A 144,179-nucleotide genomic window follows, 5' to 3' on the forward strand; every position below is an offset into this window, starting at 1 on the left:
CAGAGCAAGACCTGTCTCAAAAAACAAGGAGATCCCAGGGTGTTGGAGATGCAAATACCATGGGATATTTGCCAAGAAAAGCTGCAGGCATGGAGACGAACTGGCCTACGATAGAATCAAGAGTTACCGAGGATACAAATCTCTGGGCATGTCTGTGAAGATGTTTCTAGATTGGGTTAGTTGAGGTGGATGGCCCAACTAACCATTCCATGGGATCTGGGGTCTTAATAAAAAGGAGAAAGTGAACACAGCATTGGCCTCCACACCACACCACCACCTCTCTCTGTGCTCCCTCGTGTGTGTGTGTGTGTGTGTGTGTGTGTGTGTGTGTGTGTGTGTGTGTGTGTTTTGACTGCGGATACAATGGCCAACTTCCTCGAGCATCTGCCTTCTCCAGCGCAATGTACTGTATCCTCAAACTGTGAGCCCAAATAAACCCTTCCTTTCTTAAGTTGTATTTGTACTTACCTATGAGAAAAGTAACTAATATATAACAGAAGAAAAAGAGGGGGGGGAAGAAGGAGAAGAAGAAGAAGAAGAAGAAGAAGAAGAAGAAGAAGAAGAAGAAGAAGAAGAAGAAGAAGAAGAAGAAGAAGAAGAGAAGAAGAAGGAGAAGGAGAAGGAGAAGCACAAGAAGCAGCAGCAGCAGCAGCCAGGGAGTTGGTCAATTGTGACTAAACTTGACTGTGTGGTTCTTAGGTCTTTGAAATTGGCTTATAGGTGGAATGTAGAAGAATTTGGAACTTAAGGAGTCATTTTGGTGAGAGTTTGGAACACCAAAATGCTGAGAGAAATGCAGGCAGTGGAAGCCCAGTTCATGAGGTTTCAGAAGGACACAAGAGCTCTGGATTGAGGCCATTCATGTTGTACACTGGAGAAGACTCTATCTTCATTCTGCCCATGCCCTGAGAAGTTAAGTAAAGCTGGATAGATATGGACTAATTTGTCTGGCAGTAGAAATATCAAGACAGAACAGCATTCAGACTGTATAATATTTACTGCTCATTGCTCTTACCCAAGTCTACAGTGAAAGAGCACACAAAACAGAGCAAAAACAAATTGTAAACTGTTCTGTTTGCTGGGGAAAGGAGAAAGTACAAAGGTATAGATAAGGTTGGTCTGAGAAAGCAGCTGTAATTCATAAAAAGATTATCACCATTAAAGAGAACCTCCTGCTTCATGGGGACAATAGCTGTTGTAGGATATTTGATCACACTGTGAACCCTGAGATTGCGTTATTTATTGGAAAACCCTGCTTCTAGCTGTGGTATGGCCCAGCCCTAGAACACACTCTTTTTTGTTGTTTTGTTTTTTTGTTTGTTTATTTGTTTTTTCAAGACAGGGTTTCTCTGTGTCACTTTGGAGCCTGTCCTGGATCTCACTCTGTAGATCAGGCTGTCCTGGAACTCACAGAGATCTGCCTGCCTCTGCCTCCTGAGTGCTGAGATTAAAGGCATGCGCCACCACCGCCACTGCTGCCACCACCACCACCACCACCACCACCACCACCACCACCACCAGGCTAGTACGCACTCTTAATCCAATAGCTTTATGCTTATTGTAAACAGGATTAAATAAAATCAACCATAGGTCAAGAGGTGGAACAAGTTAACAGGAAGTAGCCATAGAGAGCAAAAGGCAGTCAGGAAGACCAATAGAGAAATGCATAGGAAATAGTAGGGAAGGGCTTTGGTTTGGGACAGCAGAAGAGAGGCCCTCTTCCTGGGAGGTCAGCAAAGAAGCAAGGTCAGCTAGCTGCTTTCTCTGCCTCTCTGAACTAGCAGGTTTTCACCCCAGCATCTGGCTCCCAAGTGTTTATTGGTGAAAATAAGAGTAGAGGCTTAGTTAGAACATTTGTCTCCCTGTAGGGTGGTGGCTGAGATGGCATTGGCAGGACTGGAAGGCTCCCCTGGGCTGTGCCTTCTTGCCTGGGAAGACGCAGCCAGGGGCTGAGGCAGTGATGGGATTGGGGAAAGGTGCTGTGCTGCAGATATTAAGACAACAACAGGCAAGGTACCCTGAGTGTAAAACTCTCCTCATCAAAACCTCTATCGTGTAAAAACTCAAATTCATTTCACAGGAGAGATCCTAAAATAAGAATGCTATTGAAAGGATTCCCTGAAGGGAAGTGGGAGCACACTGAGACCATTGCCTCTTTGGTCCAAGGGAATGAGCTGGCAACAAAACCTTTCAGAATCATCCACACGTTACTGGTTTTGCAGGCATAAAAGTTGTAAGGTTGAAGGAATCGTGGGGTCTGACACCAAGGTTCCAGAAAATGTCTATAGCCAAGCAATGTGTGGCAGGGCCAGAGTCCCTGCAAAGAGATCCTAAGAGGTCATTTCATAAGCTGTCAGGGGAGTCCTAAGTTACAATGGAGACCCCGGGCTATTGGGACGTTTGCTAAAGAGAACTATAGGCAGGGACTGAAGCTGGCCTACGAGAGATTTATGTGTGTTGCAGGCTGCAGAGCTCGAGAGGCATGTCTCCCTGAACATTTTAGAATCAAACTCCAGAAGCTTGAACCAATACCAGCTACGAGTTGTGTTGAACAGAACTGCCTTCTTGGCTCCCACAGCTCATCACTCTGCAGCCTTAACACACACACACACACACACACACACACACACACACACACACACACACACACACACCCATAAAGTAATATACGAGTGTCAAATTGACAAGAGGTGGACTTGTGACACTCATTGTCAACATGATAGGACCTAGAACCACCTGGGAGACAATCCTCTAGGCTCTCCTGTGAGGGAGTTCCTAGTCAGAGTTAATTGAGCGTGTGTGCAGCATTCCTCCAGTCCTGGGGTCCCGCACTGAACAAAAAGGAGAAAGCGAGCTGAGCAGCCCTGACCCCACCCCACGCCCACGCCCCGTGCATGCACTCTCATTCTCTTCTAACTGTTCTCTTCTGCTCGCTCTCTGCTGATTGGATTACTAAAATGTAGTGGAAGCCTCAAGCTCCTGCCAGCGGGACTTCGCCGCCACGAGGCGCTGGACCCTTGAACCACCGGTGAGCCAGAGCAAACCCTTCCTGCCTCCAGGTGCTTTTGTGGGGAATTCTGGCGTTGAAACAAGAAAAATAACCAATGCCGGCGATAAACTCACTTCAGCCGGTATTCGCCGCAAAGACAACTGGTGAACAACAACAGCGGAGTTTGACATTCTGCTCTGAGAGTTTGAAGCTCCCAGAGCTTGAACTTCCAGTGGAGTCCCTAACAGATGCAGATAGCAGCTGTGTGACGGTGAGCGGCAGGTGCCGAAGAGGAGGCAAGCTGCAGGGGGCTCAACAAGAAGCATCAGGGGGCCAGGCTTGCCGCCTCAGCCCCCGTGAAGCCTGAAGGAAAAAAAAAAAGAAAGCAGTAGAGAGCTACCTTATACAGTCTGCAGGACGCGAACAGCTAGGTGGGAAAGCGTCAGAACAAGGTTGCCGAGAAATAGTTGAGAAAGCAAGCCAACACCAGAAAAGAAAACAGCAGTTAAGGTCAACAGAAGAGGAGTGGACTCCGATGAAGACGATTATGGAATAAAACATTCGGATTCTTAGTGGAGCGCCTTCTAGGGCAATTAGCATCTGTTAAGTGCTGCCTTTGTTTATTTTGACTTTTTTTTTTCTTTTTGGTTTTTTTGAAACAGGGTTTCGCTGTGTAGCCCTGGCTGTCCTGGAACTTGCTCTGTAGACCAGGCTGGCCTCGAACTCACAGAGATCCGCCTGCCTCTGCCTCACCAGTGCTGGGATTAAAGGCGTGCGCCACCCACAGCCCGGCACCACCTGGCTCTGCTTGCTTTGTTTATTGTTTATATATGCCTTTTAGGGGAAAAATAAGCTGTTATGCAAACTAAAAGGAAGACATGCAGAAAGTGAGATTCTTGAACATGTAATAATTGTGAAAGTCTATGCTGGCTCATGTAGAAATTTGCATCCTACCACAATTAGACAATTTTTTTTCATTTTTTTATTAAGAAATTTTCTATTCACTTTACATAACAACCACAGATTTCCCCCTCTTCCCATCCCCCAGCCTTCCCCCCAACTCACCCCTCATCCCCACAATTCTCAAATCAAGGTCTCCCTGTGGGGAGTCAGCAGAGCTGACTCAGCTGAGGCAGGTCCAAGGCCCTCACCCCTGTACCAAAGCTGTGCAAGGTGTCTCATCCTAGGCATTGGGCTCCAAAAAGCCTGCCCATGCACCAGGGACGGATCCTGATCCCCCTGCCTGGGGGCCTCCCAAACATTTCGAGCTAAACAACTGTCTCCCATAACCAGAGGGCCTAGTCTAGTCCTGTGGGGGCTCCACAGCTATTAGTCCACAGTTCATGGGTTTCCACTAGTATGACTGGTAATCTCTGCACGTTTTCCCATCATGATCTCGAAGTCCCATGCCCACAGAATCCCTCCTCTCTCTCATTGATTGGATTCCTGGAGCTCAGCCTGGATCTCTGCATCTGCTTCCATCAGTCACTGGATGAAGGTTCTATGATGACAGTTAGGGTATTCACTAGACCGGTCACCAGAGTAGATCAGTCCAGGCACCTTCTCGACCATTGCCAGTAGTCCAGGGTGGTGTCATCCTTGTGGATTCCTGAGAGCCTCCCCTGCACCCTGCCTCTTCCTATTCCCACGATGTCCTCATCTATAATGGTATCTCCCTCCCGCCCTCCCACTCTGTCCCTGTTCCAGCTAGACTCTCCCATCTCCCCATGTTCTCATCCTCCACTCTTTGCCCTCCATTACCCCTCCCTCCCCCAGTTTGCTCATGTAGATCTCATCTATTTCTCCTTCACTGGGCTATCTATGTGTCTCTCTTAGGGTCCCTCCTTATTAGCTAGCTTCTCTGAAGCTCTGGTTATCCTTTGCCTTATATCTAGTATCCACTTAGGAGTGAGTACATATCATACTTGCCCTTCTGAGTCTGGGTTATCTCACTCAGGATGATATTTTCTAGTTCCCTCCAATCTAGAGCCCAATGCCTGCAAATTTCATGATGTCATTGTTTTTCTCTGCTGAGTAGTACTCCATTGTGTATATGTGCCACATTTTCTTTATCCATTCTTCAGTTGAGGGGCATCTAGGTTGTTTCCAGGTTCTGGTTATTATGAATAATGCTGCTATGAATATAGTTGGGCATATATCTTTGTGGTATGATTGAGCATTCCTTGGATATGTGCCCAAGAGTGGTATAGCTGGGTCTTGACTTATTCCCAATTTTCAGTAAGATTGAGCATTCCTTGGGTATATGCCCAAGAGTGGTATAGCTGGGTCTTGAGGAAGACTTATTCCCAATTTTCTGAGAAACCGCCATGCTGATTTCCAGAGTGACTGTACAAGTTTGCATTCCCACCAACAGTGTAGGAGTGTTCCCCTTGTTTCGAATCCTCTCCAACATAAGCTGTCTTCAGTGTTTTGAATCTTAGCCATTCTGACAGGTGTAAGATGGTATCTCAGAGTTGTTTTGATTTTCATTTCCCTGATGACTAAGGATGTTGAGCAATTCCTTAAATGTCTTTCAGCCATTTGAGATTCTTCTGTTGAGAATTCTCTGTTAAACTCTGTAGCTCACTTTTTAATTGGATTGTTCAGTATTTTGATGTCTAGCTTTTTTTTTCATTTTTTTAAAGATTTATTTATTATGTATACAGTGTTCTGCCTATACGACAGAAGAGGGCACCAGATCTCATTACAGATGGTTGTGAGCCACCATGTGGTTGCTGGGAATGGAACTCAGAACCTCTGGAAGAACAGCCAGTGCTCTTAACCACTGAGCCATCTCTCCAGCCCGATGTCTAGCTTTTTGAGTTCTTTACATATTTCGGAGATCAGCCCTCTGTCAGATGTGGGGTTGGTGGAGATCTTCTCCTGTTCTGTAGGCTGTCTTTTTGTCTTATTGACCGTTAGACAGCAAATTCTAAAGTTGGCATTCGCTTTATTTTTGAGACATCTATAAAACACGCAGCAAAGCAGTGATATAAATGACTAGATGGTAAATTTTAAACAGTATATGGCATCAAATTCATAAGTGAAAGGTGTATCCCAAAAGAGAAGATAGTTAATCTAGGCTTGGTGGTTTATGCCTGTGACCCCAGCATTGGGAGGGTGAGGCAGGAGGACTGCTCTGAGTTCATTGCCAGCTTAGGGGAGAGTGCCAGGCAAACCCAAGTGGTCTTGTGGAAACTTGGAGGTAGCTTCAGGATTTCCCCCTTTACAAGCTGATGGTGTTTATGCCATAGAAAAAGACAGTAGAGGCAATGACAGTTTGGAAACATTCTTGCTGACGATGGAAAAACTATTCAGGATTTGAACAAGGTGTCTGGAAGAGCAGAAGGAAAATTTTCTACTTCCCTTTACAACTTGTTGAAGGTAGAGTAATTTCCACACTGACGGGAGCAGGGAGAAAAAAGTTCAAAAGTCATTACAGTGCATTCAGAAACCCTTTCTTCATAGTATAGACTAGGGATTCCTTTTACTGAGCATCTGCTATGAGCCAGGAATAAATGCCAAGCCATAGCAGAAGAAAGTCCTCCCACATTTTGCTTTTGTGCAGTTGAATTAAATGAGATCAAGCACTTCTCTGTGGAGACAGAGATCAAGGGTGGCCTGGGGCTGGGACTGGTGAGTGGATTATGCATTATTTACTATTTTTAACCACGTGTGTTAGATCGAGATTAACTGGGGCTAGTGAAGAAAAAAAGAGGAGCCTGACCTCAACAGAAGCAGGCTGACCTTCCATGGGAGTAGTGAAGGGCCCCATTCTCTCTGTGGAAGCTGTAGGATTTTTATAGGGCAGAAAGGGGAACTTTTGATGTGGGAATTCCATCTGCAGATCTATTGTCCTGTAGTCTCAGATGTAAACGTGTATGTCTCTGTGTGGTATGTTGGTGTGAATGTGAGTATCCTTGGAGGCTACAGGCACTGGATCTCCTGGAACTGGAGTTACAGGAGGTTGTAAGCTACCAGATGTGGCAACCGGGAATTGAACTCTGGTTCTTTGGAACAGCAGGAGGCATTCTTGACTGTTGAACATCTCTTCAGCCCTCCTCTTTTGTTGACAAATAACATAATATCTAGGTCTCACTAGGTAAAGCCCCAGCTAGTCTGAAACTCACTGTCAACCAGGCTGACCTTGAACTGTCTGGCTCCTGAGTGCTGAGGATAAAAGGCGTGCACTGCCAAGCTCCAGTCCCACCAACAGGCATTCTATTGTGGTCATTTGTATGTAATTACTCCTTATTTTCCAGGTTCTCTCTCTGTCTCTCTCTCCTTCCCTCCCTTTCTCACTTTGTCTCTCTCTCCCTCCCTCCTTTACCTCCTTCCACCCCAGTCAGTGCTGGGATCAAAACTAGAGACTTCTTCAAGCTAGGCAAGTGTCGTGCTGATGAACGGTATCCCTAGGCCAGAGGGGAACATTTTGGACTGGGAAAAAGGCTTTAAATGTGGACAGCGGGGAAGATTACTCTTCAAAAAAATTCTCCCCAAATCCTATGAACTTACAAATAAAGCCCAATGTACTTTAAGATTTTTTTTAAGATTTATTTTCACTTTTAATCTCATGTGTGTGTGTGTGTGTGTGTGTGTGTGTGTGTGTGTGTGTGTGTGTGTGAATGTATGGCTGTCTGTAGAAGCCAGAAGACAGCATCAGGTCCCCTAGAGCTATGATTACAGGCAGTTGTGAGCCTCCTGACATGGTGCTGGGAACCAAATTTGAATCCCTTGGGATAGCTGTAAATGCTCCTAACCACTAAGCCATCTCTCCAGCCCCCAGTGGAATATCTAAGCTTTGCACTAATAATATAAATACTTATATGCATCAACTTTTATGTAAAATTGACATTTGGGCATGAGAAATATTTTTGGTCTATTTATTTATTTATTTATTTATTTATTTATTTATGAGATGGTATTGTTAAGTAGCCCCAAGTTGGCCTCAAACGAGCAACAATCCTCCTGCCTCAGCTTCCAAAGTGAGATTACGGGTGTGGGTTACCACACCTGGGTGAGAAATGCTTCTAAATAACGCTAATATGTATAACATGAAAGTGCTGGGGAGATTTGGTGGAAGGCTAACCATCCAGGCAGAAATGAAGACACACAGGCTAAGAGACATTTGTGTCCCTCCTTTGAGCTATCAGACTTGAAGCAATGGGCCCATGAAACCGGAATTCTCTGGCATCTCCTGCTGGGAGAAAGAAAAGGCCAAGAACTACAGCAAGCAGGAAAGGGAAGTTGTCTCCTGGAAAGAGCTCTCGCATAGTTATGCGTATCTCCTGTTTCCATTTAAACCTAAGCTCATTTCTAACCCCAAAGATGGACCCTGGGGAAGGGACCGAGTTGTCACAGGTCTTGGTGGCTGGACCTGGGTTGTCAGAACTGTTAGGGCCCAGACTTTGTCCCTACCAGCTCTGGTAAAAGAAAGGTACCCCAGAGAAGGAGGGGGAGCAGAAGGTAATAGGGAGGGGGAATATGATCAAGCATACCTGTTGGAAAATGTCACAGTGAAACCCATTATTCTGTACGTTGACCAAGCATGACAAAATATATAACAAATAAGCAGTTATGGGTGAGACACAGTGCAGTGGGAGACCAGCTGGCTTAGGATGTAATATATATATACATATATATATGCATGTAATATATAATATGTATTACACACACAAATTTTGATCTATATTTTCACAACTCTTCTACCTTACAGTTAATAATATATTATAGAACTTTTAAAACTCAAGTAAAATTATTATATAAGATAAATATTTAGTTCTACCTTGTAGACAGTTTTTAAAGTGTCATATTTAATTAATGATTACACATAGAGATATGCAAACATCTACCTTGGCTCTTGCAGTTTATGCTAATTCCATGTAATTATTCTCCACAGAGAATAGTCCATTCAAAATGAAATTCTTAAACCTGCTTTGAATTTTTGTTCTCTGTTGGCAAGTCATGATTCACAGTAATGTAGACTGAATTTCCCCCAAAAAAAGCCACAGCTGTGTTAAACATTCTACGAGCTGGTTTACTGATCGTGGAGAGCTGGAATGTAACAGTTGGGAACTAAATTAGTCCCTAAGTAGCACCTCCCTATGGGACCTAACTTCCTTTTGACTATTAATCATTTAGGACGACACAGACACCTGGCCTGCACCAACCCACAGTCTGAGCCCATCATCAGATGACATCTGAGGCCTGTGCAGAGGTCCCAGAGGTGCCCTACCCCAGCCGCTTGGTTCTTCCACCACTGTTTGGAACATGCCTTGATGTAGGAGTTTCTTTTTCTGTTGCTATACAAACTTAACAGGACTGTTACCATATTGGAAGGTAGTATTTGGGGTAACCTGCATTTGTGTTCCTGGGCCAAGAGCACTCATATTTGACTACAGAATAAACTGTCTTATTCCCTTTGAGGTTAAAAAAAATTATGTTTGTTTGTTTTCGAGTCAGCAATACTTTCCAATAACAATCTAAGACTTGATGAAATGTCACTTGTACCATAACATCTTTCTTATCACTTAGCCTTTTGGGCATGTTAGAACACCCAAGGTCAGAGGTACCATTCAATCCTCCACACACACTTTAAAAAAAAAAAAAAAAAAAAAAAAAAACTCAAACTTAGGGGCTGGAGAGATGGCTCAGTGGTCAAGAGCACTGATGCTCTTCCAGAGGACCTGGGTTCAATTCCCAGCTTTAACATGGCAGCTCACAACTGTCTGTAACTCCAGTTCCAGGGGACCCAACACCCATGGCAAGACACCAATGCACATAAAAATGAAAACAAATAAATAAAAAGATAAAAACCCAAACTGCTGTAACATAAATTGGCAGAATTAGGCTGGGGAGATAGACCAACTGACAAGATTGTCTGCCTTGCGCACACAAAGGCCTGGGATTAATCCTTAGAACCTGCATTTGAAAAGCTGAGTCTAGTGATGCACATGTGTAATCCAGCAATGGGAAGTGTGGGCAGGAGGATCTTAAGTCCACTGGCCAGCCAGCCTACTTGGTGAGTTCCAGGCCAGGGAGACATTTAAAAAAAAAAAAAAAAAAAGTTGGGTGGTGCCTGTGATGGCTATTTTTGATTGTCAATTTGACTACATCCGGAATTAACTAAAACTCAAGATCTGCGTACACGTGTGAGGGATTTTTTATAATTGAATCCTCTGAAGTTGAGAAGATCCACCTTTAATCTGGGCCACACCGTCTGCTGGCAGTCTATATAAAGGACATGGGAGAAGGAAGCTCTTTGCCTGCTTGCTCTTGCTCTTGCTGGAAAATCTGTTCCTTCACTGGCATTAGAGCCTACTTCTTTGGGAGCCTTGTGTATACTGAAAACCAGCTGAGACATCCAGACCTATGGACTGAACAACTACTGGATTCTTGGACCTTCTGTTGGTAGACAGCCATGGCTGGACTAGCTGGACCACAGCCTGTAAGCTATTCTAATAAATTCACATAAATCCCACATATATGGGAATATACCAGTTCTGTTCTTCTAGAGAACCTTGACTAATAGAGTGCAGTAGGAATGGCATCCAAGTTGTTCAACTTGGATGTTCAACACACACATACACCCACCACACATAAACACCCCCATCTCTCTCTCTCTCTCTCTCTCTCTCTCTCTCTCTCTCTCTCTCTCTCTCTCTCACACACACACACACACATCTATATAATAAACACAGAGAGAATTAAAGAAAAATTTAAAAATCTATAAAATAGCCATGCTTTACCAGAAAGAAAGAGCCTTCCTCAGTGGGTTTTTAGCAACGCCCAGCTACCTCTACCTTCCTCCTTTTCTCGTGGTCTTTTAAATACCAGGGCAGTAGTAATGTTTTTCCTTTCTTAAAAGTAGTGTGTTTCCAGGGAAAGAAAGGGTGGGGTCCGAAGCTGTTCATCAGGGAGGGCCGTCCTCAGTAGCCTCCATGCCTGCTGCTTGACTGCCCACACCACCTAACACATGTGCTGCCCTGATGCCTAGCACATGCCCTGTCTTTACACACGCTTTTCTTCTACTTGGAATGTCCTTGATCCTTGTCCAGCAAGTGGCCTCTTCTTGTAACCCAAGTGCTCATTTGCATATCCTCCGACCTTCCATGCTCACAGAGAGGCATTCCTCCTGTCTTTGGCAATGCTATGAGCCAGACTCTGTCAGCCCCTCTTGTAGCATTCCATGCTTCTCTGTGTCTGTGTCTCTTCTCACTAACACAGAGCGAAATCCCTAAGGGTAAAGATGTGCTTCCTGTCCACAGCAGGAAACAATGCTGTCATCCACAGAAGCCAGAGGAGCTCCCTTAATCTTTTAGGGACCAAGACCCAAGTAAAACCAGATCTTTGGCTTCAATGCAGAAAGAAATTAAGGACAAGGTAACATGAGCCAGATCTGGTGTTTATTGAAAGAGATTTTCAACAGATTTCCAGGTGGGTTAATAGAAAGGACTCATTCAGGAAGACAGGAAGACCTACCCCTGAGTTGAGTAGGGACTCTGAGAGGGATTCATATTATATTGGCTTTATAACATTCATACATAGGATTTTGGTGGGTTTGGGATTTATTGTCTTCAAAGGGTTGCCAAGAAACCTAAATGATCACAGAGTGGTTCCTAAGAGGCACCTACTTGATGGGGTTAGATCACAAGAACGTGATGCAGGAATGTACAACATCTCCAGTGCAAATGAAGTCTTGGTGGTCGGAGTCCCAGGAAACACCCAGGGAAAGACAGAATGAGGCCAGAGCTTCAGGTCTTACAAGCTTGGCTCTTTGGCATGGTTCTATAGGAGAAATATTATTTCCATGTCAGCAACCTTCACAGCAAGTATTGTTTATTGTGCTGTAATTCTTGATTCTTGGCTAGTGAGAGGCATCCACCAGACTCCGGTGAGCATTGCCTTTCCCTTCTAGGTATCTACAGTTTACCCTGCCTTTCTGTGTTAGGTTTTAGATACAGGGTGGAGTAGTGGGGTTCAAGAGGACACTGAGGTGGATTGCCAGGGGGTAAGAGGTTTAGAAGAAGAGTTACTAATGCCATGGGCAGAGAGAGACAGTGGCTTGGCAGAGCATCTGAGGAGCATTTAGGCCCCCAAACCACAAATAGACAGCATGACAAAGTCTGAAGAGAGAAATACGAGCCTAAGTGGCAGAAGAGGGGTGGGGTGGGGAGGGGGGAATCTGTTCTTATACCTTTCTAAGGCAGGGAGAGTTCACAGAAAGAACCTACAACCAGGCTCTCTGGTTCCCAGGCAGGAGGCAGGGGAGGAGTCAAGAGCAGGATGTGGCCAAGTCCCCCTTGGCTGTGAATTCATTTCCCAGGTGAGAAATCCTGGCCTTGGAGTGTCTGATAGCTAGGGAGTCACAGACAGTGTCTCAGCTGAGTGCCTTCAGGTCTTGTATAATATTTGGGGGACCAGCCTCAACATTATACATCCCAGGGGCTCAGGAGAGAGAACTACTAACGGCGAGGACTATTTTCAGGAAATAGAATCTCAGCACACTGAGCTCTATAGTCCACTTGCTTTAATTCCTCTGGCATAACATCCTTTATACACAGCTTCAGTTCTGTTCTCATGTCTAGCTCCTTTCTTGCCTGATTTCTCTCTATATTTATCTATTGCTCCCTCTAAGTTCTATCTTAATTCTGCCTCATCTAGGTCCTTTTCAGCTTGTTCTTACCCAGCTAGTACTTCCCCATCTGGCTCTTCCTCATCTTCCATTTCATTCTTCTAGTACTCTCTTCTAGCCCTTCAATCTAGTTCTTCCCCATCTCAGTTTGTTCCTCTCAAGTTCTTACCCGTCTAGTTCTCACATATTCTTTTCTCTTCTCTGTCCTTCACATGCCCTGGAAGTCCTGGTATATATACACTCACAAGCAGTATTCCCTTAGCAGTACAAAGCCAGTCTTCCAGGGTCAAATGGAGGGGTGATAAGAATCACATAGAGAGGCAATAACTGTTAATTATCATTTGCAATCCCAAAGGGAAGTGACCAATGGGGAAATGAATTAACTAAAGGCTAGATTCAGGTAATATCTAAGAAGAGGAGGGCTCTTATGTGCTCAACTACAGTCTTAAACGTGATTGGTAAAAAATGTTAAGAATCTATAAGTTGCTAGGTCAATGGGAGAAAATAAAACTGTCTTCTTTTTTTCCTGTGGCTCCTATCTGTCCAAGCTATCTGCCGTTTTTTTTCTGCAGGGTGGGAGAAAGTGTGCTCAGTCGCTAGGCAACCTGTGTACAGCTAGATGCCTCTGGTGATAGTTAAAGGGAGATCTGGAACTGGAAGTAAGGTTTGGGAAAGGAGGAGGTAAAGCTTAATTGGCACATCTAGCAGGCTTCTCAAATGGGTAGTCTGTTCTTAGAGAGTACAGAGGTATCTCTGATAAGGTACTTTCCTCCATCTGGGGATGGACCTGGCTGGAAGCTGCCAATGATAATTACAGGGAGGCTTGAACTGGGGTTCTGGCTGAGCATAGCTGTCAGCGCAGAAATATTCCTAGAAGTGGTTAGGTAAGGAGTTAGCGGTCTATAAAGTTAGTAAGGCTATAAGAAAGGAGGGTTCGAATAAATTGTGTAAAGCTATTACTTAATGTCCACCTGACCTAGGCGGTGTCTCCTTGTGGAATCTACCTTAAATTAGGAGACTTGCATGTGGACTGTTATTACTGCTAGTCCTTGAAAGTGGCCAAGGGAGATATCTGATTCCAGAGAAAGCCTTTCCTGAGGCTGTTCTCCAAATACCTGGAATGTGTATGTCCAGAGAGTGATCAGTCCACACTGTCAGCCCTTCTTAGGGAAAAATCAATTGGGAAAACTATGAAGGCACACATGATTTTCATAACAGAAGACAGCTGATATATAACAAGCCAAGTAACACCAAAAACTCCTTGGGATTTGGCTTCCTCTGGAGGAATTCCCTGATTCCTCCAGGTAGTGACTTTGCCATAACCAGCTGAGTTCTTATGATATATTCCTGTGGCCTGCAGGGAGATCTGTGGTTGGACTGTTGCAGATACTGTGGCTGAGTCTAACATTACATTCTAACACCATCCTACCTCTCTTTCTTCCTCGTGCTCACTTGACCTATATTTACTGAGCACTTTGGGTGTGCCAGACACTGTTCTGGACTCTGGATATGGATGTCTTTGCCCTATGGGGTTCACAAAACAATGAAACTGCTAATAAGCCTAGAAAATGCAGCCTGTCTCCTGGACAGTCATCAGACCCAAAACAGACATGATAGCTTGGAACAGCTTAGGGATGTGCAAATGGCAAGACTGGAGCCGTCTGAAACACAGGCAGAAGGGAGAGCCAGCTGGATTTGATGGATTTCTTGGCAGTGGGGAGGGAAATGAAAAAAATTAAGGGCATAGTGTTTTTCATTTTCTGTGTATGGGTGTTTTGCCTGCCTGTATGTCTGTGTGCCACATGTTCCCAGTTCCCTCAGAGACCAGAAGTTCACCACATTTCCTGGTACTGGAGTTACAGATGTTTTTGAGCTGCCGTGAAGGTGCTGGGAATCAAACCCAGGTCCTCTGAAGAGCAGCTGGTGCTCTTAAATGCTGGGCCATCTCCCCAGCCCCAGGCATGCGTTTTAGTGTGGTAGGTGCCTTAATACATTCTGTGTGACTAGGTTCTTTGACACTAGGACATTTATTTTTAAACTATCAACCTATAACCCAAATGAGCAGCAGAGGCCTAAAACCCGAGCACTTGGGAGACAGAAAGAAGATGATCAGGACTTCAAGGTCATCCCGGGCTACATGGTAAATTTGCGCCCTGGGCTACATAAGACCCTGTCCAAAAACAAAATAAGAAGACCAACCTAGGACCTATATCCTAACACCCAGGAATGGGGGGCGGGGAGGATGGGAAGGAACTGGAACTTGTGGGCTAGCTATTAATTATTTATTTGTTTGCTTGCTTATATGATAGATGGTCATGTGATACAGCCCAAACTGGAGTGAAATTCACAGCCATCCTCCTGCCGCACCTTCCCAAGTACCTGGTGAATGTATGGATTTGAGAGCACATCTAATGCATAAAGTTTTACAGGAGCATTTCTCTATACCGAATGGATTCCATAGGATGTTTCTGTGGGTTAGACTTCAAAGGCAGACTGTTTTGACTCTAATCTTATTCATCTAACCTAAATGAAGCTATTTAACCTCCCTAAGCCTCATTTTTATTATCTGTTAGATGGGCACAATACTAGGATCTACAGTTGGGTATTAATTTTTTCTCAACAATTATAGACGATCATCTTATTTACAGAATTTTTAAAATTAAACAATTATATTAATTATTTTCTTTTCTAATTCTGCTCATAACATCGAGTTATCTTTTAAAAGACTGGCTAGAAATGAAGAACTGCAAAGGGTTAATTTTTAAAGAATAAAATGAGTTAACACCTTTAAGGTACTTAGCACAACGCCTAATACATAGTCCACTTTCCATAACTGTGAGTGTATTTCAATAGTTCGGTAACAAAATCTTTTTTTAAAGCTTTTATTATTACATTTTTGTTTGTGTGCGTGTGCACAAGCATAAGGACACATTTGCTGAGACCACAGCACGTGTGTGGAGGTCAGACATATCTTATGGATAAGTCCTTTTACCGTGTGAGTACTAGGGATAGAACTCAGGACATCAGGCTTGGCCACAAGTGCTATCTGGACCCTCTGAGCCTTCCCAACTGCCCATCAAACAGTTTTGTTTTAGTCTATGTTCAAGAATATTGTGATCATTTTGTTGTTGTTGTTCCCATCCAGTGATATCTTCAGAAATAAAGTTAGCCAATTCTTGCTGTGGCATTATATCTCGTGCCTGCAAAAGTTTAACGAAGCTATCAAGAATCTGCTTGTTAGGGGGATCTGTGGTTGGTATGTAAAAAAAATCTTAAATAAAAATAATAATTAATTTAAGCATGCTACTGTTAATAGGCAAAGTTTTACTTTTTACAATGGATAGTATTTCATATGTATGGGGCTATATTATTAAATATCTGAAACTACATACAATTGGATTAAAAAGTACATGCACTTATTTAAAAAAAAAAGAGCATGTTTGTTGCCTTCACAGAGTATAAAATAAAATGCAAAGTTAAACCGCCATGAGTCTCCCCGATAGACTGAAAACTGTTCAATTCAGTGCTTCCAAGTATCTTTGTAAAGTGGCCCATTTTCAAATATTTCTAACACGGGGCGGAGTGGGGGGGGCGGCGGCGCGGGGGAAGGGGATCCATCTGGTGCATCATCTTGTGAAGCTCGGAGTCCTTGTGGTGGGGGAACGTTAGGGAAGGTGGGTGGCCAAGAAGTGTGTCTCCAGTGGGAAGGAGTAAGTAAAATCTGTCACGAATCTCTCTGGAAGTCTGTGGAGACGAACAGCAGCAAGCAAGAGAAGGCAGCACTTAGAGAGAGCGGAGAGGAGAAACCAAACGGGACTCACGGTCTAGCCTGGGCTGTGTGAGGCGGAAACACTGTAGTTAGGCTGAGAACGACCAACCGGGGACTGTACGTCAATGCCTCCTGCAGAATGCAGACAAGGAGAAAGTAATGACGCTGGAGCTTGGCAACCCTCCCCAATATTCATTCATCCCTTCGAAAATCCAAGGCCAGGTTCTACGATCATCCGCATGTTGTGGGGGAAAGAAACAACTTCTTCCGGTACCACACAGCAACATTCGCTGAGGAACAGGCAGCTGGGGGCCGGTCTGTTCAATCCGAGCTGGGTTCCACCTTCTGGGCCTTAATCATGCAAGGAAAGCAGCCGACTGAAGGTAATATGGAGCCTGGGAGTCGGGCGGGTGGGGAGAAGATACTCTGGAAACTCACTCTTGTGTCGAGTGGGAAACACGCCAATGTCGGTGTGTGTTCCCGCCCAGTGGAACACAGGTTGTAACCTCAGCACTCCCGAGGCAGAGGAGGAGCTCAAATTCTAAAGAGGGAGTTGGAAGCCAGCTTGGTCTATGAAAAAAAAATAAATAAATGAAAGAAAAAAAAAAAACAAAACAGGGGCTGTCAAGATGATTCCGCAGGGAAAGGTGCTTGTGGCCAACGCTGAAGTCTACTACTGGGACCCAATGGTGGATGGAGAGAACCAACTTCCACGAGTAGTCCTCTGACCTCTACACGGGTGCTGTGTGGTACACAGGTGCTCACACATACGTGTACCCTGACACACATATAAATAAATAAATGCAATAAATGGTTTGAAATACTTAAAAACAAAAGCAAGGTGCAGCAGTGGAGAAGAGTTGCGCCAGACAGTGGACCAGAGAAAGATGCTACTGTCTGTTAGAGATCGGAAAGCCACCCGCTGGAAGTCAGTTCATTCATCCTTGAACACTAGGCCATGGTATTGCTCTGCTCTGGGAACGTATAAAAAGTTCACTGCTGCTGCTGGCAGGCCAGTGTGGACCCTTGTCTCCAGTACAGCCACCGCCAAGGACTGCGTGGGCAATAAAAGGCAGCAAGATTCCTGTAGAGTTCTCTGGTTCTTTCTTTAGTGTCTCAAAAGAGTGCTCTGAGGCTTTTGAAGCAGAGGGTTTGCATAAGGATGGCTTTTTTAAAAATGACTTTGTCTTGTGAACAAAGTGGGTGGTGGTGCACCCCTTTAATCCCAGCACTCAGGAGGCAGAGGCAGGCGGATCTCTGTGAGTTTGAGACCAGCCTGGTCTACATAGAGTCCCTGTCTCAAAAAAAAAAAAAAAAAAAAAATGTCAAAATTTTGTTACCCTATTATAACACAAAACCAGGATGCTTAAGAAATTTTATATGAGATTTATTTATGAAAGTCAAACTTCAACAACTAGTTCCTGTACTCAATATTGTGGGAACAAGGGCCACTTAATGACTAAGTTGTGCCCCTGAGTGCAAGCGTTAAGCTGCATATGGTAGAAGTGAGACCTGGCTCCCATCTGGTACCCTCTGACCTCTGTACGTGTTCCGTGGTACACGCACTACTTCCAAAATAAATAAATGTAGCTTAAAAACCAATATGGTTTGTGCGGGGCTGTGGACAGGGGCATGAGTGAGAACAAAATATAACAACCCATGTGTGGGGCTGAAGAGATGGCTCAGCAATTAAGGACACTGGCTGCTCTTCCAGAGAACCCTGGCTAGGTTCCTGACACTCACATGACAGCTCACAGCAGGTCTCTAACTCCAGTTCCAGGAATCCGATGCTCTCCTCTGGCACCAGAAGAGCAAGTGGCACACGCATGTGTATGAGGCAAACACTCAGACATGTAAAATAAAAGCAAATATGCCTTTTAAAAAAAATAGCATACTGGTGTAGAAATGCCATAATGAAACTCACTACTTTGTATGTTAACCTTAAAAATAAATTTTTAGCCGGGTGGCGGCGGTGGCGCACGCCTATAATCCCAGCCCTCGGGAGGCAGAGGCAGGTGAGTTCGAGGCCAGCCTGGTCTACAGAGCTAGTCCAGGACAGGCTCCAAAGCTAGGGAAACCCTGCTTCAAAAAACAAAACAAAACAAAACAACAAAAAATTTTAAAAAGGCAAAAAGGAATTGATGTGCACTCTATTAATGGACGTGCCTGTAAACATGAGTGTAGTGTAGTTTGAGAATAGTCTCCAAAGGCCCAGGAAGACTGTCATGATTTTCTATCATTTTTCAATTTTCTGTGTTAACCGTGTAAAAAACCACAACTTCTCAGTGTGATCTGCGAAGGCTTCCAGAGGGCATTTTCTCGTAGGAACCTGGGCCTACGCTGCCACCTGCTGTGTCGTGTCAAGTCCATCAAACCCGCCCACATCAGTGGCTCCAGGAGTGAGAGGTCCACGGGAAAAGCCTGTGTGGCATTGCTTTGTGAGATGCGAGCTCTGGAGAACACATCTGCAGTCGTGTACTTCAACATGTATGAGAAGCAGGGGAAGGCTTATGTGTGGTTTTCAAAACAGGACACATTTGAAGAAGACAAAAAATAGAAAATACTGTAACAAGACTTAGGCCTTCACCATCTTTACAAAAAAAAAAAAAGTGTACTTCCACTGACACTCTCGGAATGTCTTTCTGGCCTTGTCACCATTTCCACCCCAAGGATTTTATCCTCCTTGGTGTCACAATTATCACTCACTTTTTTTCCCCTCCATATGCCAACGCTCTTAAATACAGTTCCTTGTGTTGTGGTGACCCCCACCTCTACAATTATTTTCCTTGCGACTTCTTAACTGTAATTTTGTTATGAATTGTAACGGAAATAGCTGTGTTTTCCCACGGTCTTAGGTGACCCCTGTGAAAGGGTCGTTTAACCCCAGAGGTGTCAGGACCCAGAGGTTGAGAACTGCTGTAAATCCACCAGGTTCTTGGCGGCTCTTGATGGAGAGCAGTTACAGCTGGGCCTGAATGGCTGTTGTCGATTGTTTGCCGAGGCAGGATCTCAGTGGACAGCCAAGCTGGCCTTGAACTAGAAATTCTCCTGCTTCAGCCCAAGGGCTGAGATTACAGGCATGAGGCACCATGCTGGACTGGGGAAGGTTTCATATATTGTGCTGGACAGGATACGAATCTACTTTTCCCTCAGACCACTTTATATCTGAGCTACCCCCAGAAGATGCTTTCCATGGTAGAGCAAGATCTTCCCTCTCCTAATCCCTTCAGGAAATATAGATCTGCTCAGACCAAGATTTGTCCTCACAGTGTGCTACTGTGTGCTGTTAGGGATGGTGGAACCTTTAGAAGGCTAGACCTTGTGGAAGTTAGGTCATTGGACAGCGTGATCCTTAAAGCGGATGGTGGGGGCTTGGTCTCTTCTCTTCCTCTCCCTTTGCTTTCTTCTTGCCTAGAGAGCCTAACTTTAAGTTATCCTGATCCTGGCTATAGTTCGTTGTTGCTGTGTGTGTGTGTGTGTGTGTGTGTGTGTGTGTGTGTGTGTGCGCGCGCGCGCGCGCGCGCAAACGCGTGCGTGCAGACAGTCTATCAAATTGAGGCTGTTAGTTTCCACCGCCCCGCAGCCTGCCTGGGCAGCCCAATCAGTTGCGTCATCACCTGTGGCCAGGGTCCTTTCCATCACCAGCTGGGCGACACGTGCACCCCCTAAACGTGCTGCCAGCACAGCTCGCTCTCTTGCCTCTTGCTCCTCTCTTCTCTTCCTCCTCTGGTCTCTTCCCTGTTCTGCCTGCCTCGCTCACGTCCCCACTCCATCATGGCCTTTCACTCTGTGGCTCTCCCCCTCCTTCCTCTCCCCTGTCCTGACAAACCTCTTGCACTAACTCTGGTGCACTTGCGTGTTTGCTTCATGGCAAACACTTTGGCAGGGCCCGCCGAGAGGTACCCACTTTGCCTTTCTTTTTTTAATTCTTTTCTCATAGAGGCAATGGCCCCCCATGAGGGACTTTAAGTCGTAGAAAACTTTGAAAACCCTGTTGGCCACAGCATGGAGACCAGGCTGGAAGAGCACTCCTGGGTAGAGCTACCAGGGTGGGGGCAGTGGGCATGAAGACTGAGGCCAACCAGGCCCAGGTGGCTCTCCTAATCTCCCATTAGGCAAGCCAGAGGTCAGAAGGGTTAGCTGACTGACTCCTTCCCCCTCCGCCCCTGCTAGATGCATATTTCCTAAGACATTTCTCAGAATTTCCCAATTAAGACCTGCGTCCCTTCACACCCGAGCAATTATATAATTTAACTTTGCCTTCGTATAATGCATACCTCCGTCAGTTTCTATTGTCTGGTCCTGGAGACAGAGAGGAATCTAATTCTTTTGTGAAGCCGTGCTCACAAATGAGTCTCCAACATTGCTTGCATTTCAGGAGGTGGAGAGAACTCCACGGTGGGGGATGTGGGCAGGCTTTCTCATCTTGGAGATCTTTTGGTTGGTTGCTGTTTTGTTTTGGAGAAGGGATCGCATCTCTACTTAGTCCAGTGTGAACTGAAGCTCCCAGAAGTCCACACTTTACTTTGAACTCTCCACACAGGTTGGTTGACTGGTTAGAACTTTAACAATTGGAAGAGGTGAGGATGTTGCAGGTCCAGAGACTAATTACAATTTATCGTGGGTTGGTTTTTGTTGTTGTTTTGCCTGCATATGTTTGTGTATCATGTACATGCCTGAAGAGCACACCAGAGTCCCTGGAACCAGAGTTAATTACAGATGGTTGTGAGCCACCATGTGGGTGCTGGGAATCAAACCTGGGTCCTCTGGGAGAGCAGCTCATGCTCTTCACCACTGAGCCATCCCTCCATCCCCTCTTGGACTATCTTCAGCCTACTTAATATCTATTTGCTGCCCATCTGTGTCTGACTTACTATCAGGTGAAACCTTTGAAATGGCTTTTCTTAGCGGACCACTAGCTTCCACCAACCCCCCAGCTAAGCCAGTCATCAGACAGTATCTGAGGCCGCTAACAGAGGTTCCCAGCTCTGCTGTGCTCTTTCTGCACAGTGTCCCCACCAACGTATTTGAAAAGTTTTGATTTATGACTTTCTTTGTTCTGTTACTATAAAACATCGAGAAACTGTTACCACATTCAACTATGGGATTCTGGGTAACCTAAACCTGTGTCCCAGGCCATGGCCACTCATATTTGACTCTATCTCTTATCCCTCTTGAGGTGACAGCTCTGGATTTTTTTTGTTTTTGTTTTTGTTGTATTGTTTTGTTTTTTAATGTGGTCACCAGACTGACATAAGATTTACAGCCATCTTCCTGCCTTAGCCTTCTGATCCCTCCTCATACTACAGGTGTCCACACCATGCCCACACGGGAAGGTTTCTGAACAGTTCCAAACAAAGCTTTAGAAATCACAGAACTAGCCAGACAGTAATGGCGCATGCCTTTAATCCCAGCACTTGGGAGGCAGGGGCAAGTGAATCTCTGTGAGTTCAAGGCCTGCCTGGTCTACAGCGTGAGTTCCAGGAAAGAAACCTTGTCTCAAAAAAAAAAAAAAAAAAAAAAAAAAAAAACAACCCACACACACAAAAGGACACTTCCAAGAAGGAAGAGGACCAGAGCCGAGGGGAAAATTAGACTCTTAATGGCACGCACATGCTGGAAGATTGGGACCTTTACTGTAAAGTGGCTGCTTTTTCTGCCCCTGCTGTTAAACAGCAGCCTTTGTGGGAAGGGGTTTCTAGTCTGGTTCTGGTATATTTATATGCTGTCTTCGTTAGGAATTCTATTGCTGTGATGAAACACCAAAAGCGAACCGGGGAGGGAAAGGTTTATTGCACTCACACTTCCATTTAACAGTTCATCATCAAAAACACTTGGGGCAGGGACCTGGAGGAAGGCGCTGAGGCAGAATCTATGCAGGAGTATTGGCTTGCTCCTCAGGCATGATTTGCTCAGCCTGATATCTTAGAGAACCTAGGACCACCAGCCCAGGAATGGTACCACCCACACTGGGCTGGACCCTCCCCTATTAATTACTAATTGAGAAAATGCCTACAGCCCTGTCGTGTGGAGGCATTTTTTCAGTTGGTTCCCTCCTCTCAGATGGCTACAGCTTGTGTCAAGTTGATCAAACTAGCCAGCACACATGCTAATTCTGACCTCACTCTCCTTTCATGTTGAAGTGCAGCTCTCCAAGGCTGGGTTTCATTTATTGCCTGATATAAAGTGGAGTCTGCCATAATCCCAGAAAGAAAGCCACAGAAGCCAACAGCAGCATCCTTAGCGATGCCTGTGGAAAGGGATAACTGTTGGAAGGAGCAAAAATACTCTACAGAGAGATATGTGTGCCCTCCCTTTGTCTGATAGACTATAGAAATGGTACCTTAGTCACACACAATGAAGTCAAAACTATTCGGTTAGATGAAAAAAACCTCAATCAAAAGCTTATACCCTGCATGAGCTCACTGATACAATGTTATAGAACAGGCTAAGGTATTCTCTGTTGATAGAAATCAAAATGATTACCTATGAGGGTTGATAAAAAGAGGGACAAGAGAACTTTCTGAAGTCACAAAATGTTTTATATTTTTAAGTGATGATATTTTTAAAAAGGGATGTTTTACTTTCATGGCCACATGCCTTTCACAAGTGAAAGGAGCCTTTTAGCATCGCAATGGGAAGGACAGCCACCAGGCTAGTTCCAGGTGCCAAGAATATCACATTCTTTCCGAGACATTTTTTACACCATAGTAGAAACTAAGAAGATGATATTAAAGTATCCCTTACTCTGGAACAGAGACTATTTCTAAAAACTCCCAAAATGTCAAATTCCTACATTTTGTGAAATATATTTTAAAAGCATAACTAAAATTTTTAAAAAGGGATGTTTATATTTACCAAAAATTCTCAAATGTTTAGATTTGTATATAGTTAAGATCTGTGTACTTTACTGTTGCTAATTTTTCTTTAAAAATTAAAGATTTAGCCAGGCAGTGGTGGTGCAGGCCTTTAATCCCAGCACTCGGGAGGCAGAGCCAGGCGGATCTATGTGAGTTCGAGGCTAGCCTGGGCTACAGAGTGAGTTCCAAGAAAAGCACAAAGCTACACAGAGAAAACCTGTCTCAAAAAAAATTAAAGATTTATTTAATTTTTTGTGTGTATGAGTCTTTAGCTGCATGTATTTATGTGCATAATGTGTGTGCAGTGCCCAAGAAGGCCAGAAGAGGGCATCATATTCCTTGGAATGGAGTTACAGATGGTTGTGATGTGGGTGCTGGGATCTGAACCCAGGTCCTCTGCAGGAACAGCAAGTGATTTTTTTAACTGATGAACCATCTCTCCAGTCCAGGTTGGTATTTTTCTTGTAATGAGGAAAAAACTCAAATGATCAAAAATGTGTAAATTATATAACTCACACATCACTTCCTTGTTAAAAAAATTATTGCTAACATATACACTCCAAACCCTGCATCTTCATGTCTGATGTCGAAATGCTCTTTAGATCTCCAACTCTGTTCAGCTTTGTGAATGCAACACACTTCTTCCTCTTGGGCTGGTTCCATTCCCTATTAGCAGCTCTCCTAGGCAGGGACACCCCTGACAGATGCCTGGCCTCAGCAGCTTGCTCACTTTCATTCTTTCTTTTCTTTCTTTCTTTCTTTCTTTCTTTCTTTCTTTCTTTCTTTCTTTCTTTCTTTCTTTCTTTCTTCCTTCCTTCCTTCCTTCCTTCCTTCCTTCCTTCCTTCCTTTCTTTCTCTTTCTCTCTTTCTTTTTGTTTGTTTGTTTTGTTTTTCCAGACACGGTCTCTGTGTAACATTCCTACTTATTCTGGAACTTGCTTTGTAGATGAGGCTGGTCTCGAACTCACTGAGATCTGTGTGTCTCTGCCTCTGCCTCCCAAGTGCAGGGTTTAAAGGCGTGTGCCACCACCACCCAGCTCTCAGCAGCTTTCTTTAAGCATGGAAGCAAATTCTATAAGCCATTTCTTCTGTCCTTACCTCTAAAGCCAGAACCATGTGGCCAAAGCTACCATGTTCTACTGCTTACTGGCCCTGGAACATGGCCCCTTTGTTCAATTACAGCTTCACCAGCTTTCTGTCCTTCACTGCCTAAGCTTGGCTGTCCTGAAACTTGCTCTGTAAACCAGGCTGGCCTCAGACTCAGAGATCTGCCAGCCTCTTCCTTCCCAGTGCTGGAATTAAAGGTGTGCTCCTGTAGCTAGAGTTTTCCTGCCTGGCCCACAGTCAGGACAAATCTTTGTCACCCGCCAGTCCCACAGCCGCTCAGACCCAACCAAGTAAACACAGAGACTTATATTGCTTACAAACTGTATGGCCATGGCAGGCTTCTTGCTAACTGTTCTTATAGCTTAAATTAACCCATTTCTATAAATCTATACCTTGCCACGTGGCTGGTGGCTTACCGGAGTCTTTACATGCTGCTTATCCTGGCAGTGGCTGCAGTGTCTCTCCTCCTTCTTCCTGTTCCCCCAATTCTCCTCTCTCTTTGTCCCGCCTATACTTCCTGCCTGGTCACTGGCCATCAGTGTTTTATTTATATAGAGTGATATCCACAGCATGCTCCACCACATCTGGCTCTAAGCTTTTCTTTAGTTCCTTTTTACAATTTGGAAACTTAGCTGGTTGGGAATCTTGCTCTGAGGTTACCACTCCCTATATTCCATTTCCTAATCTGTTCATCTCCTTGAATTTAGCTTTATTCCACTTCCTAGTGTTCTTTTTCTCCTCAAAATTTTCACTTTGTAATTTACCTTGCTCAGCTTGCTCCTTTTCATTATATATCCTCATTAGAGTTACCACTAAAAACCACAAGACAGAATCTATACTATGCTGTTTTGAGATTTCCTCTGCCAACGGAATTAATCCAAAACTCTTCACTTTAACCTCAGGCAGACTCCAGACAAGGGAAAAAGGCAGCCACTTTCTTCACCAAAATATCCCAAGAATGGTCTCTAGGCAACACCCTAACGTTCTTCTCTTCGAAACATCTTAAGTGAGCACCCCATAGTTCTTCAAATCACACTCAGCACCAGTCTTCCATGCTCCTACTAGTATGGCCCATTAAGCAGCACTTAAAACGTTCAACTGCTTTTCTTTTTCTTTTCTTTTTATTTATTCTGTGAGTCTTTCACATCATGCATCTTGATCCCATTCATTTCCCCATCCCTTCACATCTGCCCTCTGCCCCTGCAATGCCCCCCAATAAAACAAAACAAAATGGAAAAAAATAAAAATCTCATCATGGAAGCTACAGTGTGGCACAGTGAGTCACACAGTAAACCCCGTTGTCCATAGATCTTTGCTTCCAAGTGTTCATTGAAGAGTCATTGGTCCGGTTCCAGGTCTCTGGTTTCTGCTACACTCCCTATGAGATTATGGGGGCCAATTACATTCAAGCTACTACACCTTTATAGAAGGAGTGGGTAGGGAGGATCATGGGACCCTCACCTGAGTATCCACCCATCCCCCTCAGCCAATTATATGAAGCGCTGTCATAATTTACACGTGTGCTCTGAGGAGACAAGGGAACAGGTGCCCAAGAATGCACAGCCACGGAGAAGCCGTCATTCATGCTGGGTGCAGACCTTCCAGTGTAGTTACTTTCGACTCACCCAAGCTCCAGCCTGAAACCCCTCCCCCGTGCTCTGTAAGAAACCCTAGCAATGTTTGGTGGTTGGGATCCCAGCAGGAGGGAAGGAAAGTACTTTTACCCCCAGCAGCTTCCTTGAGGAAGTGCCATTCTTAATTTTTGTTGTGCATGTGCTCTCCACCCTCATCCCCATTCAACGTAGCTATGAGCCACCTGGCGTGAGTGTTGGGGTCCGAACTTGGCACCTCTGGAAGAGCAACAAGTGACAATTTTGACTGAGTCTTAAAGCATCAACAAGGATTATTCAGACATTAGCTAGAGACATAGGCTCTGTTGTCTAATTGTTCAGTGGTCAGTGACACAGGCAACTCTATTGCAGAATGTTATTTTAAGAAATGTTATATTCGTTTAGGCTGTGGAACATATGTTTAATGATGCGAAAATGTGTTGCATTATTTTATGTTACATTTGTTTAACTCTGTGAAGCTGTGTTACTGTGCCTGTCTAAAATACCTGATGGTCTAATAAAGAGCTGAATGGCCAATTGTGAGGCAGGAGAAAGGATAGGCAGAACTTGCAGGCAGAGAATAAATAAAAGAAGAAATCTGGGAAGAAAGGAAGAAAGAAGAAGGAACGAGAGAACAGGGAGAGGAGGATGCTATGGGCCAGCCACCCAGACACACAGCCAGCCTCTGATTAAGAAAGAAAGATATATAGAAGAAAAGGGAAAAGCCCAGGGGCAAAAGGTAGATGGAATAATTTAAAGCTAAGAAAAGCTGGCAAGAAACTAAGCTAAGCCAAGGCCGGGCATTTATAATTAAGAATAAGCCTCTGTGTGTGGTTTATTTGGGAGTTGGGTGGCGGGCCCCCTAAAAGAGCAAAAAAGAGCCAAAGAGTAGAAAAAAATAAACACCACAAGTCCCTTTGCCTCTTCGTACCCCGGGGACAGTGCTGTTAATGACAGGTATACGGGTGTGGTCCTTGTTGGGACTGCTGCTGCAGTATTTAAAGAACTTCAGTATGGAAGGCTTGATGAGACGAGAGCAAGAGACGAGACGCGCACTACGTGCCCTGGGCGCCCCTAGGCTCTCAACATTTTTGTGCTGAAAATATATTTCCCCTCTAAATATAAAATAGCACAGTTACAGTTGTTGCTTCTGTCTATTTGGAAACCTCCATCTGAGCCAAGGCGACTCTCAGAGACCGACGACGACCCTGGGGAACCGCAGACGCCCGTTCACCGCGCCGAGTCCGGTGAGGCCGAGTCGAGCCGAACACACCCGCCAGCATGCGCCACTCTGATTGGCTCGGCCGGCCCCCAGCATCCAATCGGCGTAGCGTTTGTTGAGCGGCGCCGGCGACCTGGGTACACAAGTGGCCTGAGAGAGCGGCGGGTGGGCGCCAGGGCCATGAACCTGGGGTAAGCCGCCGGGGACCCCGTGGGCTGCCGGGCTGTGGCCCGCGCGTGGCGGCGGGCGCGGGAGAGGCGGGCCGGGCTCTGGGTCCAGCACGGGCAGTGGTGTCGGAGCCCCGGAGGGGAGACGGCGCCCGGGAGGGCGGGATGCTCGGGTCGCCCCAGCTGCTCTGCACCGAGCTGGAGCACCCTGAGCTGTGGCAGGACCGAGTCCGGGCGCGGATCATCATCTCAGCAGTTCAGCATTGTAGGGAGACCGGCCACCAAACCCAGACGTAACCGCGCATCCAGCCGCCGAGTGTTAGGTTCTCATCTGGGAGTTGAGGGATAAACGAGGCAGCCTGCACCGTGAGCTTACGGGACTTAGCAACTTGAGTTTCATTCAAGATGTTGCCTTCCAGTGTAAACATGAGCTCTTCATAGTCCTGCTACCGGGAAGCCTTAACCTCTCGCCCAGATTGTTTCCTTTAACAAACCCAGGCACTTTGATTCCTCTACCAAAGCAACACTGGGTTTAGCGTTGCTAGTTAGACCTTTCTCAACCTGCTAGCCCTTAATTGCTTGGTTTGATGTTTTCTCTTGAACAGCCCCTCTGTCTTCATTACTGTTCATGGACACCCCCCCCCCCCCCAGTAAAACAGTGAAATACTGTGTGGAATCCCATCAGGGGAGTTTTGATGATGACCTGAATAGACAACATAAGTTTTGCTGGCAGTGTTTACCGTTTCCTTACGCTGGTGCCTTTGACAGGTGAAGTGTCATAGTAGCTAAAGTTTATTATGCATTTATCAAGATAGGAAAAACAGAGTCACTAAAGCAACCATGTATTATGTGAAATATTCCAAATTGGGTGGAATTCTGTGCTTAAGCAGCTATCACCTTGGTGACCATTTCAACTATTTTCAGGCGCTTCCAGCCCTTAGAATGTGTCAGTCATGAAACGATTACAAAACTAATAAATGGCTTATCAGTGTCTTATACCGTGATAAGTAGTTCTGGCAGCAGCGTGGAATTTTTGGTTTAGAGCTACAAGTTAAAGGATGCTGTAATAATTACTTTATTCTTTACCAGTAACAAAAACCAGGTGTCAGGTTAAAAATGACAAATGCTTGCCTCACTGAAAAGTTAAAGTCTTTTCCTGTGTTTTTTTTTTTCTTTCCACTTTGGTTGAAAAAATACACTTTTTAAACATTATTTTAACATTATGTGTATGGGTGTCATAGGCATGTAGGCCCCTCGTGTGGCTGGTGCCATTGGAGGCCAGAGAGAGCATTACAGGTGGTTGTTAGCCTCAGTGTTGATTCTGCTCTGAGAGAATAGCCATCTCTCCAGCCTTGTAAAAATATTTTAAAATATAGAGACTACTTTGAGGGAGGTTCAGGCAGTGGAAGCAGGAATTCAAAGCTGGCCTGGCCTGCATAGTGAATTTGAAAGCAGCCTAGGCTATATGACTTCAAAGAAACGAAACCCCCTGCTGTGATGGTCACATGATTCCTATATACATTCAAAGGTTCATATAGATATTTCTGGTTGCTGTTTAATTAAAGTGTCAAAACAATTTTCTTTTATGTTGCAGAGATGGTTTGAAGCTTGAAACTGAATTGTTGGATGGAAAAACCAAGCTAATACTGTCTCCATATGGTATGCTGTTATTGAAAGTCTAAAATGTTTACGTTTGTATGTAGAACATAGAGTTTGACAGACATTTTGCTTGCAGTAAAGATAGTTGAATGACACTTGGAAAAAGCTTTTCTGTTAATGGGTTTGAATCGACACTTATCCAGGCCCGGTCAGATTGAGACGGTGATTACTCCTGTCACTTCTGGTTCATAGAATGTATTTCATGTGAAATATGATTTTGATGTTAGCGTACCTTCTCGCCTAATAAGTAATGCAGGTAGAGTTGAGAAAATGATGTACTTCGCATGTAAACAAACTCTTGTGTGAGACAGTTAAATTTATACAGAATAACCACAGTTGCTAAGGTCTATATTATTATTAGTAGTAGTTTTAAATTCAGTATAGTTTCTCAGTCCTCTCCGTCAAGGAGCTCGCCTGCCCCCACCACCATCTGTTTACAGTCTTACCTTGGGAAGACAACTGAAGTAAAAATGAAATGAAAGTTAATACTTGAGCCACTACATTGTAAAAGTTGAAATACTCAGGTGGAAGGAACTTAAGGTTAATGCTTCGGGGACAGTATTTTCATCTTAAACAATACTTAACGTCACTGCCTTAATATGTTTGGGTTTCTAGTTTAGTAATTTTATTTTCTCTTGTAGAGCATAAATCAAAAGTTTCTGTGAAGGTAAGTTAAGTGATTTTGACCCTCCCTGTTTCCACGTATGACATGTACACTTCTATTGATTCTATATGTTGAGACGGGGTCTCTCATTTGGACCCAGAGCTTGCCAGTCCAGCTAGTCAGGCTAGGCAGCTTTCTCTGGAGGACTTCCTGTCTCTGCTTTGAGCACTGGACTTACAGGTGGGCCTCCATAAGCACCCAGCATGCACGTGTGTCTGAGTATCCAAATACTGCTCCTCACAGTTTCAGGGCAAGCTCTTTAACCACTGGGCCATCTCCCCAACCAGAAATTTATCATAACAGGAAAACTGGTTACTTGTCAGTTACCAGCAGTCAGAGGAGCACCTGGTAAGGCATTGAACTACATGGTGGCTACAGGGGTGAAAGTAGCCAGAAATGACTTTAACAGCGTTTACGGGAGTGCACCACACTTAGCGGTGGGAATGAGACATGTTTAGGGAACAGAACTGACGACTGTGACACAACAAAGGCTCATGAATCAGGAAGCAGGAAGAGGAGAATGCCAGTTGGAGATGAGCTGGGGTGTAGGTGGAAGTCACCTGCTTGAGCCATGGGCAGTATGTTGATAATGTGATTGATAAAATGACTTTTGAAAAACTGAAATGACTTGGATTTGGGGTGTTTTGTCTTGAGACAAGGTCTCTCCATACAGTCCTGGCACTCACTATGTAGACCAGGCTGGCCTTAGACTGGCAGAGATGTGCCTGCCTCTGCCTCCTGACTACTAGAATTAAAGGTGTGCACCTCCCTCCTGGCTCTGAAATGACTTGTTATGTCTAAAAATGAGACTCTAAAATCTGGCATTCTTAGTTTTCTTGAACTCTGGGAAGATCTTCCCGCTAGGTTCTATTCCTGTATAGCAGTGCGGCATCACTGGGAAATATGGTAGTATCCTTTAGATGAGAACAATGCCCCTGAGGTCATGCCAGTGTCTGTCTGGTCTAACTTATGGGACATGTTTTAATTTGTCACCCGTCATTTAGACAGTTATATTGGAAAAGCTCCAGGGATGCAAAGGCAGAAAGGTACTCAGATGCTGCTGTTATCTAAAACCCGAAGCCAGAAGCTAAGGAGACAGTCAGCAGCTAAGAGCATTGACTGCCCCTGCAACATGGTGGCACAAAACCATCTATAACTCCAGTTTCAGGGGATTTAATCCTTCTTCTGACCTCGGTGGGCCCAGCACATATATGATACATAAACGTACACTCAGGCACACACACATAATTTTAAAAACAACTGAAACCTAAAGCCAGGAATGCACAGGGTGAGGGGTGTGCTTGGTATGTATGACAGACTGCAGAATAAAGAGTGGGAAAGAAGTGATCCTAGTTGGTGGTGGCATCTAAGGTTGTTAAGAAGGAAATGAACAAGCGGCGAGGTGTTAGTAGATCCCAGCACAGGCAAACAGTACTTACAATTGGGATGTGGGAGAGAATGAGTTGGAAAACAGGAGGTGATAGTCATTATCTAGAACTTGAGAATGGAGAGAGCTTGCAGTCGTGGGTCCTTACAGGGTCAGTATACGATCACTGGGGTCACAGTAGGACACCAGGGACACTGCGGGTGAGTGAGGCCATATGGAGATGAATATAGGAAGAGTGTGAGGAAGTGACTAGAAGGGGAGAAGGACATCTCTGTGGATGTGAACACAACAGTAATTAGCACAGGACTGGAACTGGAGAGTGGGTGACCAAGCAGCTAAGATAGTCTAGGGATAAGGACTGGTAACCTCAAAGTTATATAATTTACTGATAGAAAATTCAAAGCTGGAATAGAATGGAGATGACCTATAAGATACAACTTTATTTGTATTCTTTATTATCTGGAGTTAAAATAATTTCTCATTGTCGAGGCTTTCAAGTGAAAGTCTGCAAAGGTAAACAATAGTTTATGGCTGTAGTATCTCATTAATAGCAAAATGAAAAGTTTAGAGGCCTGATTTATTACAGATTTTAAGAGTAAATATGATTGTTAGCTAGGTGTAGTGGTTCATACCTGCAATCTCAGAAGAGGTGAGAGGATCAAGGCCAGCTTAGGCTGCATACCAATATTGTGTCTCCAGACAAAAATGATGTCAGTTTTTTCATACACTGTCATAAAGAATGAATTTGTGTTTTAACAGATGGGAAATAAGATCAAGATTGCAAAATATCCTTTAAGAATAAAACAGACTGGACACATTCTAAAATCAACACAGAATTCTTACATTGGGAGCGAAAACATTTCTCAAAAGAAGATAATTAGTTCAGAAACTTCACAGGCAAAACCTGAGAAAATTAGATTGCCATTTTCACCCTCTAAGGATTTATATCAGCAGTATGCAGAAAAAGACTGTCATCATTTCCCACGAGAGTCTTCACCTGCAACCTCTGACATACAGAAGACTGTGAACACGGCAGATAAATGCCTATTGGCTAAACAAAAGCCTTGCAAAACACACCCCATGGACAGCAGCATGGTGTGTCTAACCCAAGAGCAACTACGGCAGATTTTGATGAGTGTCAACCAAGGGAATGGATCTGTGTCCCTAACTGGAAATGGAAAGGAGGAGGAAGCAAGTACGAGTTTTCTTAAACTTTGTTAACTATTCATTTTCCCAGTGTGTGCTTTTGAATTTCAGATTCATTGGCTGCATTTATGACTGTGTCTTAAATCTGCTTTAACATGCAGTAATCTTTTTTTTTGGGGGGGGGGAGGGGTATGTCCTGAAACTCACTCTGGAGACCAGGCTGGCCTCAAACACAGAGATCCGCCTGCCTTGGCCTCCTAAGTGCTGGGATTAAAGGTGTGTACCAACACCGCCTGGCACATGCAGTAATCTTAAACTATTATTCACATTATTAAGCTATTATTCACATTAGGCTTTTTCTTATACATAAAATATGTAAAACTGCTTTATAGTCTTGCCATATTTTAAGATTAATGCTCAGATAGATTTATTTATTTATTTATTTATTTATTTATTTATTTGAGACAGGGTCTCTTTCTCTAGCCCAGGCTAACCTGGAGCTTAGTACTTAGACTAGGCTGGCCTTAAGCTCATAGAGATCCATCTGCCTCTGCCTCCTGAGTGCTGGTATTAAAAGCATCTTATACTATGGCTGGCCTCAAAATAATCTTAAAATATCTGGTTTTGGGGCTGGAGAGATAGCTCAGCAGTTAAAGTATTTATATAAGCCCACTATGGGGTTTAAACCTGTAATCCCTGTACTCAGCAGACTGAGGCAAGCTTGAGCTAGAGTGGGATCCCATTTCAATAACAAAAAAGAAATGGCACACAAGTGTTTACAAAGATGAGCCTCGGAGATTGAAGTGAATCTTAAGAACGCCCTGCTGTGGAGGAGACTTGACTTCTGAAACCTGTCGCTCTGGTGCTGGTCAAGCTTCCCATCCTTCCCTCCGACCAGCTGAGGCTGGCTCTACCCTTCTCACCACTGGAAACAGGTTTATCTATAGGAGAATCTGTAGGCGCTCCCCTCACTAACCAGGGTCATGTTGTAAAAACCTCATTTCAGCTTTGACCATGAAAGTACTCAGAATGCCACAAGTGTATCAAGTGTAGTGAAGCGACAGTAAAACGGCAGTGATCATGGAAGGGTCATGTGACTCACGTGGGCACTGGGTAACTGCTGTATGTCCCCCATGTTCACGGGGAGTTCCTTCTCCCAGTCTTTATTATTTGTAAAATAGAAGAAGTTGGCTTTCTTTAGGCTAGAATTGTAGTTCAGAACTGTATCTCACTGGGAGGTATAGTGAGAGTAGTTAAGACATTTTACGTAATCCTGAGGTAACTTGCATTTTAGATGCTCCCTCTCTGAGAGAAATGGCACATTCAGGAGAAATCACAACACTGTAAACTAGAGTATGAACATTCTGTACAACACTTGGTTTAGTTATGGTAGCTGAGGCACATAGACCACAGTTCACGGAAAACTCCCACAGGTAAAGAAGAAAAACAAGGTCATGGATGTTTTTTTTTTTTTTTTTTGGTTTTTTCGAGACAGGGTTTCTCTGTGTAGCTTTGCGCCTTTCCTGGAGCTCACTTGGTAGCCCAGGCTGGCCTCGAACTCACAGAGATCCGCCTGGCTCTGCCTCCCGAGTGCTGGGATTAAAGGCGTGCGCCACCACGCCCGGCCGGATGTTTTGTTTTTAAGTCAATGTATTTGTTCATTTATTTTACATCCCGGCCACAGATTCCCCTCCCTCCTCTCCTCCCAGTCTCTCTCTCCATCCCCTCTCTGTTCCCACCCCCCTCCCCAATCCATTCCTCCTCTATTTATTCATGGGAGGTCATGGGTTTTTATTAAACTATTTGCATTTGCCTCTCTTTATGTTGTGATTTATATTATAATTTCATAAAATTACAAATTACATGTAATTTTAAATTGTATAAATTAAGTTATAAATTATTTTGGCAAGAGTGAATGGAGGTTTTTTGTTTTGTTTCACCAGACAGATCTCATGTAACCAGGCTGGCTTCAAACTCAGTACAGAGCTGAAGACTGGACTTCCATCTTCCTGCCTCTGCCTCCTGAGTACTGAGACACAGGTATGCACCACCTTATTGGTTCATCCAGTGCTGGGGATGGAACAGACTGGGTTGGCATGAGGCAAGCGTTTTGGTGTGTTCTAGGCAAGCTCAGTGGTATTCCCAGCCCTGTTTTTTCTGATTTTGCTTGTTTTCTTTTTTATTTCATTTAAAAAGTTGTATGACTATAGCCAGGAGTCAGCTATTTAATCTCTGGGTCACAATTTTTCTCTTTTCTCTTGATTATTTATTTAGGGTAAAGTCTCATGTAGGTCAGGCTAGCCTCAGTCTACCAGTGCCATCTCAAAACGTGAAAATCATGTTCGTCTGTCTGTGTTATCTGTTATAACAACAGCCTGCTGTTGCTCCAGGGCGGTCTTGAACTCCGACTAGTGTTCCTGCCCTTATCTCCCAGTGCCCCGCTCCAGGTTTGCACCATGTGCTGGATTATGTGGTGCTGGGAGTCATCCTAAGGCTGTGTTCATGTGAGGCAGGCACTAATGACCAGGCTGCACTCTAGCCTGTCCGGTTTTATTTTTGAGTTGCCCTCATGTACCCGAGGTGGCCTTTAACTCCTGATTCTCCTGCTCTGTCTGCTGAGTGCCAGGATTGCAGGTATGTGCCATCATGCCCAAGAGTCAGGGTCTCACTATGTAGCCCTGGCTGGCCTGAAACGCAGAGATTGGCCTGCCTCTGCCTCCTGAGTGCTGGGACTAAAGGTTTGCACCTCTACGTCTCTGTTGTAGAATATTATTTTAAGATGTGTTACATTTGTCTAACGATGCAAAGATGTGTTGCATTCTGTTAGGCTGCATTTGTTTAACTCTGTGAAGCTGTGTTCCTTTGCTTCTCTAAAACACCTAATAAAGAGCTGAACAGTCAATAGCAAGGCAGGAAAAAAGATAGGTGGGGCTGACAAGCAGAGAGAATAAATAAAAGGAGAAATCTGGGAAGAAAAGGAGAAAGAGCAAGAGAACGAGGAGAGGAGGATGCTAGGGGCCAACCCAGCCACACAGCCAGCCACACAGTAAGAGTGAAAGTACGATATACAGAAGAAAAGGAAAAACCCAGAGGCAAAAGGTAGACAAGATAATTTAAGAAAAGCTGGCAAGAAACAAGCCAAGCTAAGGCCAGGCATTTATAATGAAGAATAAGTCTCCATATGTAATTTATCTGGGAGCTGGGTGGCGGGTCCCCGAAAGAGCAAAGAGCAAAAACAACCAACACCACCTCCTTATTTTTATTTATTTATTTGTTTTGAGACAAGGTCTCACTTTGCATTCTAGGTTGGCTGAGGACTTGTTTGTTGTCCAGACCAGCCTCAAACTCAGTGATCCTCTTGCCCCAGCTTCCTAATTTGTACCTGAGGGTTATGGGTGTGAGCCATCATGCCTGCTAAGACTTTTCTTTCAACTGTATAGGAGTATGTTAGAATGAGGTGTTATATAATGGGTATGATTTTAAAACATGCATTTTATTTCCTAGGTCAAGATAGTTTACATTTAATCAATATTCCTAGCCAGCCAAAGGATGTGAATATTACAGGATTACTGCAGAAAACGGAGGCTATTTCACCTGTCTCAAATGAAAATAAGCATGTCTTCAGTAGAACTCAAGAGGCATTTCAACAGTGTGAGCAGAAAATTGCCATGTATGTGACTCACATGTGTTTCTGGGGTATCTGGAGAATATGTATTTGCTTGCCCATTGCATGTGAAGTGCTCTGAATACTTGGCTATTTACAGTCAGTCACAGGGAAGCATAATGATAAGGCCCCTGGGTTTCATGTGTGTGTTTTATCTTAGAGAGAAGGAGTGGAAGCCAGCGGACATATTCAGTACTCTGGGGGAACGGGAGCGCGATAGAAGTTTGTTGGAAGCAAGAAGAGCCCAGTGGAAAAAAGAGCTAGGTAATTTATTGCTTTCTAGTATAGGTTTGTTGACTCGTAGGATGCTTAGTTATCTTTCAGTATATTATCAAGTCTTGTTTGATAACATGTAACATCTGTGGTTCTCTGCAGACTCCTAAGAAGCTTTGGGCTTTCACATTGCCTTGTGTCTTTGGTGCCATTCAGTGTGCACCAAAAGCAATGTGCCATAGCATCCTTTTGGAGCCCTGCAAATATTCCTAAACCTTTTCTATTTATGTTTTTCTGTTGTAGAAATCCTGTGGATTGAGGTATGGCTTTATTAAAAAATAGTTCAGTGTGTGTGTGTGTGTGTGTGTGTGTGTGTGTGTGTGTGTGTGTGTGTGTGTGTGTAGGTCAGGGAACAGTCTGTAAGGGTCAGTTCTCTTCTTCCACCATGTGGGTCTTGGGGTGGAATTTAGGTTGTCAGACTTGGTGGCAAGTGCCTTTACCCAGTGAGCCATCTCAGCAGCCCATAGTTTCATTTCCTGTTTCACTTTCAACAATGAGTGAGAACTAACATCCTTACTTTGTGCTAGACTCTCCACTGAAGTAGACAATACTATGACTCAGTTTTACAGAAGAAACCAAGGTTTAGCAGGTGAAATAGCAGTTTGTCTGTTACCTAGGTAGGAAGTGGTTGAGCTTGATGTGGACCAAAAGAGTGTGACAAAATTCTAAGTCCATTAGCAATAATAACCTAGGATGGTAGACCTGCAGAGTGGCTAGCATAATGGTGTTCTGAGAGATTGTTCTACGTTACTGATCTCTGTGATAATGACATTCTTCTCTCTGTCTGTGCTGAACTTGAGATTGATTCTGATTCAGTGTTTTATCCCATACCCTTCAAAGTTCCTTTCTGCCTGTGAGTCATCTTGTCCCAAGCAAACAACATTGATTAACTGCTGCCTTTTGTACTCTTGAAGAAGGTCATGATTTGTTTAAATGATTTTTTTTACAGTCTTTGTACATATTTTTAAAAAAGGATATTATTTACAGATGAACAGGTTGCTTTAAGGAAGAAAGAAAAAGAAGCTTCTCAAAAATGGAATAATCCTTGGAAAAAATCTGAAATAGTATGTGAGAAAATTCAAATCCTTGACCAATCTAAGGTAAGAATATCAAATTCAATCAAGCATTCTGCTTATGTCTTTGCTGTTACAATTTTTTTTTTTCAAGACAGAGTCTCACTAGTTAGCTCAGGCTGTCCTGGAATTCATTATGTAGACCAGGCTGGCCTCAAACTCACAGAGATTCACCTGCTTCTGCCTCCAGAGCAACAGGTTAAAAATATGTGCCACCGTGCCTGGCCTTTATTACAATTTTTAAAATGTGAAATAATGTTCAAATTATAGGACTGACTTTGACGATTTGGTTTTGTGTTTTGAGGCAGGCAGGGTTTTGCTGTGTATCCCTGGCTGGCCTCAGATTTATGCCAGTCCCCCTGCCTCAGCTGCTTTGTGCTGGATCCCGGCCCTTGTCATCATGCCCAGCACTAGAGGTCGTATTTAGTGTTTAATCGATGGAGAATGGAAAACTGTGCTTTTCTTAGATTTGCCACGGTACTTTTTAATCACGGCCCAAACTAGTGTTCTGAATTTCCACTTGCAGTTTCTAAGCTGCCTTGCTGGGGCAAGCCACTAGAAGTTGGGGTTTTAGATAAAGACAGTTTGTCTCCCTTTCCTCCCTCCCTCCTTGGTCCCTGTCTTCCTCTCCTGCTGGTTCTTCAGACACTCTGCCACAGGTTCCTTGAACAGGTTCTAGCTGTCTGGGCTGCTGGATGGCCACTACTTAGAGCTAGTCAGTCATCAGATGCTGAGTTCTAAGTACTAGTACTTTGGATGTTTGAACCCCTTAGTCCTTGAGTTCTCTGTAACCTGTTTGCCTCAAAGGAATGATTCAGAGTCTCTTTAAATTACCAATTATTAGATATATATATGAATTTTTACTTTGAAACTTTTTTTGCATTTGCTTGTGTGCATGTGTGTGTGTGTCTAGTTTGCTTGCATATCTGTATGTATGCATATTCTCAAGTATGTAGTTATACGTACACATGTGAACATACATGTGGAAGCCAGAGAGTAACTTCTGGTGGCTTCCTAGATCACTCTCTATCTACCTTATATGTTGAGGTGGAGTTTCTCACTTGAATTGGAACTCCTAGTTCAGTGAGTCTGGTTGGGGATTGAACTCACATGCTGGATTATGGACAAGCCCTCTCAACTGCCCAGCGTTTATATGGGTGCCGGGGGTCCAGACCTCCTCATACTTACTATCAAGGGCTTTTATCTGTGGCTCAGTAGTGGAAGTCTGAAAACTAAAACACAAACTCCAAAACTGGCTGAGCAAGAATGAAAGAAGTGTGAGCAACTGCTTGTCTTTCAGTGTTGAAGAGTGGCCTTCTGCCTTGTGAATCTGATGTGCACTGGGGAAGTTTTGTGGCCGCCCTTTTCTTTCTGTACATGCTAGGCAAGAGTCACATCTTCAGCCCTTGAGGAAATTGTCTTTTGAGGAAAAAAGAATGAACTGTGTGATACAGAAGCCCATTCCTTTACACTGTGCACTTTGAAATGCCTTTTGTGCTTCCACGTTAATTAAGCATGAGGTTTTTGAGATCACCCCCCTAATTGAAATCTTGGCTTTCCTCTCATGACTAGCACGCTCTAGAAGCCTCTGAAATAAAGATGGTGTGTTCGGATACACACTGGAATACAGAATGGTTACCGTGGCAGACCACACTCCTACTGCTTGTCACTGTCAGACCGTAGTTCTGTGGTTGCTGACAGAAAGCTCATTTGTTCTTTGCCTAACTAAAAACTAAACAAACGACCCCCTCACGTGTTTTGAGGTAAAATACATATAACTTGACATTGACCGTTTTAAAAAATACTGTTTTTTTACATTTGTTTTAGAGAAAGAGAGAGAGAGAGAGTGTGTGTGTGTGTGTGTGTGTGTGTGTGTGTGTGTGTGTGTGTTTGTCATACACACACCATAGCCTATGTGGAGGTCAGTAGACAACATTTCAGAGTCAGTGGGTCCAGGATTAAACCTGGGTCATCAGGTTAGGCAATGTCCTTACTTGCTGAGCCATCTCCCTGGGATGGTCACTGTACACTGGAAATAATTAAAGCCAGAAGTTATTGAAAAGTCATTAATAAATGGCTTAGTTAGGGTCTCTGTTGCTGCAGTGCAGCAAACACCATGGCCAGAAAGCAAGTCGGGGAGAGGGCTTATTGGACTCACACTTCTGCACTGTAGTTCATCGCTGAAGGAAGCCAGAACAGGAACTCACACAGGGCAGGAACCTGGAGGCAGGAACTGATGCAGAGGCCATGGAGGGTGCTGCTTCTGGCTTGTTTCTCATGTCTTGCTCAGCCTGCTTTCTTATAGAACTCAGGACACCAGCCTAGGAAGAGCACCACACACCATAGGATGGGCCCTGCCCATCAGTTACTAATTGAGAAAATGCCTACAGCTGAATCTTACGGGGGCATTTTCTCAATTGAGGTTCCTCCTTTCAGATAACTCTATCTTGTGTTGCCATGTGGATACAACACTATCCAGCACAACATGTAAGCTTCTCAAAAGACTAGCATGAATTAAAAAGGCTGTAGAGTCTGTGAACATTTAAAAACAGTAAGGGGACATTAAGAATAACTGGTGCTGGAAAGATAGCCCAGTGGTTAAGAGTACATACTGCTCTTAAAGAGGATTGAGTTCAGTTCTCAGCACCCATCCTGGGTAGCTTACCATGCCTGTCACTCCGGCTCCAGGGCATCTGACACTCTGCGTTGGACTCTGTGGGAATTTGCACCCATGCACTTACATGAAATTAAAAATAATAAACATCTTAAAACCTTATGTCAGCATATTACAGAATTCTGAGGGGGAAAAATGGCCAAAGCAGCAGTGATCAAGCGGTACTGTATTTCTAAAGAAATTGATTCCATCATTAAAAGTGTCTATACTCAGGAAGCTTGGGCTGAGGGTCATGAGTTTGAAGCTAGCCTAGGCTACTATGTAATGTGATCTTATCTCAAACTAAAGATGGAGAAGGAAAAGAGGGGGACCTGAGCAAGGTAAACTCCAGGCCCAGAAGTATTTACAATAGGAAGTTTTTCAATGTGGTGTTCAGACTAGTGATCCTGATAAACCAAGACTAACAAAACACTTCTGATATTAAAACTTGACTAGAAACCTTAGAAAAATTACAAAAAATAATCTGGGGAGTTGGGTTTATTCAAAGAATGCAAACTGGCATTAATATTCACAAACCAATGCTACTCATAGAAATAATCTTAACCAAAGAGGCTAGATTAAGTTGGGCGGTGGTGGCTCATGCCTTTAATCCCAGCACTTGGGAGGCAGAGGCAGATGGATCTCTGTGAGTTCCAGGCCAGACTGGTCTACAAAGTGAATTCCAGGAAGCTAAGGATACACAGAGAAACCCTGTCTCAAAACAACAACAACAACAACAAAAAGGCCAGATTAAGATTAATATTTATTAAAAAGATGATCTACAAAAGCAGAATGGTGGGGCTGGGGGAACAGAGGGTCAGGAGGGCCTGAGTCGGGGTGCAGGCTTGTGATCCAGTACTGCGGACGTGGAGACAATCAGATCCCTGGCCTTGCTGACCACCAGCCTAACCTGCCTTAGGCCCCAGTGAAAAAACCCTGTGTACAAAAGTAAGGTGAATGGCTTCTGAGGAATAAATAACACTTCTGGATGACCTCTGCATCAGTATCCCACCCCCACACACAGGAAACGTGATGACTTGCTACAAAATTTCACTCTTAAATTACCTATCTGGATAAAGGACTTATCTAGGATGGATGGATATATATATATATATATATATATATATATATATATATATATATATATATATATATATATATATATTTTAATTTGGCAAAAGATTCTGAGCAGCTCTAACTAAGCATGGTAAATAAACATGAAAAACTAGGACTTTGAACTGTATGCTAGACTTTTATGAGTCATGCTTTCAGAGGGGCTTTAAGTAACTGTAAATTGAAAATAATTTTTAAAAATTTAATTAAAACAAAATTACATCATTCCCCCTCCTGTCCTGCTTCCCTACCAAGTTCACCGCTTTCTCTTTAGCCATTGGTATTACACATACGTACAGACACATAAACATATAAATACACGTATGTACAGACACATAAACATATAAATACACATACGTACAGACACATAAACATATAAATACACATACATACAAACACATAAACATATAAATACACATGCATACAGACACATAAACATATAAATACACATGCATACAGACACATAAACATAAATACACATACAAACACATAAACATATAAATACACATACGTACAGACACATAAACATATAAATACACATACGTACAGACACAAATACACATACATACAGACACATAAACATATAAATACACATACGTACAGACACATAAACATAAATACACATACATACAAACACATAAACATAAATACACATATGTACAGACATATAAACATATAAATACAGCCTGCTGAGTCAGTTCAGGGTACATGCTTGCATGCACATGTTTCTAGAACTGACCTCTTGGTATTGAATAACCAGGGGCCTCATCCTTGGGGAAGACTCATTCTCTCCCTTTCAACTTGTAGGTCTTCATCTATGGGTGGGGCCTAGAGATCTCCCTGTCTTCACTGGGATGCCAACTGTTGTAATTAATTGTTCACGTCTTCTTTAGGCAGCCATGATGTGTCGTCACTTCCCTGTCATAGCTAGAGGACACACTTAAGCAGACTTTCTACTCCTCTGGCTCTAAAAAATCTTTCCACCACCTCTTCTGGGATGTTCTCTGAGCCTTAGATGTAGGTGTTGTGTTGTAGTGTTTATTTATCATTTGGGCCTTTGACAAGTCATGTCTGTCTGTAATGAGTTGCTACTGCTGCTGCAAAAAGAAGCTTCTTTGATGAGAGGTGAGATCTGTGTTTACCTGTGGGTATAAGGATAAGTATTTAGAATACAATTAGGAACTACATTAGTTTAGGTAAATGGTAGTTGTAGGTTCTCTAGGTCCAGGATCTCATTAGCTATCTGCAGTTGACTAGGTTTACAGTAGCAGGCGTGATTTCCCTCCTGTTAAGCAGGCCTTGAGTCCAGTTAGACAGCTGTTGATTACTGCCAGGACGTGAATGCCACTAGTGTTCTTTTAGGAATATCTGGCTATGCTGGTCACTGTTGTGACATCACAGCTGGGTAGGACTATTGGTTGCTTCCTCCCTTAGCTTATAGATTAACTTCTTGTACTATGAAAGGATGCTCAAATCCTCTAAGGATGTGATGTCTTCAGCAATATGGACTTACCTTCAACTTCTAGGAGGCAACTAAGTAGAACTACCCTACCTTGTTTTGGGATCCTCTCGCACTCTTCTGACAAGCAACTTAAAGGAGGTTTCTCATGCTTGGTACTAGGGGCTTTGCTAAATAGTCTATGGTTCTTGGCGGGGTACAATAACCCCAGGTGGTGTAACTTCATCTAAACTATATACATTTGTATACATATACACTTAGGTGTAATTTTAGGTAAATATAAAACAACACTTCATGTTATTAAACTATTACTAATAATTATTACATCATTTCCTATGTCATTTTTAAGCATTCTTATTTACCCCTCTTCCCTCTGGCCTTCCGTATTGTTTTCCCTCTTCCTCCTCCCCAGTTGAGGCCCCCTTCCCCATTTTCCCTCTGTATTACCTGCCATCATCTCACTAGAGTACCCCTCACCCCACCCCCACATCCCATTTACTTTCCTGGCTTCTGCAGTTTCTCTAGGTCACTGCTTCTCAACCTTCCTGATGCTGTGACCTTCTAATATAATACCTCATGTTGTGGTGACCCCCAACCATAAACTTATTTTGTTGCTGCTTCACAACTATAATTTTGCTACTGTTATGGATCATATTGTAAATATCTGATATGCAAGTTGAGAACCGTTACTCTAGGTTATATATTCACATCTAAAGATTTGGAGCTAGGAACCATGGATGAGAGAGACTATTCAGCATTTGTCTTTCTGTGTCCGGGTTACTTCACGAGTTCATCCATTTACCTGCACATTTCGTGATTCAAGATTTATTTTTCTTTCTTTCCTTTTTTTTTTGGGTTGTATTTCATTATGGATATGTGTCATATCTCATTGTCCGTCAGTCAAAGGCCATATAGGCTGTTTCCATTCCCTAGCTATGTGAACATTATTGAGCAAGTACTTGTGAAATACCATAGAATTTTAGTTCTCCTGTTTGTATTCTTGGATATTCAGTCACCAGAATATTCTTTCCAAAAACTGCATTTTTATAGACTTTTAAATGAAAAATCAAACAAAACATTGTCTTTCTGTGTACCTAGATGTTTTACACCCTCTACCAGTATACATTTAAAATACAATTCTGAGGGTCAGGGCATGTCTCCTTAGTAGTATGTTCAGATTCTCTGCTCGAGAGCATTGCTTCTCCTGGGGATAAAAGCTTTCCTGGGCTAGATGCGTGTGAGTAACCTGGTAAGGTCTGCACTGTCGAGCCTGACTCAGTTGGTCGCTGATTGTTCAGGAAGCGGGACTGCTGGAGCGTCCCGGCAGCACTGTCAGCCAGGAGCAGCAGAGGAAGTGGGTGGAGGACTTGAGTAGACAAGTAGAAGACGACCAGCAAAGGAAAACCGAGGAGAAAATGATACGTTCAAAGGTAACCCGGCAATCTCTGGCTTCAGTGGAAGTGAGAGTCCCAGTCTTTCCTCACATAAACTTGCAAATATTCTGAAACTGCTGGGCAAATTAAACATTTATCCTTATGAAACTGTTTTCATAGAATGCATTTAGTGTGGTTTTACATAGCTTTTTAAAACTTTAGAAGTGAATTTTTAAAAAATTCCTAAGATAGTTATCTAATTACAGAATCAAAAAATACAATTTTGTTAGTTATTATGAAGTATATACTACTTGACTTCTCTGAGATTTGATTTACTTTTATTTTTATAGGTGTTTGCCTGAATATATGTCTGCACCACATGTGTACAGTGCCCAAGGAGGCCAGAGTAGAGTTAGGATGCCCTGGAGCTAGAGTAACAGGCAATTGCTAGCAGCCATGTGCTAGCTGGGTGCTGGGAACAGAACCCAGGTCTCTTCTTGGAAGAGCAGCCATCTCTCCAGCCGATCAGTGTTTGTCATTGGTAATTTTTATGGGAGTAGTTGAAAAAGTTCTGAGCATTTCTCATTTGTCACTGTTAGGGCGAGGACCATGACAGATGGGCAATGCATTTTGATTCGTTAAAGAGCCTTCCTGGGTCTCAGTCTCGGCTGTCCTGTCAGTTACCACACCAACACCCGGAGTCCTTTTGTGTCTCTCCTGACACTCAGGAGCTGGCCGATGTCAACAGTGTTTACACACCTCCGCCTGCTGTCCAGGTGGAGCTTTCAGAGGAAGAACAGCAATCCAGACCTGTTCGGGATATGGCTGTGTCTTACGGTCAGAAAACAAAGTACGTTGACTTTAGTGTTTAGTCCTTTAGAAAGTGTATTCAATTGACTAGAACCGTGTCCAGCAAGTTTCAGTTTGGCATTTTTCTCTGAAATAGAAATGATTAGCAGATGTAACTTGGGGGGGGGGAGGGTAACCTTTCTGATGTTTTGACTAACTAATGTATGCTTCACAGCTTTCTCCGTTCTATGACTGCACTCCTGGACCCAGCACAGATTGAGGAGCGGGAAAGGCGCCGGCACAAACAATTAGAACATCAGGTATCACACTGTAAAACACCTAGTGTTTCCATAGTGTGCCTCACATTGTAAACATTGTTCTTTGCCTTAGTTAAGTCATGATGGCCAACATACACCTAAGTAAATGGAAAATTGAATTTTTTTCCCCCTGTAGTTTAGGCTGGTCTTGAACTTGCTATGTAGCCAAAGCTGGTCTTGAATTCTTGATCTTCTGTCTCTACCTCCCAAATCCCAAGATTACAGGCATATGCCACCACACACAGCTGGAAATTGATGGAAATTTTCAGCTTGGGTCCAGTTATATCTTGCTGTAAATCCAGTCTTTTAACACAACTGGTGTCATTTTAGACTTCAGCTTGGGCTGAGAACTAGACAGTGTTATTGCCATGCTGCCTGCCTTCTGGTGGAGCCATTAAATGAGTATGTTACATACATGACTTTGTGCTATTATTAAACCTTGGCTACTTCCTCAGAGTTCTGTTCAGGTCTTTGAAAGAAAACATACCAAGAAAAAAAAAAACAAAGTAGACTTCCGACTAAGCAATCTACTAGGTAATATAAGGCTGAGATTAAAACTCATTTTATTCTGATGTTAGAGGGACTTGAGTGACTTTTTGTGGTTCTCTTTTCTCTGAATAGTTTGTGTGTTGAAATGAGCCCTCGCCATGTTGTTCAGATGTGGCTTAAACATTTTCTTACCTGGTCTTCTGAGTAGCAGGGGCCACAGATAGGCACTCAGCACACAGCACTGTATCCAACACAGATAGGCACTCAGCACACAGCACTGTATCCAACGCAGATAGGCACTCAGCACATAGCACTGTATCCCAGCAGATAGGCACTCAGCACACAGCACTGTTCCTAGGTTCAGCAGTTCTTTTAAACATTTTGTGAGTAATTTGGCCCAGTTTTCTTTTTTGAACTCAGTGAAAAGCTGAGCACATCTCCCATTTATCGGTCAGGGTAGTGAGTGCTGAGGTAATTTCGTTAGTAGATTCGTTTTTGTGCTACACGTGCTGGATAAGCACAATTCTCCCTCATTCCATTATGTGTGGGACTGATAACCGGGTGCTCCATCAGTTTTGATTTGTGACAGTGACTTGTGATTATTTATGACTAGAAAGCAATTATGGCTCAGGTGGAAGAGAACCGCAGGAAGAAGCGGCTGGAAGAAGAACAGAGGAAGAAGGAAGAGCAGGAAGAGGAGCAGCGCTTGGCTCGGGAACGGGAGGAGATGCAGAGGCAGTATGAAGAGGACATTCTTAAGCAGAGACAGAAGGAAGTGGGTACTTGTATGGTGCAGTGATGAAAAGGCTGGTGTCTGCACATGGTTTGAATGGTGCACCACACGTGGAGACATTACAGCTAAGGAAGGGGAGGCTTGGCAAGGTCACACTCCTCGAATGGTCCAGATCTCAGATGCTGCGTGCTTGGCCTGCTAATGGGAGGTGGTCAGGGAGAACACAGCACCAAGCTTCATTATGAGCTGGATAGTAGATACATAGAACCTTCTAATAATTCTAGGTATTGGGCCCAAAGGATGGCTCAGCAGGTAAGGGGTGTTGACCACCAGTACCTGGAACCCATGTTCCAGAAGAGGATTCGGAAAGTTAATTTATAATCTCCACACACATACTGTGGTACAACCATTACCACCTCCTCATCCCTAAATAAATCTAAAGTAATAATGATTGTAGATATTAAAAAAGAGTAGTGATTGGCTGGAATTGCTGGTGAAATTCCTGGCTGAGTTAAGAGCTTCCGTTAGGCTTGGTAATAGCCTTTTCAAAGAGTGGATGTCTTGTTGTCTAGCAGTTAGCGATTCAGATAAGGTAGGTAGGGTGGTCCCAGTGCTGTGTCTGAGCTGACCTGACCATGCAGACCGTCCAGTGATAGTTCAGTTGTCAGCTTTAGAAACACTGAGTCTGCACTTTCTTGCCAGGTTTTTACTTGATACCTTTCGGAAATGGGATGTGGAAAGGTATGGCCTGCACTCCAGTTTCATTGAGTAGGCTGTGACAGCTGGCTTAGTGGTGGTGCACACCTGTAATCCCAACATTTGGGAGTTCAAGGACAGCCTGGTCTACACGATGAGACCCTGTCTAATAGCAAGAACAAAAGCATGTTAAACTATCCTCTCTAAAAGGCCCTATTGACTGTCCTTCAGCTGCTTTCTAGACCAGTGCTCACTAGGTAAGGGAAAGCTTGAGCATTTGTACTGAATGGGAACAGTCACTTCATTGAATGTCCTTGGTAATTGTTTCATGGTGTATGTCAATCTTGATAGGAAATCATGACTCTAAAGACAAATGAGCTATTCCACACAATGCAGCGAGCTCAGGAGTTGGCACAGAGACTGAAACAGGAGCAGAGGATCCGAGAACTGACTCAGAAAGGACATGATGCATCCCGGCTGATTAAAAATCTTGGCGGTAAGTGACTAATCAGATTTTTATTCATAGTTTTGATTTTGAAGATGATTTTAAATACTTGCCTACTTTAAATCCTTAAGAACACACATTAAGTATTTTTAAAGGAACATAAGCTTTTCATCTAACCCATCTTTAATAATTTAGAAAGCTGCCTCGAAGTATTATTACACGTTGCAGTATCTTTTTCTGCATACACAAAAATTTTTACAGTAATCCTGACATAGGTAAAATGTGTACTTTAATATTCATTCTTAGATTTTTAAATTCAGCAAGGGCTAAGAATATAGGTTAACTTTAAATAATAAATTTAGGCCATACTATTAAGTCTAGCCTTTCAAAATTTTTCCTACAGTTTATGGTGATTAAGTCAAAAAGTCTTTTTGTTTTTGTTTTTGTTTTTCGAGACAGGATTTCTCTGTGTAGCTTTGCGCCTTTCTGGAAACTCGCTTTGGAGACCAGGCTGGCCTCGAACTCACAGAGATCCACCTGCCTCTGCCTCCCGAGTGCTGGGATTAAAGGTGTGCACCACCACCGCCCGGCCAAGTCAAAAAGTCTTTAACTGCTGCAGTACCTTAGTCTTTTAGTGCAAGGGCTCAAACCCAGGGCCTTGTGTGGTAGGCAAACACAGCCGCCCAGCTGTGTCCCTAGCCCCCACATGGAGTTTGTTTGTACTCTTCCTCATCATTTAAGACTTTCCATGTCTGTTTCTCATTGCTATCTGACACACAGCACAAGTGGATTATAAGGCTTCCACTAACGTTTCCAGTTCAAGAAGTGATGCTAAGGAGGCTGCTGATGAAACTTCCACAGCCTCTCCCAAGAAGGACACCGGAGTGCAGACAGGTATTCATGTCAAGTGTTTCTTGTTCTGTTTGTCTAAAGTGAAGACATCACAGGGGCTGTTGTCTTTGCAATAGCGTCTCTTGTAGCCAAGGGTGACCTAGAAATAATCCCACCTGTGGAACACTGGCATTACAGGGATGTAGCACTGTGCCCTTTCATGTGACACTGGGGACTGAGTCCAGGACATAGTGCATGCTAGGCATGCGCTTTACCAAACTGAGCTACAGTTCCACCTAGAAATTTGAGTTTTTAACAAAATAAAGGGGTCTTTTGATTTTTTTAGGCTTGGATGATTGTGAGCTCTAATTCACATAACATATTGAGTCCTCCCCCCTCTTTTCTTTGTAGTTCAGAGAATAAGGGCCTTATACTTTCTAGGCAAGCACTCGACCAGTTAGCTAAATATCTAGCCCAAATCTTACCCATATAAGGGGCACTATTTGTTGCTGGTCTGGAATTCTCAGAAATCTTGCTGCCTCTCCCTCCCAAGTTCTACTATTAAAGGCATGCAGCCAGGCGGAGGTGGCCCACACCTTTAATCCCAGCACTCAGGACAGAACCAGGTGGATCTCTTCGAGTTCGAGGCCACCCTGGTCTACAGAGCGACATCCAGGACAGGCACCAAAACTACCCCGAGAAACCCTGTCTCGAAAAACAAAAACAGACAAAAAAGGCATTGCACACCGTGCCCAGCTCTGTTTGGTGTTCTTTAACATACTCATACTTGTGCAGTTACCATCACAATTTTAGAACCTTTTCAGTATTCAAATTGATTTTCTATGAAAGATGCTTTTTTTGTTGTTTTTGTTTTGTTTTCGAGACAGGGTTTCTCTGTGTAGCTTTGGAGCCTGTCCTGGAACTCACTCTGTAGCCCAGGCTGGCCTCAAACTCACAGAGATCCTCCTGGCTATGCCTCCGGAGTGCTGGGATTAAAGGCGTGCGCCAACCGCCTGGTGAAAGATGCTTTTTAAAAATACAAATACATCACCAATTTGCATGTCATCCTTACACAGGGGCCATGCTAATCTCACTCCAGTTTTAGTGTATGTGCATTGGTATTGAGCACAGGACTCAATGAGTAACTCACAAATAGGGACTCTTCCACTCTCCAGCTCATTGTGTCCATACTTCTCATGGAACCAGAATTATGCTGTAAATGGTCTTTTGTGCCTGGCTTACTGACTTCAGCGTGATATATGGGTTTATCCCTATTGTAGATCTTATTATGACACAATTCCATTTATTCCTTAGACTCCACTGTGGGAATTATACTGGATTTTGTTCTATGAACATTTCGATTATTTCTACTTAGGACTATTATTATAAACAGTGCCACTGTGACTAGTTAAAAAAATTTTGTGTAAATGTTTTCTGTTCTCTTAGTAAAGAGGGGTTAGAATTTGTGAATTATATGATAGGTGTATTAAGTATTTTGGTGAGCTGCTGAACTGTCATCCAAAGCACCTGTTTTTACAGCAGTGTAGAGGTGTTCTTATCTCTCCATGTCTTTGCAACACTTAGATTCTTATCTGCATTACCCCAGTGACTGATATTGCATGTATTTTCATGTGCTAGTCTTAAATTTTAAATAACACAATATCCACAATGGACACTCCTGAACAAAAAGGGATTTGCAATTTAGTGTATATATGTATAAGGGTGAGTGGGCAGGCTTGTGTAATTGAGTGGATGGCATCAAATTTCCTGGAGCTGGAATTATAGGTGGATAGGTGCTGGGAACCAAACTTTAAGGGCAGGACTGGTAAGTGCTGAGCCAGTTCTTCAGCCCCTAGGTTTGGAGACTTTTTGAGGCAAGACCCGAAGACATCTTTAACTCTTCAGGGAAACCCTACTTGTTTTATTTTCTCAGTTCCATAAAGTTATCTTTTCCCATTTAAAACTAGTTATAAATGGGCCTTCCTGAAGTATTTGTTTATAGCTCCTGATGGATCCTAAAATAGATTCTAATATTAAGCCAAGAGATCACATTGCCCAGGCCACTCTAACATTGTACTGTGACAGACTTTTCCTGGTTAGATGAAACATATCTTATCCCAGAGAGGAAGCCCAAGATATTAGAGTATCAACTGTATCAACATCCCATTGGTGAACCATTGAGTTTTTATTATTAACAGGAATATGGCTAAGGGGTTATTGTTGAAGATCAGAGATAATTCAAAAGCAGCTACATCATCAAAGAGCCCACCCCAAAACTGGTGTCCATCCCTGAAAGCTGCAGCCTGGAGGTCTGCAGCTTGCAGACAGCTCTACAGCAGGACTGTCTCCTCTGCACTTTGGCTGGGCAGTCTCCTCCAGCAGGGGTTTCTTTTTATATAGTGCTCTTTATATAGTCCCTCAAGAGTCTTCAAGATTTTTCTCTCATATATTTGTCCTTTTATTTCCCTCCGGGGGCTCAAGAGCCTCCCCTTCTTTCCTGTAGGAAACAGCCATAAACACATCACTATTTTCTGCCTGTTACTTGAGATATTCTATTAGTTCAGTATACCAGACTAGCCACAGTTCATCTGAAGGGATGGTGATAACTGGTGATAGGGCATTGTGATATTTGTGGTGCCACTCCAATGCATTCTTAAAATTGCTTCGTTAATGGTAATGTTGAATGTTTAATGTCGCGCCTGCTGTAGAAAACAGTATAGCAGTTGCTCAAAAAAGTGAATAGAATTCCATTTTTAGGTTTACATTTGTAGAAACTTGGATTCACAGCAGCATTTCTTAGGTTGCTTCCAACCTAAGTATCTATGTAGACGAACAAAATTAGGCCTATTTTATACAGTGGAATTAGCATAAGGAAATTCTGACATGTATCTAATAACTACATGGTTATAAACTGTAGCTAGAGGTTTCCTGCCTTGCCCACAGTCAGGACAAATCTTTGTCACCCGCCAGTCCCACAGCCGCTCAGACCCAACCAAGTAAACACAGAGACTTATATTGCTTACAAACTGTATGGCTGTGGCAGGCTTCATGCTAACTGTTCTTATAGCTTAAATTAATCCATTTCCATAAATCTATATACCTTGCCACGTAGCTCGTGGCTTACCGGCATCTTCACATGATGCTTGTCCTGGAGGCAGCTGGCAGTGACTCCTGCCTTCCTGTTCTTTTCTCCTCTGTTAGTCCCGCCTATACTTCCTGCCTAGCCACGGGCCAATCAGTGTTTTATTTATTGACCAATCAGAGCAACACATTTGCCATACAGAACATTCCACAGCAATAAACTCTTTATACTATTTGAATAAGCCAGTCTATTTAAATTCTTTTATTTTTTTATACGGTGTCTGGGCTGGCCTGGAACTTGCTTCCTGAAACTCTGTAGACCAAGCTGGCACTGAAATTGTTCCAGTCCTCTAATTGTTGGGATGATAGGTGTGTAGCACAAAGCTCTGTTTATATGGGCTATTCGGAATAGACATTTCTAGAATATCCAAACTGAATAGTGTTACCAGCTTTTTCTTGAAAGGGAGCAGTTCTTTAATGGGTAGCTTCATTTTGAGGATTGAATTCCTAGGGATGAAAGAATGGCACAGCAGGTAAAGGTGATGCCACCAAGGCCAAGAACCCTAGTTCCACCCTTGGAATTCACATGGCAGAAGGAACCAACTTCCACAAGTTGTCCTTTGACTCCCATGTGCATGACCCACCAACTAATAAAGTCATTAAGTATCTTTGGGAAAAGTGTATTTCTACCATGTTTTTAAAATTAACCATTTGGAATTTTTATCTAGATGACTTAAATTTAGGAAATTTCAGCGATGCACTACCACACTGTGGATCATTAACAGACAAGGGCATTAGAAACTTTTCTTCTCCAGAGATTTCTGCAGAATTTAATGGACAGATTAGCACTAAAAAAGACAAGCAAGAACTAAGTATGGATAAAGGCACTAATTTAGACAAAGAAAACAGCTGGTATAATGGCCAGTGTAATCAGTATAGAAGAACAGAGAAACAAACAAAACTTATGAAGAAGTGTCCCAAAAAGCCTGCTTGGAATATAAATAAGCCTCTCAAAAGGTATGTTCCTGCATCAGCAAAGTACCCTGTCCATCTCCAGAAGGAGAAAGAAGAAAAAAAGGTAAGAAGGCAGATGGAGCTGCTTCACTTACTAGAAAGAAACCACCCTGAGAACCTCTCCCAAAACAGAGGCACTTCACCAGAAGTTCTTACTTCATCTCATCGAGAAACTGAGTCAGAGATCAGGTTGCATCTAATCAAAAAGGTAAGACTCTTTTATTTTATTACTATGTAGTAATGTTTCTGAATTCAAAGTAGTTGCCCAAATCCATGCTTTCAGAAGGCTGTAGTTCATCTAAGTAGGTTATAGAAAATTATGTTAGCGGTCAGAGGAAGACAGCCATACTTGTTATATGAACTGACTATTGTATAACACCTGAACTGAACAGCTGCATCAGAGACTGTAGCCCCAAAAGCCAAATCTTTATGCAGATGAATGCTTCTTTATTCAAATGCATATGAAAATGTCACATACATAAAATGAAATACTACTCAGTTGTAAAGAAAAATGAAACTAACCCTATCTCAAAAACAACAAAACAAAAGCTTATTAATTTAGCATGTAAGTACACATAAAAGTATAGTATACAATTTAGGAGACCGAAGAAATAATAGGTAATTAAAGGATGGAATGTAGGCAGGATACATGAATTCTGAGTGAAGATACAAAGTTTTCTTTTGTTTTTTGTAGTGGACAAGTGAATAAAATCATGGTAGTGAGTATAACCCTTAACAGAGCCAGGTGTGATGGGACATGTCTTTAATCCCAGCACTCTGGAGGCAGCTAGGGAGTTTGAAGCCAGCCTGGTCTACACAGGAAATCTAGAGACCCTTCTCAGAAAACACCACAAGAAAGAAAAAAAAAACACTGAAACCTAAGCAAAGCTCCAGAATGGTCCTCCTGACTTAGAAGTTCACTGTGATGTAGTTTTGGGCTGATGAAGTGTTTTAGAGTGCCTTCCTCAAAGTAGCTGTATGAACTTTTTGTGAATTAGAATACTGAGATTTTATTAAAACAATAAAACTCATATATTCTGTCCATGTAGAAAGGAATTACTGGACTGGTCCTATACTGTATCACATACAGTATTCTTATTTAAGTATGCCCAGTTCATTTAAGCATGTCTGAGAAGTTGGTGAGAAAGCTCAGCAGGTCAAGGTGCCTGCTACAAGAGCCTGAGGACCTGAGACTGAGACCCGTGTTACTAGGACAGAAGCAAAAGTTGTCTTCTGATTTGCATGCACACACTGTACACATGCATGCATGCACATATACAGTGTTTTAGAAGTATCTGGAGACGTGAAAATGTCACTCTGTTTGCTTGTGTTATCCATCTTTTAGGTAGAAGAACCTCTGAAAACTCCTTCAGTTATTAAAGAAAGGTATGTATATTACTTCCTTAGCTACTTAGGTGCTTTTTTGTGTGGGAAACAAAATACCCATTCAAAATCTGGATGACAATTCCATGTGCAGATAAAGGCAGGATAGGAAAGGATAGGATAGGAAAGAGGTATAGCTGGCTTTCACTGATTTGGTAAATGTTTAATATAGAGTGGTTTTTAGCTGGACTGGACCTAAGCAGGTTTGACTTTTCCATGTCTATCAACACTGGAATAGGCATTCAGTTTGGATAAATCGGATAGGGAAATAGATTGGTTAAAACCAGCATTTAAAAAAAAATCCATTTAATTAGGTGGAAGTTTAGGCTGCTTAAATTTTTTTATTCATCTGTGTGCATAACCAAACTGGTTTTAGACTTGTCTCACAATTTGAGCTTAACACTAACTTTAGTTCAGATAGCACAGGCATAATTTCATAGTAAATCAAGTAAAGAGAAATGAGGTTGAACCCACCCAACAAGACTCTTAGAATCTAACAGTTTAAATTAAATACCCCCGCCATGTATCTCCATTGTACTATTTTATGAAAAAAGTTACAGACCTTAGATTGTTGTATCTAGTATTCCTTAAGGTAGACCAGACTCATCTTAGATGAACTGCAATGTGGTTAGATGTGTTGAAAACAAGCAGTTTCTAGGGGCCAGAGAGATGATGGCTCAGCAGGTAAAAGCACACAGCCTGTTTGCTGCTCTTCCAGAGGATCTAGGTTCATTTCTCAACGCCCACATAGTGACCCACAACCACCTATGACTCTAGTTCTAAAACATGCAATTTCTTATTAAAGTTTGGGTTTTTGTTTTTTGATAGGTTTCAGTCATCACCAGCAGTAAAGAGTAGAACTCAACAAACTCAGACTAATTCATCACACTTACCACTAAAAAACAGTGACTATGAAAAAGAGAATCTGACCTTAGGAGATGGTCAAACTAAATTATCAGATGAGCTGTCTCAGACATCTCATTTCATTCCCTACGTTCGAACAAATGAGATCTATTATCTTGATCCAGATGCACCGTTGTCTAGGCCTTCAACCCAGGACAACCAATACCAAAAATCTCATGGTAAGTTAAGTAGCATTTGAAGATGAGGGGCTAGAGATAGTTCAGTGGTAAAGAGTGCCTATTGTTCTTTCAGAAGTTTGGTTCCTAGTACCCACATTAGATGGCATGATGCTACCTAACAACTCCAACACCAGGGTGATTCAAGCCTTTCAGCTTCCACAGGCACCAGTACTCACATGCACACACATAACTTAATAAACTCCCAACCCTAAATGCTTCAACATTAGTTAGTCTATGAAAGATTTAACACACTACAGCTGTTAGTAATTTGCTTAACTGTTTTAAACCTTATCTTTATCTGTATCCTTCAGATTGTGAGCAACAACAAGAGCTATTTGACTCTGACCATACCAAGGATCCACTTCTTAATCCTAGATTGGTGAAAAACAGGGATCGACAGCAAGCTATCCTTAAGGGGCTTTCAGAATTAAGACAGGTATGAGCTTTTCACCAAGTAACTATTTAGATGTTTAGATGCTTGTTCTCTCTATATGGTGGCAGTGTTTGCATCCTAAGAATGAAAGTCCTAAGACAGTTTGGATATTATGACAATTTTTATTTAAAAATATGTACATTTAAACATCAAAACACAATAAAGTGCCAAAACCAAAGAAACAAATACACAATTATGCTTTAGTGAATTTTAACCAATATGGTCCATTCTTTTTTTTTTAAAGTTTAGAACAGAATAGATCTGTTCAAAGAATGAAATTATATACACGGAGCTATTCACCACTTTTCCCCATCCCTGTGATTTTTGCATAACCTTTTATACAGGCAAAAAAAACCAACCCTATAATGTGCTGAAACCTATGCAGGGGCCTATTAAACTGTATTTGAGTGTATTTGAGAAGAATTTCGCTCATGTGTTGCTTATCCTTTATTATTCTACCTAAAACTAGAAAACTACTCAGACCCATTTACTTGTATTCTTTAAGTGCTACCTCTGCTTACATACAGTTTGAGCATGTGACTAAACCTTGATAACTCTCCCAAAGGAACAAGAGAAAGGAGTGTGACGTTCACACTTCATCCTAACCCTTACACTGTTTCGGACGACCCTCGTGTCTTCTCATGATATTAAGAGCACTTGAGAATGGATTTCATTTGAAATCCACAGTTGCAGTAATTTTTTTTTTTAAAGCAATCATCCCTGTTTGTATAGTAGAAAATACTCTAGATAGGTAACACCTAAACAAGGAGGTCCACTATAAGAATTACTAAAAAAAAGATGAAACGAGCTATGTCCAATAACAATTCTATCCTGAGCTCAATAATTTTTCTCTATCTTGTATTTAAGTTGGCTATACACCTTCACTAAACTATCAATGTGATTGCAGGGTCTTCTCCAGAAACAAAAGGAGTTGGAAACGAATCTCATACCCTTAACTGCAAACCAAGAAGATAATTTTAGTTCTTCATTTTAAATGTGCTCACCACTCAACTGCATTATTCAAGCACCCAATGAAAAACTTCATTATGTAGTAAAATGCTGTATTTTTTAAATATAATAAAACAGTTTATAGTTAAAAAAAAAATGATCTCTGTCATACTAGGGTGTAAAAGTACTTTCTACTTACCATAATAGAGTCTGGAGATCCCTGACCTGTTAACATTGTTGCTTGTTTGTTCTGTAAGAGGTTCTTTTAGGGCGTGAGAAGTACTATTAATACACTGAGCTAGACTCTTACTAAAATAACTCAAATTCATTTTAGAATCCTGTGGTTTTTCTTGTTTTCACTATATTAAAGGTAGAGATGCCCCAGTTTTCACAACATTGACGTTAGCATTAACAGTGAGCAAGAGATGTAAGTTACATACGGGCTTGAAACTTATCTCCACCATACAGGTTTTTGTATATAGATTTAGTATAGCACTAAAGTGCCTAACTAGTTTTAATTAATTCCACCTCAAAGATCTGTTCCAAATTATTCACTGCCACTGAAAACAGAAGGCCCATTATAAACTCTCATTTGATTGGCTATAGGATCACACAAAACAGTACTTATCAAGGATCTCAAAGACTGACTAAAATTTAAGTGAAGCTAAATTTTTACACAGCTAAAGATTAAGAAAACGCTACTTGATATTATAGACACAGGTTTACTACCTAAAGTGCAACTGCACTGTTAGGTATAGCTTGAGGTACTGAGCCAAAATCCTATAAATATTGACACTGCTGGCTTATACCTGTGTAAAAACACTATACAAAAGCTTTACTCAAAATAAATAATTGACATTTCAGCAAAATTAGTTATCATCTGACATTAAAGAAAGTCATTACTATTTACCATTCTTTTATAAACATCAAATTTTACATATAAAACAGACTTCAATTTGAAGCCCAAGTACAGGTAACAAATGTAAAACTGAAAGGTGCCAACATGAGATAATCTGATTACAGTATGTCCAAAAAATATATTTATTTCAATTTTCAGATGCTTCAAATGTTACAGGCCATCATGATTTTAAGTGGGAAAGAAAAAAACGTTTCATAAAGGTTAGGAAATTTGTTTTTAAATCATCAATTCACACTTTTAAAAAACTGGAAAAAGTCCACAACAACCTATTTTTTTGGGGGGGGGGTGGTGTTGGTGGGGGTTTACTGTAATTTATCTTTGGACACATCCTTAACTTAATGGAGATTTCTCTATATCCAAGTTTTTGTAAGCAGATATAAAGTAATTTTCATTTTCTTGAGACTGAGTTGATGAAAGGGCATATGGTGTCCCCAGAAACGTCTGATGAGTGAGAACATTAAAATGACTAAACTGATGGGACATTTTTAATTGATTTTGATAAGCCTGACCGTTGCTATATGAATCTTGTTCGGCTGAATTGCTGTTCTCTCCTTCAGAGCATACTCTATCAATAGGAGCTCTCTCTTCACAATCAATTTGGTAAGTCTTATCTTCTAATAAACTTTTTTGCACGTCAAGACATGACTGCAATTCAATTTGAATATTCTGTTTTTGATCTGTTCCACTTGATCCTTTGGTCTCTCTCGCCAATATTTCTGAATGAAAACTGCTGAATACTTCTATATGTGAGATTTCATCCCCTGAATCCAGAGACATATCCTCTTCATCCTTTTCACCGTTTTCTAAAAGAGCTACATTTAAAAAACAAAAAGCCCTCCTCTATTGAAATACACAATTTGTTTAGTTTGTAAAATTTACACTACTCACACAACATAGTGCGTCAGGATCTGCAAAGTCCACAATCCCTTAAAGCTTGGTCTTCTGCCACAAGTTCACTTAGTCACAACACTCACACTAGGTGTGAGTGTCCAGATAATCCGATGCTAAAAGCTTCTGCGAAATGTGTTCACGTTTAATGTTGGGAAACCCCAACTCCCAGCTCCAAAGGGGTTAATGTCAAAACAGCATCTAAAGTTATACGGTAATTCAGTATTTCATAAGACAAATATAAAATAAAACTTCTGACATGTAGCTTCACTGAATTACTAAACTGGTTAGCTCTACTGAATGCTCAGCCATCTCTGCTTTTCACCAAAAATAATTTAAGAACAGCTTTTATTTTAAAATCTGGAACCAAGCAGAGGCCATCTCACAGAAGACTGAAGGTAAGTTACCCTCACGACCTGTAATTAAACTAGCACATCTATCTGAAGACCTTTTGTAGCCCAACAATCCCTCTATCTGCCTGCCTTAATAAAAACTAACAGCAAACAGCAGGCAATACAGCTTATATACACTCAGAGGGAAAATTAATCCTTTAAGTATGTGCCATTCAGACTAGACGAATGAATTACACAGTCTATACTAACAACTTGTGCTGACTACAGTATAATAAATGAGCACATCTTGTATAAACTAAGTCCTACAGTGATGTCTATTATTGACACTGAGGTAAATGGTGTCAATAAACATTTTACTATTGGATAAACAAAACCATTCCTCATTCTACCTCACCTAAAGAAAACAAAAACTACTAAAAAGTTACCTGACTGTGACTCAAGATTCTCAATAGCACCAAGCAGCGGAAGACTTTCTTCTGTGACTGAGTTATGATATCCCACAAGACTTTTAAAGTTTTGCATAAAGTCTTCAGCAGTTGCAACTACAATTCCATTATCTGTATAACTGGAAACCATCTTGACAGTCTTCTCTAAATTAAAAAAAGAAAATGTACATAAACTGATACCTGCTGTCAACAAAATGCTTTCCATCATATATTCAGAATTATAATTTAACACCTACTCCAGCCCCCTGAAATTATTTCACTCACTATTATATCAGCAAGAGCATGTTCCTACCTGTTAGAAAGACTATGTGTCGCTGCTGTATGTTCTGAGCCTGAAGCCTGATAAGGCAGTCCATTTCTGGAGCATTTCGAGTTTGTGAATCACAAGTGTGATACGACAAAATCTCAACCAGATGTTTCTTCTGATATACATTTAGAAGAGACAGCAGACTCAGAGCTTTAGTATTCAATCTGTAAGATTAAGCAGAGTTCAGTACCTAGATATTGGCATTTTAAAATTCACTATGGAAAACTCTTCAGTTAATTAGAAGTACTTCTCAACTAAGGAAAACTAATAAATACAACAAGCTGTTGAGCTTACTGTTTGATATAAGAATGCTGGTTTGGGGGGGGGGGGGAAGAACTGTGCATCTGACAAGCATGTTTTTTTGGGAGGGATCTTGTAATGCAGTTAGACTAAAACCTGAACCAGTCATTCTATTTATTTAATTATTCTTAGTTTTATTAATCTTAAACGTTAGAGACATTAAATAACTAAAAAGACGGGCACAGTGGCATGTCTATAATTGCAGCATTTCAGGAGGTGGATAGCCTAGGCTACCTTGTCTCATAGACAAATACAGTATAATTCTTCCTAACATGTGGCTTTTAAGCTATTTATAACACTTCAAGGTAAAAACTGGAGATACACCTTTGGATACATTACATATGAACTTAAGACTTACCTTTTGTTTATTTCATAGGCTGTGAAAATGAGTAAGTCTAAAAAAGTTCAGTATTAGCCAGGTGTGTTACAACTTTTTAAATTATAGCATTCAAGATGCTAAGGAAGGAAGACTGAGTTTGAAGCCATTCTGAATTATATATAGTGAGACTGTCTCAAAAAAAATTTTAACTACTGTACATAGCCAAACACTAAAATTATTTAACCCTGAATTTTCTGAAGACTGTCAGAGAATGTCAATAGGTGTTACAGTAATCAAAAGACCTGTGATCTAGAACTAGTTTGGTGGTGTATGCTTATAATCCCAATACTTTGGAGGCAGAGGCAAAAGGACTGCCCATGAGTTTAAGGCCAGCCTGGTCTACAAAGTGAATAGCAGGCTAGCTGGAGTTACATACAGCAAAAGGCCTAGCCTAAATCAAAGAGGGCAAAATTAACTTATAAAAATTGGGGACTGGGGGGGTGGGGGGGAGAGGCTTGCAGACATGAGAACCTGATTCACATCCCCAGAACCCACACAGCTGGATATATCTACAATGCCAGCATGAGGAGCAAAGATTGGCAGTTCATGAGAGCTCCCCAGCAAAGTGTAATTGATATGGTGAGCTTTTAGTTCAGGGAGAGACCCTGTCATGAATGCACAGTTCAGTGTACTCCAACATGCACATGGCTCCACACACAAAATTCTATAGACTCACATTTAGGAAATTCTAGCTGGTAAAAATCCTCTAATGTGTAATTAATTACATTATAAAGACACTCTACTAACAAGACACAGCATCTCAAATTTACCATACTGTTCATGGAGCTTCTTAAGTAACTAGTACTCCAAGAAAGTAATTTCCAGACATGCTAGAAATAACACGAATATCCATATTATAAAACAGTGTTCTAATTGAACCCTGTCAGAAAAAGATCAATCTTTGACTATTTGATTAGTTACCTGAAGTAATTAACTTGGGACAGGGTTTGACTTAGACTGCAAATACAGATAAATTTTTTGTTTTGTTTTCGAGACAGGGTTTCTCTGTGTAGCTTTGGTGCCTGTCTTGGATCTCGCTCTGTAGACCATGCTGGCCCGGAACTCACAGATCCACATGGCTATGCCTTCCGAATGCCAGGATTAAAAGCGTTCGCTAACACCACCCGGCTCACAGACCAGTTTTTAAATGGCTTTAAATGTGTCATCTATATCACAACCCTTTTCCCTAAGGCTTGGGGACCTATGTAAGAGCCAGATGTTGTGGCGTGCTGCTGAAAATTGCCTTTTGGACTTTAACAGGGCTGGTGCATTCAACAATGCACAACAGCTGGGGCTGCCTACCCAAGACTTGAAGGGAATCAAGCCAGCCAAACTTCCAGCATGTATAGGGTGATACTTTCTGAGGCCCCACCCCTAGCTAAAGAACTAACTACTGGCAGTTGATAGGGGTCTGGGAAGGAAGGGTCATTTTTCTTCAATGAAGTGTGGGCCCTGATAAGATGCATATGCTCCAGTGGGCAGCCTAATAAAATAGAAGTATGTGGGCAACAGTAATTGGACTCTGGGTTATAAAGGAAAAAAGACATAAACTTGAGAGGACATGTTAAAATGGAGAGGCCTGGGAAGAGTTGGTTAAGGAGTAGATATGACCAAAATACATTGTGTGTATGTAAAATGGTGTATGATATTATCAGAGTAAATTAATATATTTCTAAAAGGCTGAAATGTGATTATGCAGATCCACAAGCAGATTAAATCAATTCTACCTTTATATACTATGAGAATTTTACCAAATCGTCTATGTCAACAAGAATACCACTTCTTTAAAGAGAATGGAATAATTCACTATCTACACACATTTATTGTCTGTTGACATACATGAAAACTTCATAATCTACAAACCACAAAAAGGAAACAGGTTTTTTGAGAACAATGTTAAAACAACAATTATTCAAAATTTTCTGTGTCTTACCTGCCCAATTCCTTCAGTTTCTTCTGGAATTTACAGTGGATTTTCCATTGCCATTTCCCTTCTGGAGTACTAAGTTCTTCAAGGAATGTCAAAAAATTTTTCAGGCTCTCTGTTACAGACAATGAAATTCAGACTTTTAAAGTCAGTATTAAACAGTCTATGCCATGCCTACATTTTGTATGAAGTGCTTATTCATATTTATATACATCTATTTTTAATGTACCATATATTTATCATCTTACTCTGAGGGAAAAGGGAACTCCTTATAACCTTAAAACACAAACAAAACAAATACCCAATAAGATACCACCACTTAAGTAGTCCAAGTGTCATAGCAGGGTGTATGTGTGTGTGTGTGTGTGTGTGTGTGTGTGTGTGTGTGTGTTTACATTAGGCTGAAACACACAATGGATAAATGCTAATGTATCTCTAAACCTATAAAGAATGGAGAAGAAAACTAAGGTGGCAAAAGCTCAAGAAAAGAGAGAAATAAGCCAGTTAGCTGCAAATGACACAATAGATAATACTTTATTTATTTGATGGGACTTAAAGGCCTGTGCCGCCACCACCTGGTGATAATACATTTTTTAACCCCTTAGTTTAAATTTTCCCTGAAAACCTAGGGCAACCAAAACCCAGAAATAACATGCTAAAAATAACACACTCATTCTTTGGCCGGGCTGTGGTGGCGCATGCCTTTAATCCCAGCACTCGGGAGGCAGAGCCAGGCGGATCTCTGTGAGTTCGAGGCCAGCCTGGGCTACCAAGTGAGCTCCAGGAAAGGCGCAAAGCTACACAGAGAAACCCTGTCTCGAAAAAACAAAACAAACAAACAAAAAAACAACAACAAAAAAAACCCAAAAAAAACCACACTCATTCTTACCAATTGTGACAACCTCTGGATTTAGAATTGATTCATCAGACACAATAAAGCCACCGGACACAAATAACTCATTGTATGTATGATTTTTAACATCATCCAGGCTATCAACACCAGCAAAACTAACACATGGGAGCTTCTTTAAAGTCACCAAGCCAGGTACCTGTTAAATAACAAACAAAACCGGAAATAGGATGGATAAATGAACAAATAAATATATTTATATTTAAGTATAGAATAACCTAAGAATAAAGTTTAAAAAAAATACTCTATTTGCTCATCACTGCCTCTGGAAAGTCACAAAATTAATTTAAGTATTACTTCCCAATATAAACCAATATTTATGAACAGAACACTAAGGAAAAAGAAGTTTACATTAGGCTGAAACACAAAATGGATAAAATGCTAATGTATCTCTAAACCTATAAACAGCTAGAACTCAAAACTAGGAGCCAGGTGTGGTGGCATCGATCTGTCATCCTACCTGAGATAAGGAGGAAGGAGGATTAGGAGGCCAGCCTGGGCTACATAGTTTGAACCAGTCTAGGCTACACAGGACACTGCCTAAAAAAAATGAAAAATTGGGCTGGGAGGAGAACCTATGGTGCTAGGACAGTGATCAAAGGCTGACTTGAGGCAGCCTCCTAAGACCAGGACAAGCTACTGCTAAATCCAAGGTGAATGGGGATTCATGGCAAAGTTTTATCTAGACATTCATATATAGATAACAGTATGGAGAGTTAGCAGAATGCCCCTCCCTTCTGCATTCAAGAATCCAGCACATCTATTAATGGAAAATTCATAACATCCAACTCCTTCACATATACAATTCTCATAAGCTGGCTCTTGGACAGGTACTTAAGTTTTACCTTCATTTTAAAACAAAAGCTTTGTTCTCAGAATAAGATTTAACAATGAGGTAGTTTTAGAAAACAAATTAGTGAACTGGACTTAATAGTCTACCTTGTGAATGAAATCTGCAATGTCTTCATTTTGAATAATAATCAATAGTTTATCTAAGGTTGATCTTCTTTCCAAAAACTGATCTGGGTGACATTCTGTATTGCCTAATTTGGTAAGATACTCCTGTCAAAGAAAAACAACTAAGTCAATATTAACAAACTTTTTAGCAAACATCAATTTCCATATGAAAAATGAAACATAAGCTGATAAGCTTTACCTAAGACACTATGAACTTTAGAAGACTGGGGAGCTCATCATATCCACTATTACAGTTTGAAGAAAGCATACTAAAGCTAAATTGCTGTTAGAACAATGGGTTAGTCAGATTCTTGGCCCACTTACTTTTATTACTGTAAACCCAGGGCCTGGTCCTAGCCACTCCCTTGTTTCCCCTTTCCTTTCCTTAGGCTGGCTCTTAGTGATCTGTGACAGTATTATCAGAAATACTTCCCTTCAGAGCATGTGCATGACCACTGAAGATTATTTAATCCAAAACAACTCAAAAATAATTCCTGTGATATCTTTAGTAGGAGCAGTGATATTTGCATACTAATTTGGCCCTTTCTGTCAAGTTTCCATCTTCAAATACAGCACTACCTTTTCACAGGACACAAGTAGTTAATCCTTGATGAGCTCCCTGGCACTTTGCTTGCTTGCTGGCCAAACCCTGAAACAAACTGCATGATCCTGAGGTGACACTCTTCATTCCAAAGACAAGAGATTAATTTTCTGTACATTAGTGGAGCTGGTCAGATAGCGATTATAATCAAAACCCTTCTTGACAAGGACTACCACTTGTCAAGACAGCATTTTCCACAATGATTTTGCCTTCAACTGTGAAGTTTTTAGAAAGATCTCAAAGTACCTTGTAGTTTACTAATATGAAAAGGTAAATTATCTGACAGGATCATTGGTGACTGTGCTTTTTTGTTGTTGTTGTTGTTGTTATTATTTTGTCTTTTGAGACAGGGTTTCTTTGTGTAGGTTTTGGTGCCTGTCCTGGAACTTGCTCTGTAGACCAGGCTGGCCTTGAACTCAGGGATCCGCCTGGCTATGCCTCAGAGTGCTGGGATTAAAGGCGTGCGCCACCACTGCCAGGCCGACTGTGCTCTTTTTACATTTTTTTTAATATTCATTTTATGTATGAGTGACCTGTCTTCATGCACACCAGAAGAGGGAATCAGATCCCATTATAAATAGCTGTGAGCCACTATGTGGTTGCTGGGAATTGAACTCAGGACCTCTGAAAGAAGAGCCAGTGCTCTTAACCACATTTCACCAGCCCCCTTTTTACAGTTCTTAATTCTAACTTCAAAATTCGTATTATTCTGGATACTACTGCATAATTTATATAGTAACAAAACAGTCTGATTTCAGAAATATTTAGAACTTTAAATTATTAATGGCCTTTTACCCTAAGCTTTAGCAAGAAAATTTCCACTGAAACAGCACTCATAAAGCAGGGTCTGGTGGATCTCTATCTGAGTTTGAGGCCACCTTCCTTGGTCTACACATGAGTTCCAGGATAGCCAGGACTACATAGTGAAACCCTGCCTAAAAATAACTAATAAAAAATAATGTTCCAACCTAATTTTCTACAAGACTTGAAAGAGAGAAGTCTTATTCTATGTAAATAATGATAATAATTTATGCTATAATTCAAAGCACCACTCATAGAGAATTCTATTTCCTATCTCTTCAACACAGATGTCACACGGGTATTTACCAATCCATTTTTTAAAAGGGAAAATTACATTGTGTTCAACTTAACTCTCTTGCCTAGTACTACACCAACATGCAGCTATTTCGAGAGTTCTGTGTTAGAAATGTGTTTCTAGAGTTGTGACAGTTAATTGCAGAGGACCAAGATGCAGCCAAATCTCTTTTCACCCTCCTAAGAAAATGTAAGGAAAGCACAACAGTGCTAGGCATCCTTTTCCATTTCAATGTTCTTCTTACTTGGGATACCACATCAAACAAGCTAACATGAGATACCTTATGAAGATAAATGGATTATGCATTTGTTATCAATACTGAGTTTCTGAACTATTTAATGTTTTAAGTCATTTATAGTCCCTCTGCTTCCTCTAACAAGACATACACAAACTCCAGTTACAATAAATAAATTCCACAAATGGGAATAAGCAGTTACTTCAAAACCCCCAGATCAAATACCTGAAATGGTATTCTACAGCTTTGGAAGTCTTTCAGGACCACTAAGTTTTTTAATCATTAAAAGCTGACAGTGGTCAGGACATCAAGAATAGACACATGAATGTATCACTATGCCCTTTCTGGACAGCTGCTTCCATCTGATATAAGCTGTCCTAGAAACTCCGTATATGCACTTTACTACCCTCCAAAAATAATAATAAAATAAAAACACCTAAGTTTTTTTTTTTTAAGCTAATCTCAGAATCAAGTAAATCTGCAGTATGACCAGAGGCTTCTTCCTACACCATCACAGCAGGGGTGGGGGCGGGTGTCAAACTCTCGGTTTCACACATGCTAATTGAGCTGCAGCTCCAGGCATTTAATTATACAAAAAAAGATTGACATGTACAATGTTGAGATCATAGATTCTATGTTTAGTTCAATGCACTCCTATTTTATTCAATTATGAATTACTAAATTCAGAAACTATATTATGGCCACCTTTAAAATTCAATTTTATTTTATAGATTTCAGACCACTGAGTTTATATAGTGCTATGGTTACCTTCTCAATAGTTACCTTTATTTCTTTGCAAAGCACACTTTCCTCTTCTTCATGAATGTAAAATTTCACAGTATTTTTCTGGACGTCTTTCATTATTTTAACCAAACTATTAAATACTTCAGGTTCTAACTGGCTTATAAAATTTGAAAGAGCTGGCTGTGCAGAAATGTTTATATCACTGGGTGATTTTGTTATTTCTTTTTCTACTGGTTCCAGGGCAGTATCACCAGGTACAGTGTGATCAGAAGTCAACATGAACTCCTTGCAGTGGTGTGGCTGGTTCATTTCTATTTGAAGCGAAGAGGAATACTGCTCATTAGAACTGTTATCTTTCAAAGGTTCAGGACACAGTGGCTCAAAAAGGTCTTTACTGCTGAAGTCACTTGAGGAAATGGATACAACATGCCTTCCCAGAGGAGTCAATGCTGTTGTATGAGAATGACTAGGACTTACTGGTGGCAAATTCCCACCCTTAGCTGATGCTTTAATAATAATAGTATTCAGTTTTTCGTGCAAACCATCTACAAATTCCTGTACACCAGCTTTTGAAGTCTTAGAATATATGAACTCAGAAAGGCGATTCATCTTCTCTTGTGCTGAAAAAATAGGTGTGGAAATTGTACTAACATATGAAACATTCTTTTGCTTCAGAATCTCTTCTATCTTTCTAGAAAAGAGATGGAACTCTCCTAACACTGTGTTCTCTGTGGTTTCGCTCACTGTAGGAGGCTCTGCTGCTGGCACACACTGCTCTTCCACTGTCACCACTTGACCTGTCAACAGGTCCTCCTCAGTGGTGCCCTTTACAGTGTCTGTAAACGGAGAGGATGGAAACTGGTAATCGGAACTTCTTTCTCTATTTATTACCCGAGGGTCATTAGGAAAGGCTTCCGCTGGTGGTAGACACACCAGTTGTTCTCCTGGTGATTTCATTCCTATACAAGAAGAATTTATTATTATAAGAGCAATCCAAATGGTAACATTAAAAAAACTAACAAAAATTCATTTTAAAACACATCAGTTTAGGTATATATTTGAAAATATGCATTGCAAAGTAAATTAAAAACCTCAAAAAACTGTGTGAACCCTATCTGCTCTACTTATAGGCTAGGCTTTGGATTTCAGTAGACAGAGCAGCAACACTGAACAGCTTCTATGCTTTCTTTCCAAGTGTTCAAAAGGGCCTCTTTGGAAAAAGATTAAAAAAAAAAAAAAAGTGCCTCTTTTGGCATAAACATGTTAAGTCACTTCCCTGTTTTTGCTTTCCTATCTTTCTATACACCTGATGTTAACAGACTATTATAATACTGGATTCCATAGACAAGTAATGATAATACCACTTTAGTTTAAGAATGAAAATAAGGCAACTGGAAGGCCCAACAGAAATACTGTAACATTTAAGATCTTAAAAAAGTAGGGGTTGGAGAAATGGCTCATGTGGTTAAGAGCACTGGCTGCTCTTCCAAAGGTCCAGGGTTCAATTCCCAGCACCCACATAGTAGTTCCCAACTGCCTGTAACTCCAGACCCAGAGTATCTGACACCATCATACAGATAGATATACATGCAGGCAAAACCTCGAAGTACATTAAATAAATCTTTAAAAAAATTAAATTAATTGTGTCTATTTTTAGGCTGGCTTTCACATACAGGTTGGTTAATGGATTGCCTACAACTTAACAAACTCATTCTGTCAGGAAAGAAAGGCTCAAAAAAAGAACTGAAATATTTCTTAACTGCACTGAGTAGTACCTTTGATAATGCTCTCCTAGTATTTTAATTTATTTGTAAATAATTCCAAAAAGAAATAAGAAATTTTTTTCCTTATTTCTTTATTCCTGTAATCCAAAACTACGCATTTGGATGACAAGGTCTTTGTGTAATCCAGTGCTAACAGGACCACAACCTTTGACCTGTAAGAACTGGCTCAATCTGTAAGATGACACTGTTGTTTTCCCCACAAATCTTAAATTCAAACATGACTAAGTTTTTAAAACTACTTTTCAAAGCAAGCACCCTATTTTTAAATAAGAGTAAAATATATCTAACTTTAATTTATAGTAATATATTTTAGAGAAATAAAGTCAAATTTTTGCCTAAAATGTTATCACACAATTAAGACTTTGAAAAATTAGAAATTTTTGGTCTTAAGCCAACACCGTTCCCTAACACAGCACTACTATAGTATAGACAATGGTGACTCTAGATCAGAAAATCCACTTATAAATTTTCAAGCCTATAGTACTACAGTGAATTTACAATCCAAGTTTGTACTCAAATGTAGCTGCACATTTTTTCTACACAAAATCCCATTTTTATTTTCCGTACACTCAGTTTTTCAATGTCATGACCACTACATTCAATTACTGTAAAGACACTTATACAGTAAGAACAGGGACAAAGGTCAAAACAAAAAAGAAAAGCAAAACACCCAATTTGTCAACAATTAAAACTGTGTGAAATGAATATTGTAAAGTTCAAGTTCTATAAGACTCAGGAATATTCTACCCTTAAATTTACAACATTAAAAGTGTAGTTTAAAATAATATAAAATATATAAAAGGCCATATAAGAAATTGGTAGCCAGGTGGTGGTGGCACACGCCTTTAATCCCAGCACTCAGGAGGCAGAGCCAGGCAGACCTCTATGAGTTCGAGGCCAGCCTGATCTACAGAACGAGATCCAGGACAGGCACCAAAACTACATGGAGAAACCCTGTCTCAAAAAACCAAAAAGAAAAAAGAAAAAAAGAAATTGGTAACAATGGCTAACCTGTTGAGAGCAAAGTAAACATACTTAATACTTTTTTTCTGTTTTTTAACCCCCATTCTCTTTTGTTTTTGTAAGACAGTGTCAGGGTGGCTTTGAACTCATAAATCTTCCTGCCTCAGCCTCCTGAGTACTAGATAAATTGAGAGCAATTATTTTGATTAAAATAGTAAGTTTTTACTAATTAATATAGGTAGTCTTCAACACATTTATTTTATGACAATATAGGTGTCTGTCTTTAACAGATGTTTGAAATAAGAGCTATGTTTGAGCTACCACACCACTGGGGGGGGGGGAATCAGGACATGAATTTTCAACAGCTTTTTAAAAAATTTAAATGTTAACTTAAATCTCATGTAGAGTTTTCCATATTAAAACTTCTAGGGGCAAGCCAGGATGGGGGCACACACCTTTCAATTAATCCCAGTCCTTGGTAGGCAGAGGCAGGCAAATCTCTGAGTTTGAGGCAGAGCAAGTTCTAGGACAGCTTGGGCTCACATGAAAACCTTCTGTTTCAAAACAAAACAAAATTCTAGAGACAGTCAGTGGATAAAAGCTTGATGGCAAAACAGCCTACCTGAAAGAGCAGGCTTCTGTTTCAGTACAGACCAACCCTCAAAGTAAGAAGGCAAACAGCAATAGAGAAGAAACAAAAGTTCTCCTCTGGCCTCCATATATACTTAGTTACACCAGAACACTCAAATGTACTCCTCACATAACCACACATGACAATTATAAGCCAAATAAACCTCTTTGAATTGTGAATAAACGTGTTTATTTTGTACAAATTACTCCATTTGATTTTAAGATCAACACTTTTTAAAAAACAATCTTCAGCTAGGCGGTGGTGGCGCATGCCTTTAATCCCAGCACTCGGGAGGCAGAAGCAGGTGGATCTCTGTGAGTTCGAGGCCAGCCTGGGCTACAGAGTAAGTTCCAGGAAAGGCGCAAAGCTACACAGAGAAACCCTGTCTCGAAAGAAAAAAAAAAGCCTTCATCGATAAAAAAAAATTTAACAGAGATGTCATATCTATATATCTATAATTTGTGTTTATTTATTTTACTGACTGTTGACAAAGTACCAATCATTTGACATTTTTTTGTTCGTTTGTTTTTTGTTTTTTGGAGATAGGGGTTCTGTGCGTAGTTTTGCGCCTCTCCTGGATCTCGCTCTGTAGACCAGTCTGGCCTTGAACTCACAGAGATCCGCCTGGCTCTGCCTCCCAGTGCTGGGATTAAAGGTGTGGGCCACCACCACCCGGCTTCATTTGACTCTTAACATGTTAAGAAAATGCATTATTTCTCAGACAATAATGTCATTCAGATCTAACTTTCAATCATAAAATATGAACACAGTATCTGAAGGAAGAGAAAGGTGTATGTCTACAGAATATGAAGTTCAAACAAGGTAACTGTTGTTCCTAGAAAGAATTACTGAAAATACAGAACACAGATGAATCCTTGACATCAAAGTTGAAATGAAAGAGCCAAACAAACAGGCACGAGTAGATTCAATTTATGGAAACAAAACTGAAAATACTGTAAAGAAAGTGAGATTAGTGCTACCTACTGTGAATGGAGAGACCATGGCCCAGGAAAATGCAGAAGCTAGGGCACTGGGATTGTTCTACAGTTTGACTTGGGTAGTAGTCACACAGATTATACTTATGTGAACACTACTGAGCTGTACACTAAAACGTGTACTTTCTTACATCATGTACTGTTAAAAATAAATCATCTAGGAGATAAAGATCTTCCTGAAGAAAATTATGAGAAGGGTTAACTTACTAAGAAAGATTTACTAAAAAGGCCATTTAGCTTTCCTTCTAAATTAAGAAACCTTCAGACTTCTCCATGAATACTAAGAAAGTCACCTAACTTTCCTACTAAATTAAAATAACAAAAAGACCCACAAGATTTCTTAAAGAGTAAAGTATTAAAACAAATGGAAACATTAAAAAGATCACTAGCAAACTGAGACAAGAAAATAATGCCAACAATGATGTGCAGAGAAGCTGAATGTGACTGAGCTCAGTCAGACAAAGGAGACTATCTTCGGTGCATCCACTGTAATTAACTAATTAGTACGATTTTTGTTTCTGGGAATAGTTTTTCAATCTCTTAAACTATCTGAGAAGTTAGCTTTATACTCAAAAAGGTTGGCAAAAAAAATTTGAAGATTATGAACAGAGTATGAAAAGGAAAAAAATGGTTATGGTTATCTTGTTGCATTGTAAAATAAAGATTGGTTCTTAAAGAATATCTGAAGAAATGCATTAAGAAAACATTTTCATATTCCTAAATCACCTGATCAGATAGACAAGAACACAGACTACATTTGTAACAAGAATATCTGATACAATTAAATGTTAAAATGATAGTTAAAAAAAAAAAAAAGGGTCTAAACTTCTCTATTTGGAGCACAAAGTAAATCCATGCCCTACCGATGAAGAACCAGAATGCAAGTACAGCCATTCTGAAGAAGGGCACATTGGGAAGAAAAGCAAAGTGAGCCTTCTCACCTGGTGTTTGTTTCTCACCATGTTTCCCATGCTGGTCTTCTGGGCTTCTTGCATTCCCTCCTGAGGAAAGCATCCATTAGATTTGTAGATTCTCTTCAGATACCAGTGACTCCTATTAGGCACCTTTCAGACAACCACAAATGCTAACAAAGGAATAATCCTTCTTTTGCCTAAACGTTCTTGAAAGGTCATTTAGAAATGGAAAGTTGTTTCCCTTTCCATTCAGGTGATGGAAAGAGAAATGCCTATATTACTTCTTTAAATGACTCAACAACAATTATGAAGGTTTTCAAATGAAGAAAGGTTAGAATAACCACCACCTACAAACTACTTTTCTATTTCATTTCAAAGTTTCACTATGTCTCCATTTCATAAAAGAGTATCAGTTCTCCTCTATCATCAGGTCTAGAGTCTCTTGCCTCCTCCAGTAAGGTATGAAGTATAGAAAAGTGCAGAAGCCCATGGAAACTCAAGTTTTAGAAATTCTTCTCAGAATCCCTATAGGTCTCATAGATTATATATAAGTCACAAGCCAGTCTACTTTTCAGCAAGTCACTCTTCAGTTTCCTTCGAAAGGCTAAATAAAGGTATAGGAATGAAAAAGATGTGCCCAGAAAACAATTCCAAACATATTTAGCTAACAAAGATGAATAAGAACTTGAATATTAAGAGCACGCAGTGTGTGCATGGACAAGTAAGAATATTACAAATGACAATCTTTCAACAACTGTCAAACACCAGTGGTTCAGTAAGTTTCCATAAGGTATTTGCATTTGGTAATTTCACGCTGTGCTCCAGAATGAACCATTAGGAAATCAAAGTTCCTTCACACAGATGAACCTCAACATGATCATTTGCTAGATGACAGACAGCTTGTTGTTGTAGTGAAGTTTAGTGAGGTGAAAAGTAGTGGCTACCCAAAGAGCATCATTTCACTCCAACACCTACTTCTCCAAGTTCAGTTTCTATCAAGTTTTCAATTGATAACATGCATGCTAAAACTCCACCAGAAGAGTAACTATGTTCTAAATCACTATATTAATAGGCCCTTTTGAAGATACTTCCTGATGTCAATCAAGAATGGTAATAGTGATAAATCATATATTGCTTAAAAATAAAGACTCATGGCAGAGCCAAGTAAGATGGTACCTCATGAACCAAGACAGGAATCTAGAAAGATGAAATTCTCCAGGCAACTGGTCCCTAAGTAAAAGGAAGCAAACCTATGGTCAAATATACTAGTTCTTACCTGTAATTGGAATCAATTTCCAATGTATTTCTGTCTCTTCTTCATCATTTGACTTAGAATGTTGCGTACGGAACCCATGCTCAATGGAAACAGTGGGACAGAGGCTGCACTCTTCAAAATTATTGACATTAATTAAATGTGGATCCTAAAAATAAAGGACATACATTTAATACCTTGCCTTTTTTTTTTTGGTTTTTCGAGACAGGGTTTCTCTGTGTAGCTTTGCGCCTTTCCTGGAACTCGCTTTGGAGACCAGGCTGGCCTCGAACTCTCAGAGATCCGCCTGCCTCTCTCTGCCTCCCAAGTGCTGGGACTAAAGGCGTGCGTCACTACCGCCTTTTAAATTTAATGTCAAGGCTATACTACTTCCTCACAGCAAATGCATAAACTACAAATAAATAACAACATGGTAAAATTATAATACTCTAGCTTTAAATCTAAAATATATTTTGCCAAGGCCAGGAATGGTAGTGCTTGCCTATAAGCAGGTTCAGGAGGCAGAGGCAGTAAGGATCAAAAGTTTGAGGCCAGCCATGGGTTCAGAGTGAAACCCTGTCATGAATAAACATACACCTCCCCCAATAAATAAATGAAATAAACAATATACATTGTCCTTAAAGGTTATCTGAGGACTGGCAAGATGGCTCAGTGGGGAAAGGCACTTGCCACCAACTCTGATGACCTGAGTACTCTCTTCAGGAGCCACACAATGGATAACTTTCAGAAGTTATCCTCTGACCTTCACATGTACACAAAATAAAAATAGTAAAATTTAATAAAAAGATTAAATGAACACTCAGCAATAAAGAACCCCAACTGCTCTTGCAGAGGACCAGGTTCAATTCCTAGCACCCCACATAGCAGCTCACAACCATCTTAACTTCAGTTTTTTCAAGAGATCCGACACCTCCACTGCTCTCAGAGGGCACCAGAGATCTATGTGGTGCATATACAAACAGGCGAGCAAAACAATCACACGAATAAAATAAGTAAATCTTTAAAAACGCAAAATACATACCACACATACAAAACTGATGTTAATTTAAAGCAGTGACTGGTAAATTTTTGTTTTAAATTTTATAGGCTATGTATTCAACTCTGTTATTGTATTTAACAATACCAACAGGCAATACTTAAATGAATAGAAACAGAATTTTGAGGTATAAAACCAGGAAGTAGGGCTGGAAAGAGGGCTCAGTGGTTAAGAGCACTAGCTGCTCTTCCTGAGGATCCAGGTTCAACTCCCAGCACCCACATGGCAGCTCACAACTGTCTTTAATTCCTGTTCCAGGGAGTCCAACACCCTCACACAACCATGCAGGCAAAAGATCAATGTACATAAAAATCATAAAAAAAAAAAAAGCAAGTAGGCCATATTCAGCCCACAGTCTTGTTAAATGTATTAAGAAACATTAACAATACAGGTTAATATCTCAATGCCTACCCACATAAATCTCCTACCACCATCTTCTCCCTAAAATAAATATCCCAAAACTACATAAAGAAAGGCCGAGATATGCACATATGACTTGGATTCAAAGACAGAAGAATAAATTAGCTAACAGCCCTTAAGAGCCATACATAAACAATTGGATTACATAATAAGCAAAGCTGAGAATCACCTCAGAGATAATCCTAAAGCCTACTTATTTATATCTGCACAATATAAAATGCTTAATTTGCAGCTCCATATTACTAAATTCAACTGCTTCATCTGTCTCACTCTGAGTCTCTTACAGCAGAAAACAGCCCGTCTGGAGGACTCATTTCATCATAAAACAATATGAAATGAACTCTTGCTATGCCAATCTGACAAACTATCTAGCCCTAGTTTTATCATACTAGATGTACTTTATTAGATTATATAAAGCACAAAAGCATATAGAAAACAATTACTTCCGTATTTACCTTTTTTCAACAAGAAAAGCTTAGAATCACCCTCTAAGACAAACACTTTTACTTCCTGAAGTATGCCCACACTCTTTGACATACACAAAAGCAAATACAGATAACCAGAAAGCCACATTTATATTTTTCAAATGTAGCTTATGGTCAATGCCTACCTCACTGGTAGAAAGAAGAGTAGGGTACTGTACAGAGGCTGCATCAACTTCTAGCAGTGGGCTCTGAGCACCCTTAAAATGGACGTTTTCAATTTTTGTACAAGTATGCTGCTCACAGTCTTTTTTATCTAAGGCAGGATTCAACTCATATTCACACGTTTGTCTTAGCTCTTCACAGGTACCACTGCTACTCAATCCTAAGGCCTTGTTGACTGTATCTGTCAGGAATGCATCTGAGTGTCGTGCATTTGCTAGTGCTTCTGATAACCAATTATAAAGCTTGTGGACGTCTCCAGTGTTACATGCCTCTTCTTGCTGCAGTCTCAAGTTAGGATCATGTCCAAGTAAGCCAATGGATTGTGGAGACTCTGAGGAAAACAAAGAAAAACCATCTCTTGTATTTTAAAAGCCAGTATATTTATTTATATGACAGAATGAAAAAAACTGAATATATTTTAAAAATAAAACTTAGAAGTCATTTGTAAGGCATTTATCTGTAGGAACTAAAATATTTTAGACTTAGATTTTACAAATATGTGTCCTCTACTACAACTGTTTTTGAAAATTTGAAGAGCACATGAAAGAGCAAGAAACATGGCCATGCCCTGGTTAGTCTAAAAACAAAGCCTTGAAAAGCCAAATACTGAAGATGAAACTGATTTTAAGTTAATAAAACAATACAGAGATTTCAGGATACTGAAATGAACTGAGGATATTTAAAAACCAGAAAGGACACAAAAGAGATAAGACATACACACTGAAAGTAAAGAGATACCTAAGTCAAGTGAAGAAAAAGCCTAAAAGTTGTAACAGACAACAGCCCCGTCAAATAGAACTTTCTGCAAAGACTGAAACGTTCCTATCAGTATGCTCTAATACAGTTGTATGGCTGGTGAGATGTAGTTTTATTTCAACTAACTGAAACTTAAAGAGCTATGTGTAATGACTACCACAATGGATAATTCAAGAATAAAAGTAGAGATTTCCCCCGAAGGGGAGTCCTTGCCCTGGAGGAGATGGGAATGGGGGGGGGGGCTGGAGGAGGGAGGACAGGGGAACCCATGGCTGATACGTAAAATTAAACTAAATTATAAAATAAATTAAAAAAAAAAAAAAAAAAAGCCGGGCGGTGGTGGCGCACGCCTTTAATCCCAACACTTGGGAGGCAGAGGCACGCGGATCTCTGTGAGTTCGAGGCCAGCCTAGGCCCCAGAGTGAGTTCCAGGAAAAGGCTCCAAAGCTACACAGAGAAACCTTGTCTCGAAAAACAAAAAAAATGACCATTCAGCTGACAGCTTTAGAGAACTGTCGGACAATAAATAACAATAATATCTTTAAAAAAAAAAAGTAAGGATTCCAGTTCTGGTGGCACACGCCTTCCCAGATACTTAGGAAACCAAGACAAGTGGACAGCAAAAGGTTAGCCTGGTCTGAGGAATGAGCTAAAAGCCAATCTGGGCAACTTAGTGAAACCTTGTTTCAAAAAGTAAAGAGAGTTGAGGATGCAGTTCAGTAGGTATGTGCTTATCTACCATGAACAAGGCTTATGGTTCATTCAGAGCATAAAAGTATATATTATAGCAAGGACATTTTATCTGTCCAACCTAATCAAAGACAAACACATCTGAAAAGAAGAGAAGGTTTCTGAGCACAAAACAAAAGCCCAAAACCTCACATTTCATGTTTCTGAACTAGCCAGTATAAAAAGGTTAAAACACCGAGTATTTAATTTATTTACAATAAACACACTATGGTAACAGTCTCCCATTTCTGTCAACTGAAAAGGGTACAACAAAGGAACACAAAAGTAATTGTATAAATCAAGAAATTTCATTTTAAAGCTCAGAAGGGTCCATTCATTAAGCAACAGCCTAAAACAATCCAACAAACATCTCTCATTGAGAAAACAAAATATAGTATAAGCGCTAAGTTCAAGCTAAGCTTAAATGTATTGAGTATACTTCATATTAGCCTAAACTGAACAATTAAGAAATATGACACAGCAGGGTAAGTATTTTTATATAGGATCAAACAGTAAGTATTTTAAACATCATGGGCCATACAGTCTTTCCTGCAATTCTGCCATCTCAGTGTGAAAGCAGCTATACACACATAAATGAATGGCCATAGTTGTATTCTTTTGTGTGTGTGTGGGGGGGGGGGTTCGAGACAGGGTTTCTCTGTGTAGTTTTGGTGCCTGTCCTGAATCTCTCTCTGTTGACATTGAACTCACAGAGATCCACCTGGCTCTGTTTCCTAAGTGCTGGGATTAAAGATGTGCACCACCGATGCCCAGCATCGTGCTTGTATTCTAATATGTATTCAAAAACAGGAGTAAACTCGTTCACTCCTTAACTGTTTGAGGAATCTGTGGTCATCACAAATGACATAGTAACTATCTGAACCAGGATGTTCATGACCAACCAACTACTTCAAAGGAAACAAATGATTATTCAGTCTGTCACCCTGGAAAGTCAATAGTGAGACAAAAATTCAGGAAAAAAAGGAATATACAACACCAAACCTGATCCTTGTATTTGGGATTAGAACCCATTTTGGTGGTGTCAAGGTAAACTGAATTTAGGATGGTTTGTGTCTTCTTGGATTGTACAAAGAAAAACTGAACTATAACACACAGCTGAAGAACATAGCGTGTTGAGAAAGAAAAGGACCACAAGCCAACAGCAAAAGGGACATGTTAACACTGGCAAAAAGTAAGCTAGAGAGTGGATAACAGTCAAAATGTAAGGCCACTGCAATGACTTATTTGCTGAGTGTACAATTTCTAAGGGTAGGATTAATAAACTGTAAAAACTTCCAAAGTCAACCAATCCTAACAAGCCAGGCAGGCATGCTCACACCTGTAACTGTACTCCCTGGGAAGCTGAGGTAAGAATTCCAGGCCAGTCAGAGCTCGTGTGACACCGTGCTCAAAAAGAAAAAACATAGAACCCAAACCCAACCAAGTACCTAGGACAGTATTTGGCTCTTAAGCGTAGTAATTTGGGAATTACTATAACATGGGAAAGAACAGAACCAAGGTTATGTATTTGGGTTATTATCATAAAAGTAATGTGTTATTTTACCTTCATATAGATGATAATTATCAGATGAATTGCTGGTTTTGGCGAACTTTCTCATATTTTCAGGTAGATCCTCAAGCTTCCTCTTCAAGACACTTTTGCTTCTAGGATCTTCTGTATCTGGGTCCCCACCCACATTTTTTTTTGTACATTGAATTAAATTAATCAATTCTTTGACTCTATCCTTATCATAATCTAAAGAATGAGATGACTTCTGCTGTACAGGTTCAGTAGTTTCACCCCTTGAGCTATTTCGTTTTCCAAATTTCATTTTTGAACCATTAATTTCTTCTTCTTGACCTTCATAATCTGAAAGTGGACTAAATTGTTGACGTTTTCGATTTTCTTCAAATAACTCTTTTAATTTAAAAATAGGTAACTGATACATTTCTGGCTGAAAAATGTAGGTATGTAAGCAGTCGTCAATATGAGATTTATTTCTTGGTGCTGAGTATAGGAATTTTTTATCATCTAATCGTGAATCGTATGAAAACATGAAAAATTCCCGTTTACCTGAACCAAAACCTCGCTTAAAAAATTCACTTACGTACTTCTCAACAACAGAATGAAAATTTATAGTGTTTATATCTTTGAATTCTTTTCGACACTGAATTAAAGCAAACTGTAAAAACTGAGTTATTTTTAATATATCTGATATGCTCTCATGTTTCTCCTGTGGTGCTGGATTCGTTACACCTTTCTGTGCTGCAAATAAACAAAAAGTAAACCATAGTAGCAATAGGGAAATCAACCAAATATAAATCATCACACTACTGAAGTATAACAACATTTGAACATTAATGTTGAGCCAGTGAGCATCTGCTTCTGATACACAAGTAGTACAGCAAACTGACAAGCAGCATGCTTCTGCTTAAAATGGGCCAGTAACCCAAACAAATGAAAAGGGAAAACAGACTTTTACTGGGAAAAAACCTCCTCACTAACGATCTTCACTTCCTTTTGCCCCCAAGTCAACACAAACGGTGGCAAGCAAATTGCAAAGACTGGGGAGAAAGTAAGATTTGAGATTCTAAACAGTATCACTCCTGCAAATGACAACGTCACTCCATTTTTCTCATAAAGTAACAACATTAACTTTATATAAACTCATTTCCCCATAAACATATCTATGTACTGAGAAGTCACAACTGAAAAATCCAGGCTTAATCCAAAAGCCTATTAGTGGGAATTCCTTAATATTCAAGTTTGTTGTTAAAAAAGGCCAACAACCAAATCTTCTCTAACACAAATATTCCAAATTCTCATTAACTACGAATGGCCTAATGTTTAATATGGCATATGATACTTTAAAATCACTAAAATTTGAATGCAAAAATGAATTAGAGAAAAATATGTCACATAAAACTCTAAGCTGTAGTACTGAAACAATTATAATAAAACTTCATTAATGAAAGTACTGAAAAAAGGGAAGAAGAAAAACAAAATAAAACCCCTAAAGTTTCATAGTTAAGAGAAAACACTTCAAAGCCAGGAGTAATGGCATACACAAAAATAGGGAGGGGAGCACATCAAAGTCATGTTTTATACTGCTAATTCCACAGAACAGATTTGGACAAAATAGAATATAAGTGTACTGAAAAGATTTCAATAATATCTACCAGGCAGTGGTGGCGCATGCCTTTAATCCCAGCACTCGGGAGGCAGAGCCAGGCGGATCTCTATGAGTTCGAGGCCAGCCTGGACTACCAAGTGAGTCCCAGGAAAGGCGCAAAGCTACACAGAGAAACCCTATCTCGAAAAACGAAAAAAAAAAAAAAAAAAAAAAAAAAAAAAAATTATTCTGTATTGAACATGAAGATTTTTCTGCCGGGCAGTGGTGGCACACGCCTTTAATCCCAGCACTCGGGAGGCAGAGGCAGGCGAATCTCTCTGTGAGTTCGAGGCCAGCCTGGACTACCAAGTGAGTCCCAGGAAAGGCACAAAGCTACACAGAGAAACCCTGTCTCGAAAAACCAAAAAAAAAAAATAAATAAATAAAAAATAAAAAAAAAAAAAATCTACCAGCAATTATACTTCAACATTTAAAAAAAAAAAAAAAACTTACTGATAATTAGGCATCTAGGTTCTTGAAACAGAAACAAAGCATGTAGGATTCGAGACTTTACAGTCTGATGTTCTAAAGAAAAGAAAAAGAAAAAGCCAAATTCATTAGCAAGCAATTTTAACTTTTTTTTCTTTTTTTAATTGTAAAAACTAAAGCCAGACTACCTACCATATGGAGAAATCATCTGGTAAGGAGAAAGAAGAAAAAGGTATCCTCGGTCTCCTAAAGGTTTTACAAGAACCTGCAGTTTGGAGAGGCAGAAGATGTATATTCACCATATTATTACTACTACTTTAAAGTAGACACAACACTTGGTACTAAGTATAAAGAAGTATAATCATTTTTTTAAAGAAAATAATGCGGCCAGGCGGTGGTAGCGCACCCATTTAATCCCAGCACTTGGGAGGCGGATCTCTGTGAGATCAAGGCCAGCCTGATCTACAGAGTGAGATAAAGGACAGGCACCAAAACTACAGAGAAACCTTGTCTCGAAACAATAACAACAAAAAACCCCAAAAAACCAAAAAACCAAACTAACCATTAAGAAGATCTCAATCAAGTGAAAATTTATGTTCATAATATACTGAGAACGTTCTTGAAATAATTAGTTAGCTGTGAAAAATAACTTGATGCTAAAATATACAGATTTCTAATACTTATCAGTGCAAAAGACATTAAAAGCATGCTGTACACTGTATATAATAAAGCATGCTTTGAAATAACTGCCTATGAAAATTCAAGATAGTGTTCAATGAAATGTTGCTAGAATCTAATCTTAGTTATATTGAGTATCATTCATATTACATAATTTTACCTGCCAGAGATTACCTGAAGTCTCTCAACTACGTAGAGAAATTACCACACAAATAGCAGTAATTAGAAAAGACAGAAAACTCCCCCAAAGATTTAAAAAGCAGGAAAGACGGCTCCACAGTGAAGGTCACTTGCCTCTTTTGCAGAGCCCACAGTTGGCTCCTAACACCTATACAGAGGCTCACGGTCTTTTGTAACCCCAGTTCCTGGGGAGTTCCTCCCTGGGAGGCAAGGGCCTCCATAAGCACATACAATAAATCTTAAGAAAAATTTACAGGGCAGTAAGAATGGAAAAGTTTTAGTGTTTTCTTTCACTGATGAATCTATTTCTTCTACCATATCTTCAACACCAGAGATCCTCTCTTCCATCTCTTGCATTCTGTTGGTTATACTCGCATCTGGAGTTCCCGATCGTTTACTCAGATTTTCTATTTCCAGCATTCCCTCTGTTTGTGTCTTCTTCATTTTTTCTATTTCCCTTTTCAGGTCTTGGACTGTTTCCTTCATTTGTTTCATTGCTTTTTCATGATTTTCTTTCAGTGCTTTATTTTCTTCCAGGACTTTATTGTCTTCTTCTACTTTATTTGTCCTTTCCTCTAGTTTTTTATAGCGTTCTTCCCATTTTTTTGTCTTTTCCTCTATATAAGCCTCTACCTTCTTCATGATGTTATTCATAAGGCTGTTTTCTTCTGCTTCTTCCAATTTTTGATGTTCAGGTCTAGATGGTAGAGGAGGGCTAGGTTCTGGTGATGCTGTATTGCTCTTCATTTTGTTGTATGTATTTCTGCCTTGACATCTGCCCATCTCCTTGTGGTTCGTTCTTGGTCTTATCAGCACACTTGGTTCAGACAGAGCTGACAGATTCAGGAAGTCTCTCTCTTGTCCAAATGGGAACTCCGGAGCAGGATGGGAGCTCTTGTCCAGACAGGAAGTCCGGGGCAGAATGGGCGCTCTTGTCCAGAAGGGAAGTCCAGGGCAGGATGGGCGCTCTTGTCCAGAAGGGAAGTCCGGGGCAGGATGGGAGCTAGTGGCCGGTCTAAGTCTCAGGAAGTGGCTGGGGTCTCGGGCGGATGGGTGTGGGGGCAGGGCGTGGAGATTGCAGGGTCTGCCAGGGGTCTTAGAGAAGGGGATCCTTCCCAGGGCTAGAAGGGAACCTGCCCGGTGGCCAGAACCTGGGGCCAAGTTGGGCAGGCTTCCCCGGAGTGGCTAACTCTAACCCTGCTGGCAATGGTCGAGAGACAGCCCGAACTGACCTACTCTGGTGATGGGATGGCCAAACACCCTAATTGTCGTGCTAGAAACCCCATCCAATGACTGAGGGATCTGGATGCAGAGATCCACGGCTAGGCCCCAGGTGGAGCGAGAAAAAGGAGGGTTTATATGAGCGAGAATTGTTGAAGCCAAGGTTGGATAAAGCACAGGGACAAATAGCCAAATGAATGGAAACACATGAACTATGAACCAAAGGCTGAGGGGCTCCCAACTGGATCAGGCCCTCTGAATGGGTGAGACAGTCAATTGGCTTGATCTGTTTGGGAGGCATCTAGGCAGTGGGACCAGGTCCTGTGCTCAGTGCATGAGCTGGCTGTTTGAAACCTGGGGCTTATGCAGGGTCACTTGGCTTGGCCTGGGAGGAGGTGGGAATGGGGGGTGGACTAGGGGGAAGGAGAGGAAGACGGGAGGGGGGAGAACAAGGGAAGCCGTGGCTGATATGTAGAACTGAATTGTATTATAAAATAAAATAAAAAATGGAAAAGCACAGCTCATTTATAGTAGTAAAAGGCAGCCAAGGAAGATTTACAGAGTATACTGAAGTTGTATTTTGAAGAATGGGCACAGTGAAAACACCCAGAGGTTGCAGGATAGGCAACAATTATAAGGAATGGCAAACCATAATATAAGGAACAGTCTAAAAGCATTACAGTATTCATTACTGGCTCCAGGGTAAGAATAGAGTAGGGAGAATGGGTAAATGTTAAAAAGACATCAAGATGCAGAGATCAAATAGTGAAATTCCAATTTATCCAGGAACATCTTTAGTGTGCATACTCGTGTAACTACTTCCTTTGATAACAAAACAGATCTGGCAGCACTGTGTCAGAGGAAAAGAAAACAATCTAACATAAAGCATTTATTTTGGGACCTACTAAGAGAGCTTCTGAATTAAAGGATGAAGTGAACAGAAAAGGGTATTTGTATTATGAAAATTGTACTACCTGAATTGCTATTAACAATAAAGATTAAAAGTGACTATATTAACAAAAAAGGCCATGAAAGCACAGCAGTATCACGTTTGGAGGTTTCAAAGTGCTTCCAGCTAGCCAGCCAGGGTAAGTTCTCCTCTTTACTTCACTCTATTAAAAAGTAACTGTCAGGTGCTCTAGCAACAGCTCTTTTAGACCAAGAGCTTCAGTAAGCTGGTTGGTAGCATGAGCCAAAATTGGGAGCGGAGGTGGGAGTCCAGAAGATCAATGAGCCAGAAAGATCCCAATCTAGAAATTATTCATGAAACTTAGGGGATCCTTCCCTTTAAAAAAAAAAATTATTCTCAGTGTAGGTCAGTTGCCAGGTCCAGAGTTAGATAAAGGGAGCTCACATCAGGAGTTAGATTTTTGTTTTAAGATTTATAAAAGTTACATATACCCTAAAGTGGCCTTACCTTATCTCCTAGAAACCTCCTAGGCCAGGCTACAACATAATGCTAAGTGACATGTAGCATGAATTTCGAGATGCTGGCCTTATAATTACCATTAATGTTAGAACCACACACACAGATATCTCATAGTATACATGTAGACAATGTACCTGCAAAATTATTTCAAATCTAAATACTCTAATATAAAATATTCCAAATACTATATGTCTTTCCTTAATATTTTGCTCAAGTCCTTCCTAGCTATTAGAACAGCATAAGTCTGTGCTTACTGAGGAAAACTAGTTACCTGCCTTTAACATCACACTCACTCCAAATATAAGACCACATTTCACAAATTTAATGGTTTACAGACTATAAAGAACCACTGAATCAGCTGAGTTATGTTGGGGCAAGCCTTTAATACCAGCACTCAGGAGGCAGAGTCAGGCGGATCTCTGTGAGGTTTAGGCCAGTCTGGTCTACAGAGCTAGTCCCATGACAGCCAAGGCTACATATACAAAGAAACCTTATCTCTAATAAATAAATGAATGAATGAATGAATGAAGAAAGAGAGAGAGAGAGAGAGGGAGGGAGGGAGGAGGGGAGGGAGGGAGGGAGGGAGGGAGGGAGGGAGGAAGGAAGGAAGGAAGGAAGGAAGGAAGGAAGGAAGGAAGGAAGGAAGGAAGGAAGGAAGGAGAGAAAAGAAGAACCACTGTATCCAGACTCCCATGGTGTATGAGCAGTCTATATTCAAAAACACTAAGACAACCAGAGGCCCTATCAGTCCTATCTGAAGCATAAGCCCAAAGAGAAACATTTCAGCCAAATCTTGGAAGCTCTATGCTTTTGTTGCCTCTAGTCAACTATACTTGACTACTGTGTTCCCCCTTTAAAACTCTATTTAATATAATTTGTACATTTTTCCTACTTTATTTTACTGTTTTAATTTTTCAGGGAACATTACAGGTGCTGGACATGGTGGCACACACATACAATCTCAGTACCTGAGAGGTTAAATTAGGAGAATTAGAGTTCAAAACCATTAACTACATGAAGCCCTGTCTAAAGCACCAAAAGCCAAAACAAAAAGTATAAACAATGTGGAACAACAAATTAGAGAGGCTGGAAAGATGGTTCAGTAGTTAAAAGTGATAGTTGCTCTTGCAGAAGACCCAGGTTTGATTCCTGACACCCATCCAGTAAATGCAGACCCAGGGGATCTAACACCATCCTCTAGCCTCTACAGGCATCCGGCACTCATGTGGTGCACGACATATATACAGGCAAAACACCCATACACTAAAAATAGAAAGCAAATATTAGAAAGTACACGATTAGCTTACAATCTTATATCACTGATCTGACAGAGAAAAACTATACTAAATGAGATGCAGTAGGAACAAGATTCAAACTCCCAAAGGCTTCAATTTGCAATTACAAGATGTAAGGATAACATTATAAAATATTTATAGACAAACCAGAACTGAAAATACATTTACACAAAACCTTATCAACAAATGTTTAAAATGTTTTCCTGAATAGTCAAGGAGTGAAAAAAAAAAAAAAAAACTGAGACACACAAAATGTACCATTATCCATACAATGAACTATTTAGCCATAAAAGGGAATTAAGTACAGATACATACTATAACATGGATGGATATACACACACACACACACACACACACACACTCAGTAAATGAATACAGGCACAGAAGTCACATAGTGTATGACTTTATTAACAAAAAAACACCCAGAATATATATATATATATATATATATATATGGCTGTTAGAGATTTGGAGGAAGAAAGCTGAGTGCTTAATTACTACAGGATTTCCTACTAGGGTTACAAAAAAGTTACGGAATTAAATAATGATACTGGTCAAAAATACTCATCTACTGCAAACTACTGAATTACTGCCTACTTAAAAATTACTCAAATGCCAGGCGGTGGCGTCACACGCCTTTAATTCCAGTACTCAGAAGGCAGAGGCAGGTGCTCTGTGAGTTCAAGGCCCGCCTGGTCTACAGAGCAAGTTCCAGGACAGCCAAGGCTGTTACACAGTGAAACCCTGTCCCAATCTGCCCCCCTGCCATCTCCAGCCAAAAGAAAAAAAAATGCAGGGGGTTAACAAATAAGTCTGACATACTCCTCTTCCTGGTCATAAAGACTACAGAAAATGAAGGAGAGGTATCAGAAAGAGAATTAGCAATCTCTCCAGAAATGAAGACAGAAATCCAGACCAAAAAAAAAAAAAAAAAAAAAAGATACGTAAGAAATTACTACCTAGATACTGTAATTCACATACACACACATACACACACACACACACACACACACACACACACACACACACACACACACACACGAAGGGGAAGGGGCAGGGAAGAGGTGAGAAAGGGAGAAAATAAAAACTAAAAAGCAACCAGAAAGCCAGATCTGATGACACAGGCCTGTAATCTCAGCTACTTGGGAGGCTGAGACAAGAGGATCACAAGTTCAAGGGCAGCCTGAGAAACTTAAGACAGATCCTTTCTCAAAATCTAAAAGAAAAAAGAAAGGGCTGGGAATTACAGCTTTGTGGGAGAACTGGTCTAGCATAAGTGAAGCCCCAGATTCCATGTTCAGTTCTGTGGGAGTTAAGGGCAAACTACCAAAAATATATACTTAGTTAAGAGCTGGCCTCTCACTCCTAACAGCAGCAAGAAAACACCTTGCAAGACAGGAATCCCATACTTGTACCCATATTAAAACCTTCTCTTGGACCAGGTGAGGTAGTATATGCCACTAATCACAGCCTTTGTTATCGAGAAGCAGGAAGAGATCACCAAGGTTAGCTCAGTCTACATAATGAGTTCCAAGCCAGCCAGGGTTACATAGTAAGACCATGTCTCAAAACAAATGAAAAAGTTTCTTAGTAAACTCCATTTTTTTTTCAAAACAAATAAAAATTGTCCCATTTCAACCATTATGGAATATATACTTATGAACAAAAGACGCATATAAAAACATGGAACTTAAATCTGGAAAACATCAAACTAACATCTATTCAGATTACAGTGCAATTAAGTTAGAAATAAGACAGCAAAAGAAAAGCTAATGATGTATATTTAAATCTGTAAATATGCTACTGGCAGACATGGATAGATGGCTCAGCAATTAGGAGCACCTTCTGATCTTGCAGAAGACTTGGTTTGATTCCCAGTATCTATATAGAGATTCAAGACCACCTGTAACTCCAGTTTCACAGGATCTGAAGTCCTTTTCTAGCATCCACAGGCATTAAGTATGCACACAGTGTACATACATACATGCATGCAAACACACACATAAAATAAAAACACGTTTTTCAGATAAATGCTTATGTCTCTCCTCAACAAAACAAATTAATTAACTATTCAGAAGTCTCTTTGTCTCATTTAGTATTCCATAAATATTTCTGACAATACAACATTAATAGTCACAATGTTTAATAAAAATGGGTCTACACAAAATCTGTCATGGGTAAAAGGAAGAGTACTATATCTACTTTACATAGCAAACTCCAAGCTAGCCAAGACTACACAGCAAGAGCTTGTCTCCAAAGTAAAAAAGTACTAACAGTAAAATACTATTAACTAAATGAGAGCACCCAACAGAGACCTTGTAGGACTTCCAGAGGCAAAAATAAACTGAAATATGGTAACTTATTAATATAGTATTTTCAAGGGATAATGGGAATATTTAAAGCTTTTCACTCACAAGTTTTTCTTTCTCCAGTTTTTGCAGTAAACACTCCATGTTACTTCCAATTCTTGTCTTTTCGACAACTTCATAAAGGCTACAATACATCCCATTCTTTAAAACTGATACAAAGAAAAAATACACAGTAAAATATCAAATCAGGTCTGCTTCTTGCATATTTTAGTAAAATGAAATTACTTTACCTTCATTGGGACCCAAGTATGTGTCTTTATAAAGCAATGCAGGAGGAATTTTCTGTTTCAAACAATCAATACTCATAACTGTTTCAACATCTAACTTCTCAGGACTGAAAGAAAATATAAGAGTATGTTTGGCATACCTGCACTTTTAACTCTAGCAATGTTATCAGACACATTGAAATATATTTAATGAGGGTGGGGGCTGGGGATGCAGCTCAGTTGGTTCAGTGCTTGCCTCGCACACAGAAGGCCCTGAGCTTAATCTCCAGTATCATATAATCCAGGTGTGGTGGCACATCCCTGTAATGCCAGCATTTGGGAGGTGGAGAAGGCAGGAGGAATCACAGGTTAAAGGTTATCCTCTGCTACACAGTGAATTTGCAACCAGATGCTACATTAGACTTTACCTCAAGGTCAACAAAATAAAATATACCTGATGGGATAAATTATTAATAGTTTAACCCTCATTCTAAAGAGGACCTGATATAAAAAGCTCAGGTATCTACACTCAAGTAAGTAGCAAATGGCAATATCGCCAACCTTACATCCTAAATCAGAAGCTAATCCTTCATGCCAACTTTACTAAGGAAAAGAATAGATAGTTGTCATTCACAGTTACAGTATGAGCTGGCATAGCTCTTCTTTTCTTTTGGAGATGCTGAGGATCAAACCCAAGGGTTGTACAGCAGGCAAGCATTCTACCACTGACCTATATCTTCAAGCATTACACTATCTTCTGCATATTAACAATCAACTTTTAATTCTAATATATGTCATATGAATCATAAACTATAAACTACACACACACACACACACACACACACACACAAACTTACCACATCAAAGCTCTTTTCAACAAAGAAATGTTTAACCACCACCACCCCCTTTCTTTGTGTTGAAGCAAGTTGTGCTATGGTTTGCATCACAGGTCTAGAACTCACAATGCAGCCAAGAGTACCTCTGAACTCAAGATCCTCTGCTTGAGCCTCCCATGTACTGAGATTATAAGTATGTTCCACCGTATGTAGCTAAAATTGGTCAACTTTTAAGTCTATTATATACAAACTGGTAAATATATCTAAGTAGAATAAAATTTAAACTCATCTTTCAGACTTAAAACCACTCAGGATAGACTATCCACCTGACTAGTCATCTTCAAAGTAGAGAACCAGAGCTTGTTTGCCAATTAACTTCCTGAAGTTACAGAAGCAACCATTTTAGAGAAAAATTAACATTTACATTTAAGTTTTTATGGACCACAGTAAAATTTAATATTGAAAAAAATAAATAGTAAGCAAGCCAGGAATGGTGGTGCATATCTATAATCCTATCACACATGAGGCTGAAGCAACAAAGACTGCCTGGGATATACAGTGAATTCCAATCCAGAGTAAGGTAATCTCAAACCAATTTTTTTAAAAAGAAACAAACAAGAAACTAAAGAAGAAACTGTCTTCTTAACTGTCAATTACTATTTCCTTTTTAAGTTGTCATTATACTTTGTTCTCATTTACTCTCCTTCCCCATGATCCTCCCCCAGCTCCACCCCACTATTTTATTTTAATGTAATATACTTACAGCTTGACAGGCAAAAAGGCACGAGTGGCCGACCTCAAAGAAATATAACATAGAAGCTTTCCTTTATTCAAAAGTTGTCCTTTCCACAAGGTGTAGTTAAATTTTTCTAAACAAAAGAAACAAGAGCCCAGTTGCTTGATGGCCCAGACGGTAAATATTTTCTAGAAATGAAAAGTATCTAAAAATAAGGTTTAAATACAAAATAAACATAGAAGTGACATGTCCTTCAGGGAAAGGTTCAAAATTTTAGTTTCAGGTATCTTTTTCCCTTTAACAAAAAACCATTCCAACTTTAAAGAACATCCAATCTGTCTAAGTGCCCTCATTAGAAGCAAAACAAACAATACACTGTCCCAAAGGAGACTATATTAAACCTGGTTAATGTCTCCTCTCTTCTGTTTATTTTTTCTTGTGATAAAGAAACTTAAAAAGTAGTAGTTTTAAATTTTCTTTATCAAAATTAAAAACCTCTGGTGAATATAATGTTTTTAAAGTATTCAATTGTAAAACCCATTTTTTCCCCCAATTCCAAGTGCTAGAAATTCTGGTCCACCTTCAGAAGCAGTAGCATCTTCTAAAAGGAGTCCTTATGTTTGAATGATCAAGAACTGATGCTACAACATTATAACATGACCTTCACTTGCTTTATTTCATATTTTTATTATGAAAATAAAACAAAACACTGAACTTATTAATCTTTCACTGTTTATATTTGCAACTTATGAAAGTAAAAAAAAATAAGACTCTTACCTATGTTTCTATCTGCATTAAAGCTGTTAGATCTACAAATAATTTTTTAAAAAGAAAGGAAAATTATTACTGATTGGAAACAACATGAAAGTTAACATTTAGGACCCTGACATACTGTCTGTGCTTTTGTTGTTGCTGTTGTATTTTCCAGTGCTGGGGATGGAACCCATCACCTTACACATATACAGCAAGCAATTTAAACTGAACTAAAGCACCAACCTGTGAGTGCCATTTCCAACGGAACTATAGAAGAGAACAAAATTCTTCCAAGTAAGAAAAACTTATTCTTTACAAAATTTAGTAAACCTAAATCTTAGAAGTACTTACTGTTCTATTACTGTATTTGCCAAAATTTATGAGAGCTGTTTTATATTTCAAAAAGTATCCATTAGCAGACATAAGACTATTAATACCTCTGTCAACTATATGTTGAAAATGATATAGGAAAAAATAAGAAAAAACAGCCTGTCTATATAAATTACATTCTTAGTCACTTAATAAATATTTAACTTTAAGCTCTTATTAATTACTAGGCACAATTCTAGGTAACAGAATTCTAAGTATAAACGGAACACAGTCCCTTATTTCAAACAAATGACAATCTAATGATGAAGAAAGTTAATTATCAACAAGTACTTATTATCAACAAGTTTCTTAGATGATGATGGTTTCAAGAGCTACACAGAAAAGACCAGTACAAGAGTTTAAAAGAAAAAAAAAAACAGAGAACACCCAACGTCAGGAAAGGCTAGAGGAATCCTAAGAAATAGCTATGCAATAACTGGGGAAAAGGAAGACCAGCAAACGTGGGGTCCTGAAGCTAAAGTCCTCATGGTACACTCATAGTACAGGATGGCTGTTTCATCCATCAGTGCTTGTTTGAGACAATCTAGGGGTCAACAGAAGGGATTCAAAAAAGTAGGAAAAGAGCCAAGCACTCTCAAACATTCAGGAGGAAGAAGAAGGTGGATCTCTCTAAGTTTGAGACCAATCTGGTCTATATAGCAAGTTCTAAGACAGCCATGGCTACAGAGTTTGTACCAAAAGAAAGAAGATGCTGGGCAGCGGTGGTGCATGCCTTTAATCCCAGCACTCGGGAGGCATAGCCAGACAGATCTCTGTGAGTTCGAGGCCAGCCTGGTACAGAGTGACATCCAGGACAGGCACCAAAACTACAGAGAAACCCTGTCTCGAAAAACCAAAAAAAAAAAAAAAAGGACAGCCAGACACACAAACACACAGAGAGATGGAGAGGGAGGGAAAGAAAGAAAATTAACAGTCACTACTTTCAGGGATATGACTCATTTATAAGTGGTATGTCCTTTAAAGACCATCTATGAAAAAATGCTACAGTAAATGTGTATGTCAGCATTCATACACATTAAGCAAAAGTGAGACACACACTCATCTCTGTATTAATGAACTAGTACTTGTCGAGGTTTTGAGAGCTTATTAATGTGGGGGAAAAAAACAAAACAGAAGTGCTGTATCAGTAGGACTTGGTAGCTCATACCAGCACTCAAGAGGCTGAGGCAGGATCTTCTCAATCTTAAACCTAAGCTATAGTAAACTCCAAGACAGCCTGGGCTATAGTATACAATACAACTCTATATCCAAAAAGAGTACTCCTTCTCAACAAGCACATTTGACTTTAAAAACTGACAGAGATCACCCTAGGGGGAAAAAAAAGCATCCTTAAAGATATGTATCATTTAAGATATGTGTTTTTGTTTTTGTTTTTTTAAATACTTAGAAAAGTTACTTTAAGTGTGTTTATGAACTCAAAAAGAAAATAATTATCACCTGATTCTTAAGACTAGGAATGTCTAGGCATTCCATTAAATAGTTCATTGGTTTGGGACACAGCTTTAGAGAAACATCTTTTTTGGTGTTGTTTTCCAGACAGGGTTTCTTTGTGTAGCTTTGGAGCCTGTCCTGGACCTCACTCTGTAGACCAGGCTGGCCTCGACCTCACAGAGATCCGCCTGGCTCTGCCTCCCAAGTGCTGGGATTAAAGGCATGCACCATCACCGCCCGGCTTTAGAAACTCAATTTTTAAGAGTTTCTAAACAAAATTAAACAAAATTTCTGTTTGGGGAAGGCAGGAACTCACGAAAAGAAGATGGCTTCAAATTCACTGGATAGCCAAGGCTGACCTCTATGTCCCAAGTGCTGGGAGTACAGGCATATAACACAACGAGTTAAAATCTCAAAGTACATGTAAACCAAAAAGAAAAAGCCCCACAATTTAGCTAGGTGAATAAAAGCAAATTTTAGTTCCTGTTTCCAAAGTAATGGTCATCCTTCATACTTACCATGAACATGAAAACATCTAGTTAATGTCAAAAAAGGTTGAAGAGATCAATGGAAGCTTCTGAACAATTTCTCTGTGTAAAATTGTCTTACCTCAGTGAAGACACAAACTTTGGAGTTTGTATATCATCTTTGTAAGTAAAAGACACAACTGCATATGGACAAACATGTCTTGGTCTCCGTCTTAGTTCATCAAAGCCATACTCATAAAAATAATACTAAAAACAAGAAAGCACAAAATTAACATTTCAGAATAGGCAAGTAGTAGAGAAGATATATTTATTTTATTAAAAACCTTTAAGCAACTCTGGTGGCAAAGAAACTTCCTTGAGCTTATCCACTTAACCAAAACAAAAAAATTGTACTTGCTATGTATTTTATGTACCAGATACCAAGGTATCCCAGAAGTTTACTTCTGAAGCGTTGACAAAAGGAATGTGCAATTAACTTACTAATGAAAATAAAATAAAATATAGCCTGAACTAGGTCAGCCCAGAAAAGGCAACTTGATTAAGAAAGTAAAAAATACTAAGGACAAAATTTCAACCAATATTAAGTATCATTTTTTGTGTTAGTGCAAAAGAAAACAAAACAAGAACTCAGTTGCAAAGAATGAAGCAAAGAAAGTGTGCAAAAGAAGACGACAAAAGCCTTTTCCCGCCCCATTTATGACAGTCATCATGCTGGAGTTTTCTGACTGCAGAAAACTGAGAAAGAATGCCTGAGCCTATAATCAAGTCCTTTTCTCTGGGAAATTACTGATTTCAATAATGTTATTTTTCTCAAAATACTTCCAAAACACTTTTTAAAAAAAAATATATAAATATATATATATATATGTAAAAAGCTCTGGTTTATAAGTTCTAGAAAACCCAGTTACTAACTATACTTCAAGCCTACCAACAACACTATTATCTAAAAGGAATGAATTAAGGAAGTTCCTGATGCCTTTTGTGAATAATTTTGGTTAAAACCCCCAGCCAAAGACAATTCAACAAAGAGCCAACAAACTATTTTCCACAAATACTGCAGAAAAATTTTGTTATTATTTTATGTTTATGAGTATTTGCCTACATATGTCTGTCTGGGCACCACTTGCCTGCCTGCTGCCTAAGGAAGCCAGAAGGCATCTGATCCGTTGGAACTGGAGTTACAGACATTTGTGAACTGTCATGTGGTGCTGACAAACAAATTCAGACCCTCTCCAAGAGTAGTCAAGGATCTTAACTGATCTGCCATCTGTCCAGCCCCAACAAAAAGGTTCACTATATAATGGAAGAGGACAATGCCCACAACTTGACATCTTATGCCACCAAGTAAAACCCCCAGGGCCAATAACAGGTTACATCTTCTTAACAGTTGGCCAAAGGAGTGCCACAAACCCATTCAAACATCACAGGCTATTGCCAAAGTTACTGGTTGCCCTGTACAATCTGACAATAAGGTCCTATTGCTGAATACATTATGTCATCAAACATGCAGAAATTGGGCTGGTGCCCAACTAAGGAGCTTCAACTCCTACCAACCAGCACACATGGTGCTGGAAGGTACTATGCACGCTACTAGAAGAGGAAAATAATCATCACTATTACTCAGCTATGAAATCCTTGACCTACAACAGCAATCGGCCTGCAACATATGCTAGTGCAATAGTGGTACACATTATTGGAGTAACCAAACGTTTTTCTATTGGATTTAAGGCCCCTTCCATGAGATGGAACCCTATGACTGCTAAAGTGGCCAAGAACCTGAGACTAAATAAGTCATGGGCCCTAGTGGAAAACCTACTACTATGCTGCAGGCCGCAGGAATATATCATAAGAACTCAGCTGGTTATGGAATCAGGGAATTCCTCCAGAGGAAGCCAAATCCCAAGGAGTTTTTGGTGTTACTTGGCTTGTTATATATCAGCTGTCTTCTGTTATGAAAATCATGTGTGCCTTCATAGTTTTCCCAATTGACTTTTCCCTAAGAAGGGCTAACAGTGTAGACTGATCACTCTCTGGACATACACATTCCAGGTATTTGGAGAACAGCCTCAGGAAAGGCTTTCTCTGGAATCAGATTATCTCCCTTGGCCACTTTCAAGGACTACAGGAAACACCACCCAGGTGGGCGCCCATTGTTAGTCCCAGGTGGACTAAAAATGATAACAGCCCACATGCAAGTCTCCTGACTTACGGTAAATTCCACAAGGAGACACCGCCTAGGAGAGGTGGACATTAAGTAATAGCTTTACACAATTTAGCTCGGACCCTCCCTATACATACTGAGACTTCCAGGGCATGGGAGGAGAAGAGAGAAGAGAATGGAAGAACCAGATGGGTAAGAACTTGAGAGGAACGAACTGAGATGGGGAAGAACTAGATTGAAGGGCTAGAAGAGAGGACAAGAGGAACGAGATGGAAGATGAGGAAGAGCCAGATGGGGAAGAACAAGATGAGGAAGAGCCAGATGAGAGAGAAGGAGACGGGAGAGGAGCTGATAGGGGAAAGAACTAGATAGATGAGAACCTAGAAGGGCCAGAACTAAGATGAAGGAATTAAGATAGAACATAGAGGGGATCGCAGACAAGTGTAGAGAGAAATCAGGCTAAAGATGACCTAAATATGAGAGCAGAATATAAGCTTGTAACTGTCACAGAATAATAAAGTATATGGACTAAGGAGTTTCGTGTACATAGATTCATTTCTTCCCATTAAAGATTAATTATCAGCTGGTTGTAGATTCTTCCCGGACCCTGGGAGGGGACTATCGAGGGGCTGGACCCCCAAAGTCCTCGATACTACTATTACTCTGCTAAGTGAACACATTAGTAAAATGACTCCTAATGACATACTACTATACCCATAGATCAGTGCATCACTCAACCCTCACAAGAGACGCTTCTTGTAGATGGGGATTAACAGAGACCCACAGCTGGACAATGTGTAGAGAGTGAGATACTTTGTAGCATTCAGTCCTAAATGGGATGTCTTTATCAAACTCTTCCCCACTCAAGGATCTATGCTAAGAGGCAGCACAAAGATTGTAAGAGCCAGAAATGGTAGATGACTCCAAGGAAACAGAATCACTTAGCCAAAACAGGGCTGATACTCATATGAACTCACACATGAGACCTACACAAGTTCAAACCATATAAAAATCCCAGAATGAAGAAGGGGAAGTAGACACAAAGTACCACCCCTAAATAAAAAGCTATTTGCAATTGATACCTGCTAAAAAGGGGAAAATCAATTTTCTCCAATGGAAAAACACTGTGTATTATATCAACTCCAGGGTAGGTCCCATGCCTAAGAGTAGTTGTTCAACAAAAAAACAGAGCCCTTGCTTTTTGTATGCATTTGTTTTAGTTTGGTAATTTCTGTCTTTTTTTGTTTGTTTATTTATCTATTTATTTTTGGAGAAAGAAAATGTAGTTGGGTAGGTAGAAAGGTAGGAAAGATTTTGGAGTTGAGGAAGGGAAAACAATTACATATATATATATATATATATATATATGGCACAAAAATTTTAAAATTTAATAGGCTGGCATCACTACTTTTCACATACAATCCATTAGTTACACACCTTTTACATGCTTATTAATGGGGAAAGCACACAGGCCTCAAACCTAAACAAAACTACAACTAAGAAATGCTGAGAGCAAGAAAAACAGTCTGGCCTAGAACTCATGATTTTCCCAGTACTGAGGGGGATAAGACAAGAGGATCATGAGTTTGAGGTCAGCCTAAGCTATATAACAAGACCTAGTATTAAAAAAAAAAAAAAAAAAGCCAGACAGTAGAAACAGGAATATCAGGAAAGAGCTCAGGGACAGCCTCTAGTACCTAAGACCCTGTATCAAAAAAAAGTAGCCTAGTGTAGTGGCACACACCTTTAATCCAAACATTTAAGAGGCTGAGGCAAAAGATATCTCTCAGTGAATCCGAGGCCAGTCTGGACTACTAAGCCAACCAAGGCTACATAGCGAGACCTTGTCACATAAAACTCCAAACAAACTTCATCAACAAAAAACTGACCATGTCAGCCGGGCGGGTGGCGCACGCCTTTAATCCCAGCACTCAGGAGGCAGAGGCAAGCGGATCTCTGTGAGTTCAAGGCCAGCCTGGGCTACCAAGTGAGTCCCAGGAAAGGCGCAAAGCTACACAGAGAAACCCTGTCTCGAAGAAAAAAAAAAAAAACTGACCATGTCAGTACATAGTTAATGCCAGCACTAGGCAGGCAGGGCAAAAAGATCTTTGTGAGTTCAAGGTCAAGCCTGATCTACATAAAGAGCTCAGAGATACATACTGAGACTTTGTCTCAAAAAAAATTTTTTTTTAGAAAAGAGAACATTGCCGGGCGTTGGTGGCGCACGCCTTTAATCCCAGCACTTGGGAGGCAGAGCCAGGCGGATCTCTGTGAGTTCGAGGCCAGCCTGGGCTACCAAGTGAGCTCCAGGAAAGGCGCAAAGCTACACAGAGAAACCCTGTCTCGAAAAACCAAAAAAAAAAAAAAAAAAAAAAAAAAAGAGAACATATATATAGTTTTCTGTATATCTGGTAAGGCTTAAAAATATACTCTTAAATTTGTATTCTTATACATCAATAGAACAAACCAAGTATTGTGATTTAAGATAGTCACCTTTACTTTGAAAAATAAATGGTATTTTATTCACCAACAAGATTTTTCTAGGGTCCTGAAATGCAGGCATTTCAAGATGTAATAAGCCGGGCAGTGGTGGTGCACGCCTTTGATCCCAGCACTGGGGAGGCAGAGGCAGGTGGATCTCTGTAAATTCAAGGCCAGCCTGGTCTACAAAGTGAGTTCCAGGACAGGCTCCAAAGCTACACAGAGAAACTCTGTCTCGAAGAAAAAAAAAAAAAACCCAAAACAAAAAAAAAAAAGATGTAGTAAGGTGATGCTGGAGAGATGGTTCACAGTTAAAAGTGCTTGCTTGCTTGATCCTGAGGACCCGAGTTTAGATCCCAGTACCCTCTTAACAAGCCAGGTGAGTATCCCATAACTCCAGCTCTTATCTGATCTGATCCCCTTTCCTTTGGCTTCCTGTATGCACACACTGGGAGACAGACACACATAAATACAATAAATCTGTCACATTAAAATGGATCCAAATACATACCTGAGTAAGCTCATAGGCTCTGTAAGCCAAAAGGGATGTAATTCTACTGGCATTTTTAGACACATGACATTCATGCTTTGGTGTAGGATCCAAAGCATTTTTACTTAACATAGGTTCCAAGCTTTTCACACTCAGAGGATCATAAACACTCTTTATTTTACCCTAAAATAAAGAAAATATTTTAAGTATCCGTTTAACATCATTTTTACTATACGCTATTATAATAAGGAAATACAAGTACTATTAAACTATTTACCTACTTATATTATCAACACGTTACTTTTTTCCCCATTATTTTCTTCAGAAAACAGTTGTGTGTGTGTGTGTGTGTGTGAGAGAGAGAGAGAGAGAGAAAGAGAGAGAGAGAGAGAGAGAGAGAGAGAGAGAGAGAGAGAGAGAGGGAGAGAGGGAGAGAGGGAAAGAGAGAGAGGGAGGGAGGGAGGGAGGGAGGGAGGGAGGGAGGGAGGGGGAAAGGGAAAGGGAGAGGGAGAGGGAGAGGGAGAGGGAGTGTGAATGAGAGAGAAACCAGTGAGACAGTTCAGCAGGTAAAAAACACCAAGCCTGATGATCTGAGTTTGATTCTCAGGATCCACAAGGTAGAAGGAAGAACTAGCTCCCCCAACTCCCCAAGTCTTCCTCTCATCTTCACATGCATCCTGTGACATTGGCACCCACACCCACATACATTATATTAATAAATAAACATAAAAAGATCGCAAACCAATTACTCTAAAGAGTCTAGAGTATCTTCATATACCACCAAATACAGACTTTTAATTCAAAAACTCCTAAAGTCATGAGAACACTTAAAATTGAATGTTAAATGTTATCTTTGATATGTACAAATAAAAGTGAAAATTACCTTCATTATTTTAAAAATAACAACATCACCCACTGCCCCAGCTTCCAAAGGATTAGCCTGTAAGAGATCTGCATATCTACACAGATATACACCTAACAGAAAAAGACAAACAATTTAAACAATTAGGTTTGTTTTTTTAATCAAAATATTTAACCAATAATAAAAACGGAGGTGTGGCAACTTTTTAAAAGCAATACTAGAGACAGTAGAGATAGCTGATGCTTAAACCAGAGTAAAACATGAAATTAATCACGTTTTTTCAAAATCATTTTGGCCAGAATAAACATTTTAAATAGTGATATTTGATCAATTAGAAGTATGTAAAATCAGAAACAAAGAAATAAAATCAGCATTACATTTCAGAACTTAATACTAGTCTCCTTGTTTGAAAATATAAAAAACATACAGATTTATTAGTGACTATAAGCAGATTACATCAAGAGTTTTAAATGGCAACTTCATAGTAGTTGAGTATAAATGAAAAACAAAAAAAATTACCCATGGAAGGACTGCCCAGAATAGTTATTTTGGACTGGCCCACCTGCAATCCTTTTTCACATATGCTTTGAACCTAAGTAAACAAAACAAAACATTTCAGTTTGAAATCATAACAAGAAAAATTTATAAAATTTCAAAATGTAATCTTATAAACTATACCTTACAGAAATTTTACACACAAACGTCAGGTAACTATTATGTATTAATGTTAAACTTGTTTAAATTTCTTAGGTAATCCTATCAGAAACTTATCTTTATTTATGCTACTTGTGGCAGATACTGTCATAAACGAAAGAAAATTAAGACCAGAAAAATATTTTAAGATTTTTAATACTCTTATTTATGTGCAATATGTATTTGTGTGTGGCAGTACCCTCAAACACCAAAAGAGGGCAATGGAATCTCTGGAGCTGGAGTTACAGGCACTTGTGAGCTGACTAATATGGGTGCTGGGAATGGAACTCAGGTCCTCTTGAAGAGCAGCAGCAAGTATTCTTAACCTCTGAACCACTTCTCCAGCCCCAAGCAAAATATCTAAAGAGAAAGTTAACCACTACTTTTAATTAAAGGGGAAAAAAATGGCTATAAGAATATAGTCCGCATTATATAAGACAATCTTGTTTTCATAAAAGAAAATGTTTAATCAAGCATGTTCTAAGAGAAGAAACAAAAACGATCAGAGAAACAATTACATTTGAAAAAGAAATTTCAAAACATATACTTTGCCCCACTGAATCATTTCTTCTACTTACATGTCAATAAAAACATTAGGTTACGGTGAATGCCTAGAACCCCAGATGGCTGAAATACCCCCAAGTTCAAGAACAACCTTATCTCAAAAAACAAAAACAAAAACAAAACCAACAAGGGCTGGAAAGACAACTGTTTAAGAGCTCATACTGGTCTTCTAGAGAACTCAAATTTAATTCTCAGTATACTTATATCAGGCATGAGTTACTCTGCCTGTAACTCTCACTCTAGGAAATCCAATATACACCTAAACTCATGTGCATACACATACACTTCATTAAAAATAAAGATAAACCATAAAGAATAAACAAGGATTAGGTAAGATGGCTTAGTAGGTAAAGGCACCTACCACCAAGACTGACAACCTGAATTCAACACTCTCTCTTTCTCCCTCTCTCTCAGAAAAAAGTTGCTATATACTTACCAAACGTATTGTTGAATAATTGTGAAACTCATAACTTACAATGGAAACAGAATTATCTCACCTGGTATCGATCAACCATGAGAAATGCGTAAGATTCTGAAAGTTCCTTATCCAAACGACCATCAAACTTCAGTTCTCTTCTCTTTTCTGTAAACTAAAAGAAATTAATCTATAACTACTCAGCATGATTGTTTCATTAAGCTTAGCATTGAAGAACTTTCCTAAGAAATCTCAAACCTATCAAAATTAAGATCTTTCTCTATGCTTTCTGCTATTCAATGTTCAATTTTATTTCTTCCCATTTTAATTCCCCATATACATATAAAACAGTCCAAAGTATCTAGTACTTACCAATTTTAGCCAATTTTCTATTAAAAGTTTACTATGCCGCCAATCACCTCAAAGATTATAAACTGATGTTTTGTTATCTTTTTATCTCCCACTTAACATGGTATACTGAATAATGGGTGTTTTAATTTATTTAACCCAGGCATAGTGGCAAGTGGGATTTAACCTTGTAAAGCCAGCAGTCTGGAGACTGAAGCAGTAAGATTCCTTTGGGTTCAAGGCCAGCCTCTGTTACAGATTGGGACCCAGTCTAACAGTATGTTCCATATTCGTCAAGTCACCTAAACTGCTGGATTTACTTTTAGATCCAAACAGATATCTATTTAAAGTACAGAACAGCAAGCATTTTGTATTTGTATTCAGGCTACCTCTTCAACCATGTACTATAATTTCAGATAACATTTCCATAAACAATTAACAAAAAGCCGGGCGTTGGTGGCACACGCCTTTAATCCCAGCACTCGGGAGGCAGAGCCAGGTGGATCTCTGTGAGTTCGAGGCCAGCCTGGGCTACCAAGTGAGCTCCAGGAAAGGCGCAAAGCTACACAGAGAAACCCTGTCTCGAAAAACCAAAAAAAAAAAAAAAAAAAACAATTAACAAAAAATCCCTACTATACCATGAAATCACATCAAACTATCAATAATTTTTATTTTCTCTAAAACTGGTAACAGTGCCCTTCAGGAAGTGCCCTTCAAAGTTAAATTTTGTTAGCATATCATTAACTATTATAAAACCAAACTTTGTAACATTTCATATCCATTAGAAAGCCATAAATATTAAACATTGTAAAATTCCATTTGTGTGTTACCTCAGAATTATACCCGCTGGCTTTTCCTATATTAAACTCAAAGAATATCTAATTTGTATATGAAGTTAGGATTCATTGTCAACTGTTACCCTTTGTATATACTTAAATTTCACTAAAATTAACAATACGGCCGGAAATTTTAGAAAAAAAAAAAAAAAAAGGTTATTTTCTAACCAAACACATTAAATCGTATTTCATTATCTTTCAATATAGACATTTAATTACCATGTATAAAATAGGAAAAAAAAGTCCTTGTCAATTTACAATTAAGTACTCTTATAGTAAGTTATCCCTAAGTGAATGACTTAATTTCAGGATTCTGCATAGCTACACATTAGTAACAATTAAACACAGCAGATAAACATAGTATAGCAATAAAAGAGATACAATTTAGGAGGGGAGATTTATCTGAGGGGTTGAGCACTTGCTTAGCATTGAGTCGGATCCAGGGGTTTAATTCCTAGCACTACAAAAAAATCATTTAAAAAATTAAAAAAGGATTTCTTCCCCATGCTAATTACATACCTCTTTTTCCAAAAGGTCATTATGTATCAAGCAAGCTCGTCTATAGTTAAAATTTGTTACTGAGGATGGCTCAAGGTAAGATGAATGGAGAATATTTAAAACATCTTCAAATTCTCTAGAACCTGGAGTTAATTGCTGGAAAAGTGCTAAAAAAACAAAAACAAAAAACCAATTGTAAGATCATAAATGTACATTTTTCTGGTTTTTTTTTTTTTTTTTGGTTTTTTGAGACAGGGTTTCTCTGTGTTTTTTTTTTTTTAATATCTAACTTCAAATGAACAAAAGGCATCAAAAGTTACTTCATTTTATGATGTGCAAGACTGAAGATGACCAACTAGACAGCCCAGCAGGTGAAGGTGCTTCCTGCACAGCCCTGATAGCTGAATTCCAGAATCCTCATGACTCAAAGGTGTCCCCTACCCCTCACTTGCATACACATGTGCACATGTACTTTTTGCACACAAATACTTTTTTTAACTCACTAAAGAAAAATTAAGACTTTACCTAGACTAACTAGTTCCCTCAGCAATGAGAATCTGGCCTCACACACAAAAAAAGGTTGCAATTTTACAAACCTCAGGGATGCTACATTGACAATCTAAAACTGCTTAAACTCTTGTAATAACCTATACATGTACTCAACTTGTCTCAATTACTACTTACATTACACTCAAAAAGTATGTCTAAGACTATGATAGTTTAGCAAATATAAAGATTTACCATATATGAAAGCTTAAACCCAACTCATGTCTCTAATTCCTATACTTGAAAGGCAGAGAAAAGAGGATAATCAAAAGTTTAGAGGCAGCCTGATCTGTCTTAAAAAAAAAAAAAAAAAAAAAAGGGCAAAGTCCAATTTTAGCCAATGAACACATAAAATGATTGTTTACATTTAGTAATAAAGTTAGAGTAATGTGCAGTACTCAAATAGCTTTATTATTGATATAAAATAGAACATTTTTAACTACCAAATGTTAAAATGAATGCAAGGCTTTGAGCCAAGCCAGCAGTGTTGTCTTTTGTTTTGTTTTTTCTTTCCTTTTTAAGACAGGGTTTTCCTGTATAGCCCTGGCTGTTCTGGAATTCTGTAGACCAGGCTGGTCTTGAACTCAAGAGATCCTCCTGTCTCTGCCTCTGAGTGCTGGAATTAAAGGTGTGAACCACTTTATCCTAGCTATTTGATGGCTAAGTACAGAGCTAGTTCAAGGATGGCCTGGGCAACTTAGACTTGTCTTCAAAACAAGAAGTAAAAAGTAATAGAACATTTGCTTTGAATGTTTCAATACCAATACTGGAACAACAAAACAGTTCACAGAGTTTTAGAGCAAAAACTGAAATAGCAGATTTGTCATTTACTGGCTTTGTAGCAGATGATATATAACGTAATCAAACAGCCCAGTTCTCTCATTATAAAATAGGAAACTCCACTTCTAATAACCATTATATGCCAAGTACATTATGTAAGGCAGTACACAGAAAAAAAGTACTAAGCAGAACAAAGCAGCTGGTGTAAAGTTAACACAATGACATTTGTATGCCTTGTGTTTTCACCATTCTACATTCCATTTGATTTTCTTCTTCCATCTCTGATACAAGTTCTTACCGGGCAGTCAAGGCTAACCTCAAATCCTTTTTTTAGTCTCTCGAGTGCTGGAAATACAAGCATGTCTCACCACATCTGACTCAAATTTGTATGCATGCATGAACGTGGTATGCTCATGCCAAGATGTACATGTAGAGATCATAGAACACCTTTCAGATCAATATTCTCCTTCCGTGGTTCCAGGAGTCAAACTCAAGCTTACACACATAGTGAACTGTGCTTTTTTTACCCTGAGACAACTCTCCGGCACTGGATTTTTAAAACATTAAATCATCTAACCTGTTTAATAACCAAGCATGGTGGCATATGCCCTTAATCACAACATTCAGGATAGACAGATCTCTTAGTTTGAGGTCAGTTTGTTCTACAGCTTAAGTTCCAGGACAGCTAGAGCTACATAATGAGGTCCCAACTCAAAACAAAAGAAGCCAACACACAACAATAATTTGGCCTTAATAACCTTAAATTTCTAATGTATACATGAAAGTTTTCATTTAATAAATTTCAAATATCAGATCTACACATATAAACTTTCCACAAATCAAAAAAGGCATACTTTTTTTTAATGTAGACAGAACTATTCACAGAAACAATTATCCTCACCATTTATCTGTATTTTTTTCAAGACATTATTTAAAGTCAACAAATATTAAGTAACTTTTGGGTTCCACTGAAAGCACTGATATATGATATTTATATATTTCAACACAAGGACTCACCAAAAAAAAAAAAAAAAAAAAAATCCATAATAGTCTGAAATTCATTACGTAGCCTAGGCTGACCTCAGCTGTGCCATCTTCCAGCTTGAGTCCCCAGTACCGGGGTTATAAGCAGTTGCCATCACTCTCAGCTTTATACATACTCTTAGAAGTATGCCACTTTGCGGGGCTGTAGAGACGGCTCAGTGGTTAAGAGCATGTGCTCTTCAAGAGGACCTGAATTCAATTCTCAGCATCATGTCAGGTGCCTCAACCACCTGTAACTCCAGCTTCAGAGAATCCTACACCTTTGGCTTTCTTAAACACCTGTACCCATGTGTACATCCTCATGACACACACATACATACACATAATTAAAAAGTAAATACTTAAAAAGTATGATACCTGAAAGCTAACTATAAATAAGCTGTTTTTATTGTACTTTCAATTTATTTTTATTGGACTATAAAAGATACAATGTCAAGTGGCATACCCATTCTTTAACTAGGCATACACAGTATTAGTCTAAAAATGAAGAGTTACTGTGTGTGCCAGGTAAAAGCCAATGCATACCTACTTTAAAGATAACATACGCAAACATCCTGAAGAATAAATTCAACATGGTTACAATAATGCAATTGAAAAGAAAAAGTGGCTGGTAGGATGGCTTAGCTGGCTGTGCAAGCCTGATAAACTGAGTTTGGGTCCCTGGAAGCCACGGAAAATGCCAGGTGCTGGTTAAGTTACAAGGTAGGAGGCAAACAGAACTGTTCTCAGGAAGCTCATGGGCCAGCTACCCTGGAGTAGAAACCAGAGAAGAAGGAAGAAAGAAAAAAAAAAAAGGCTGACTATAAGTAAACTAAAAAGAAAAAAAAAAAGACATTCAAATAGAGTAAGATTACTAAGAGTATCCTATAATCAAATCTGTAGATGTATCCAATAATAAATAAAGTGTCAACTCCATGAGAACACAAACTACATCTGACTTGTTCATTTCATCTTTCCCATACACTAGTAAGTAGAAATATGAGCAGTCCCGAGTGTACTCAATGGTTAAAGTACACACAGGCAGTACTTTTTTTTTTTCTTTTTTAAAGTTGATATAAAGAGTTTTTTCACTTTCAAAGTTTAAAATCACTATAAAAGCTGAAGCACGGATCACAAGGAGCTGCTTTCCCAATATGCACTAAGTGAATGAATATGCTACCCTAAAGCCATTATACTCGCACATCAAGATGACTTAGGACAGATAGTAACAGGCCCACACAGCCCACTTGTTATAGTTCCAATCCCAGCAAACACTTGATGGAGGGGTGTGTGTCTGCTTTTGAACAAAGAAATGATTTACTATTTAGACCTAGGTGCACACCATATGAATTTACTTCCATATCAGAATATCAATAAAATTTAGGCCCTGTCACAACAAAACCAGGACAGAATTGCAGAAATCAGGGAGATTTGTCTGACAATCAGAACAAACACTGGCTGTGCTTCTATTCTCACAGTAGCAACAAAAGTTTTATGTTGAATACAAGCTCCAACTACCAAAATGTTTGTTTTAAATTAAGATTTAGTGATAAAGCACTTCTCCTAGCATGCACAAAACCTGGGTTCAATCCCAATAAATTGCAATCAAAATAAAAAATAAGAAGGCAGAGCAGGCTCTTGCTAGCGCAGCAGAGTAGAACACACCTATAATCTCAGCACTCAAAAGGCTGAAATTGAATTAATACAAATTCAAGGCCATCCTGGGCTATGTACAGAATACCAGGCCAGCCAGTGACATATACGGAAAGGAGACCCTATCTCAGAAGAAATTAACAAAAAGATCGATTCATACATACATAAATACTATCATAAAACAAAACCCAAGAATAGAAAATAGAAACAGATGTTTAAATTTGTTTTATAGGAATGGTGGATAATTCTATTTTTGTTACCATTACCTCCTGTTAAACTAATTTTAAAGTTTACACAGAAATTACTTTCCTTAAGCTGACAACACTACTTCCAACCAATCTAATCATGAACAAAACTTCATCAAACACTGGGCTGACAACATAGTCCAGTGGTTCAGAGTGCTTATCGCTCCTGCAAAGAACCTAAGTTTGATTCCCAGTAGCCATGTCAGGTAGCCTAAGGTCTGTAACTCCAGCTCCAGGGGAGTTGATGCTTCTGGTCTTCAAGGGCACCTGTTATCACCTGCACATACCACACCTCTCCAACACACATACGTATAAAAATAAATTACAGAGACACACACAAATAAGTCAAACATAAAATTGCATAAATTAACTCTTTGTAAAGTACTAAACATTTACAATTTAATCCAAAGCAATGTCCTGTACAGTCATGTCAAGAGTAACTAAAACATCTGCTAATGGGGGAAAACAAGTCATAAAAAATAGAATAATAGAAATAACTACTACTGCCGGGCGGTGGTGGCGCACGCCTGTAATCCCAGCACTCAGGAGACAGAGGCAGGTCGATCTCTGTGAATTCGAGGCCAGCCTGGTCTCCAGAGCTAGTCCAGGACAGGCTCCAAAGCTACAGAGAAACCCTGTCTTGAACACCCCCCCCCAAAAAAGAAGTAACTATTAACTATTACTTTAGGTCAAACAATAAATACCTGTGTCCTAAGCATTTCACATTTCAAATGGATTCACTAGTTAGGTCACAATTATTATTTCACTGATTTTTTTCCCCCAACAATCATTTGTATAAAATAAAATTACACTATCTACTTTTAAAGACTTTAAGGCCATGTGCTGGCAATGGCAGTTTAGAAATTTATTAAGTTCACCTTCTGTACATTCCCTGGTGGTCTGTTTTATATCTTAAAATATCTCACTAGGAACCATCCATTTCACTTAGTAAAGTCACTATCCAAAATACTATTTCCTGAATTCTGACAGTTACTGAGTCTTAGCACTAGTAGGTCACCAACACTTTGAGATACTGAAATCTTTACACATATCATCTCAGGTATCAAAAACACAAGTACAATATGCCTCCTTCTCAAAACTGAAACAAGTAACAAGACAAACTAACCTGAGACAGGTAAGTTATGGTGACCCCAAAGCTCCAAAATTAATGGATAATTAGGTGGGACTCAAATTCAAGTTCTCTGGCACTAAGGTTATATGTAGGTATGAGCTACCCAAACATATCAAGTCAGAAAAAATGTAATTGTTCCTTATTTTGCACACCAGAAAATCATGAGACATGTGGGCACAGGAAATGAACTATTTTAAAAGAAAATTTCATTTCTAACAAGTTTTCTACCCTTGTCTTTTAAGTCTATTTTTCTAAGTGTATGGGTATTTTGCCTCCATTTATTGTCTATGTACCATAGCATACCTAGTATAGAGTTACAACCAGTTGTAAGCTACCATATAGGTGCTGGGAACTGAATCCAGGTCATGTGGAAGAGCTGTAAATACTCAACCGCTGGGCCCTCTCTCCAGTTCCTTCTTTCAAGTCCCTCAAATTTTTTTTTTCTAATTTTATTTTTGTAGAGAAAGAATGGGACCATAAGACATTACTTGTTGATTACAAAAGTTAAAACGAAGTAAGCAATGGTAACACCTGCTGTAATCCTAGTACTAGGGAGGTGAGATAGGAGATCAGGAATTCAATGACAGCCCAGGCTACTTCAGACACTGTCTCAGAAACAGAAGGTTAGTAACAGAAACAACAAAGTTTTTTCACACATTAAGGAAAATAAATAATTTGCTTAAATCCCATAAAAAGCACGTCAGAAAGATGGGTGAGTGAACTTCCTATCGGTTTCCCTATTGACAAACTAGTTACAGATATATTCCACAAAACCAAACACCACACATCTAGGACATCTGGAGATAGTTAGGATAAGGAAACCGATAGGTACTAAAAAAAATCAGAACTAAAGCCAGATGCAGTGGTGATTATCTCAAGATTATTCAAGAGGCTAAGGTAAAAGAATGATTACAAAATAGTGAGTTCAAGATCAGCTTGGTCTATATAGTAAGACTGTGTCTCAAAAAAGGTTAAAAAAAAAAAAAAAAAGAACTTGAATTTAAGCGTCATGATTCCCAGATATAGCACCGAAATCCCTCCCCACCCAAAAAATATGTTTAGGTCAGGTATGTAGCACGTACCTGTGGCTAGGCAGAATTTTGAATTTTTAGTCAGCCTAGGCCACATGGAAATATCTTGTTTCAATGAAAAAATAAATAAAAATAGAAACAAAAATCACAGTTAAGAATTAAGTTTACACCTAGGCCCAATACCACAGGCCTGTAATCACAACCACTCAGGAGGCTGTAGTATAATGATCCCAAATTCTAGGCCACCCTGGCTTATACAGTGATTTCAGGACCAGCTCTGGGCATCTTAAGTAAGACACTTCTCAAAATAAAAAGTAAAAAGACAGCTAATGATAGAAGTCAATGGTTACATGCTCTCCAAGCATAGATGAAGCCCTGGGTTCCATCCCTACTGCCACACCCACAAAACACACACACACACACACACACACACACACACACAAGATTTTACCTTTAAGCAACTGGCAATATGTTAAAAAAAAAAAATAGCAACTTTGTTCTTTAATCAAAAGAACATTTTCAATTAGTTTGATCAATTTATTTTGTGCCAGTGCAGACCTTCTTGTATTATATATACATGATATACTGAACTTTAGAGAACATGGAATGCTGTTATCAAAACACATAATCAGAATATAAGTTTTCTGACTTAAAAGTAATTATAACTAGAGTAGCCAATGGATGGGACTTCAATGTATCTCTACAGGGCATTTGCCTGCCATGCAATAAGTCATAAGTTCCATCCCAGAACCACAACAACACAAAGAACAGCAGCTGAATGCGATAACATATCTACAATTCCAGCATTTAGGAGGCTGGGACAGGAGGTCAAGACAGGCCCATAGAATAGTGGTAACTGTCAGCTCTGGTCAGAAAAGCTTCGTTTTGCAGTGGGTGACTATTAAAAGCAGAGAATAAATGACTGAATGCTAACCATGAACAGAATATCTAGCCGGGTGGTGGTGGCAGCGGCGCATGCCTTTGATCCCAGCACTCGGGAAGCAGAGGCAGATGGATCTCTGTGAGTTCGAGGTCACCCTGGACTACAGAGGGAGTTCCAGGAAAGGGAGTTCCAGGAAAGGCGCAAAACTACACAGAGAAACCCTGTCTCAAAAAAACAAAACAAAAAAAAAGAGTATCTATCACTCCCTCCAAGGTCTAGCAATGTTGGTAAAGGATGTGTGTGTAGCCTTTAATTCAACCATTGTGATTACCTATGTATGATCTATACAAAACTGAGAAAGGAGGGATAGAGCTCCCTCTCTGAGGATTTATACTGTTAAAGGTTGTGGGAGTGGGCGATGCTTCTCTTCTGTGGTTCAGATTGGGTAAGATGTCCATGCTATGAACCGTAAGTCTCCCACTCCCCCTGAAAAAAATGTTGACAGGTGCTAGCTGGCAAGGGGATTAGCAAGTAGAAGGAAGGGCTGGAAGGATGGCTCAAGCAATTAAGAGAACTGGCTGCTCTTCCAGAGGACATTGGTTTAGTTTAGTTCCCAGCACCCACATGGCAGCTCACAACTGTAACTCCAGTTCCAGGGCATCTGATGGCAAATACACGGTGCAGACACACAAACAAAACACCCATACACATATAATTCTTAAAAACAAAGTTGTTTGGAGGGACACAAGAGGGTAATGGGGTTATGATATGACATCATGTACATATATGAAAATGCCATAATGAAACCCTTAAGCCTTATTGTATAGAATATATGCTAGTAAAAAATTGTAAATTGACAGGCGATGGTGGTGCACACCTTAAATCCCAGAAGAGAACTCTGAGTTTGAGGATGTAGTTTTGGTGCTTGTCCTGGATCTCGCTCTGTAGACCAGGCTAGCCTCGAACTCACAGAGACCTGCATTGCTCTGACTCACGAATGCTGGGATCAAAGGTGTGCATCACCTTTGAGGCCAAAATGGACAGCCAGAGCTGAAGAGAAACCCTGTCCAGAATAAAAAAACAAAAACAAAAACAAACAAACAAAAGCAAAACAAAACAAAGCTAGCCTGAGCTACATGGGAGAAAAGGAAATAATTAGCAGGGCAGCTAGTGACCAAAGGTGGTCTATGATTATGAGTCCAAGGCTACTATCTACTGGTCTTATTACTATCATACAATGTGTCTCCATTTGTTCACAACTGATCTGTAAATGGCTTTTCTATCTAAAAAAATTAATACCTGACAATGTTTTAAGAATGTGTTTTGCCGGGCGGTGGTGGTGCACGCCTTTAATCCCAGCACTTGGGAGGCAGAGGCAGACGGATCTTTGTGAGTTCGAGGCCAGCCTGAGCTACCAAGTGAGTTCCAGGTAAGGCGCAAAGCTACACAGAGAAACCCTGTCTCGAAAAACCAAAAAAAAAAAAAAAAAAAAAAAAAAAAAAGAATGTGTTTCATCTCTACATCAATGTTGAATGAACATAATGCTGTTAGTAAAAAATACACTGGTGTAAGTCAACATGAGCCACTACAAATGAAATTTCTTGCTAGGTTTACTTCTATGTAGAGAAAAATCATTGTTTTCAAAATCCAGTTATCCAGATTCAATTCTAAAACACCATGACTCAAAAAAACAACTATGCTGGGCGGTGGTGGCGCACGCCTTTGATCCCAGCACTCGGGAGGCAGAGCCAGACAGATCTCTGTGAGTTCGAGGCCAGCCTGAGCTACAGAGCAAGATCCAGGACAGGCACCAAAACTACACAGAGAAACCCTGTTTCAAAACAAACAAACAAAAGACAACTATAGAGCCAGGTCCAATTTCAGCAACTGGGGAGATGGAGGCAGGAAGTTTAAAAAAAAAAAAAAAAAAGGACAAGTGCAGATTTTGTTTGAAAAGATGAACATCTTTTATAAACTGTACTACTAGTCTAAGAACTTTGGAGAGAAATACTGTCAAATTCATTTACTAATTATAATTTACTTTTGATAACATACTAGATGTAGAATAAAATATGGCAATGCATCTACAGGACAATGTAGATGTCTCTAATGGCTCATGGCTCTCTATACTACAGAAAATAGTCCAACCAATAAATACTACAACACACATCAAAATCAGTAAGATCCAGGTATTCATCCCTCAGACCCCCTCCCACTCTTGGGATTTCTCACAATTTAATAAATCTCTATCTGCTCTGAAAAAAATATTAAAATACAAAACCTTTTAGAACATATAGTCCTCTAGTATTTATGGTGAACATAATCTTTCCATCTCCAAGTTCTCCCCAAGGTTGAATATATGCTATTCTAATTTCACTGGAAACAAAACATACAACTGATCAAGTTAACTTTAATACTAGATTATAATGTCACTGGTGGTGACACAAGCCCATAAACCCAACATTAAAAGGCTAAGAGAGCATTATCAAATATGAGTTTGAGGCCAGCCTGTGCTACAAAGGGAGCTCTTGCCTCAAAAGGGGACTGTGGATGTATGCAATGTGATCAACCATCAGGCTTCTGCTGTTATAACTTCTCACCATGATGACTATACTCTGAAACTGTGAGCCAAAATAAGCCCTGCCTCCCTAAATAAGTAACATTAAAATTTAGACTATTAATAGCCTTGCTTCACAGTTAAGTAGTTCAAGTAATCTATATATATATATATATGGTCAAATTCCATCTGCACAATTTACTAATTGACAAGTTACTTCTTAGTACTTCAGTTTTTCTGTGAAACGGACATAATACCTACCACACAAGATTCTTGAGAATTATTGTGTACAAGTACTATATTGCCCGCTAGTATTATTACGCCACTAAAATGGCAGTATTTAGATGTCATGCTATTATGATCAAGTAAAGATCAAATAAACATTTAAGAGCTGGATGAGTTGCTATAGGTATGAAACTATAGCACTTAGGATACTTGAGGCAAGAAGACTGCTACATTATTTGATGCCAGCATGGGCTATGCAGTAAGACCTGTCTCCATTATAACTTTGAAAGTCAATAAATTATACTGAATGGTATTTACTTTTATGGTTTTTTTTTTAATTAACATACTAACTTCAAATTTCACCATAAATAGTCACCTATTAGAATATGAATGCAACAAAACTTTTAATGCTAAAAACTCAAGGCCTATCTATAAGTTTCTTATTCTAGTAAGTCAGATGTCTACTAGTACAACAAGCCAAAACCTGAACATACTTTTCAAACCTTCCAATCAATGTTAGAATGAAACTAACAATGCCTATACCATTTATTTTTTTTCCTTTCTTCTAACTTCTTGTTCTCTACTGTTCACTATAAGCCTATTATGTGATGTTAAAGAAAATGAGAAATAGGCTGGGTGTGATGGTGCTCACCTTTAATCCCAGCACTTGTGAGGCAGAGGCAAATGGATCTCTGAGTTCCAGGCCAGCCTAATCTAAATAGTAAGTTCCAGGCTCTGTCTCAAAAAACAAAAAGAAAAAGAAACACTCCTATAATCATTCTAAAGTGATAAATGTTTTTCTACTAAAAAGTTGAAACTCCAAGTCAACTTCTCCCAACATACAACAAAATCCGAGATGGTAAGCTAGTTGTTGAAAGCTCCAAATTAAGAACTAGATCATGGTATCTATCACCAGTAATTTCTGCTAGTAGGGAGGCTTAGGCAGAAGCATTTCAAGCTCAAGGCTGGAGCAAGTTAAAAAGATCCTATCTCTATTGTTTTTTGTCTGTTTGTTTTGTTGTTTTGTTTTCAAAAGTTGTGATTTTTAGGGGGTTGGGGATTTAGTGCTGTGATAGAGCCCTGGGTTTGGTCCTCAGCTCCAGAGAGGGGGGAAAAAAGTTTTGATTTAGCCCTATCATGTACTATTTGAACTGCTGCCGGTGTACAGTTAGATGTTAACAATTATTTTCAGTAAACATGAAGTCTACCATGCTTTCTTAACTACAACCTCCCTTACAGATAAAACCGTATCCCTAGACAAAATGGAAAATATAAACATTTCCCCCAAGGAATATATCAAACTCCATGGAGAAAGCAACTAGGGTTTATATTCCCTAATTCCCTATGCCACTTTTAGTACTTTCAAGTGCAGTCAGAGCAACTTCTGGATTTGGCTTATGCAATTTAAGAAACACATGCCACCTTACCCATATTTCAAACCGAATCCTAAGGCTAAGCCAGTTCAGTGTGTTTTGTTGTTGTTTAGTTTTTAAGGTGGTTTGTTCACACCCTTAGTCATTTAAAATCTAAAAGAGATGTTTAAAAGGCTTTGGTACAGTCTGAAATGTTAAGGCCCCAAGGCTCATAATCAGATCCTATATGAAAGAACTTCCAACCTATTCTACCAATGGCTTTTGGGGATGAGTGACTTTTCTTGTATCAACACAACCATCCACACCTCAACTACACCAAGAGAATTCACTATCTTGCCTTACATCCTAAAGTATTACATTACCCCATTTTAAAGAATGTTTCTAGAAACATTCAAGTTAGGTGGGCAAAGGTCAATTTCATCCTCCTCTGAATGCTTTCTCGTGCTATTTCCTTGCCGTTGTCATCTAAATAGAAAGGAATTTTCTTTGTACTTTCATAATCTCAGTTGTGAAAACAGAGCTGGTTACGCAGATGCATATTATTTCCATCAAGATTCTAAATCTTCAGATTTGAATGACAAAAAAAAAAAAGAAAGAAACAGCTCTGGGAAATAAACCACTAAAAAACTGTAACACGCAGTAAGGCAAGAAGGGAAAATTTAAACCAAATCCAGAAAATTCCAAATTACTGGACAGTCAAAACCTACTCTAACGAAAGTGTTGCACGTTTTACAATATGGCACTAAGATTTCAAAAAAAAATGTAACTGTTCCTACATTGATTTCAAAAATAAAGAGTAGACTTCTTAAAAATCGGAAGTTCAAGGTAAATTGGAGATTCTTGGTCAAAATAGAACTTCTCATTTTCCCCCCATAGGGAAATTAATGCACCAAGAACCTACCTTCCCATCCTTTTAAAATGCAAATGCCATAGTAAGTTTGGAGTTAAACATAAGAATCCTATTTAATCTAATGCTTAAAAAAAAAAAAACCCTATATGGAAATGAAGTGTGATGGAAAACTGTGCATGGAGCTCATATCCTAATGGAGATTTTCTAAATAAGAGAAGACGCTGGCATGGAGCACATTTCAAGTAGACACGCATAGCTGAAGAATTTCCATAGTGAGAAAGCACTTGTCCTCAGAACGCAATGGCCTTGGAGAAAGCCTCAGAATCCATGGCCACGGGCTATTTCCACAAGCCGACTTCTCAGAAGCATCTTTAGGAGGCGGCCACATCAGCTTCTCTGCCATCGGGGGTTGGGAAGGAGGGGGCACCGAGCCCCATCTTTCCTCTCGGGGAGCGGCAGCCTTATGGATACGCTTCAAACCTGAGCTACTTCCAGCTTCCACGGGGACAGGGGCAGCGGCGGAGCGTGGTTCCACCCTCTGCTCTCGCCCCAAGCGCAGCTGGGCGGCCGTGGCAGCGAGGGCGAGAGACGGCGGGCGCTTGCTCGCGTGCGTGTTTACGTGTGTCGGGTGGGTGTGGGAAGAGGAGAAGGCAGCGAGGTCCTAATGAGAAGATGGAGGGGGGGAGAGAGAGACAGAGAGGGGGTCGGGGAGAAGGGGAGGCACCACCTTTCTTTTCTCTGCTCTTCCTGGGGATCTGAAAACTCCGCCTAACAGGCCTTTCCGGCTCTTCGGCGCCTTTGGGGAGAGCGGCCGCGGGCGCCTCGGAGGTGTGCTGAGGCTGCTCGTGGCCGTGGCTCCGGGCGGCTTCGGCTGCCGCGGTCTCCTCGGGCCCCGCGCCGCCGCCGCCGCCGCTGCCACCGCCGAGCTCCGCGGTGGAGGTGGTGGAGGAGCCGCCGCCGCCATCTTGTGGAGAGGACTCAAGCTCCGGAAGCGCAGGCTTCATCCCGTCGTCGCCGCCGCCGCTCTCCCAGCTCGCGTCCGTCGAAGAGGCCTCGGTCTCCGCGGCGGTCGCCATGGCGCGGCCGTGAGGCGCTCCCGGGAAGCTTCCGCCCGGCGGGCCGACGGGGCGTGGGGGTTGGGGGCAGCGCGGCCCCCGCCGCCGAGTTCCTCGCTACCCACCCGGCCCCTCCGCCCCCGGGGGGTTGGGGGGCCGCACGCCGGCCTCCGAGGCGCCTGTCGAACGTCCGGGAGACCCCGAGCGCGCCGCTCGCCCCGGGAGCCGCTCCCGACTGCAGGCGGCTTTTCCACCGGGCCACCCAACGTGCTCGCGTCGGGCCCGGGAGAGGGGCGGGGCCTCGGCGGGCCCGCTCGGCCAATAGGAGCGCGGGGCCCGCCCTCGCGAATGCAGAGAGACGGCGCCGGGGGGCGGGGCCCTCGCGAGGCCGAGCCCGCCAAAAGGGGCGACGGCCACGCCCGGCCTGAGCGTCGACGCCGTCGCCGGAGGCCGCGGGCCGGGGCCTGGGGCCGCGGCCGGGCGGCCGCTCTGCGAACTCCTGAGCCCTGGACCTGCCCGCATGACGTTAGACGAGGCAAGCCCGGCGCGGTCTTCCCGGACACTTGGCGTCGCCTCTTTCCTCCGGCATGTCCGCCCTCTCGCCGATCCCTAGAGTTCTCTAGGTCAAAACCGGCAGATAATGGGCTGCTCCTGCTCTTGTGACGTACTCAAGTTTAGAGCCTCGGCTGCTCTCGCGAAGGACCGCGGTTCGATTCCCAGCAATCAACATGGCGACTGCTAACCCGCCGTTAACTCCTCTCCAGGGCATTCGTGCCCTTTTCTGGCCTCTGCGGGCACCAGGCATACACTCAGGAGAAACACCTGCACGCGTAAAGCCTATGAAACAGGCAGGGAGGGCAGATGAGAAAATGGCCTCCCGTGATAAGCTAAAGCAGGATGGTTACTCTAACCTCCTATGCCCTTCAGACCTCTTGCCTTCCCAGCAGATCACGTGCACCCATCCTCCCAGGCCCTAGCTTGACACAAACAAACGCTCAAATAGTTGGGATCTTTCCACACAGCTTACATCCTAATGATGAGGGGAGGAAGGCTGCTGGCTTTTAGACATTGCCCCTTGCCTTTTTCCCTTACAGTGCACACACACACACACACACACACACACACACACAATCACCAAGAAGAAAGCAGTTTGTAGTCGAATGAAGGGCTCTTCTAGTTTCTTCCCAGTTAAGACGTCCTTCGCTGCCGTCAATACAGACAGTATATAAGCAGTGCTTTCTGTATGCTAGGTAATAAATCAGTGGAACCTATGTTAACTCGGTTTCATTCTCACAACAGATTCCGAGGAGACACATGTGTGCAATTTAAATGTTGCAACGTGGACAAATTGAGGTGACTAAAGTCAACATGTAAAGCCAGGTCTAATTCCACCCAGACTACTTACACACTGCACTGGCTAAGACCTGATTTTCAAGCGGCTCTGCCTTAAAGCGTTTTATGAAGAAACAGAGGATATGTTTTCAATCAAGATCTTCAAGCAGCAGCTGCGGGATCCCCAGATCTTTGTTCTCCAACACCTCAGTATCGCTAAAGGAGTTTGTTAGGCCAAGATGATAAACTGCAATAAAGCCATGGCCTCTCTCAGGTGATTGCTATTTGAAGAGTGTTCCAAGAACAACAGACTTGCAGAGATAAGCATTCCTTGTTTGACATCGGGAGGTGGACTGCCGGGTGCAGGGTGAAGGCTGCACCTCTGTGAATCAGTAAATCGGGGAGATGTGGGTGAATCAGTTATCAGTGAACAGCTAAGGTAGGTAGCTGATGTTTAATTCAGTTGGATGTACCTTGTCTAGCATACTCAAAGCCCTGGATTTGATCCTCAGCACTTCCTGAACTGGGCCTGGTGGCACAGCTCTAGGGAGGTAATGAGAGCGAGGTTCAAGGTCATTCTGGGCTACCTAGGGAGTTGGAGGCTAAGGTGAAAACACACTTTAAAACTTTTTTTTTAATGGTGATAGAATAAGGGCTAGGTTTGGGAAAACATATTATTGTAAAGTCACTTTTTAAAATGGGGAAGAATGAGCTTGGTAGCACATACCTATTCCCAACACTCAGGAGGCAGAGAGAGGCAAGAGGATCCATATAAGTTCAAGGTCAGCCTGGTCAATATAATAAGAACCTGTATCAAATAAAATAAAACATAAGAGAGCTGAAAATGTAGCCCAATGGTAGAGATTTTGAGTTTGCCACTAGCATTCAGGAAAACCACAAAAATAGGTAGATAGACAGATCTAGGAAAAGGAGTGTATTTTCCCTGATGTGAAAGATGATCAAAAACTCAAACTTTGCAATCCTTATATGGTAACTTTCATTTTCCTAAATGTGCATTTTTATCAAGCTAAAAGTTAAGTGAGAACTAATTACACACTAATGCTTTCATTTAATAATCCTCTCAGAAAGCCAGCTTTTCTTGGAAGGAGACTATGTATAGACAACCAGAGTCTGATAGGAAAGAATTTTTAAAACTAAGACCAGTGAAGTATCGTTCTATCCCAAACCAACATTTTAGAAAATTGGTGAATTCAGCGTTATAAGTTATATTTTTTTAAATTGGGAAGCTCTAAATTATAATGTGGCTTTTTGTTATGTGCTAGGGTTTCAGGTACACCAAGCTGTCCTAGAATTTCTAATCCTCCTGCCTCCATTTCCTTAGTGCTGAGATTACAGGTGTATACCACAACACCCACCTTAAAATAAGTAAAATGGGCCGGGTGGTGGTGCCGCACACCTTTAACCCCAGCACTCGGGAGGCAGAGGCAGGTGGATCTCTGTGAGTTCGAGGCCAGCCAGGTCTACAGAGCTAGTCCAGGACAGGCTCCAAAGCTACAGAGAAACCCTGTCTCGAAAACATCCCCCCGCCAAAAAAAAGCTACTAATGGTCAATATTAGAAATATTTGTCAGGTGGACAGATGGCTTAGCAGATAAGAGCCCTGGCTCTTCCAGAGGACCCGGGTTTAATTCCCAGCACCCACATGGCAGCTCAAGGCTGTAACTCCAGTTCTAGGGGTTCTGACACCCTCATGCAGGCAAAACACCAATGATCATAAAATAAATAAATCTTTTTTTAAAAAGAATTATTTGTCAATTGCTTATTGGGACCAAGCACTGTAAGATATCAAGGAGAAGACTCTGGAGCAAGCAAATAGACATAGTTACTTTTGTCAGATTTACAGTTTAGTGGGGAGTGGATCTAATTCTAGCATCTATAGGGACAGCTAGGCTGGGGCATAAATAATGGATAAGTAGTTCCCTTCGGGAGGAGCAAAAAAAGGACAGAAATTTGCTAAATCCCACCTATGTGACACACACACACACACACACACACACACACACACCTACATGGGGGGAGGGGTACAGATGCATGGGGTTCTGAAGCCAGAGCTAGCACAGGTCAAAAGTGTAAATCCTCTGTGATCTCCACCCATCAGTAATGGGAAAAGCAGAAATGCAAGAACACTAGAGAATAATACTAAACAGTGGAAAATTAAATAAATATTGGGACCACAACTGCCTCTGTAAACTTAGAAGCATATGTATCTAGTTCAACTCTACACTTTGTTATTAATTTTTCTAGTTAGTGCATAAAATAATGCATTTTATTATATTTTCCTACATATATATCATTATATTTTGCTCATATTTCCCCCCACTACTATCCTCTGCTTCTTCTCTCCACCTCTTCCCAGGTCTCTTCCTCCCTTCGGGAAAAAGTCTTTTCTGCTCTCATGTGCCTCTCTCCTGCCTCCCCCCCTCATATATGTATGTACACACACATTTATATCAGAAAAACATTCTGTATTTTCTCTTATGCAGAATCTAGTACATCATTACAACTAGTTTATGTGGTACTAGGGATTGAACCATGCCCAGTTTATCCATTACTTGGGATGTCACCCAGGGCTTCATTCCTATCGGGCAAGCACTCTCCTGAGCTCGCTTTGTAGTCTGGCCTGAAGTCATGGAACTCCTTCCTCAGCCTCCCCTGGCTGCAGTCACATCAGGACGACACCACAGCCGCCACTCCTTGTCTTAAAAGGGGAAACTACTATGGCTCAAGATCACACAGCAATCTAGACATAAGAATTACTCCACGAGGCTCTGGTTGAGCATTGAACAAAAGAGGATGAAGAGGTAGGTAGTGGTGGTGGAGGAAGAGATGTGTGAGTCACCGTTCTAAGGGGACCGAGTGTACCTTCTGAGTAAGCCTTACAGAAGATACTGTTATCTTTGTTTTAGAGATGAACAAACTAAGACCCAGTGATGTCCTTTTACAACATGGTGATCCTTTGATGTCTGCTGAGACAGGCTTTGCCCTTATCTCCCAAATTTACGTTTTTTTACTTATCCAAGACCTTTTCCCATAATTCCTAAGCATTGCTTTTAGACCATAAAACCCACTTTTATGAGTGAGGTGACTTGTGCTTTACACCAGCTTAAGTGACTTCCCTGTTATCCTAGGGTCAGGCCAATCCTGACACCCACAGGCATTGTGTTTACCTCAGTCCATCTTCCTAGACCCTAAATCTTGGCCACTATCTCTGAGTCAACAGGACCCATTCTTGTGAAAGAAGCCAGATGGACTTTGTAAGGAATCTCGATGTAAGCATGTCTTCTTCATTTATTGTGCACCTGGGACTGAGTTCATTGTTTTCCGAATGCTTCTTTCAAAATTGTGCTGTGCTTAAATACGGTTAAAGTAAAATGATCTGGGCCAGACTCTACAAGTCCTGGTTTAGCCAGGTACAATAAAATCAGGCTGAGCCAAGCTTCATTCTTGTCTCTTCATGGAAGATTTTTTTCCTGCCTGCTGTAAAGCCTGCAGGGGAATCGTCACAACAGAGTGGTTATCTTCTTACTCTTTTTTTTTTATTTTTTTATTTCTGGTTTTTTGAGACAGGGTTTCTCTGTGTAGCTTTGCGCCTTTCCTGGAACTCGCTTTGTAGACCAGGCTGGCCTCAAACGCACAGAGATCCGCCTGGCTCTGCCTCCTGAGTACTGGGATTAAAGGCATGCGCCACCTCCACCCAGCCTTATTCTTATCTAATATATAAACAACAGAACCAAGATTCTAACCTAGGTAATTTGCCTCCAAAAACCCATGAATTTCCTGCTATGCCATTTCCTGCTATGACCTTCCTTCAGTACATTGACAGTCAAGAGCCACGTATGGTGGTGCCTAACCATAGCATAGTACCATCTACTCCACAAGCTGAGACAAAGGGATAGCAAGACCAGCCAGGGCAACACAGTTACAGGAGACTTACACACACACACACACACACACACACACACCAACGACGATGACGACAGACTATTAGTGGTATAGCACAGCTTGTAACAGCATTAGTTACTAATGCATAAACCCAGCAATTTTACTTCAAAAAACATAAGCTAAAAATGTAATCACTTGTATTATAAATGTTCAAGGATATCCATTATAGTGATACTTGTGATTGCTAGGAATTAGAAATTAAGTCTAAATACCTATTTAATATTATGTAGCCATACAATGGAATATTTTTTGGCCCCCAAAAACATGGATGAAACATGACAATGCTATGTTAAATGTTATGTTATGTTAAATGAAAAAACAAAACAAAAAACCAGACACACACCTTTAATCCAAGCACTCAGGAGGCAGACACAGGTGAATCTCTGAGGTCATCCTGGTCTACAGAGCTAGTTCCAGGAAAAATACAAACAAACAAACAAAAAAAGAAGGTCCAGAAGAAGTAAATCCATAGCAGAGGAAGACTGGTGGCGTGCAAGGGTTTGTGAGAGGAAGGATTAGGCAGTGGGTGCAAGGGTAAGTACACAGCTTCTCGGTGATGAAAATGTTCTGGAATTACTGATGAGAGCAGAGTTGCACAATGCAGTAAACCTCACTGAATTGTACATCTGGAATAGGGTTTCAGGGCTGGGGTAAATAGCTCAGTCAGGAAAGTGTCTGCCTTGCAAACCTAAGGGCCGAGTCCAGTCCCTCAGAAGCCATGGTTTTACTGTTGTTATCGAGGGTGCCGTTTTAAAGGAAGACATGTTTGCCTGAGTTTATCGTCCCAGTGCTGGGGAAATAGAAATAGAATGGCCTTGGTTACCAGACAGCCCAGCCTGCTTGGTGAAGCCAATCAGAGCCTATCTCAAAAAACAAGGTGCATAGGAATTGAGGAATGACAGCAAAGGTTGTCCTCTAGCCTGCACAGGCAATTTCATGTACACACACACACACACACACACACACACACACACACACACACACACACACGCACACAGGCACGCACGCACAAACAGTGCATTTTGTTACATGTCGACAGAATAGGTATTCTTTGAGGACAAGAACAGAAAGATCAGCTTTCTTGCTGCTTTGTGTGGTGTTTGCCTGTTTGCTGTTTGTTGTATGGGTTTGTGTTATTTGGAGTTTTTGGGGTTTTTTGTTTGTTTGTTTGAGGGGGGTTGTTTTTGGTTTTTGATTTTGGTTTTTGGCGTTGTTTTTGAAATAGGGTGTCTCTGTGTACTCAGGCTTACCAGAACTCTAGATTCTTCTGCCTTACCCCTCCCCCCCATGCTGAGATTACAGGTATGGGCCAGCCCACCTGGCCAGTCACTTGCTTTCAATAAACAGATTACCATAAATTCTACCAAGGAAAACTTGAAGGAGCGGAAGTAAATCCTGACCTGGCTGAGTCTAGACCTTCAGCACGCTACCCAGCTAAGCCAGGCCCAGGCTTCTAATCTAGAGAAACCAGGAGTAAATATACAGGTATTATTCCTACCCACTAGTTTTATGGTAATTGTGAAGCAATAATATAAAGATTACAATTTGCCTGGCATTTTCTTTTTGGTTTTTTTGTTTGTTTGTTTTTGTTTTTATTTTATTTTATTTTTTGTTTTTGTTTTTTTGTTTTTCAAGACAGGGTTTCTCTGTGTAGCTTTGCGCCTTTCCTGGAACTCGCTTTGTAGACCAAGCTGGCCTCGAACTCACAGGGATCCGCCTGGCTCTGCCTCCCGAGTGCTGGGACTAAAGGCGTGCACCACCACCACCACCACCACCACCACCACCACCACCACCACCACCCAGCCTGCCTGTCATTTTCTAAGTATGACAGTGGTGTAGCTTGGTCTGTTTGTGAGGCTCCCGGCAGTGGGATCAGGACCGGTCCCTGTCGCTTGAACTGGCTTTGGGAACCTCATTATGAATGCCTTTGTATGGGCTTTGGTAAAGGATGAAAATGTGTAGAATGGTAGCCTCTCTAAACAAAATAATTCTTTGGGGAAAAAAAATCCCCACCACCATGGAACCAGGAATTCAACTGTGCCCTCCTAATTATACCAAGAACAGGAAAGTTAGAGATTTACTAGACATACCTGATCCCAAGGATGAAATGCCTACAATTCAGATCCAGAGCCTGAGGCCACTAGAGGCAAGAGTTCAGTTAATAAACACAGAGAAATCAGAATGGTATGGTACAACCAGAAAAGAGTAAGACATCAGGCCTTCCCTTTTAGGAATGGTATGAAGGGAAAAGGCCCATATGGTAAGACTAAGAAACTGTCTTAGTATCTTAATCTTAGTGTCTTAGTCTTAGTGTCTGCTCCCTAGAAGGCTTTTTCCTAAGGGTCAAGCATTTGGATAAGGATCTCACTCTCCCTGGGAGGCTTGAGGAGAGGTCCTGCTTGATAAAGCGGTCATTCTTAGCTCTACCAAGAGGTACTTAAGGCCCTTCATTAACATATGACTGGAGCCTATTGTCAAGGTCAGCACTAGATTCCTCAACCCCTGATCTCAAGCCACACCCTAGCCCACATACCCCTTGTCTCCCATTTAACCCTATGGTCCTATGTACAACTACAGAATATAAGGTGTAGTCTTTTTTCAATTAAAGATTGCTGGCAGCGGGACCTGAACCTCTCCCCCGAGGGGACAGGGGTTTCCAGCATTCACCCACTGAGTCATCCTGGCTTCTTGTGATTGACTAGTGGTACTTCCTAACAACTTCCTTAAAAACACAAGCATCTTCATTTTTACTCTTTTCTTTCTTTTTTTTTCTTTTTTTTTTTTTAAATGATGCTTCCTGAAGATTTATAGATGATTTCTGGGCACACAGATGTCATCAATCATCTGGTTTCTTTGACCAACTATTGAATTTCTCACCAGACCTTGGTTACCAGACTCAGGCTAGTGCTTCATTATTTGGCGGGTCCAAAAGTGTGCTGGGGCTTACTTTTTTGCACGTGTCCTCTCCAAATCACAAAAGCCTAGCAGTCTAAGGCATCTGGCACACTTTGTTTACACAATAAACGCTATAGAGTACTGATTTTAAAAAGCACATTGGAAAGTCTCCATTAACTTATAAATGAATAGGTAAACATAGTATAACTATAATATGGGTACTGTCTGGCCATAAAAAATATAAAGTGCAGATAAATGCTGCTACGTGAATAGAAACAGTATGCTAAAAGACAAGAGCTCGTCACAGTGAGTCACATAACAGGAGATGTTCAGAAGAGGGAAAGCCATAGAGGGGGAAAAAAGAGCAGTTAGATTGGTGACTAGAAGAATTGGGGAGGGAGAAGAGATGAAAATCTTCTGAAACTAATTGTGAGAGAGGAACCCAGTGGTACTTGCCTGTACTGTCAGCATTTAGGAGGCTGAGGCAAGAGGATCAGAGAGTTCAAGGCCAGCCTGGATTTCTTATGTCAGTTCTTGCCTAAATAAATAAATAAACAGATAAATAAAGTGATGATTACTGTAACAGGGTCCCCAGACCCCAGCACAGCCGACTCCATGATGGAAGTGGCATTCAGGCTGTAAAACTCTGCACGTAGACAGCACCACCTGCCAAAAACTAAAACAAAGGCCCCATCCATCAAAGTCCGTATAGTTCTGGGAAAGTATCACAATGTACTAACCTTGTTTTTTTAGCTTCTGGCTAACTGTTCTTGTTAACTGAAGTATGTCAACCCTGGACGTGGCTTTTGTGTTAAAACTCTCACCCTGAGAAAGGCTCAGTGCTACACTGGGGACCTGAGCATCCTGTGTAGTCTAATGAAGACTCTATTGGCTTAAATCCCTACCCGAGCAGTCTTCTCTGGTGAATACCCCATGTTACCTAACTCTGAAAATGCCGCTGACAACTGCGTAAATGCATGTGAGTGAATGGATGTCTAAATTACCAAACTAGGTGGTGTACAAATTATACCAATAAACTTAAAAAAAAAATTGATAGAGGTTTCATTAATAAGTAGAGAAAACATCTTTTCCGGTATTTGGTGCAGGAAGATATTTGACTTGCCACTACTGCTTAAATCTGTGTTGATTTTACAGAGATAACAATAAACTTTTTCTATTATCGCCCCCCCCCATAAAAGAAACCAAAAGCCCACTCTGTCCTATCAATACGGTAGTAACATAAAGTAAACACCATAGGTAAGACATAGCTCAGGTCATCCGAACCAGCTACGCCCTCTGCAAGAGTGCCAGCTGTCTCTCCTTCATTTATTTTTGTTGTTGTTCAATTGCTTGGGTTGTTTGTTTTGTATGTTTTTCTTTTCCATTTAAGGTCTTCCTATGTAGCTCAGGTTGGCAATCCTTTTGAAGTGCTGGGATTACAGATGTGTACTACCATTGCTGTGCTCGGTCTCTCTTGATTATTACATATTAATGATTTTTGCTAAAGTTAATTAATATTAACCTTCTTTTAAAAAGTCTGTGAACCAGTCAGGCATAGTAGTGCATGGCTTTAATCCCAGCACTGGGGGGAGGGGGGGCAGCAGAAGCCAGCCTGATCTACATAGCAAGTTCTAGGACAGCCAGGGCTACACAGAGAAACCCTGTCTCAAACAAACAAACAAAGTCTATGAACCTATAATGTCAACTCTCAAGCAGCTAAGACAGGAGGATGACTGTGAGTTCCAGGCCAGCTTGAGCTATAGAGTGAGATCCTGTTTCAAAAAAACACCCAAATAAGTACATACTATGAAACATAAAGTTGAGTGAGTTAACAAAACATTCCGGACTTTTTTTTTTCCAAAATAATTCCAAGAAAAAAAAAAAGAAGTAAACCACACATTCTCTAACAGGGCAGTAGTGGCACACACCCTTAATCCCAGAGCTCCGGAGGCTAAGGCAGATGGGATCTCTGAGTTCAGTCAAGGCCAGCCTGGGCTACAGCGTGAGTTCCAGCAGCCAGGGCTGTTACACAGAGAAACCTTGTCTCAAAAAAAAAAAAAAAAAAAAAAGAACAGAAAAAAGAAGGAGAAGAAGAATCCCACTTCAACTTTTTAAAACAAAATTGTAGCTGTTATTGTTTTATTTTGTTTCTGAGATAGTGTCTCAAAGTTGCTGTGTATCCAAAAATGACCTTAAACTTTCAATGTTCCTGCCTCTACCTTCTCTTGAGTGCTGGGTTATAGGCGTGTGTCACCAGGCCCAGGTTATGTAGTGCTAGGGAACCAACGCCAGGGCCTGTACATCCCCAGTCCAGGTTATCTGGTTTTCAAATGTCTCTCTCCAAAATATTTCCAAGTGAAAAAAAAATTAGGAGTTTATTTTCTACTCAGTGTAATATAAAAGTCCTGATTTAAAAAAGAGATTTGTGGCTGGGCGGTGGTGGTGGTGCACACCTTTAATCCCAGCACTCGGGAGGCAGAGGCAGGCGGATCTTTGTGAGTTCCAGGCCAGCCTGGGCTACAGAGCGAGATCCATGAAAGGCACAAAACTAAACAGAGAAACCCTGTCTCAAAAAATGAAAAAAAATTTAAAAAATTTAAAAAAGGTAAAAAAAAAAAAGATTTGTAAAAAAAGAAAGAAAGAAACATGTAACTAGTTTACATCGAGTTTTATTATTCCCCAAAGTTCTGAAAAATCTAGACAATTAATTATGACAAATTTTCTTCTAAGACGTCTTTGGGAAACTAGCCAAGTTTAAATCAGGTGATTATTCAGTCTACGGTTTCAATTTATATAAATTATAGAAACATAACACCAGACATTTCTCTAATTGAGGAAAATGTGGTTTTCAGTTACTTATCTAGAGGAATTCTACTTGTGGTTAACACCATTTGGTGATTAATTCATTCTCTGGAGAATCTGAGTTTCTCGGGGGATGAAATCCATAATAACAATGCTCGAAGAATCAGCTTTGCTTTGCTTAGTGAAAGCTAAGAAATAAACACAAACACGATTCGCATATTAAAATTGGATTAAAATTGGCATTGAGATCACACAGACCTATCCTTCCTCCTGCTAAAGGTGCTGCTCAGACTCACTGGGATGTTCCACCCTCTTCCTGCTTGTTGTACAGAGATTTCCTCTGAATTGAAACATTACCTCCTGTTGGGAGAAGAAAGCTCCTAAGACCCAGGAAGTTCAGACATCTTACAGAATTCACAAGCCCTCCCTGAAGTTATAGAAGCCATAAGCAATTGCTCAGACAGGAAATGACCAAGGAGCTGCCTCTGCAAGTCAGGCAAGGAGTTCCAAGGATGTAGCTTTCCTGAGCCCTTGTCCTGCAGGGGTAGGCTTTTCCATGATACAGCTGTTTTTGAGTCATCCTGTTCCTGTTAAGTAACCCAATAAAGGGCTGGAGGGATGGCTCACTGGTTAAGAGGACTGCTCTTGCAGAGGTCCTGAATTCAATTCCCAGCACCCACATAGTGGCTCACCACCATCTATAACTGTAGTCCCATGGGATCCAGTGCCCTCTTCTGGTGTTCAAATGTACATGCAGACAAAACACCCGTATACATAAAGTACATCAATAAATACATCTTAAAAAAAAAAAAAGTAACCCCAGTGAACTCATTGGTTCACCAGGTTAGACTTTAGTGGAATGTTTCTTTGGTCTATCAGTGCCTTATCTAAAATAAAAATAATCTTTGTTCACATGTCCTGAGGAAAAGTTACACATCAGTGAAAATGAGTTCTTCACTGGCTTACCTGGTTTGGTGTCATAGATTATATGATCCATAGTATTATAAGTTTCTTATAAATACAATGGACAATGTAAGACACTGAAGACTATAAAATTCTGTTCCAAAATTTATTGTATCAAATATAATACTATTTCAAGAAATACATCAGAGAATGATTAGATCATATATACCCAACCTTTTGCCCAACATTGCAACATATTTTTTTTTTATCTACAAGGTTCAATGATAGAGAACCCCACAATGGAATTATTTTTAAAAAATCAAAACAAATCTCACAGTGTTTGAGTAAGTTTATGAATTTATATTGGGTGATATTCATAGTTTTCCTCACTCATATGCAGCCCATAAACCAGTTGGCTGGCTACACCTGCAAGATTCTTGTAGAATTACATATGCAGTGTCTTAGTCAAGGTTACTATTGCTATGATAAAACACTGTGACCAAAAACAAGTTAGGGAGGAAAGGTTTATTTGACTTCCATTTCTACTTTACAGTCCATCATTGAAGGAAATTGGGGCAGAAACTCAAACAGGGCAGGAACCTGGAGGCAGGAGTTGATGCAAAGACCATGGAGAGGTGCTGCTTACTGGCTTGCTCCTCATGGCTTGATAAGCCTGCTTTCTTATAGAACCCAGGACCACCAGCCCAGGGATGACACCACCCACAGTGGGCTAGGTCCTCCCCATCAATTACTAATTATGAAAATGCCCTACAGGCTTATCTGTCTACACCTTGATCTTTTGGAGGCATTTTCTCAATTGGGGCTTCCTCCTTTCAGATGACTGTATTTTGTGTCAGGTTGACACAAACCTAGCCAGCACACGAGGTCACTTAAATATTTAAGCTTCAGAAGTGATTCAAGAAAAATTTCACTCTTCTATTGACAGACATTGAATGTTTATGTCTCCTGAAAATTCATATGTTGGAATGTAATCTCTGATGTTATGGTATTTGGAGGTGGAAGCTTTGGGAGGTGAGAATGGCCCCCATAGGCTCATAAATTTGAATTTTTGGTCCTAGTTAGTGGAATTGTTCGAGAAGGATTAGGAGGTGTGGCCTTGTTGGAAGAGGTGTGTCACTAGGCATGGGCTTTGAAGTTTAAAAAGTTCAGGCCAGGTCCAGTCTCTCACTGTCCCATCTTGCAGATCAGATGTAAGTACTCAACTATCACTCCAGTACCATGCCTAAAGGATTAACCCTTAGCATCTGTAAGCAAACCTCTATTTAAATGGTTTCCTTTTTTTTAATTTATTTTTTATTTTTTTATTTTTATTTTTTTCAATGCCGAATGCCATTTATTGAAGGAGGGAGGAGGTCTTAAATACAGGATTACAGCACAATGGGAGAACCCCAGAGGGCAGAAGTTCTCTACCAATGTTTAACAATCTTGCATCTAAGCTGTTAATACCCAATATGCAGGATACACAGACAAGGAACTTTCCTTAAGCATTAAGGAGGGTGGAACTCGGCAGGGAATTAGCATAGGGAGGATATCAAGGTCAAGGTCAGCAAGCAAGGCAACAGTTACCCAAAGGGGGGGTGCAGGGCCCTGCAGGTCCCCCCTTTTACTAAAAAATGAGCTTCTGACTTAGGTTGCATGGGACATCAGCAGGTCACCTTACCCGTCATGGAGACACCTGCCCAGGTCACACAGGCGCTCTGTCTTAGGTTGGTGAGCGCCCCCTAGGCATTACCCATCTCTGAATCCTCATTATCATACAGGCTCAATCGTGTGAGCTGCAGAGTTAACTGCTGCCAAAGATCTCAAAGTGGCGCTGGGCTTGCAATCTGTGTGTTCGACACAGAAAAGACCAACAGAAGTCCTAACCCACCCACAGCCAGTAGGCTAAAGGCAACTGAGCCTAAATGGCTTCCTTTTGTAAGTTACCTTGGTCATGGTGTTTCATCATAACAATAGAACAATAACTGAGATGGGAGGTGATCAGCCCATGAGAATAAAGCCCTTGAAAAGGAGAATAGTACTATTATCAAGAGAGGCTGAAAAGATAGTTCAGCAGAGCACTGGCTGCTCATCCAGAGGACGTGAGTTCAGTTTCCAGCACCCACATGGTAGCTTACAACCATGCATAACTCCAGTTCCAGAGGGTCCAGCACCCTCTTCTGGCCTTTGCTGGCACTGCATGTACACAATGCACAAACATACATGCAGGCAAAACATTCATACACATAAAATAAAAATAACTAAGTTTTTAAACCAAAGAAAGGACCCCAGAGAGCTGTCTTCCTTTCTACCATGGAAAGATACAGTGAGAAGGTACCATCAACAAACCAAGTCACCAATCCCCAGCACCTTGATCTTGGACTCTCTAACCACAATAATAGTGAAAGATTTAGTTGGATGGTGGTGTGGGTGGTGGTGGTGGTGGTGGTGGTGGTGGTGGTGGTGGCGCACACCTTTAATCCTAGCACTCAGGAGGCAGAGGCAGTCGAATCTCTGAGTTCAAGGCCAGTCTGGGCTAAAGAGTGAGTTCTATGAAGTCAGAGCAGCACAGAGAAATTCTGTCCCAAAAAACAAAAGACAGTGAAAGATAAACCACAAACTGGAGCTAGCTTAGATGCTTCCTCCACATCAGCTGCACATGTCTGTCTCAGAAGGTGCTGTACAGATCTGAGTGGTTTTACTGAGCCATGAACCATATCAACTACGAGATCAACTTCTAAGCCAAGATTTTCACACTTGTGCAACAAGTGTGCAACAGTGGCACTACTGTTAGGGGTGTGTGCATGATCAACAGGTCTTCTACTGGATTTGAGGCCCACTCCAATACAGGGAATTGTGCCTGGTAATGTAAGTCTGCTCAAAAACTCATGGTGTGGGAGGTCATAAGCTCTAGGGAGGAACTGAATGCTGCTGTTTAGCTAAAATGACAAAGTGTTAAACTGCCCTCTACATATTTGTGTTTATACCCGCAGATGCATGCTGTTGTCAACCTTAGTCAGAGAGGCCTCTCCTTCCAGTAATAAATACAGGTCTCTATACACGGCTGCACAGACACTGAGAGCAAATGACAGGTGAACACTTAGCACTAAACACGCCATTTATACCACCTCTAAAGCACAAGGAAAATTGTGAGAGATGGGAAGACTGGAGAGCCAGAGGCTAGGGAGAAGAGCAGTGGAATGCTATCCTCTAGGCAAGGCAGGGCCACTGCAGTCAGGAAGTCACAGCAGCTCCCTATGTCTGCACTCACTGGGTCACCACAAGAGTGGGCCCATCTGTAGTTGGGCACTGAGCTGGGAGGGGTCGAGGGCACCTACCCATCACGGCCGAACTTTATGGAAAGAGAAAGTCATTGCTTTCAGTTGACTCCACCAGGCCCCAATGGACAGTACCACCCAGTGGCCACACACAGGCCCTCAGTTATCACCAAGCAAAGAGTTACAAATGTGGGAAAGGGAGTAGGGGGGGTATTGATAGGGATGGGAGGGAGATAAAAGTGAGGGTGTAATCGGAATGTATTATACACATGTATGAAATTGCCACAGAAAACAAAAATGTCTTTTTTTTTTTTTTTCCCCCCGAGACAGGGTTTCTCTGTGTAGTTTTGGTACCTATCATGGATCCCACTCTGTAGACCAGGCTGGCCTTGAACTCACAGAGATCCCCCTGGTTCCACCTCCCGAGTGCTGTGGTTAAAGGTGTGCACCACCACCGCCTGGCAAAATTTCATTATTTATAAACCCTTAGTGGAATTCTGTTGCAATAGTCTGAACAGAGGAAGGCATCTGTTTGCCTCCTACCAAGTGTACCGCAATGGTGTTTCAGTGCCTTGAGTACCATGACCACAGCTTTTCTACTATACTCTGGGAAATCAACACCCTGTAGGGAAGGATCATGGTGACACATAGGTCCACTAATAGTCATTCCCCCACATACCTGTGAATAACATTTTGGCAATATGACTCATTTGGAGCTGGCACACACTGATCAACATTCACTCAACGATTTAGCAATCAGTTATTGAACAACTTGTGTTTGCCAAGACACGGGAGGCAAAACACAGGATCCAGTTTCTGCTCAAAAATACACTCAAGCAAAGGGGAGGCTAAGGTCCATCCTCCAGAGACTAGATAAGTAAAAGGGCTTCCTCCACGACAAGGAGGAAGGACATGAAAGGACTCCCAAGCAGAGGCCAGTGACAAAAGGGACATACCAACATGAAAGCAGAAAGCACCATGGCTGTGGTAAACAACAACAACAACAACAACACACACACACACACACACACGACAGGTTTCCAGAAGCTCCCCTGGAGTCATGTGAAGGGTCATGAATGAGCACTTGCTTAGCATGCATAAACCCTAGGTTCAGTCCCCAGTACTGAAAAAAACAAAGTTATCATCAATTGTTTTGGAGATGTTGGGTATTGAACCATAGCTGTACATGTTCTAGGCAAGTGTTCTACCACTGAGATGCGTCCCCACCTGGTTCCAGATGCCTTTTAGATCACTTGGGCATTTCCCCCTATAAAGTGAGTTCTAGGTGGAATGGAAGCGAGTAAAGCGGTTAAGACACTATTGCAAGCCCAGAGGTGGTGGCGCACGCCTTTAATCCCAGTACTGGGAGGCAGAGGCAGGCGGATCTCTGTGAGTTCAAGGTCAGCCTGGGCTACAGAGTGAGTTCCAGGACAGCCATGCTATCCACAGAGAAACCCTGTCTGAAAAACAAACAAACAAAGACACTATTGTAAAACAAAACAAAAGCACAACTAGATAAAGATAACTTAGGACATTAATTACTGTCAGCCCAGATACAAATCAAGAGTGTACTAAGTGTGAAATTTTCCAAGGGAAAAGATAAGGGGCAGAAGAAATTAATGGTGGCCTGGGGACAGATTAATGGTAGAACTTTCACGTGGCGTTTATAAGATCCTGGGATCAATCCCCAACCCAGAGGAAAAAGACACTAAAGGAAGCTAAGCTACTGTTGATCTCCCCAACCCTCACTATCTTCCTTTCTGCAATTTAGAATTTTCTGCAAAGCATTAAATAGTAAACCATAAAATGAGCCTGTGAAATATTTTTTAAAATAAGTCAAAATACTCCCAGGGCTGAGAGATAATGCTGTTCAGAAGTAGTGCACTTAGTTTAGCTTATGTGAGCAAGGCCCTGGATTTATTTTCCAGTCCAGCACTATCCCCCCCATATACACCCCTACTTCCTCCCCCAGTTCACAATTCGGACTATAAAAACACTACAGTAGTTTGTAGTTTAAAAATATGTCCTTGTAGGCGGGGCGGTGGTGGCTCACGCCTTTAATCCCAGCACCTGGGAGGCAGAGCCAGGCGAATCTCTGTGAGTTCGAGGCCAGCCTGGTCTACAGAGCGAGATTCAGGATAACCAAAACTACACAGAGAAACCCTGTCTTTAAAAAAAAAAAAATGTCCTTGTGAGTGTGAGTGCCTGTGGAGGCCAAAACAGACCAGGATACCCTGGTGCTGGAGCTAAGTTTCAGGTGCTTATGAGCCACCTGGTGTGTGTTCTGGGAACTGAACTTGTGTTTTCTTAACTGCCAAGTCATTGCTTCAGCCTCTGGAATGTTTTAATCGAAGCATACAGTCTTGAAAATCTGATGAAACACAGATATAAAGGCAGATAAGGCTAGACTCAGGTAGTATCTGATACCCAATCATAATAGGTCATAATTACATATATAACATTTGTTTATTTTGTGGTATAACACTCAGCCACTGAGCTACATCCCTGTATATCTTTTAGACACACAATCCTGTTTTTTAAAAAAATGTTTAAACATCTCCAAAAAATGAAATATAAGTAGTCACTTGTAGAATGCTTGAGATCCTCTTTGAAGCTCTAGGTTCTGAGAACAGAAACTAATACTAGACTGGTCCATAGTAAACTTCAGTCTTTTGATGCACTTTTTGCACTTTTGATGCAGATCCCCAGAGTACATGCACACAAATATTCCAGCAGAGGGCAGCAACACGTCACTATGCAGTTTCAAAAACTAGCTTTTCAAGTGTGTGTATACACATTTTGTGTGTGTGTGTGTGTGTGTGTGTGTGTGTGTGATATTTTAAAGCAGATTTTCATGCATCCCAGACTGGCAGTACTTTTTAATATTCCAGGAAGTAAGCTGCAGTGACACACCCCTTAAATCCCAGCATTCAGAAGGCAGAGGCTGGCAGATCTCTGAGTTTGAGGACAGCCTGATTTAAATAATGAGTTTCAAGCCAGCCAGGGCTAAATACCCTGTCTCAAAATAAAATTCATCAGAAGAGTTATATGAATAAATGTATGCATATATACATGTGTCTATGTGTGTGTGTACTTTTTTATTATAGTAATTTTGGTATTACTATCAAAATACTTACATTTAAACAGAGTAGGATTCTTCCCAGAGCTCTGAGTTGGGCACAGTTGTTGGATAGAACCTGGAACAATAAGAAGAAGAGGGGTAAAGTTAAGTTACAATATCTCGATACAATCATTTGCCTATTGTTTATGAACTATATAGTCACAGAGTCGTGATTTAAGGCCCAAAAGGATTCTTTTAAAAACTGATTTATTTGTGTGTGTATGTGTGTGGGCACATATATGTGGAGTTCAGAGGACTTTCAAGAATATGTTCTCTTTTTCCACTCTGTGGGTTCCAAGGTTCAAAACCAGGTTGTCAGGCTTGGCAGCAAGCACCTTTACCCACTGAGCCCTCTCACTGGCCCAAGATTCTTGTTGTTTTGTGGTATGGGGGATGGGACCCAGGGACTGTGCATACTAGAACTCTATTGTGTGCTATAAGCACCGCCTTCTTTTGACTTGATTATTAAAAATCTGAGGAGGACAACATTGCTAAGATGGGTAAATATTCAAACACTCCAAAAGGTAAGTATAATGGCCTAAATGTCTATGAGGCCTTTCTCAGCATCATGAGCCATCAGGGAAACAGACAGCCCCTATGAGATGTGATTACAGGCCCATCAGAATAGGGAGAGGGAGACAAAAAAAAGTGGGATGAGTTGATGTACTGTGAGAAACGTAAAATGATAAAACCACATGGAAGACAGTTCAGACACTTCTTGTCAAACACGTACTTGGTGTGTGGAATCCACCAACTTCACTCCTAAGTGTCTTCTCAAGGGGAGGGAAAGCACAGGTCTACAACCATATTGCTTCCGAATGCTCATAACAGCTTGTCAGTCACCCAACAGGTCATGAGCGAACACACAACACAGACAGACAGTGGACTGTTATTCATCTATACAAGGGATGTAGCACTGATTCAAGCGACAACCTCCAAGAATACTAAAAAATGTGATGAGGGAGAAAAGCCAGGCACAAAGTCTATTTACCGCATTGTTTCTATTACAGTGAACTATAGAATGTCAGGAGTGGGTGGGAGTGAACCAGTAGGTGGGGACATTGGGAAGGGCACAGAGGATCCTTTAGGGGTAACGGGAGAGTTCAGTGTCTTTACTGTGGTTACAGCTACATGAGGCTAAGCATTTCTCCAAAGCTCTTGGGTAGTCACCTAATATCTGTTCCTTTGATCGTGTGTAAATTATACTTCTATAAATGTTATTTAAAATTAAAACTAAAAATTTGCCTGCTGTAGTACGTGACAAACCAAACATTGACTAGACACCTAGGACAGCCTGTACCTCACTTGATGTCTGACAAGAGCCCCCGGTCTAACATGAGCAAACCTCCCCTGGATCCAATATTCCAGCGTCCTCCACATAGCCCTAGGGAGTTTTGTAACTGAAACTTTTGTGGAGATAGTTGTAAATAGGTAGCTGTGACAACTAACATAAAGAAACCCAGATCCTATAAGCCCCTTCCCCCCAATGGAAACCACTTGCAGAATATCACATCCAGATGTTAACATGGATGTAATCTGCCAGTCTTATTCAGATTTCTTTAGTCTGGCTTACACACATTTGGGTGTACATTATGGCATTGACGCACTGTAATTGGGATATCCTTGGGCTGAGGCTATGGATTGGTGGTTAAGAGCTCTTGATGCCTTCTAGAGGACTCAAGTTTAGATCCCAGCACCTACCTCAGGCAATTTACAACTGCTTGTAAACTCAGAAGAACTGACACTCTCATCTGGCCTCTGTACACACATGTACACAGTGACATACGTACATACACAAAATTTAAAAAACAACAAAGAATGTCTTTTTTTTTTAATTAAAGTCTCTTTAGACTGTTCTTTTTTTCTTTGTGTATTTTATCTTTGTAGTTTAAACTACTGTTGAGATGGGGGTCTCCTGATGCAACCCAGGCTGACCACTAGCTTGTGATCCTCCTGCCTCAACTTCCCAAGTGCTGGGATTACAAGCCTGTTCTCACTCTGCTCAATCCCTGTTTCTGTGCTCTGTCATCCTCCCTTGCTATTGAGTCTACAGGAATAATTTTCTTTCTGTGACTGTATTTAAGTATTTATTTTTCTTGGGGTAATTGGGATTGAGTTTAGAGTCTTGCCAACATGCTTTACCGCTGAGTTATTATGCCAGCCCTCTGTGATTATTAAATTTCACACTTTCTATTCAGTACTTAATAAACATAAGTCTTACATATTTGCTGACATTTTCTAGTTTCTGTTTCAAGAGGATTTGTAAGCACGCATTGTGGTTCGTTCCTGTAATCTCAGCACTAGGAGACAGAGGCAGGAGGACCATAAATTTGAGGACATCCTGGGCTCCATAGTGAGACCCTGTCTCTAAAAATCAATATAAAATAAAGTAGGTGGTAAATATAGTTCATAGTACTTGTCTAGCATGTACAAGAGCCTGAAGGTCATCAGTCCTAGTGCCGACAACATAAAAGGCTATTATTGATTTTATAGCTTTTAAAGACAATGGATGACTTAAAATCTTGTTTAGTTGATGGCAGTATTTAACTTATCTTGGTATTGGTATCACTTGACTGTCTTTTCTCATTCAAGTTGTAATTTTTGGGGGGTTGGAGTATAATTCCCTTTTTAAACTTTTTTTTTTTTTTTTTAAAGATTTTATTTATTACTTATACAGTGTTCTGTGTGTATGCTTGCACACCAGAAGAGGGCACCCGATCTCACCATAGATGGTTGGGAGCCACCATGTGGTTGCTGGGGATTGAACTCAGGAGCTCTGGCCGGGCAGTGGTGGCACACGCCTTTAATCCCAGCACTCGGGAGGCAGAGCCAGGCGGATCTCTGTGAGTTCGAGGCCAGCCTGGGCTACCAAGTGAGCTCCAGGAAAGGCGCAAAGCTACGCAGAGAAACCCTGTCTCGAAAAAACAAAAAAACAAAACAAAACAAAACAAAAAATGAACTCAGGACCTCTGGAAGAACAGCCAGTATGCTCTTAACTTCTAAGCCATCTCTCCAGCCCATGGGGTATAATTTTTTTTTTTTTTTTTGGTTTTTCCGAGACAGGGTTTCTCTGTGTAGCTTTGTGCCTTTCCTGGAACTCACTTGGTAGCCCAGACTGGCCTCGAACTCACAGAGATCCACCTGCCTCTGCCTCCCAAGTGCTGGCATTAAAGGCGTGCGCTACCACTGCCCGGCGGGGTATAATTTTTAATGTGATTTTTAAAAATTTATTTAATTTTATTTCACATGCATCTGTGTTTTGTCTGTCTGAGAGTGTTGGATCCCCAGGAACTGGAGTTACAGACAGTTGTGAATTGCCATGCAGGTTCTGGGAATTGAACTCTGGTCCTCTGGAAGAGCAGCCATTGCTCTTAACTGCTGGGCCATCTCTCCAGCTCATGATTTTTTTTTTAATTAAAAATTTTTAAACAGGGTCTTATGTAACCCAGGCTGACTTTGAACTTGCCACATAGCCAAAGATGAACTTGAGCTCCTCAAGCTCCTGCTTCCACCCTCCAAGTGCTGGGACAAGAGGCATGTAACACCATACAGAGCTGATTTGGAAGAAAAATTAGTCTGGATCATTCTCCAGAGCCATTTCAGTGTTTAAGTGGTACTGTTGAGGCTCCCCCAACCTGTCCTTGCTGGCTGCCTGAGAAAGCAGAGTGGGTGTCCCTGGCTTGACCATCAGGTGTCTGAGAGATGAGGGTTGAGGTCAGGCCTGTTGGCGTAAGAGGCTTCCTGGATGGTGTTTGTTGTAGCAGGATCCCTTTGACAAAAAGTGCTTCCAGACTCAGGTTCTTTTTTCTTTTTTTTTTTTTTTTTTGTTTTTTTGTTTTTTTGTTTTTCGAGACAGGGTTTCTCTTTGCACCTTTCCTCTCGCTTTGTAGACCAGGCTGGCCTCGAACTCACAGAGATCTGCCTGGCTCTGCCTCCCAAGTGCTGAGATTAAAGGCATGTGCCACCACTGCCTGGCTCAGACTCAGGTTCTTGTGTGGCAGGTCCCTGCTTTCTCTGGGAAGGGCAGAGGTTTCTCAACTCAGTGGAGAAAAAAAGATGTTCCCTATGCTGGGCTATTGGTTGTGGCAGGGTCCCACTTACAAGTGCTACTCAAGCTCCCCTGTGTCTCTCAGGTGTAAAGGAGCTTGATGTCCTTAACACTTCAAGCCATCACCACTGCCCATGTGCAGGACTCACCTAGTGCTGCTGTCTGGGGTCTGCCTGGACTGTTGACTGCTGCCAGCCTAGGCAAGGGCATGCTGAGCCTGGCCACCTTCTGTTAGGCAGGAGGGCAGTCAGATACCATGTCTTCCTCTCTCCACCGTCAGAGTCCTCCTGGGGCTGCTCTCTGCATCATTCCCGGGGTTTGTGGTTGTTGTGAGTGTAGGAGGGACAGGGAAGAACGGTCCACACCATCCTGTCTGGAAGAGGCTGGTTTATTTCTATTTTTAATTGTGGTAGTAAACACCTAGCAGTTACCATCTAAACCAGTTTTAAGTGCATAATATTGTTCAGCATATTTGTATTGTTGTGCACCAGCTCCCCAGAATGCTTCCCCCCCCTTTTCTAATTGTTTTTTGGAGATGATGTCTGTGTAGCCCAGGTTGACCCTGAACTTGGTTAACCTCTGTCCCTCTCCTTAGTGGTAGGATTACAGGCGTGTGCTATCATGTCCCACTTAACTTTCTCATCTTGAAAAATTAAAACTACATTCATTTAATTCCCCGTATCCCCTCTCTCGGCCCCTGGCGGCCCCACATTCTCTAGTACGTGCCTGTTACTCTCCCCACCTTAAAAATGTCATGTAAGTGGGATTACACAGTCTTTCTGTGAACAGCTTATTTCACTTAGCACAATGTGCTCAAAGTTGATCTACTTTTGCAGCATGTTATATTTTTTTCCCTTTAAAAGTTGAGTAGTCTATACCACATTTGTTGATCCACATTGTTCACTCATTGGTAGATACTTGGGCTGTTTTTTCCCATTGTGAAAAATGCTACAGGGAACCTGAATATTCCAAATACCTTTTTGAAATCTTGCTTTCAATTCTTCTGGCTACATATCCAGAAGTGAGTTTGCTGGGCCCTACGGTGGTTCTATTTTTAATTTGCTTGAGGAATTTCTGTGGGGAATGGAGAAGGCCCTGAGTGGGTGGAGTCCTGGGTGAGTATGTGCTGTTGACATGGGCACAGCCATGTCAAAGACTCTAGCCTCAGGCCTACGGGGAAAGGCAAAGTCTCCACCCTGGGGTGAGGTTCAGAGCAATGCCAACGCTTTCCCTTGAACCATGTGTGGATGTTGATAGTGTGGGCAGAAAATAATATCCATTATAGATTTTCATGCCACATTTTTACAGTCAGAAGATTGCTCCCCAACAGAGACTACTCCTACTGAGACTAGCTTACTCTGCCTCCTTGTTCAGCTGTATACCGTAAACCTTGCTTCCTTGTTTATCTGTATGTGATAACCCTGCCCCTCTGTTCAACTGTATATAATAGACACCCCGAACTTCTGGGGTGCTGTAGTTCCCCCATCAGAGAGCCCAGGCCACCTGATCCCAGCTTTTCTGTACATGTGTCTTTTCTGCATTCTCTTGCCACCCCACTCAGGTTGTTTCCTGCAGCTATGCAGAGATGCAGAAAACTCCTCTGTTTTCTCACAAGGACTACACCATTTTACATTGGTTAAGTATCTGTACAAATAATTTGTTCATGTTTATGTTTATACTTGTATTTATTATATGGGTGTGTTTTGTTTGTGTGTGTGCCACATGTATGTTTGGTGTCTGCAAAGGTCAGAAGAGGACATTGGACCCCCTGGAACCAGAGTAATGGATGGTTGTGAGCTGCCATTCGGGTTATGGGAACCCAGCGGGGTCCTCCACAAGAGTAGCCGGTGCTCTTAACCGCTTGTCCGTCTCTCTAGCCCACTTTGATACATTTCATCCTGAGTCTGCATATGTAGTTTACTGAGCTTCTTGGATCTGTAGTTTAGAGTTTGGAGTTATTCACTATTTCATGTTATTTTTTTTTCTATTTTTCTCCCCTCCCATTCCATCGGAGACTGGTTCTATATGCATAGTAGGGTACTTAGAGTTGCCCCATGGCTCAGCTCTTTTCATTAAAAACAAACAAAAAAACTGTCCTCTGTGTTTCGATTGTTTAAGTTGCCTTTTCTACTAACCTTCTCTTCTGCAGTATCTTGTCTTCTTTTAAACCTATCCAGTGCATTTTCCACCTCACTCACAGTAGTTTTCTTTCTTTCTTTCTTTCTTTCTTTCTTTCTTTCTTTCTTTCTTTCTTTCTTTCTTTCTTTCTTTCTTTCCTTCCTTCCTTCCTTCCTTCCTTCTTCCTCTTCCTTTCTTTCTTTCTTTCTTTCTTTCTTTCTTTCTTTCTTTCTTTCTTTCTTTCTTTCTTTCTTTCTTTCTCTCTCTCTCTCTCTCTCTCTCTCTCTCTCTCTCTCTCTCTCTCCTTCCTTCCTTCTTTCTTTCTTTCTTTCTTTTTTTCCAAGATATGGTTTCTCTGTGTAGTTTTGATGCATGTTCTGAGTCTTGCTCTGTAGACAAGGCTGGACTTGAACTCATAGAGATCTGCCTGGCTCTGCCTCCTGAGTGCTGGGATTAAAGGTGTGTGCCACTGCCGCCTGGCGTTAGTTTTCATTTGTAGAAATCTTTTTCATATTATGTTTCAACATTAAAATTATGGAATAGTTAGTTGTTTTTTAATTAGTGTGTGTGTATGTGTGTGTGTGTGTGTGTGTGTGTGTGTGTGTGTGAGAGAGAGAGAGAGAGAGAGAGAGAGAGAGAGAGAGAGAGAGAGAGAGAGAGATGGTGTGCCTGCAGCTGTAGCTATCCGAGGGCAACTTTTGAGGTCCATTTTCTCCCATCATGGGTTCTGAGGACTGAGCGCTGGCCACAGGGCTTCAGCTGACTTACCTGCTGCTTTCTTGTTGGCCCAATGGTAGCAGCTGTTTGAACACTCTTAGCAGCCGGCGAGTTATGTGCTTTGTAGTTTTTCTCACTATGCATGGGAGTCTGATTGAATCATTGACATTGTGGGTTTGTTTTGTTGTTGTTGTTTGTTTTATGAGACAGGGTTTCTTTGTGTAGCCCTGGCCATCCTGGAACTTGCTTTGTAGACCAGGCTGGCCTCGAACTCACAGAGATCTGCCTGCCTCTGCCTCTCAAGTGCTGGGGTTAAAAGACATTGTGGATTTTAATGAGAGATGCTGGGTCCTTTTTTATTTTATATTCTAGGCTTTCCTTTGGAGTGCAGTAACTTGGAAACAGTTAAAGTCTTTTTGGTCTTTACGATTTGTTAAGCAGAATCACAGTAGTATTTAGGGCTAATTATTCTTCCACTACTGAGACTAGAGAACCTTTTGAGTAATTCACACAATGCACACTGGGCTATGGTATTTTTCTAGGTTGGTCTGTGGGAACAGACATGATTCCCAGAACTATGAGTTCTTTTAATCCTTTTCAGTAGTTTTTCTCCAACACTGAGTGTGTTCATATCAGTGCACTGGTTGGTCACTGTTCTGGGTCTACAAGGGATGTCCCTTGAGGTTGTCTCTCCACACAGCGCTGTTATGGTCCTACACATCCTTCAAGACCTCAGATGTGAAAAGTTTGGTTTGTATGCAGTCGTGTTCAGAGGTGAGGTCTTGGGAGGCTGACAGGATGAGGAAGGGGTCTGATCTCATGAATGGACTTATAGATTAAGAATTTTTTTAAAAAATATTTGTGTGTATGTGCATGTCTGTGTGAATGTGTACAAGTGCACACTCCTGTGAGCGCACAGAGGCCAGGAGAGAGCACTGGATCTCTTGGAGCTGGAGTTACCAGCATTTGTTGTCTGGGGCTGGGATCTGAACTTGAGTCCTCATGATCACATTGAAGAGGTCTAACTTAACAGTGCACCATGGCAGGCTGCAGACTAACAGTACTGGGACTAGGCCTCACCATTACAATAACCAGGAAAAGCTACAAACTGTACCCTGTGGGGAACCAATCAGAATTGAGACAAACAAGTACTAGACGCTCCAGGACATAAAGGATAGCTTACATCACTTGTACATAGATAGGTTGCCAATTTCCTTGCAGCAACACCAGTACCAATCCTGTTTGACAAGACTTCTGCTGTCCCGTTCCTGCCCAATCAGGAGTTCAGCCCCATCTGAACCCCGAACTCCCCTACCCTCCCAACCTTTACTCCTTAAAAACTCTGCCTCAACTGAGCTCAATGCTCTCCCTGATCCAACCACTGTATTGGAATGGACGGAGAGCCCAAACTCGAGCTTGCAATAAAGGCTCTTTGCTTTTGCATATGCTCTCCTGGCGATCTCGTGGAGGCTCATGATGCAGGCATAACACACACAACAAACTCAGCAAGTGCTCTTAACTGCTGTGCCATCTCTCCAACCTGGAAGTTTTTCTTTTTCTTTTTGATACAGGTGGGTTTTTTTTTTTTTTTTTTTTTTTGTTTTTTTAATTTTTAAAAAGACCTTTTTTTTTTCTCACATGGATGCTTTGCTGCATGTATGTCTATGTACCAGGTACGTGCCTGGTGCCTGGCAAGGCAGAAGAGAGCATCAGATCCCCTAGAACTGGAGTTATAGACATTCATTAGCCACCATGTGGGCATTGGGAATGGAGTCTGGCTTCTCTAAAGAGCAACAGTGCTCCTAACCACTGAGCCACCTCTGCAGCCCCATGCAATAGGTTCTTGCTATGTAGCCTTCGCTTCCCTGGGACTTGAAATGTAGTCCAGGTTGGCCTTGAACTCACAGAAGTTTTCCTACCTCCACCTCCCAAGTGCTTTACCATCACAGGCTTTTGTTACCACCCCTGGCTTGGACTCAGAATTTTTTGTTTGTTTTTGGATTTTTGGCTTTTCAAGACAGGGTTTCTTTGTGTAGCCTTGCCTGTCCTGTCGGATTTTTTTTTTTTTAAGTTAAGGTAGCACACAGAGTAATGGCATTTTCATACCCTCTTGTTTTTCTCCCCAATTTCTTCTGCTTTTATGTCACAAATATTTGGATTCAGACCCCAATGTGCTAGCAGAGCTGGGGGAACTTTAGGGGGCAGAAGCAGATCACTGGGAATGCATGCCTTTGAAGGGCATGTTTTGTCCCTGGGTTCTTCCTGTCTTCCTGTCCCCCGTGTATTTTTGAGACAGGGTTTCTTTGTGTAGTTTTGGTGCCTGTCCTGGATCTCACCCTGTAGACCAGGCTGGCTTTGAACTCACAGAGATCTGCCTGCTTGTCTTCCCAGTGTTGGGATTAAAGGTGTGTGCCACCACTAGACACCTTATCTTTGAAAATGGCCCATCCACAAGGACAAGAAGCAAACACCAAATTCATCATTGAGAATTCTGAAGTTCTTTATACCTTTGAACCCCACATGAAAATGGGATGCAGGTCAATGACATGAGCGATGATCATGTACATACATGTTCATTATGTCACATATATACATGTCAGGCATTACTATCCGGACAACCGGAAGTTTCAGGTGAAAAGCCCATTGATGATGTCCACAGAGATGACAGAGGCACCTAGGAGTCAACCAGCCCAGAGGACACAGAGTGTCTGACATATTACCTAGGACGGCAAGTACAGGAGCACATTGAACCCTGCCAACAATCTCTGGCAACTGTGATAGTTCCTAGGGAAAGAATTCCCGGAGAAGAAACAAATCCATACGAGGGTTGGAAAACAAGATGTTCTCCCAAGAAAAGAAGAAGACAGAAGGAAATGAAAAGGACTTTTTTAAAAAGTAAAAATAGAGGCTGGAGATGTGGCTCAGTGGTAGAGTGCTTGCCTGGCACACACCCTGCATTTGACCCCAGTGCTAATAAATAAAACATCCGAGAAGAAAAATACCTAATGGAAATACCACACATACGAGGGCTAGGTGTGATGGTGCTCACCTATAATCCTGTAACCCAGAGTCAGAGCCAGGAGAGACGCCACAAGTTCAAGGTCAGTCTGTTCTATACAGCAAGTTCCAGAGCAGCATGGACTAGAGTGAGACCCCGTCTCAAAAGTACACACACACCACCACCACCACCACCACCACCACCACCTCCACCACCACCACCACCCCCCTATGAACACAAAAGAGAGTCTAGATTCTCTTTAGTGAGAAGGCTCCTGAAGTATGTATGCACACGTCACAATAAGAGGCTCAGGCCAAGGGTTTGCCTTTGCTGTTTCTTTTAGCATATACTCATTGTACAAAGCAATGGGTTTCATTGTGGCAACAATTTTGTGCGTATGCCAATGTGCTCGACCATATAGAATCCAGAGGCTGATGTCAGGTTGGGTGTCTTCCTCTCCTGCTCTCCATCTTGATTTTTGAAACAGAACTTCTCATTCAATTTGTAACTCCCCATATTGGCTAGACTGGCTGGCAGGTGAAGCCTTGGGATCCGCTTATTTCCAAGCCCCCTCCCCAGGTCCCGAGGAACAGACACATACTGCTGTGTGCTCACCCGGAGTGTTAGGATTTGACATGGTGCTGGGGATCTTTATGCTTGTATATCAAGCCCTTGACCCACTGAGCCAGGTCCTCTGCCCCCCTCATTGACATTCCTTCAACTACACGTGTGTATATGTGCATGTGTACATGTAAGTGGAGGCCAGAGGACAATCTTGGGGGTACAATCTTGGGGGTACAATCTTGGGGGTACAATCTTGGGGGTACAATCTTGGGGGTACAATCTTGGGGGTACAATCTTGGGGGTACAATCTTGGGGGTACTGTCCCAAGGAATACTATCCACCTTCCCCGAGACAGTCATTAGCCTGAACCTCACCAATTAGGGGGGCCCCACGGATCCTCCAATCTCTGTCTTCCCAGTGCTAGAATTACAAGATCATGTCACTACACCTTGCATTTGTTCTGCGGATCAAACTCAGGTCCACACACTTGCAAGACAGACACTTTACTATCAGAGCGGTCTCCCCAGCCCCTGTGTGTTTCAGATATGAATATAATGTACTTTGATCGTATGCACAGTCTATGACCCTTTTGTGTCCTGTGTCCTCTCCCCCATCACATTCTGTATCTCAAATGTTCTCCTTTATACTCTCGTGTGTGTGTGTGTGTGTGTGTGTGTGTGTGTGTGTGTGTGTGTGTGTGTGTGTATTTTAAAGATTTATTTGTTATGTATACAGTGTTCTGCCTGCACACATCCCTACAGCCCCAGAAGGGGGCACCAGATCTCATTGCAGATGGTTGTGAGCTACCATGTGGTTGCTGGGAATTGAACTCAGAACCTTTGGAAAAGCAGCC

At 41.0% G+C, this 144,179-nt stretch overlaps 2 protein-coding genes and 1 pseudogene across 6 annotated transcripts; 1 reads left to right on the forward strand and 2 right to left on the reverse strand.

Annotated features, from left to right (window-relative positions):
- The first annotated feature begins 27,280 nt into the window (after positions 1-27,280).
- Ccdc66 (coiled-coil domain containing 66) lies at positions 27,281-56,681 on the forward strand. Of its 3 annotated transcripts, XM_028882402.2 has the most exons (18): positions 27,281-27,382; positions 28,953-29,017; positions 29,659-29,684; positions 31,828-32,263; positions 35,719-35,884; positions 36,039-36,142; positions 37,139-37,251; positions 43,748-43,879; positions 44,422-44,672; positions 44,847-44,931; positions 46,031-46,192; positions 47,198-47,342; positions 48,072-48,185; positions 51,932-52,425; positions 53,563-53,603; positions 54,429-54,682; positions 54,994-55,118; positions 56,023-56,681. In XM_028882402.2, exons 1-18 carry the CDS (start codon positions 27,372-27,374, stop codon positions 56,107-56,109), a joined length of 2,811 nt encoding a protein of 936 aa, XP_028738235.1. In that variant the 5' UTR covers positions 27,281-27,371; the 3' UTR covers positions 56,110-56,681. The 3 variants fall into 3 exon arrangements, with proteins under 3 accessions (XP_028738235.1, XP_028738240.1, XP_028738237.1); XM_028882407.2 differs by lacking the exon at positions 43,748-43,879; XM_028882404.2 differs by lacking the exon at positions 29,659-29,684 and having other exon boundaries at positions 27,365-27,382.
- On the reverse strand, positions 49,154-49,251 carry LOC114702146 (annotated as a pseudogene).
- Tasor (transcription activation suppressor) lies at positions 55,218-114,747 on the reverse strand. Of its 3 annotated transcripts, none has more exons than XM_028882399.2 (24): positions 114,261-114,747; positions 101,257-101,402; positions 99,636-99,728; positions 98,401-98,473; positions 97,903-97,994; positions 97,041-97,202; positions 92,009-92,133; positions 89,603-89,634; positions 88,853-88,958; positions 87,278-87,381; positions 87,093-87,196; positions 80,068-80,140; positions 79,900-79,971; positions 77,838-78,539; positions 74,752-75,119; positions 72,689-72,833; positions 71,440-71,499; positions 66,165-67,084; positions 63,432-63,554; positions 62,472-62,631; positions 61,589-61,697; positions 58,962-59,140; positions 58,649-58,813; positions 55,218-57,794 (listed from the first exon to the last, which is right to left on the reverse strand). In XM_028882399.2, the coding sequence occupies exons 1-24, from the start codon at positions 114,607-114,609 to the stop codon at positions 57,313-57,315; spliced, it is 4,944 nt and encodes a 1,647-aa protein (XP_028738232.1). In that variant the 5' UTR covers positions 114,610-114,747; the 3' UTR covers positions 55,218-57,312. The 3 variants fall into 3 exon arrangements, with proteins under 3 accessions (XP_028738232.1, XP_028738233.1, XP_028738234.1); XM_028882401.2 differs by lacking the exon at positions 55,218-57,794 and adding an exon at positions 57,963-58,071; XM_028882400.2 differs by lacking the exon at positions 71,440-71,499.
- Positions 114,748-144,179: the final 29,432 nt, after the last annotated feature.

Source organism: Peromyscus leucopus, chromosome 9 (assembly GCF_004664715.2).
Source record: "Peromyscus leucopus breed LL Stock chromosome 9, UCI_PerLeu_2.1, whole genome shotgun sequence".
NCBI classification, from domain to species: domain Eukaryota; kingdom Metazoa; phylum Chordata; class Mammalia; order Rodentia; family Cricetidae; genus Peromyscus; species Peromyscus leucopus.

Bases quoted from the DNA above. Each gene is read 5' to 3' on its own strand.
- Tasor (XM_028882399.2), bottom strand. From the start codon at position 114,609: ATGGCGACCGCCGCGGAGACCGAGGCCTCTTCGACGGACGCGAGCTGG. The intron at 80,141-87,092 runs GTGAGTGAAAAG...TCCAAACTGCAG, and splicing joins AACTGGAGAAAGAAAAACTT to GTTCTTGTAAAACCTTTAGG. The intron at 62,632-63,431 runs GTAGACTATTAA...GTTATTTAACAG, and splicing joins TTGCAGATTTCATTCACAAG to GTACCTGGCTTGGTGACTTT.
- Ccdc66 (XM_028882402.2), top strand. The intron at 43,880-44,421 runs GTAACCCGGCAA...TGTCACTGTTAG, and splicing joins AGAAAATGATACGTTCAAAG to GGCGAGGACCATGACAGATG. The intron at 44,673-44,846 runs GTACGTTGACTT...TATGCTTCACAG, and splicing joins TCTTACGGTCAGAAAACAAA to CTTTCTCCGTTCTATGACTG.